General features: G+C 42.2%; 3 protein-coding genes, 5 long non-coding RNA genes and 1 other non-coding gene across 10 annotated transcripts; 7 read left to right on the forward strand and 2 right to left on the reverse strand.

Moving 5' to 3' along the window:
* Positions 1 to 17,355: 17,355 nt before the first annotated feature.
* Positions 17,356 to 18,057, reverse strand: LOC119661200. The gene is made up of 3 exons (XR_005250564.1): positions 18,043 to 18,057; positions 17,725 to 17,984; positions 17,356 to 17,638 (listed from the first exon to the last, which is right to left on the reverse strand). It is a non-coding gene; the product is annotated as an uncharacterized LOC119661200 (long non-coding RNA).
* Positions 18,058 to 27,263: 9,206 nt separating this feature from the next.
* Positions 27,264 to 27,799, forward strand: LOC119661218. Its single transcript, XR_005250567.1, has 2 exons — positions 27,264 to 27,424; positions 27,500 to 27,799. It is a non-coding gene; the product is annotated as an uncharacterized LOC119661218 (long non-coding RNA).
* A 6,309-nt stretch (positions 27,800 to 34,108) lies between these two features.
* LOC119661073 lies at positions 34,109 to 34,675 on the forward strand. Its single transcript, XR_005250519.1, has 2 exons — positions 34,109 to 34,269; positions 34,358 to 34,675. It is a non-coding gene; the product is annotated as an uncharacterized LOC119661073 (long non-coding RNA).
* Positions 34,676 to 45,982: 11,307 nt separating this feature from the next.
* Positions 45,983 to 46,564, forward strand: LOC119661068. Its single transcript, XR_005250517.1, has 2 exons — positions 45,983 to 46,139; positions 46,217 to 46,564. It is a non-coding gene; the product is annotated as an uncharacterized LOC119661068 (long non-coding RNA).
* Positions 46,565 to 54,537: 7,973 nt separating this feature from the next.
* On the reverse strand, positions 54,538 to 72,895 carry LOC119647043. Its single transcript, XR_005248797.1, has 3 exons — positions 72,881 to 72,895; positions 54,864 to 55,407; positions 54,538 to 54,798 (listed from the first exon to the last, which is right to left on the reverse strand). It is a non-coding gene; the product is annotated as an uncharacterized LOC119647043 (long non-coding RNA).
* Trnag-gcc lies at positions 64,020 to 64,090 on the forward strand. The gene has a single exon. It is a non-coding gene; the product is annotated as a tRNA-Gly (tRNA).
* Positions 64,533 to 80,893, forward strand: LOC119647042. 2 transcript variants are annotated; one of them, XM_038047798.1, is made up of 4 exons: positions 64,533 to 64,567; positions 66,580 to 66,647; positions 79,942 to 80,367; positions 80,437 to 80,893. In XM_038047798.1, exons 3-4 carry the CDS (start codon positions 80,031 to 80,033, stop codon positions 80,691 to 80,693), a joined length of 594 nt encoding a protein of 197 aa, XP_037903726.1. In that variant the 5' UTR covers positions 64,533 to 64,567; positions 66,580 to 66,647; positions 79,942 to 80,030; the 3' UTR covers positions 80,694 to 80,893. The 2 variants fall into 2 exon arrangements, with proteins under 2 accessions (XP_037903726.1, XP_037903725.1); XM_038047797.1 differs by lacking the exons at positions 64,533 to 64,567; positions 66,580 to 66,647 and having other exon boundaries at positions 79,742 to 80,367.
* Positions 80,894 to 95,817: 14,924 nt separating this feature from the next.
* LOC119661377 lies at positions 95,818 to 96,987 on the forward strand. The gene is made up of 2 exons (XM_038070696.1): positions 95,818 to 96,288; positions 96,356 to 96,987. The coding sequence occupies exons 1-2, from the start codon at positions 95,946 to 95,948 to the stop codon at positions 96,823 to 96,825; spliced, it is 813 nt and encodes a 270-aa protein (XP_037926624.1). The 5' UTR covers positions 95,818 to 95,945; the 3' UTR covers positions 96,826 to 96,987.
* An 8,480-nt stretch (positions 96,988 to 105,467) lies between these two features.
* LOC119646849 lies at positions 105,468 to 121,600 on the forward strand. Its single transcript, XM_038047474.1, has 4 exons — positions 105,468 to 105,611; positions 109,865 to 111,223; positions 119,259 to 121,369; positions 121,451 to 121,600. The coding sequence occupies exons 2-4, from the start codon at positions 109,924 to 109,926 to the stop codon at positions 121,526 to 121,528; spliced, it is 3,489 nt and encodes a 1,162-aa protein (XP_037903402.1). The 5' UTR covers positions 105,468 to 105,611; positions 109,865 to 109,923; the 3' UTR covers positions 121,529 to 121,600.
* Positions 121,601 to 129,760: the final 8,160 nt, after the last annotated feature.

Consider the following 129,760-nt stretch of genomic DNA (forward strand, 5'->3'; position numbering starts at 1 on the left):
AGGTGGGAACTGTGAACGCTCACGTATACAGTGAATTACATCCTTTTACGTCAAATTTAAGGGGGGGTCCTAATACATGCGAAAGGGGGGTGTAAATTTTTTTTTCATCAGATATAGTCATGTTGGGTATCAAATTAAAGGTCTCAATTAGTACTTTTCAAAGCCGATCTTAGTTTTGACATTCGTTGGAAGGGTGCGGAACGCGGGGGTTGAAAGTGATCACTTCTTTAAGTGGGCCATTCTCAGAAACTACCAAACCGAAAAATCTGAAAAAAATCAGGAGGTTGCCACTATATGGTGCCTGGGCTCCGAAATACCTTCCATGCCGATATCTGTTTAAATAAAGTTAATAATAGTATATTACTACAATTTTTTGTAATTGGTTAGAAACCCCCCTTATGTTCATCCTAGTACCATGAAATTTTGCAGTGATATAGGCTATAATATAGAGCATGATCCTACCAAGTTTGGTGGAAATCGCACTACTACTTACAAAGTTATAATACCTCAAATTTGTTGCTTCTTTGAAAATTTAAGACTATGAATGTCAATATCACCGGAAAGTGGATACTCTCACATAATATATGGATATATTACGTGCTACGTACTAAGAAATACACAAAATCTTTCGTACCTGAAGCGTCCAGCTTCCGGTTTCCCGACTTGTTTTATTACTGCTTATCTTCTTTATTTTCGTTTTTTGTTTTCTTACTTACTGTATTTATTTATTAATCTTCTTTTCTCTATAATTTCATTTTTTGCATGAATACAACATTTTTTATGACGTATGTCTCTTTCAATTTGAGATCTTCCTTTTTTTCCTCTTCTTTAACCCCGCAAAGCTCACTCAATTAAGTACATCCTCTAGAAATTGACCTGAGGATGTCGAGGAAGAGAGGGAACCTGAGGGGCCGCACCGCCATGAAAATCTGAGGCGAGAGAATAAGTGGTCAAGAATGTGAACCGTCGTGGATTCCTCCTTTCGATCACGGCACTCTGGTTCGCATCGGAATAGACTCATTGATTTTGTAAAAATGACACGTAAGGGATCGAATCACTCAAAGGACGCCTCCGCAAGCCTAGCTGGCACAGAGGTGTGCAAAACGTATCAACCGAGTGTTTTGATGGAGCTTCAGTATTTGCGGGCAGACCTTCACGATCAATTTCACCAATTTTGGTTTTTTGAGGTAGCTTTTCCTTCTAGATCGTCACCGGCTAGGATGGTAATTTGACCACCTGAATTTCTTATATTTCATTACAACTTATCCTTGAAATTAGCATGTTCTTGCACTACCCTCGTGAACAACAATATTTTTTTATGTTAATATAATTTTTCTCGCGCCTATATAAAGTTTAAGTGCTTAGATTAGAAGGGATGAGGTATTATTTCCACAATTAATGGTGTATCTTGATAGGATACAAGATTGGAACACACTGAAAAGGACATTCAAGCAACCAGAAACTAAATATCAATAAAGAAACTCCTACTCGCACAAGCTCTTCCTGGTCACCGTAGTTGATTTCGAAAGGAATAAGGATGGGATAACATTTATCTTATGGTCAAGCTACGTGGGTGCATTAAATATATTAAGTAAAACTTTATCTCTACATGTTTTCATTTGTGTAATAAGTTGGCCAAGTATACATCATTTTTCAATATAACTGCTGCGTTTGCAATCCCCTTTCCCAAAGGGTGGAATGATTTTCAAATCCCGAGTAATTAAATGAATAGATTGGCTCAAAAGTGGAAGAAATATCGAACATGCGAAACGGCCCATAGAGAAGGGATAACAACTCGGTATGGGCTATCAACAAAAGCAAAATAAACCAATCACCTCGACAGGACAACCTAGTCTGATTTTGCTTCAAATTGAAGTTGCATAATTAGACTTCATGCGATCTCTCGTGGTTACCGTTGAAAACTTTGATTGCACGAGAAAAGATTGTACAATGATGGGCTGTACATCCAACCGACGGAGATCTGTTCGCCTGCAGGTCACGTTTACGTTTCGAAGATGACACAAAGGAATAACCTGGGAACCGTCCTCTCTGCACTGTAAAGGGTGCTAATAGGATCCCAAGCCAAGGTAGAACAGAATAAGGGCAGAGGAAGTTTGGTCGTTAGTTGCGGACTTTGAATATCCAAGGCACCCTTGGTTTAGATTAAGACCTTTGTCTTGTTGGTTGGGCTAGTGAGAATGCCGTTTATTTCTAAATTACTCTTGGAACTAAGGCAGGGACTCCAATTTGGGCATCGCAAATGTCAGCCATATTACTCTTGCTCCGAAATCGCCAAGAACGAGGACACGAAGCCAACCAAGAAATGGAAGTCAGTGCTAACAAGTCTTATTTTATTAGAGCACTGATGAAGGGAACAAGTGGTTCCCGAAATATCGGTATTTGCAAGACTAACTATCTACACCAGCAGTGCGACTTTCCCTTAACAGAATAATCTACACCAGCGAAACAGAAACAACAAGTTTTTTATTATTTCCAATAATTAGTCGTTGGAAACACCGCATAATTATACTCAGACTATTATAACTATGTATGAAACAGTGCGATTTACACCAAACTTACAATTTGCAAGTTGATTGATTATAGAAAAACCCTAAGGGGGGACAACCGGACTGGTCATGGTATCGCTCATAGATTTCTTCGTTATGTAGACTACGGAATCGTCCATCCTCATGTAGGGGGCCAAAAATGTCGGAAAAAAAAGGACGATTCTCCTCTCGAACGCAGCCAAGACTTCGCAGTTTTCCTTTGCTAAGAACCCAAGTCTCCGAAGAATACATAAGGACTAGCAAGATCATAGTCTTGTACAGTAAGAGCTTTGATCCTCTCGTGAGACGTTTCGAGCGAATTTCATCGTCAAAGCTGTTATCGGTTGCGATTTTAGACCCTAGTTAGGAGAAATTTTCAGCGGTCTCAAAGTTGTAGTCTCCTATCTTCATTGCCTTCGTTCAACCAGTGCGATGCGATGTTGTTCGTTCTTTTGGTTTTGGTTTTTGGTGCTGACGTTGCCACCATGTACTTCGTCTTGCCTTCATTAATGTGCATGTGTGATATCGCACCGCCCTCTCGATCTGTATGAAGGTAGACTGCACATCTTGGGTGGTTCTTCACATGATGTCGATAACGTCAGTGTAGGTCAGTAGTTGGGTGGACTTGAAGAGGATGGTGCCCCTCGCATTTAGATCGGCATCGCGATTCACTTTCTCCAGGCCCAGGTTAAAGAGGACGTATGATAGAGCATCCCCTTGTCTTATACCGTGGTTGATGTCGAATGGTCTCCAGAGTGATCCTGCTGCTTTTAACTGGTCCCACACATTGGTTAGTGTCAGCCTAGTCAGTCTTATCAATTTCGTTCGGATACCGACTTCCCTCAGTGTACAGTTTCACCCTGGCTATGCTATCATAGGTGGCTTTAAAGTCGATGAAAAGATGGTGCAACTGATGGCCATATTCCAACAATTCTTCCATCGCTTTTCGCAGGGAAAAAATCTGATCTGTAGCTGATTTGCGTGGAGTGAAGCCTTTTTGATATGGGCCAATGATATTCTGGGCATATGAGGCTATCGGGCCTAAATAGAGGAGAATATCTTATAGATGGTACTCAGCAACGTGATACCTCTATAATTGCTGCCCTTTTATGTATGAGACAGATAATGCCTCGTTGCCAATCGTCAGGCATTGATTCGCTGTCCCATACTTTGAGCATCAGTTAATGAACCACTTGGTGTAAATGGTCTCCTTCATATATAACTACGGCTCTTGGCGACTTATGGTTTTCAAGCCGATGAATTGCACGGACTGTTTCTTTTATGCTTGGTGGTGGCAGCATTTGTCCGTCGTCTTCAGTTGGCGCGACCTCCAACTCGCCGATATTTTGGTTGTTGAGCAGTTGTTGAGCATACTCAGCCCAACGGTCGAATATACCCATTCTGTCGGAAATCATATTTCCCTCTTAGTCTCGGCAGGATGAGCATTGAGGTGTGTAAGGCTTCATCTTGATGACTTGTTGGTAAAACTTCTGCGCCTGGTGCGGTTGCTCCCTGCATTTTTCGAATTCACAGGCTTGTTGATTCTCCCAGGTTTCCTCTTTCCATCTGTGAAGTCACTTCTCCACTCGACGGAGTTCGTGATAAGTCTCTGTGCGTGCCCGCGTTCTTTGGGAATGCAACATTACTCGGTATGCGGCATTCTTCCGTTCCGTAGCTAGCTTACGCTCATCGTCAAACCAGCCGTTCTGACTTTCTTCCGGCTGGGGCCAAGTATTTTTGTGGCCGAATCAATGATAACGTCCTTCAAGTGATTGTAAAGATCATTTGTTGATTCCTAATCTCCAGGATATCAGTTGACTGCGGTTATTGCGGCATCGATTCCCTCTTATAGGTGTTGCAGAGGGCTGCATTGTGAATGGCTTCAGTATTCACTCTCATTTGATTATCAGAGTCTATATTGGCCCCCCTATATGTTCTGACGTTCACCTAGGGTGAGAGGCGGCAGCGTTCAATCAGCACGTACTCAATTTGGTTAAAAGTGGTCCCATCTGAAGTGGCCCACGTATGTTTGTAGACCTCTTTCCGCGCAAACCAGGTACTTCCAACTACCATTTTGTGCGATACTGTTAACTGAACAATGCGCAGTCCGTTATCATTGGTATCCCTATGTAAGCTATGGGTGCCAAAGTATCGCCTGTATACAGGCTTCGTCCTTACTTGACTGTTGAAATCTCTAAGTATGATTTTGCTATCATACTTGGGACAGGCTTCGAGGGTCCGCTCAACTGCCTCATAAAAGGTATCCTGCTCCGACTCTGCAGTCTCCTCTGTAGGGGCGTGAACGTTAATGAGTCTTATATTTCTAAACTTGCCTCGCAAACGCAGAGTGCATAGCCTTTTGCTTATATTTTCAAAGCCGATAACAGCAGGTTTCATTTTTTGGCTGACTAAGGAACCTACTCTGAACATATGGATGCCCGTTATTATATATGGTGTAATGCCTCTTCTCCAGGAAGCCGGTCCATCGCACCTCTTGCAATCCTATTTCCTCAGCCTTATATTGAAACAGGGTATCAACTAGCTGCTCAGCAGCATTCGGTCTGTACAGGGAGCACACATGAGAAAATGCGCAAATCGCTATTTCGTTGTCATTGCCGGGTTCATCATTGTGTAATCAGTCCAGCCCGAGGCTCCTTTTGTGGCTTCTTAACAAGCTGTTTTCCATGCAGGGTTGTCAGCCCTACCCAACACCCACCGTTTAGGACCAGTTGGTACAATTAGTCCCATTTTTAGGTGCGGGAGACTTGCCTTCATTCTTCTCCGTCTGCAGCTTTTTGTTAAGAAAGAGTTCCCAGTGGTCACCACGTCGAAGTGAAGATAGGGTTCGGTAGTAGAACTGTTGGTGTTGGTTCAGCAGGTGTTTCCCAGGTTTTATGCTGCATCGTGGGTACCAATCCACGTTTCGCCCAGGCATCTATACTGCCCTTTGACCGCCTGTTTCTTTGGCTTTCCAATTCTCCAAACATTTACCCTAATCTTGTAGGATTTTGAAAACTCTATGCCAATATCCAGGGTCACTTCACTGCTGCTCTTTCTGCCCTCTACAGCATTCCACTTTGCGTTAGTTTGAGTGGCTCATTCCATTCTTTTTTGCAACAATAAATACCAGCGACCATGGGGTCACCTACGGAATCTGCAATAACCCTGCCTTCGCTGCACATTGGGTCATCGAATTCAATTTAACAGAAGTCTTCAAAGTATCAGACTACTGCCTTAAAACAGCAGTGGGTGTTATGCTTTGGCTTGATGAAATCGTAGAGTGTATTCTGGGAATTACTCGTCTTCCTCAGCCAGTTTTCCACCGAAGGTACTTTTACTAGCACTGGATCAATTGTATTCATTGTTAACATGCACTACTTCCCTGCTGTTCTCAGTATAGCCGGTGGAAACAGTAAAATTCCTAATGTTCCTCACCTCCTCCATATCACTTATTGAATTATCTTCTCCGGTGGTGACATATTCAAACACATCAACGTCAGTATCCTCTTTGTTCTCTAATATTAATTTTAATTTGTTTCTTACATCCATATTTTTGGTTCAGATACATACGCCTACGTGCAAATGGAACAGCTCACAATACGCATTCATATCTGAAGCGACGAGCTTCTGGGTTTGGAATTCTTTTAGAAATGAAAAACAAATCGCCCGAAAGGATACACAGGGAGAAAATTGATGGTATCATTAAGAAAAGAATTACAGGAAGTAATCTTTATATTAAGATAATTACGATTGACCGTACTGCATTCAGAACGGGGTTTGACGTCAAAAAGATCGATTTTCTTGTTACCGGTTCGAAAGTACAATGACTTTCTTTTCTGCGCGTGTGGTTTCTTTAAAGGTATACAACGAAAATTATCCATGGTCGGCAACGTCTTGGAATACATCACCGTACAGCAATCTTTGCACTTAGACTTAGACTGCATAGAATGGAGAACCGTATTCTAAGATCAGATTCTCGCATGCAAAATACTCAATCCTTTCAGCAGATGTCCGCATGAAGATATAATTCAAATCGTTTCTACCTTGATCTCCTAAAAACAATCTGTTTTTCGCTAAAAAATATAACTTTAACTATGGACATATACATATATTATGTCATCTGTGAACATTAAGAAGATATTCTCAAACAAAATTTCATCTACGAAGGATACGTGCTTAAGGCTTGCACCTTCGCTTGAAGACTAAATCTTGCTTAGTCAAAGCTTTCCAAGAAATGGCTGCCAGATGATTCCTGGTGTGGAAGGTTAGGTTAGATACGAATACTCACAGATAGTGGAATTGTCTCAATAAACTACCAGGTTCTTAGAATAATCCTTGTCTAACGAGAAAGCGGGCACGATGCACGTAAAGGGAGCGCACTTGAGATGATTAGCTTTCAATGAAGAAACTAGAGGGAAAGTCTAGTCGCATCACTTATCGTAGTGAAGAAAGTTAAGCGAATTTGAACTAATATCAAAAAACTAAAACTTCCGGAACGGGAGACATATTCATATATGAAATCCAACAAAATTGTCACAACCCAGCAATATATCTGCTTATATTAGATTAGATATTAGATTAGATCGGTCCCATCCAGTAAGAAAAGTTCAAAGAAATAGTATACACAATAATATTGTCAAAAGGAGCAAAAGGTTAAAAGCTTCTCTTACTTTAAAACCCTTGAGGAGGACACACTACGGTTTTCCTGATGGGAACTTTCTCCACATTAGAAACACTTCTATACGGAAGGGTCCCCACAATATGGCTTTAATCGTAGGATCTCAATGATATTAGCCTTTCTCGCATGCACAGGTGAAAGACCGGACGATGGAGACTGAAATCCTGGCCAAAACTCCAGCGCCAACTAAATTTAGAGACATCGTAAAGTTGCATCATTCTGTTGCATCTCCATGGATAAAAGGATAATGGAGGACTTTCATTTATTCTAGTGAAACATTTTCTCCTAGTTTGAAAATTTTAATACTCTTAATGGCAAGACACCATCTTTTGCAGGTGAACAATTTGAAATGTTTGTTTAGTTTATTCACGAATATACCCGGATTGTTGCTGCAGTTTAGCTAAATAATGTTTGTCTGTTTAGTTATAATTGCTGCCTTTTCATCTTCTGGGATTTAGTTACGTCTACTTTCGTACCACCTATAATTGTTAAGTTCTGTGTGGGGTTCATCAACCCCTTTTCCCCGGATCATGGGACCAAAACATATTTCACTTCGACTTTACACAAAAACACTAATATACTTCAATTCAAGGACTAATAAAAACTTTGATTTGACACAAGGAAGATCAGCTATAATCCAGCCTCTTCTGCAGTCAACTTTTCGCACGTTATCAAACTTCCGGATAGTTCCCATACGCTCCAGATAGTCTACTTACAGCACATAATAAAGTTACTCTAAATCTCAACTTCATAAAGTGGCTTCTGATGTTGACGCTGCTCCTCCCTAGGCACCGACTCCTAATAAAATTTCCTTCACTATCCGTAGTCGCCGGCTCTTTTGAAATTCTAATGAAGCATAAAAGCATAGTTATAAACCGAATATGAAAATTCCACTCCATCTTGTACTAAAAAGTTTTTTCCATCAAAGACGATGTGTATGCTGAAAAGTGACGAACAGTAGCACCTAAAATTCTTCAAAGAGTAAAGCAAAAAAGGATATGACATTACGTGAAGACAAAGTTATATATGCACCAGTGGCGCTCTTACCAAGTGTTCTATCCGTTCAATCCCGCTGAACGGAAACCGAATATTCCTAGAAAATGAAGAAGCTTAAAATATTCCTTTGAGGGAAGTCGTTTTTCCCGAGGTACTCTAAATTGAAGTTACTTACTGGAAAGCGCAATCAATAGACGGGAATCTGCTTAGAATCCTAGATTTTCGCATCTTCCATCGGAGCCAAAGTTGCTCGTGGAAATCACAGGTTACATGTAATACACATTCGTTGAGATGGTGAATATTTTACACTCGGTAGGAAAAAGTTGATTGAGTGGGTTAATTTCAGCCGACTAGTTTGCCGTTTGTCGGCAAGAGAACGCATTCAGGCAAGGTAACTTTGAACTAGTGCAAATTTTCTCCTTTTAAACGTTAATGCCGATAAAGGAATTTTTGGACCACTGCGAATAATTTTCCCATCAAGTTGGACTATTTTGCTGTGTGCTTGTTTTCCACAAACCTTACTAAAATCGGTTCACTGTTAGATTGTCTGTCTTCCTTTAAACGAAAGAAAAAAATGCAAAAGCCTGCCGGAGGATTTTACGGGACTCTTATCTGCTAAAAATGCCTCCTTCTTGTGTCTCGCTCAGAAGGAATATCAATCTTCCTTCGATTGTGCAGATGGAGAGGGGTTAATCCGAGAAGGACCTCCAGGGATGCCGTTGGGCATGTCCTCATTGCCCCACTGATAAACAGGCAAGCCAGCCTTTGGAGCTTATGTAAAGTAGTATCTTCGGGCTGCAACCCCATTTTTTTCCTGCTATGGATCTACAAGTCATCAGAGCCTTCGTGGCTTTCGAACAAGTGTTTCCGACATGTGTCTTCCAGAGTAATTTTTTGTCTAGCGTAATTCCGAAATATTTGACCTCTGTTTCTCGTTTCACCTCCATATCATGGTTGCCAGGTGATCAAACTTACGCCTCCTAATGAATGGTACTATGGTGGTTTGGGCTCGGTTGATCCGCAGTCCCACGTTTCTGCACCAGGCACTAGTAACCCTTTGTCTAGTTTTAATTCTATCACGTAAGGTATCTTCATATTTGCCCCTACAAATTAAAACAATGTCGTCCACGTAACCCTGAACTTATATTCCAGTATTTGTTAACACGTCCAGGAATTCATCCACTACCATACTCCACATAAGCGGCGATAGTACCCCACCTTGGACAACCTTGAATGGTGTTCATGAAAATAGAATTTGTACCCGTCGGTACTTCTGTTTGCCTGCTTTCTAGCATTGTGCCCATCCGGAATGCCAGGGTGTTTCCCACTCCTTTACGGCTCAGGGCATCTTGTATCTCTGTGTGCGATGTGTTGTCGAATGCTCCTTCAATATCCAAAAACGTGCACAGCGCAATTTCTTCTGTTTGTATGGCATCCCGTAGTACCTCTGCCAGCTGATACAGAGCAGTTTCAGTTGTACCGTCCTGCGTGATGCAGGGGATTAGGCTTTAGAACGTTGGTTCTAATATTGTTGCCTATGACCTTCTATACCGTTTTGAGTACGAATGGTGTTAGGCAAATTGGTCTAAAAGATTTAGGGTGAAAAGGATCCTTTTTACCCGCTTTCGGAATAAAGACCACTTTTGCCCGTCTCCATGCCCTTGGTATGCATCCCAGTGCTATGGTCCCCCTTCCCATCCTAACTCTAAGATAATTCCTAGGACTCCAGCACTAATTCAGATTAGTGTTGCGAAAAAGCCATCTACTCCGGGAGATTTCAGTGGTTTAAAAGTTCCCAATGCCCAGCTTAGCTAGTTTCCAGGCCTCCTTTCTTCCCCTTTTATTCATTGTTGGGGTGTCAGGCAGAATGTTGTCGCCTGCCATCGTGGGTTAGGACCGCGAAAAATGAGTTCTGAGAAGCAGGTGTATCCCGTCCTCCTCATACTCGGTAAATGTCCCATCTTCCTTCTTCAAACAGACAGAGGATATTGCCTTTAGCTACAGCCTTGTACAGCCTGGTTGCTTCTGTAATCTCTCCCTTCACAGAATTCCCTGAAGCTGTTCCGTTTCGCTTCCCTGATCGCGTAGCTATACGCAGCTTGTGCATTTTTGTACCTCTGCCAGTCCCCGGTTTGTTTTGCCCGGTTGAAGAGTTTTCGTACCTCTCTTCTCAATCTGGCCAGGTTTCTGTTCCACCATGGTACATCCCTTGATGACTTAACTATCTTAGCCGGACAGCTGGCCTCATATGCGTCAATGACGACTGTGTTGAGGTTCTCCAGCATTGTTTCTAGTTGCAGTTCGCTCCTGATATCACCGCCCCCTTGAAGGTAGCAATGTTGTTGCTCAAGTGGGTTGCATAGGATTCTCAATCCATTCTTCAGCAATTTCTTATTATTCTTTCTATTTCGGAGTTACCCTCAATGTCGAATCTGATTATCCTGTGAAGAGACATAGAGGATTCATCCGACACCCACCAATTCCCACCATTCCGTTCATTACAGTATTTTCTAGAGTTATGTCTAGTGCCTCCTGTCTGGTGCTGGTCACAAATGTTGGAGTGTTCCCTAAGTTATATATTTCTAACTTATTGCTAAGAATAAATTCAAGCAGTTACTCACCTCTACGATTGGTGTCGCTGCTTCCCCAGTCTTCGTGGTGGGCGTAGGCATCGCACCCGCGAAGAAGTGGTACGCCCTCTTCTCGCAATACTTCGTCAGTTTTGCGACTTGTTCCGTTGGAGCCGGGATTTCGTCTCCTGGGAAGTATCCCGATGCCACAACTGCCTCTCGAGTGCTCCTCCCGGCTTCCAATGAGACTTGGATAGCCACAAGGTCCCCGGTTAAGAACTCGGAAAGACATATGTATTTTAAATTACCTTTAAGAATTATGCAAGCTTTTAGGTTTTTCAGAAGAGAAATCCCAAATTGCCTGCATGCTTCCTCCTTGCATACCGTGAATCTGCCCCCGACACATCCAGGGCTCCTGAGCCAGCACTATTTCAATGTTCGCCTTGGAACTTGCCCTTGCAATTTCTGCAAATGCAGCTTTCGCATGGTGGAGGTTTATCTGGGCTAGCTTAGTGCTAGCCATTGGCTCCGTTATTGTTTGAAGATCTTCTCCACTGTCAAAGTATCGTCCTGCTCCTCCAATATGGCGCTTTCCTGCGCATTGCTGTCCATCCTGAGTCCTAGGTCTAGCTCGTCCAGCTTTTGCTCTTCACTGGGCAGCAGGTCTACTTCCCTGGTTGATCCAGTCCTTGCCGCCCTATGGCTTTCGAAACTTCTTCGGGGACCTCGGTATGTTTTCCACCGTGTTTCTCCTCCGAGATATCTTTCCTCGGCTTTTTCCTGTCCACATGCACGGGTATCTTGCCAAATCGGTAGTTAATATGGAAACTCCGACGTTTGATTGCCTCCAGGGATCGGTCATCTACCCCGATTGTGAGGAGTTTACCCTCCACCTTGCTTCTAAAGACTCTCCATAGTCGGGTGTGGAGATCTTCATTCTGAGCGACTAGGAGGCCCATAAGGTCTTCCGTTTATATTGTCGCAGCTTTTGGCAGAAAAACTGTCACCATGTGGGCTCCTGGTATATCATCCTCAGCACATGTTGACAATTCCACCCTTTCCCAGCCTGGCAATTTAGGAACTATAGTCCTAATCCATTTTGCAGTGTCCTCCGTCGAGCAGTTCACCAGTATAAGGCCCGGTCGAAAACATATCCCGCTGAACACAGTTTTGAAGTCCATCCCTTGATCATCTGCCTGACGACAAGGTTTCCTGCTCCTCACGAGTGAGTATTTGCTCAGGAAACATTTTTGGTAGTATGGCCTGTCGAATGCCCTTGACTGCACTAGCATAGCTAATAGCGGGCTTCCTGAGTCCTGCCTTCAGTGACTTGCCCGGGTTTTCTCCCCCAAAGGGTTCAGGTTTGGATTTTTTGAGAGCATTCCCTTCATGCGGGCTGATCTCTGCTGCTCCCCACTTTCTCGGCTCCTTCAGATAGCGCAAGTACCATTCAATATCAGCGCCACTGAGATCTGTTTCCTTCCTGACGTACTTTTGCTGGTCCCTGCTCTCTGAGCAGCAGCGTTTGTTAGTTGTTGAGATAACTCCATTGCTGAGACTGAGAATTTTGGTTTCGTTCATCTTTATCTTCAGTTTACTTCCCTCTCTCCAAATCCAGAGACATTTGGTCAAGTAGAATGACCCGGTGATAGAGAAAATAGATTTTATCGTGCATTGAACTCTACCACGTTCTCCGGACAAAGCAGCGTGAAGAGCATCACTGACAACAAGAAGAAATAATTTCGGTGACAAGAGCAGCCCTGAAGAGTTCCGCGTTGGACGCACAATGTCACCTTTAGGAAGCCTCTTCTGGACCGGAATCTTACAATTAGAAGTCTGTCAAGAACCGGCTCCCAAGTCAAGAGAACATGCCCTGCAGTAGCCGTCAGGAAAAACCTGACACCTGATTCGCGTCTGCTACCACGTAGCTTTTCAGAGTACAAAAGCACATTGGTCTTAGTGTGCCAAGAGGGGGAGAAGTACTCTCCAGAGTCCCACCATCTTACTTCGCTTTGGCCCAGAATGTCCAGCCTTATATAGTTGGAAATCCCGATGAGCATTCTGAAGACCATCGCTACGGTCGTCGAGGAGCATGCGCGCATTGCCAGAAACCAATCATAGTATGTTTTTGCTAGGTCTTCGGCGTGAGGTCAATCCCTATAGGACGCGTGGTTGACGTTTCGGTAGTAATAACATTTCAAAGATTACTGGCCCACAAACTTCTATTTCTTTCAGTTGCCTATACGACACGCAGAGAAGACTTTATGCGTATTCATAATCTCCGACTCACAGGGTAGAAATGCGAAAAAGACAGGTCCGAACCTTCTGTCCTTCTATAAAGTTGACATTGAATGCCGCTCAAACTGAAGATGGCATAGAACTGTATAAAGCTTACCATTCTTGTTAAAAGCCGGCCATAGAGTAGCATACGTGGGTTGGTGCCCACGATGGAGCCTGGTGAACCAATCTGAACTGCTCTACTACCAAACCCTGTCTCTACCTCCCCGTGGTGATCGCTGAGAGTTCTTTCTTAATGAAAAACTTCAGAGGGAGAGGGATGAAGGGAGTCTCCCGCTCCTGAAACGTGACAAATTTTAACTGATCCTCCAAGTTGGGAGTTGAGAAAGGCTGACAACAGAAGGTGCGCTCCTTGTACAGATCGAATGCTGCCCAGTAGCTAAACAATACCGTGCCCCAATATAGGGCTGATGTAACAACGTTACAAGACATGTACTGGACAGGGATCGGTTTCATGGAGAAGAGCCACTATACCGTAAATTATAGTGGCCATCCAGTAACCCATGTAAAAAATTAAACCTGCTGTTATCGACTTTGAAAACAAAAACCTAGGACTGAGCAAATTTCGAAATATAAGCTCCGTTGACGTTCACGGCCCACAGACTGCAGACTTGGAGAAGGATATCTTCTACAAGACAGTAAAGTAGACCCTCGAAGTCTCATCATACTTAGGGATTTTATCAGTAAAGTAGAAACGGAGCCCGTATTTAACAGGCACGTCAGCTCCCATAGTCTGCATTAAAACACCAATGATAACGGACTGCAGATTATTTACTTGGGGGAAGTGATTTGATTTGCACGGAAAGCGGTCTACGAGCATACATGGGCCTCTTCTGATGAAACCACTTTCAACCAAACTGACCACATGTAGGTTGATCGCCGCCATCTCTCTGACTTGAGGACACGAATTACAATATCGCCTAGAATCCTCTCTAACAATCAGGTAAAAGCCCTCGGTAACACCTATAAGGGGGGCTGGATGTTGCAGTAAACTAAACTAAAATAGAGGTCCTGGAGATGAAGCATCGGCAAATGATCTTCACAACCATGTGAACAACGTTATCATTGACATGGGCACAAAAAAGTCGTAACAATTGGTTCAATGTTGAGTGTAAGCTAGCAATGAACGGAAGAGTGCTTCATACCGGGCAATGCTATAATTTCAAAGAACGAGGGCATCAGTCGAATGAAGGAGCGATAGTCAGAAAAAGAATTTGAGTCTGTGAACTCGAGAATTATAGGGAGCAATCGCACCGACGTGAAAGTTTTATCAACAAGTCAGCAAGATGAAACCTTATATAGCTCGATACTCGTCCTGCCGGGAGAAAGAGGGAGTTTTAGGTCCCGCCAACGGAAGACGACTCGCAAATGTTGCTACCACCAAGTATGGAGGAAAAAGCTCGTGCAATTAATCGACTTAAAAATCATAAGTTGCCAGGAACCGTTAGAAATCCAGCTGAACTGGTTATGCGTATAAGGTGATGCGTAAGGTGCAGGACAGCAACGCAATGTCTGACGACTGGCAACGAGATATTATCTCTCCCATACATAAAAAGGGGGATACCAGGTCGTGCGGCAGTTTTAAAGGTATCATGTTGCTGAGAACCATCTATAAATTATTCCTCGCTATATTGCTAGACCGAATTGCCCCACACATCCGGAATATCATTGGACCATAACAAATGGGCTTTACTCCAGGTAAGTCAGGAACACATCAGATTTTCTCCCTCTCTTTTCATCGACTTCAAGGCTGCTTATGATAGCACAACCAGAGTAAAACTATACACACCCATGAGAGAATTCAGTTCGCCGACGAAATTGATAGGGCCGTTTAGCGTGTCCCTGGCCAATGTGCGAGGCCAGGTAAAAGCAGCAGATCATTCAACATCAACAATGGTCTGAGGAAAAGGGATCATGCATCCTTTTTAACCTAGCCTCGAAAAAAGTAATCCGCGAAGCTGAAGCAAATGCAAGAGACGCCATCATCTTGAAGTCTATCCAACTACTGGCTGATGTTGACGATATCGATATCATGGGGAGAACAACCCGTGATGTCAATGGGTCAATGGGTCAAAGCTCTTAATATGCCTGACAATGCTGTTGCTAGTCCTCATGTATTCCTCGGATACTTGGGTTCTTAGTAAGAAAAATTTCGAAGTTTTAACCGTGTTCGAGAGAAGAATTCTCCCAAAAATTTTGGCTACGCACAAGTGGGTAGACAACTCCGTTGATTATATAACGATGAAATCTATGGGCTATACTATGACCATCTGGTTATGGATAAAATCTGGCTCAATATGTTGTGGTGGGCAGGTCACTTTATCCGGAGTTGCAGCCCAAAAAGTCTATAAGAGCGATATCGGGCGTAAATTCGGGATGTCTGGAATTCCTTATTAATTCCCCCCCCCCCCCCCGGTTTCTCCACATTCTATAATATTACATTCTTTCCCCCGGACAGGCAGGATGACATGATGCTAGGGAGTATCCTTAAGGAAGGAATTATCTGAGAGACCGCTCCCCACTCTATGATACCCTAGAGGGCCATAAAAGGACGAAGATTAAGTTGACGGTAGCACAGGAATTATAAGACGGGATACCCCGGGAACCCTTCCTATGATAGTCTTCTAAGGCTAGACATGCCAGAAGTGTCACTCCAGGCGGTTGATGTTGCGACACTTGTTACCGAACAGACTAGTGCGAAGCAGACTTGCCATGTAGGTAAGCGAATTAGTGCCCACTGTTATGTTAGAAAAACCTAAGTTGTCATCTTGACTCGAAAGAGAATCCGACCTTACTTTACACATTAATTGAGGAATTGATTATATAGTCAAACTCAACGGCTATCTAACTTGAGTTAACGCTCGGCTCAAAACTGAGGTTTTCGAGCGAATCAAAGCTGGAGCGAGTTAGATTGCAGGTACAATTCTGCCCTAACGTCGGTTAATGAAGAACAGTCAGTATCCTACAATCCAGGAGCAGAAGTCTACTTATAATTGCAACTCAGTCCGTTCTGCTTTACAGCGTGGAGTTATGGGCTGATAACCTTGACAAGGAGGTATATCGTAGGTTCCTTGTCCAGCTGAAGAGGTAGAGAGATTTGTGAGTGGCGTCTGCCATCCGCAGTCTCACAGAACCGGCTGTAATGGTAATCATGGGAGTGGTTTTCATTCCCCCCCCCCTTTCTGTTAGGAACCGACAAGCCCTCTACAAGTGTAAAGGAGAAGACTCAAGGGAACTGGCTACTCGTGAAAAACGACAACGCACTTGGCAAAATGAGTTAAACGGCAGATGAGTTCAGCGGCTGATCGGCAACTTAGATCTGTGGCTGAATCGGGAGAATAATTAGATTAATTATTTCCTCGCCCCACTTTTAGGTGAGCGTCTAGGTTTTCAGTCTCATCTACTAAAGATTGGGACAGCACGATCGCCAGACTCTGTGTTCAGGAATAGAGTCACACCTTTTTCTCTTGTAAAAGTTGGGATGAGATTTGTAACTTTATGTAGACACAGGAAAGATCTCGAGAGAGAACGCTGTCAGAGAGATGCTGAGCGCGTTGGCAGATGGAGTCGTGTTGCGCATTACGTTTGGGTTCTTCTTGTTGTGGATGGTAAGGGGTTTCTTGAATTAACATCTTCAACCTACACTTTGGGAGAAATATGGGTATCGTTGCAGCACGATGGGAGCACTTTATTGCGATAGTATTTTCCTTTAAAAAGCTAGAAATAAAATTCAATATTATACAAGGTTGTGTTGCACGCATTACTTTTTGTGACGTAACTTGAAGGTTGGCGGTAAGAGACTACTCTGCACTATCAAGATGATAAAGATGGGGGATGACGAAGGTAAAAAAAGGTAAATTGAGAATTTCTTGATTTCATATAGAATGGATATACGGTTGATTCAAGATTGCATAGCCAGTCTTCCTTGTTTAGTAGTATGGATTAATCTGGATCATAAATACAAGCGAATCATTAAAGGAAAAACTCAGCTCCTGGAGTCTAAGTGAGGGGTCGGTTGAAAATGTTAATTTTGCCGAAGGTAGATAGGCTCAAACTTAGATATTTAGTTAGTAAATTTAACTGCCGGAAGAGTACGCTTCAATTCATCCCGCTTTTCATAGTTAACTAATCTTTATCTTGATATATTCGTCTCATAAATGCGAGTACTCAGTGGAGAAGTCCTGCGATAATTATGGATCCAATCATCCAAAATACGGCGTTAGTAAAGAATGTAAAAATGGAAATCTACATAAGGGAAAAAGAAATAAAACACTTTTATTTTCGTCCCAAAAATGTTAGAATTATATTTTTAGAGGTTTTAAATTAACAATGTCATAAGTTTCCGTTGAATCGAAATCATTCGGCCTAGATTGTGCAAAGATTGTTAACCATTATATGCATAACGAATCTCAACGCAAATAATATGGTGAGGAATAAGCAGATACAGCTGGAACATAGGATCCATATGAGTATCCCAATCCTGGATAGAGAACCTGGGGACGTGGATCAGCAACAGCCACTGCAGCAATGAGAGCCAAAACGAGGAGAACCTGAAAGTTTGATAAAAAATAAATTAGATAATCAAAAATTGCAAGCATGCAATAGATAGGGTGCAAACTAGAAAATCTCAACTCACTAGGCTTGCAAGCTTGAACATTTTGGTAGATTTACTGTTTAACTTGGTGAACACTCAGTTGTGATTGCTCTGATGCAGTCTGCAAGAAATGCGATTTCTTTTATACCCTGCATATCCCTCTCCGATGGCTTACAATTGACTCAATTGCTTTTGTTAAAATTCTATTATCGTCGCATTTTATATCAATTTGAATAAACGGACTAATTTGCTCAAGGTTGAGATCTTCAGTTTTTCCAAATTTCAAGAAGAGTTGCTTCTTCCTAGAAATTCCGTCACCTTTATTCTCAATTCGGCCATGAATGTTCTAAAAATATTTACGACTTAGTGTAGAATATCGTGAAGATTACATTACGTCAGAAGAGATTTAAACATGGACTTTGATTTACGAGGGTTCGAGTGTTTAATGTACGTAAAAATCGTAAACAGTATTATGGAAGATGTTTTCTAGCACGTTTGTCCTCTAACCGCGAGGAACTTATCTGCAACGGGAACGAAAATGAAATGATTTGTCATTATATCGATGCAATCCTTTTACTTATCGAACCCAATACCCTGGATTTCAAACAAACATAGCAAACACAACAATTAGGATCGCAGTTTCCAAAGCACGAACGGACTCATTATCTTACCAGGAAGCTTCCGAAAGGCATAATCACATGCGAAGAAATATTCCACTCGAAATTGGAACATTCTTTTCGACATTCCTCATAATCATGTAATCAACGTTAACGCGTTTTTGAAATGCATAAAATATGAATTTTCCTCGCTTTGTATCTTCAAATCAATCTACTTCCAATTAAGCCAGAGATTATTGCTATTTCCAATCTACATACATATTGAGCATTTCTACTAACGTATGTACATATGCATGTACTTTCCTGAATCACTGCCTTGAGGGTTAGGCATTATTCAGCATTGAAATTACACTTTCATCTGACGGTTGTCATTTGGATTCAGATTTATTTTTCCATTGAGGTTTGATGGAAACAGCGGCATGGTTCCATCGATATTTCTAATTAAAAATTGGAAAAGGTGAGCAGCAACTGCAGCAGGAGTAATTTCCCTTGCCTTTGGAAAGGGGTTACTTGGAAAAATTTTGTGCATTCTATCGCCGTGCATAACCATCAGAAAATCATGAAATTTTGCTTTATGAAGAGAGAATACTATTATCAAACTGTGGAGTAATCTACTGCTTTCATATTTCATGTCCATGTGCATTTCCCGAATATGAGTCAACCTTCGAAATTTATTTGGATTGCCGCTATTGTCAGTATCATTCAATTTAACTCTTTCGCCCGCCTTTTTGATACAGTTCCCTTCAGCATCCGGCGTCCTGGGGTCTTAGTTATAGCGTTGTATCTGGAAGAGTTCGGGGTTCCATTCAATATGAATACGTGGATGTTATTGGTACCTTAAGGGAGTAGCGCATCTGGGACGCCTTGCTTACAATTCGCTGAAATGCGCTTTAGCTTCCCCAGGATTATCAAAGAAGCTTGCACGCCCTCCTCCAGTGTTTTGCGCCAAAAGCTGTAGGGAGGACTGATTCGTCCAAAGAAAGGTGATTAATACAGTACAGTTCACCTTGACCTTGGTGTTGACACAACTACATTCCCAGGTTTTAAACAAGATGCACCTAGCACGATTAATTCGCCGAGTGAGTTCGAGTTCGATTCAGCCTTCAGCAGAAACCACCTTTCCAAGATCAACGCCTTCGATGCTCTGCCCATTAATACAGAAAAGATGAGTGTGATGACCGGTGGGACTGGTGTTGATTCGACTTGGCTCCTTTTCGAAAGCCAAAGCCGCTTGGTCCATGGCTCACTAAGACTGGCGAGTGACCAAACAGATGTCATGAGTATAGTCGAGATAACTGAGTAAAGATATTATCTTTGGTCGATTGAAGTCCTTCACGTCGACTTTACAAGGGAAAATAAAGAACGCCACCACCACCACAAGAAGAAATAATGTCGGTGACAAGGCACAACCTTGTCGGACTCCGCATTAAACCCCAATTTCCTCTGAGATTTTACCGCGACGCCAAACGTCACATTTCGTGCCACTATAGGTCCCTCCAATAATAGGTATTAATTAGCTAGCTAGCCTACTCTCTAAAATTTCACGCATCCAGAAAGCCAGAGTGTTTCCCACTCCCTTACGGATCAGGGCATCTTGTTATCGCATGCTCCTTCGATATTCTAAAGCGCACACAGTACTATTTCCTTTGTTTCTTTGACATGCCGTAACAGCCGTCAGCTGGTACAGAGCAGTTTCGGTTAACCGTCCTGCGCGGTAACCGTGTTGACACTGATGCTTGGGATTACGCATTAAAACGTTAGTTCTAATATAGTTGCCAATGACCTTCACCACCGTTTTGACTACGAACATGTTTGGGCTAGTTAGCCTAAAAAATTTAGGGTGAAAAGCATCCAATTACCGATTTTAGATCTGGTTACCCGATTTTAGAATAAAGACAACTTTTGCCCGCCTCTATGCCCTTGGTATATATCTCAGGACTATGCTGTCCCTTACCACCCGTAGAAGAAACTCCAAAATGATTTCTAGACTAGCCCTAGATTAGCCCTGGGAAGATGTCATCTACTCTGAGTAATTTCAGCGGTTTAAAAGTACACATCGCCCACCTTACCCTTGCTTCCAGACATATCTCTTTTGCTAGTTTCCAGTTCTCTTTTTAAGGTTTTGTGTGAAACAAAACCTTATTAGAATCGAGACGGTGTCTGTCTGTCCGTCTGTCCGTCTGTCCGTCTGTCTGTCTGTCTGTCTGTCTGTCTGTCTGTCTGTCTGTCACACCCGATTTATTCGGAAACGGCTAGACCGATTGTCACGAAAATTGGTGAGAGTATGTAATCTGGTGATCCCTTTACATGCAGTAAGTGGCGCCATCTTGTGTTAAGTTTAAGGGGGGCTCCCCGTACATGTGAATGGAGGGTGCAAATTTTTTTTTCACAGAATGTAGCCATGTAGGGTATCAAATGAAAGGTCAATTAGTCAATTAGTACTTTTCGAATCTGGTTCAATATCTGATATTATATGAAACATAGGGGAGTGAGGGTTCAAAATATGACCCACAAAAAGTGTAACAGGTCTCGTTCTCAGAACCTATCCAACCCAAAAATCTGAAAAAAATCACAGTCGTGCATCTCTACGAAATCTAGGCCTCAAAATATATCCGGTTCCGATATCTGCACAAATAAAGTTAATAATAGTATATTTCCACATTTTAGAAATTTACCCGTCACCCCTCTTATGTTCATCCCAGAAGTACAAAATTCGGCATGCGTGTAATGAAGAACATAATGCACAATTCGGTCAAGTATGAAGAAAATCCAATTATTATTAACAAAGTTATAGGAGGTGAAACTTTACAATTTTTTGTGAATTTCGTGCACTCTATAACCTGCATGACGTCATCATCACATATCAATTCGTCAATACCACAACGAAATGAGTTCTTATGAATTGGGTCGCAGAGAATTATTTTGTTTTAGTTTTTTAGTTATCTGTCAACCAGACATGTGTGTATGTAGGTATATAATATATGCGTGCTAATGAACTTTGGGGGTAGTGCCTAATTCAGATAGATATAAGAAGTAAATCGGAAATATGGGTACGATCAATTTATATACGTGCATATATGTGTACAGTAGGTAATAGGCAGTTTGTTTGTTTAGGGTGAGTGTGATATCTATGGCTTTAATATGTACGTATGTCTCGTAGTTTGGAAAAATATGAAGGATTATGTTGGATTTGTAACTATATACGGACAGAAAAATGTGCGTCTCTTACATAAGATGAACACAAAACCTTTATACCCAAAGCGCGAGCTTCCGGTATTCCGACTTGTTTTTCCCTTCTATTCGCTGTTGGGGTGCCGGGCAGAATATTGTAGCTTTCTGCCGTGGGTAGGACCCCGCGAGATGAGTTCTAACAAGCAGGTGTACTCTATCCTACTCATTCTCGGTAAATGTCCTTCTTCAGACAAATAGGAAATATTGCCTTCCCTTTCGCTATAGTTTTGTATAGCGTGGTTGCTTCTGTCCTTTGTTCGATCCCTTCACAAAATTTCTTGAAGATGTTCTGTTTCCCTGATCGCGTTGCAATACGCCATCAGTGTATTTTCATATCTCGATTTGTTTGTTTGTGAAGAGTTTTTGTACCTCTGTTCTCATTCTGGCTAGGTTCCTATTCCAACAGGATACAGCCCTTGATGAATTAACTGTCTTAGCTGGAAAGCTGGCCTTATTTGGGTCAATGACGATTTTGTTGACGTTTTCCACAACTGTTTCTAGTTCCAGTTCGCCCCTGATTTCCACTCCCCTTTGAAGGGGAACCGTGTTGCTGCTCCATTGCGTTACATAGAAATACCAATCCGTTCTCTTACGATTCCTTATTATTCTTTTTATTTCGGAGTTGCCCTAAATGTCAAATTTGATTATTATGTAATCAGACATAGAAGACTCATCCGGCAGCCTCCAATTTTCGGCCAGCCCGTTCGTCAGAGTATTCCCAAGAGATATGTTTAGTACCTTTTGCATATTGCTGGTCACGAACGTTTGAGTGTTCCCTATGTTATATATATCCGACTTATTGCTAAGAATAAATTTAAGATGATACTGTCCCAGACATCGTGATGGATCTTGGCATTTCAGCCGAGGAGAAGTGGTAACGCTTTAATCTCACCATATTTTACCAGTCTAACGACTAGCTTCGGTGGAATCCAAATGCCGTCTCCTAAGAAGTAGCCCGGTTCCACGCAGGCCATAGGCTCTGCTGGTATTTCGAGCTCTTCTCCATTATCAGATTTTCGCCCTCCTCCACCGACATTGCGTTTTCCTGTCCACCCCTAAGAAGCTATTGGTCTCGGTCGTCCAGCTTCTACTCTTCAATGGGCAGCAGTTCTGCTCCTTCCCAGCCTGATAATTTAGGAAATATAGTCCTAAGCCACTCTGCATTGCCCTCCGTCGCGCAGTCTACCAGTATGTGATCTGTCGAAAGCGTATCCCGGTGAACAAAAGCTTTGTAGTTTTTCCCTTGCACATCTGCTTGACGACAAGGTCTTCAATGCTTTCCTGCTCCCCAAGAGTGAGTATTTGCTTGGGAAGTGGTTTTGTCAGTATCATCATCATCAACAGGGCAACATCCGGTATCCAGTCTAGGCCTGCCTTAATAAGTATTTCTAAACATGCCGGTTTTGCGTCGAGGTTTTTGACAGCATAGCCAGTCGAACACTCTTGACCGCACTAGCATAGGTAATGGCGGGCTCTTGATTCCCGCCTTCATCCTTGACCTACCAGGGTTTCTCCTCTCTTGGGTTCAGGTTTGGGCTTTTTGGGAGCGTTTCCCTCTTGCGAACTAATCTCCGCTGCTCACTGCTTTCTTGGGTCAATTAAAGATGGTTTAGGTCTTTCCTGAGCCTTCTTAATGGCCTATTCTGGTTGGAGGCCTTCATTTCGATAATGCAGGTACCATTTGGCACCTGCGTTACTAAGGCATGTCTCCTTCTTTCGCCTGGTTGGCCAGTTTGTGTGCGGTACAGGGTCCCGCTTGTTTGGTTTTAGTTTTTATTCTTTAATACCTGTACTCATTTCCCCTGCCATTTCCCCTCCCACGAGTATTATTATTAAGTCCGCGTGCCAAAGCCCTCCTTAGCACGGTAAAGCCAAACTCACTCACTACGGCGACCAGATGTCAGTGAGGCTCCATTGAAATACGGTCAGCTACCTCTGACTGCAAACGTCTCATGACACCCTGGATTTGGAGAAATGTTTTTCTATTTCCCAGTCTAAATCCGTACCGTTTTGTATGTTTCGTGTTTTTTGTTTGTGTTTGTGTCAGCTCGTACAGGGTGTGGCTATCGCCACATACTAATGGTCCTATTAAATGATAGAATTGGGCCCTGGAAAGCCTCACATCAGCCTAGAAGAAAGGCAGCTCACTTCTAAAGAGAAATAGGTTGGCTCCAGGGATCTATATTCCGTGTCAGTCTCTCCTGAAGGTCACCGCTTAATGCCCTTCTTATGATGCGAACTAACTATATGGAAGAAGTTCGGCTTTCTACCAATGAGCTTTGTTATGCAATCAAGTTCGATCGAATATAGAAAAGTTGTGTATAAAAGATGTACTAGGAATTGGTCTACTTATGAAAAGCGCTGAACCAACAAAATTGCCATATGGTATCAAGTATTCTTCCAAGTGCCTTGACACACTTTACGCAAGTGCCGGATACTAGCTCAAACCGTATACCAAGGTTTCGTCACACTCCGCACAAAATCTGTCCGTAGATGTTCCTACCTTCCTCAGGTGATGGTTTAGCCGGCAGTGGACAACGAGCATTCCCACCACAATCCGGAAGCTCTTCTTGGTGAGGTTTAAACAATTTTGAGCTCTTGGGTTCAGATCCCCAACGACCAAACTGGACTGCAGTTTTTGAGGTTTGTGTAACTTCCTGACTACTGTGCTGAGTTCAGTTATTTCTGCCCAGATTACCATCTTTACTATTGTAGCGTGTATCCTAAGCAATATCCTCGCGATGAAGCCCCATTTTTTCCCTGCAAGTCATCAGAACCCTCGCAACTTCCTAAAATGGGTTTCCGACATGCATCTTTTACAGTAATTTTTGGTTCATTCAATTCTCAAATATTTGACCCCTGTTTCTCATTTCACTACCATGGCATGTAGCCTAACGGCTCTCAGGTGAAGAAGCTTATTCTTTCTAGTGTAGCATACTGTGGTGGTTTTGGCTGGATTGATGCATAACCCCATGTGCTAGTAATTCTTAGTCCAGTTCGGATTCCATCACATGGGGTATCCTCATATTTGCCCCTATAGATTAAAACAATGTCTTCAGCGTAACCCTTGACCTGCATTCCAGGATTTGTTAGCTCTCCTAGGAGTCCATCCATTGCCATACTCCACACAAGCGGTGATAGTACCCACCCTGTGTAAAGCCTTGAGTAGTATTCATGACAATAGAATTTGAACCGGCCTTCTACATATTTGTCTACACTCTAACATTCTACCCATTCAGAGTTGCAAGGCGGTTCTTACTGGCTTGTGGATCAGGGCATCCTGTATATCCCAAGACGATGCTGCTGGGAGGGTGTTATCTATTCCGAATGATTTGAGTGATTTAAAGTTTCCGACCATACCCCTTTTGCTAGTTTTCAGTCCTCTTTCTTCTCTTTTTGTTCGTTTTCGCCTTGCTATACTCGAAAGTAATCTTCTTTACCTCGGCTAGTCTCCGGCCCGGTCGAAGGGTTTTCAGGTCTCTGTTCACATTCTGGCTAGGTTCGTGTTCCACCAGGGTACATCCCTTGATGACTTAACTGTACTAGCCGGACACCTGGCCTCAGATGCGTCAATGACGGCTTTGTTAAGATCTTCCACCACTGTTTCTAGTTCCAGTTTGCTTCTATTATCATCGTCACTTTGTAGATGAAACATGTTGTTGCTCGGGTACTGCCTGCTGCCTGTTTTTACAGAAGCTGCGAGCAATCTTGAATCTGATTCTGATTACGAATCACTTTACATACAACATTACGTCTATTCGTGGTCCAACGTCTCGAACGCTGAACTACACATTTTGTACTGGTCGTTCTTCACCGGCCCTTTCATTATGAACTTCCTAGGAAGCCAAGCGGCCATGACAACATGAATGGCACACATAAAGCCCGCGTCTCAGTAAAGAATTCCCCACAACCGATAGTCGATAAATGGCTGTCGGACACAATGAACGTGTTTACCGTGCAGGGACTTCGACTTCCATTTATTGATCCGCTACTGATCCGACTTCACCTGACTCAGAAGATTGAAAGATCTATCCTGCAAGTTAAGTGAAGTCAGCTCATATTCTGCCTTAGCTGCATGCAAGGGACTTGCATCTTCGTAAGATACTTCTGAAATGGTCATTAGTACCAGCATTCAACTTGATGTCATCTATTATAAGAACACCAAGTGTGCTAGCTTGTACTTAGCACGCAGCCCACACTTTATTCCGGAACCATGCCCCTTAACATCATTCAGCAGCCATGAAATGGGGTTCAGTGCCATACAAAACCAAAGAGGACTCTATGATTCCCTTGAAAGATGCCTTCCCGTATACGGAAAAGTTTTCAGGTGTTAATACTATCAGATTAATGAACTGGCATGGTGGTATGCCACCCCTCCATGATCGTCACCAAAAACCCTATAATTTTCGAATGAACGCGGCACCGATTTGGGATATAGATTAGTCAGGTTTACGAGACGCCTTGAAAAGCCTTAGCCACTTCAACTATGGTAAATAAAACAGTTTTCCCAATTGCCCTAAGTTTCATAGCTAATGTTAATACTAAAGCAGAAGGTCATCAAACCACTCAGGTTCTACTAGGTGAACTCTTGGCTGGTATGGAAATACCTTCATAAACTGAATATGCTTCGCTTATAATGGGATTTAAATACTCTGGGGTGTGGACCATACTGCAAAAGAAAGAAACTCAATGGACCAGAGCTCTGGTCTTCCTGACCATGACAATAAGAAAGGAAGAGGAACCGCTATAGAAACTTTTTAGTAGGGGAATTTACTAGGAATGGAAGCGACCAGGGTGCTCATGCGGAACCTAAGCTCTCGCCGGATTATTCAAACCTCACCCAGAAAAGCATAATGATAATAAAGATAATGATCTCGGGTTATTGCAGGCGGAATTATCACCCAGGGATATCTGCGAATACTGTCTTCAGGTCCTGGAGGTAAAGTGATAAAACCTCTTTACATACTCTGGAACAATTTACAGCACTTGCATAAAGTAGCGTGTTGCACTTCAGAAGCAAAAACACCTAGAAATAGGAAACATCACAAAAGTCGTGATCCACACATTTAATTAACACGTACACTATAAAGATCAAGGGGGCACAATAGCTAGTAGAGAGTAGAACAACTTCACTTGATACTATTATTGCCAGCTAACGGTTATCTCCTAAAGAGAGGATGTGTTTTGGAAGCTACCTTGTGAGATAGACAATGCTAATAATGAAGTTGGAATTGAACTCCATTTAACTAACTTGCAATAGCCGATATGTCTCATGCAAGATATATTATCGCTTCAGGCTCCTGAACTTAAAGAAAGGCGGAATTGCGCTAAAACACTTTCTCGACTAATTTTCATAATCACAGAATCACTACTCTGCACTTACGACATTCCCATTTTTTATCCTTCCTTTCCTAGTGAAGAAAATTAACCAATAAAACTGGCTTAGAAAACTTGTCAGTTTTAATTACACTCACTCCGCCGCTAGTCGTATGCAGGATTGATAACCATACAATAGTACCCACAGGTCTCGAAATTTCAAAATGATAAAGTCTAAAAAGACATAGAGTTTCTCCCAGAGACTCCTGCCAGAACTAATGTACGCTTTGAATCTCTCAGTGACATTTTTAGACCACTTGTCTCAGACAAGCAGTAAAAAATCCTTCCATTTATCTTAAGAAAAATAACAATTTCGCTTCATTGCTAGTACATCTTCGAAAAAATATTCAAATTTTTGGAAAACAATGACTTGAATTTCAATCAAAAAAATCTGAGAGGGGATATTTAAAAGTATATAAAGGAAAGAAACGACTGTTAGACTACATCAGTAACATCTTAACGTTGTCTATCAAAGCATCTCTACAAACCTAATCAAAATGATCAATGTTGTAAGCCTGGTAAGTCAACCGCTAATTTATCTGTTACGTATAGAAGCAATTAATATAAATCAAACTTTTTAACTCCTGTTTAAGGTTCTTCTCGTCTTGGCCCTCATTGCAGCCGTCGCTGTTGCTGTACCACGTCCGCAACTCCTGTATTCAGGATTAGGATATTCATATGGATCTTATGTTCCATCCGTATCCGGCTACGCATCCCCTTACTATGTATATTGAAGAATGATCTCTTAAGACTGGATTCCGGCTGTTTCGGCTAACGACCTGTGCATATCTTAAGCTAAATGACTTTTGCTTCATGAATATTTTATAATGCCGAGTATACTCGTGTTAATTTAAGACCCAAAAATATAGTTCTGGCATTTTAAAAACAGAAAATAATAGACTTTTAGTTGTCCATATTCAAATTTAATGGGTTATTATTTTTCCTGAAAAAAAATCGTTTACTTTTTAAACCCTCCGAAGCAATTTACAACAAAAGTTCAGAAGTTTATAATCTCAATCACTGTAGTTGTTTCAAAGGTTTATTGGCACAAACTCGAGAGAATCGACACTCAGTACATTCCCACCGATGTGCCAAATAGTCCTTAGAGCAAAATCAAGCGTTTCTACCTGCGAAAGCGGGAATGGTGGACTTCTACTTCCAAAAAAGCGTCGTTCAAGCCGCCCCAGTTAAAATATCTAGAACTAGTATCTAACTCCATTTATTAATTTCGTTCCTCTTCTTCTGTCTTTTGTCCGTCATTTGACGTCCTCCTTTCTTCTTCTTTGAGCATCCATGTCCTCCAATGTTCAAAGTAAAGCAGCATGTGATTCGAGCTCTACCATGGTGGTCGCTGCTTTCTACCTTTCCTTAGAGCGGAGCTTCACGATTTTGTTGTGATCGATAACTTCTGGTTAATCGTATAAAATGGATAACTCCCTGTTGTATCTGAATCACAATAGGCCATTCTCCCTGAATATTTTATGTAATTGGTATTTCCTTTCTAGTTTGTATCATAGTTTTGGTTTTTTTTCTTGTTTCTTATTCGACCCCCTTCTTTCATTGCCTCGTTAAGTTTTACCAGTGCTTCTTCGATATTCTTTTTCTTGAAGGGTACTATCAGGAACGATGTTGTGTAGGCAAACTCGGTATAAGTCTAATCGTATCCTTTATATAACGTCCTCCAGAACAATGTTAATGTCTAGTTCGTCACTTTATTTCAGTCGGTTGTAGGCATGTATCCGGAATGTGAGCGTACGTAGAGGATGCTAGAGGTATTCGGTTTTTTGCTGAGGAGGTGGTCACATTCATTTTATGGTGTGCCATCTGAAAAAGGCTCTAGCCTCCAATGAAGCAACAGTGAATCGGATTCTTTCGGGGTTAAAGTCATCCTTATTTGATGGCAGGGTGTGAAATATCGATTCAAAGTCTTTAATCGAGCTGTTTTAATCCTTCCTCATTTCATATCCATTTATTACCTAATCACTGAAAATTTGCTTATATCGCAAAACGTACTTGAACTTTCTTGATTCCAACTTTAACGGGCAATCAAAGCAAATATATATCCCCTATTCACTCCTTTGTGTAGCGTAGTACATCTACTCTGGTCTTTCTTTTCTGATGTTAAATTTATTTTTTTCTATTTGATTTTCAAAAAGGACTTTCCTTCAGTTTCATAGCATTGTGCGTGCTATACGAAACTATGTGGTATCACCAGATTTGGAGCAGGTCATCAGGCCAGTATCAATTTTAAAGAACGTAGACATTTTTTGTTTGCAATTGATGGAGCCCTAAGTCCGCCATCAACTGGATTTGGATTTTATTAGAGACAAACTTCCTCCTACTTTTCTGGTTCATGGGCTCCCCTTTTTAGGTTGACACAAAAAGTTAAAACAATTCTACGCACGACCACAATTTCGTCCAGGGCAGAAGCAACTTACTTACTTACTTACCGTTACCTCCTCCCTGAAGCAGCGTGACCGACGTAGTTATGTAGTTCGTTCCCTTATATCAGTACGCAAATACGTCACGGGCGCGAATTACTCATGGGGAAAACCGCCAAACAAAAGTATTTCCACTTCCGGGTGATAAGACCAGACATGCTAGGCGGTTTTCTAAGGTGTACACATCGAGGAAGGTTCTGCGTAGTTCCAAAAAAGAGAGATCAGGTGAAATTGCGTTGAACCTTTTCTAGGTAAAGGCATTTACAGTTGCGGGAAGAGGATCAGATCACAGAGCAACAATCAGGGATGCTGCGAACGTTAGGAACAGCTAAAATTAAACATTCTAAGAGCGTGATTGCTGACATCTAGGCAGTGTCCATCGGAGCACTGTTTATCATCGAGAACTAAGTTCGACTGAGGGGGCACACAGTCTATTGGAGAAGCCACACCACCACAAGGTGATCAGAGTAAAGCATTCAAGTGATCGTGAGGAGAGGGGGTAGGTCATTGACAAGAAAAAAATATCAGTGGTCCCAGAGTGAAACCTTGTGGTATATCAGAAGAGAGGGAAAAGATTCGCAATACGTAAGTAATCATCGAAAGAAACACCGCAGGGGTGGTTTATGTAATGAATGAATAGGAATTTTTGAAAATTATGCAAAGAGAAAGGATATAGGGAAGGGTACTCGGCCAGGTCCCAGGTTGGACGTTGTTTGGTCTGAAAGGGTCATTTTAGATGTAATTAAGACAACAGTTGTCAGAAAGGAATGGAGCCTGGAATAAAAAGCTACCCTGTCCCATTCGATTCCATCTTCTTTGCCTCAAGGGTACCTTGAGTGCAACGTGCCACCCAGTTCTCCATATTGTTACTACGCAGTATGATCTCAAAGTACACAGCATACCTTCATCAACAACACGCATCTCAAAAGTTATTAGACGAAATGTAGTACGCTGACAGTAGTTTTTCGATTTCAGGAAAATAAGGCCAAAAGCTTTGGCCACTGAGTGGGGTAGATAACATAATAAGCACTTTTGTCTTGCCTTCGTCTGAATTAGTTGTGTGGTATGTAAACTCTTTCTCTTGTTTTTAGGGGTATATAGTGAGATTCGAGCTTATCTTCACAAGCAGCTGTTTTTTTCTGCCTATTCAATCGCAATGATTTCAGCATACACTCGGTGCTACTGATATATCTACTTAATTTACTAAGAGCATCAGCTTTCGCTAAGGAACCGTAGGCAAGGAAGAATGAACTACGATCATTAGCAACGATGCTTACTAAATACGGGTTCTCCGACATTGGTCATCAGTAGGGTCACTGAAAACATGCTCATTGTCTAATTAATCTACAGTGTTCTAAATCTGTTCTAAAAAGCTCATTTTCGTGTCAATGATATTGCCGAAATATTCGGCTGTTTGGGCTCGACTTTTCGCTCCTAGAATGCCGCGATGTAATCCTCACAAGAAAATACTTTCTGTTCCCCTGAGCAGGCAGAATTATAGGCATTCTTTACTTCCTGCCTTACTGCGAGCACCATTCGCGAGATGACCTGTCAAGAAACCTATATGATATTAACATACATACAAACCACTATAAAAGTTGTACATTTAGTTGACTTTACTATAGCTGCCAAGAAGCTTGTTCCAGGGAGCAGAGCTAGACAAATATTTCCTACAATGTTTAATAATTTTTGAGAAAAAATGGAGCACTTTGTTCTCACCAGCGTTCTACTGAGAAGAACTGTGCAAACTGTGAACGGCCACACATGCAGTAAGTTACATCTTTCTACGTTAAGTTTAGGGCGGGGTCATCATAAATCCAAAAGGGGTGTGTACATTGTTGTTTCATCGAATATGGCAATATGAAAGGTCCCGATTATTACTTTCCGATGCCAGTCTTAGTTTTAACATTTGTTGGAAAGGTTGGGGTTTGCGAGTCGCCAAAAGTGATGATTTCTTTAACGGAGACATTCTCAGAAAATATCATACATAACCGAAAAATCTGAAAAAAATCATGAAGGAGCTATCCAGGTCTCAAAATACTCACAATATCAATATATAATCTAATTAAGTTAATAATATTATATTACTATTTGGGAAATTGACTAGAAACCACCCTTAATTATTGTTTAGGATAATGAGCGACCCTAAGTCCACATCCACTTGATGTTGGACCGAACCAAATGAAGAGCAACTTACTCTCACGTTTTTTGCTCCAGCCTAACACCGAAGGATTGAAAAATAGGGACTAACGGTTTCGTCCAGGGCAGAGGCCACTCATCAAACGCTGCCTCACCATTGCCCTGGGAGCAACGTGACCGAAAGTGGCAACAGGTGGAAAACGTGCGCAAAAACAAGATAAGGGTGCCCGGACGAAACCGTTAAACCCTATTTTTGAAAGCTTCGGTGCTATACCCCAAACGAGGGGTCCGCGACCAAAAAACGAGAGAGTAAGTTGCTCTTCATTTGGTCCGGTCCAACATCAAATGGTTGTGGACTTAGGATCCTTCATTATCCTAAACAAGAATCTATATTTAGCCTAGATTAAGCTCAAACTATTGGCGGTTTAACTTCGATATAATTTGCACCCTTGTCGTGCACTTGCGAATATATAAAGGAGTGTTTTCCACCTGTTGCCGCTTTCGGTCACGTTGCTCCCAGGGCAATGGTGAGGCAACGTCTGATGAGTTGCCTCTGCCCTGGACGAAACCATTTATCCTAGAATTATCAAAATTTGCAGTAATGTAAACTGTGGAGCATGATATCCCCAAGTTTGATAAAAAAAAAACTGTTACTGATAAAGTTACTGTAGCTCAAAATAGCCCTTGCAGTGTAAATTTAATGCAACCCAAAATACCAAATATCAATTTACACAATACCATAGCTCTGCACTCAAATATAATTATTAGAAACAAACAAAACCTTTTGACACTTGAAGCGCGGAGCTTCCGTTTTCCTACTTATTATAATTGTGCAGCTGCTTCCGGCCTACATAAGAAAGATCAACTTGCCCTCAATTGGTTATCCTGGATCATAAATGAATAACAAAAGTCAACAACTAACAATCAATTCATGGAAGTGAGTAATCATCCAGGGAGGATGGATAAGTGATAAAAAAGTTGGGAGGAATCACTCAAATGCTATATTTCAGGAGAACCACTTTCTTGTATTTCATATTTGACAAAGGAGTGAAAGAAACATGGAATTCTCTGTGGAACTTTTGGAGGCTACCCCAAATTATGATTTTACTAACATTAATCATTTAGCACTTTGCTAGATACCTCCGCATATTGTTAAGGCTTTGTGTGAAACAAAACCTTATTAAAATCGATTAAATGTGTGTTTGTCTGCCCATCTGTCTGTCACTTCTGATTTACTCGAAAACGGATGAACCTATCATCCCGGAATTGTAACAAGGTGTAGTCTGTGAATCCCTTTACATATAGTAAGTGAGTGTTGAGTTTGAGGGTGGTCATGTAGGGTATCAAATAAAAGGGCTCGATCGTTACTTTGATGATGATGATGAAATGATCTTATTTCCGATATTAGGTGAAAAAAAAAATAGAGGAGTGAGAGCTGAAAATGTGTGCCCGAAAAGTGAACCAGGTCTGGTTTTGTGTGAAACAAAACCTTATTAGGATCCATCCATCCGCAGATCGGCACTTTATAACTTCTATTTTTTATACCATAATCTACTTCCAACCCAAATGTCATGTCAATCGGTCTTGACTGAAACAATTTGGAGATTGACAGCTACAATGACTGCACTATATGCTTAGACACTAATTGGCTATACCCAGTCTGCTATGTCAATTGCTCAATCTTATTGTCTTCATTGTGTTTCTCACGATACTAAAGTCCTACGCTCTGTAGACCATTAAAGGTGATCATAACTGAAGCATAGTCTCACTGAAAATAAAATGAAGTACAAACATGAATATTTTTTTCCCAGTTTACTTCTTACCCCAGATTTTGGATTTGAGGTTCTATGTTTAACCTACCCCGACATTTGTCCAATGCCCTCTTATCCACTGATCTCAACTCGTTGATTTCTTTTTTTAGACAGACAGTCATCAAATTTGCCTTATCTATAGATGTGTTTGGGATAAGACTTAATATTTCATTCAGTATTCTGTTTAATTTTCGCCACTAAATTTCCGAACCGGACACTAGTCCTGTGAAACAGAACATTCTCTTCAAATTATTTAGACTGACTAGGAATCTGTCTACAGAACAACAAATTTCGAAAGTTTTTTTACCGAGCTTTGGTAACAACCTTGAGGTAATAATGTACATCCTTTCCAGTGAATCACCAAACAAAGTCTTTCCCAAGGGAATCATAATTAGTCACTATCAAAAATCTGCTTATCTGAAAACCAGCGAATAGAAATCTGAAAACAGAGTAACGTCTTGCTTTTTTTCGACCATTTCTCCTTCCGCCACAAAGCCTCAAAATTCGACCACTGTGAAGATCTTGAACACGAAGACAGAACTAAAAACTTCAAAGTTTTCCTGGTCTAGGACCTTCTGATAAATGTTGACTATCTATATATAATTAACATAACTTCTTGTATGAATGTACATGAATGGTACACAATCCAGGCTTGCGAATTTTCTTTTGTTATTTTAAACTAGGCAACCTTGAGATCGTTTGGCTGATTGGATCTTTCCTATTAACACCATAGTGGCAACCAAATAGATACTAGAGACACAATAAAAATGAAAACTGAAATAACCAATGATGTAAACTAGCTGAATTTGCGAAAGCAATGTTCTGAATTTTGATGAGCCGTGTAGAGTCCAATAGGGGACGTTGCGAGGTATATAAAGAAACGGACAATTTACGAACTGCATCAGAATAGTAGTAACCACTCCTGCAAACTTCTATACAAAGCCAAACAAAATGATTAAGCTAGTAAACCTTGTAAGTTTTCCTGAACTCTTTTTACTCAAAAATCTGTAACTTTAAAGTTGAAAAATTAGTTATAAACAAAATGTTGTTCCACTTCTAGGTTCTCCTTGTCTTAGCCCTCATTGCTGCCGTTGCTGTTGCTGTGCCACGTCCACAGGTTGTCTATTCTGGATTAGGATACACCTATGGGTCCTATGTTCCAGCCGTGGCTAGCTATTCATCACCTTACGTGGTGTACTAACCGATGGATTCGATGACCTCATGAGACTTTATATTGGCTGTTACGGTTAACGACGTGTGCATTATTTAGGCAAAATGATTTTTGTTTTGTGAACGTTTTAAGATGCAGAGTGTACTCCTTTTAATTTAAACCCTAAAATATAGTTCTCGCATTTTCAAAAGGCAAAAATAGTCTTTATTACTATATCTTTTATTCGGATAATTTACAGAGCAAACGCATAATTGAGGCCCTCTGTGATTTTCCAAGAATCAGAAAAATATATCATCGCTACCTTCAGATAACAACTATCTTATAAGAAACATTATTAAATATTTAACTTGGTTTCCGGCTCAGTTAAAGAAACTACTAGAACATCCAGAATACTTGTTCCTCTCTGCTGAAATAGAAGTTGTAGAAACATGATTTGGACGTAGTTTTCAGTAACATCAATAGCCAGCTAAAAACTGTTCTATGGCCAATCAAGGACCAAATGGAATAAATGTCCAAATTTAGAGCATTCAAAATTGTCTGCTGTCATTGCAATAACGTGTACATCGGATAAACAGAAGATAATGTTAGAGGAGAGTTTTTGGTTAGTTTAATTTAGGGGGGGAGCCGTAGCTAGAAGTAATGGGACCTTTGTTAGACTCATTGTACTATGAACGGAGATCACCAAATCAACGGCCTCTCGCCATCGGCGTCCACAAGCTCTCGCGAATCTGAGAACTTTCTCAGAGACAGAGAATCCAAAGGCTCTGCCAAGGTATCTTCATCTGTGTTCTGAGAAGACCGGACAGCTGCATCCGAGGTGCAGGGCCGTCTCTTCCTCCTCCTCAGCCAATGGCCGTATACTGCAAAGACCACAGCTCCATTTTTACTATGTGTTAGTTTGAAGAGGGTTGCCCCGTTAAAAGCCTTACTAGTGTTTCAACCCAAATGCCGTTCTAGCAGAAGGCTGGGTTCATTCACAAGAATTTTCGCCTCCCGGCAGAAATTGAATCCTTGCAATTTCCCTCTTCAGACTGCACTTGACAATGGATCGCTAGATAACTAAAGCTGGCTCTGGCCCCACCAAGCAAGAACCTTGGCAAGCCACCCTGACAAGTTCCTCATTGAAAGCGATGTTTCAGTACCCTGGCTCCTACATCAGGAATGTTTCGTTCAGCTGGCCAAGTTTCAGCAGCATCTGATGGCAACTCCACACCAAATGGCTCGAAATGTCGTCGTTTAGTGCTGATAATGCTGCCCGACTGTCGGAGCAGATTCAAATAGTGTGACGTCTCCATTTTTGTCGCAAACATTCTTCTGCTGCCAATGATATGGCATATATCTCCTCCTAGAATATGGTCGTCATTTTTCCGAGAGGTCGAGCCAGTTCCATAATAAGATTTCCCGAGAACACCTCTGCGACCGATCCGTCTTTCATAACTGACCCGTAGTCGGGGAAGACTATTAAGCCTACTTATCGACCATTTTTCTTTTTTGGTGATTACGACAGTGTATGTCTTCTCAAAGAGAAATCTGGAGGCAATATGATCAGCAATATTTGCATCATTATTGGCCACCTTTCCGTGCGTCAATAGCATCAGCTTTTCGTTTCACCTGCAATGAATCCGTTTTGGTGACAGTCGCCAGTTCTAACCTATTGCAGTCCTGCCGCACCAGAGCAATCATCAGGATTTCTGGTATTGTTCCTGGATATGGTGCTCTACGTTAGCTTAAAGTCGAAATGTACTCCTAAATATTTGTACCAGCTGGACTTTCACCCCTACTAATGTGGCCAGGGGGCAGCTGCAACACCTGACGTGGTGTTCTCAATTTTTATCGTTAGCTCATGCAGTGTTACCTCCGTGGATTTGCCTTTCTGCCATGCATGTTGCAACAGTGAAGTAGACACCCAGAGATGTATGTATCCTGAATAAATGGACCTACTAGTCTTTCCAGGTCCAGAAACGAAGTTGGACTGATCAATCGCAAACCCTTTGCGTCTCTTTAGGTGGGTTTCCCAGGTTTGGGAATAAATATATATTACCTTTACATCTCGCAAAGCAAGCAAGCTGGTTTGCCATTTCTTCATCGCTTTCTGTGTACCACCCTCTCCGTAAACGTATATAACCCAGCTTCCAGCTAGGTTGTTTGACAGGGATCCACTTCAACTTTGAAGTTGCCTCAATGCCTCAAGAGAGTTGATCTCTTTGCAAAGCACCTTCATGATAATCATTTAGCCAATTTTATGCTCTTTTTCAAGGCTTTCTGAACCTCTTCGTACTGATTCCAGCTAGCGGCTGAAACAGACATTAGAGCTTGGTTGAGGACTACCCTTGCCATTTTCCTCTGTTTCGCCAAATCCGAGTTAAGCGATGATTCTCAGTTCTATTTTGAACGACTGCCAATCCGTCTTACGTGAATTCCGAAATGGAGTGAGTAGAGGTGAATCCATGCCCATTACGAAATCAATCGATAGTCTTCATTCTCTGACAAGAGCCGCACTGTCAGGGGATGCCACCGTGATCTCGATGACCTTTTACCTGACCACGTGGAAGAAAGTGGGTTCATTATCAAAAATGAGGATTTGCAATTCGGTTTCTACCAGATACTCTAGCAGTTTCGATCCTTTCGACCTTATGTTGGAATTTCCCCAGCATATATGACGGACTTTAAGAGCACATCTTGCTATTATTCAGATGCCTTTGTTTCTATCGTATTGGTTACCTCTGATGTTCGTTCCACTGGAAACTTTGCCTCCGTCGTAAGGGAAATAGGCAGAGTACCATAGAATCTCATTGTCCCCCTCTTAACTGTTTATAATCTCTTTAATCTTTGTGGCGTCTCCATCACACAGATCGTTAACCAGGATAGCTTGGAGGTCTTTTGAAACCATTCTGGCGCGGAGTCCATCACTTTCATTGGCAAGTCAGCATTTCGGAAGTTTAACCCCCTAATTTCTCCACCAACAATCCATGCTTCATATATGAGGTATATACATCACCTACATCTATTGATCCACCAACTGATAAGTGCAATCGCCGCTTTACAAGGTTGAAAATGTATTTGTACGGTATGGCACCTCATCTACGAATCAGATGAAGATGCCGGGGGCTGCACGTGCCCTTTGATACTTTTAGAAGTCGACACTTGTAATGTGACGGCTCCAAGCCCGTAGTAGAGCCGGCAGATCGTTTGTTCCAAAATCTTCTTAATATCCTGTTGAAGAACCCCGATAGTGAGGAAATTTCCCGGTTTATTGGCTCTTCCCCCTGCTTTGTTGCCTAACAACATCCAGGTGGAGGTGTTGAGGTTATTATGGACACCATTACACTTTTCTTCTGTAAGCAGAAGGAAACACTTTTCAAACGATGGCATCTCGAAACCCTCATTAGGGTCACGCATCGTTGAAGGGGAGTAATACTGTCTGAACCACTCGTTCGTACTTTCGTCGGCAAAGTTTATCCGTAACATTTTACCATATACACCTACCGACTTAAAGCGTAGTATAATCCTTTCCTAGGATACAGTCCTTACAGCTAAGAGGAGTTTTCTCCTAAGCTTCTCACACTGCTCGGTATCGCAATCAAATGGTTTGGTGACGTCATACAAGGCCCACCCATAAGCTGCATTAGCTTTGACTGCAAATGAAGACTTGTCCATTGCTGGCCGAGCCCTCTTCGCTGTCATTTGAGCCAATAAGTTGAAATAATAAAGAAGACCGCTGCTGCTTTGTTTTGCCCTTTGTCACAAATGACACGGGCGATCTTTTCAAGCCGGGGGTTTCGTGTTTTGCCCTGAGGCTTTTTGCTGCCCAAATACGGATGCTTACCCGTAAGCAAGACTATAGCCTCAGTACGTGGCGCCAGTCGGAGCCCGGGATCAGGAATGCTGATAAAAGGGGATTACTCGGCTCGTCCATTAAGGATTGGGCCCCAACAGGGCTGGTTCCCGTCTGCATACGTGAAGAATCTGAGTCTGAACTAAGTATCTGGATCGATGAACTCCGGTTGTCTCTTCGCTCAGAGTTGGATCCTCAAATGCTTTGGTTTTTAATTTTTTCAAAGTTGGTTGCCATGGCCGAGGAAAATAAGTTGATCTTCGCAGAGTCCTTTTTTGCCAAGAGAAGGCTAGATGAAACTGGGGTCACTTGATACCCAGAGTTCATCCTTCACGGCCACATCTTAACTCCTGGGACCATTTAGTCCTCGGCGTGGTAGGCATACCTTGTCTTGAGGATTTGATTACGACTTTGCTTCAGGTTTCATCTCTGGTTTCCTGGAGGATCCTGCTTATTGGACTTCCTCGCCACGACAATGTAGGTATTCGTCGAAGGGGATGTTGGTGGAAAAAAAAAATTGACAGATTTCAGATCGAAGATAGCGAAGAATATCGCCTCAGCAGGGTACGTAATATAGTAATGCAAGGAAATTAGACGTGAAAGACAATAGGGAGATTCATAAGTCCATAGAGAATTCCCCTTCAATAAAGACCAAGTCAATAGATATTTGTGATATTTTAAAGCTATGAAGAAACAAATTCGAAAATACGAATCTCATAATGACGAGATTGAGGGCAACTCTCAGTGACGATTCAATAACGGATCAAGTCTCTATCCACCTGATTTCACAGGCGAAAATTATAAATAGGTCCACCCTAGATTTCCTTCATCATTCCGATTTAGCACTGTGGAAAACAGCATGTATTCGTGGACCTTCTACACAACAGCTTAGTGATCCACTCTTGCATCCTAAGCTAATGAAATTTCAGTACTGACTTCTTAACCGTGAACTGTGATTTTTCTTGTAAAATTATTCACGCTACTACTGCAGCAGAAGCAAAAATATTATATATCACATTGAAATTGAATTGCTGATTTAAAATTGTCGCCATTTTCAAGATGTAGAAAGTTGAGGGATAAAGGAAGTTCACCATAGAGCATTGTAGCACTTTCATGAGCTTTTGGCATATATCAACTTAGTTAATAAATTCCTTGAGAAATACTCACCGAAGATGGTACTAGCACTCCAGTGACCTAATTTTAGAAATGAACTTGGAATAAAGGTGTCTTCTTAGAAAGACGACCCAAAACTAGACGTTACCCACTAATACAACCGGATCGTTTGCCAGTTCAATAATTTATATATATAAAGAGTTATACCCAAATCTTACTCTAAAAAAATAATATCTGACAAGGCTAATATTCACTACTTTTTTACTGTTCCATGGCATAAAGTGTTTTCGAGATATCGGATAAAAGTGGACTGAACCATTTTGAGTTTAAAGTTTAGATTCCTCCTAGAAAACAAAATTTGTTTTCTATTTACATATAATTGGCACAATAAATATGCACTTAGACGAGTAAAATACAAACCGGACTCACAAGTTACCCTTGGTCGTTTGGCTCAAAGAATGCACTTTGCTACCATAATAGTGACATCTGAATGAAGATTAAAGATAAAACTGAAATAAAAAATTCCCAATGATGCGCTAAATACGAATCCAATAAATTTAGAAAAGCATTGTTCTGAATTTTAATGAACGGCGTAAAGTCCAAGAGGGGATATTGCAAGGTATATAAAGAAACGGACAATTTACGAACTGCATTAGAACAACCCCAACTACTCCTTCTAAAGTTTCTTTACAAAACCAACCAAAATGATCAAGCTTGTAAGCCTCGTAAGTACATTACAAGATCTGCTTCCATTGAAAATTAAAATGATTTATTAAAAATAAATTTATTTGTCAACTTCCAGGTTCTGCTCGTTTTGGCACTCATCGCTGCCGTCGCGGTTGCAGTCCCACGTCCACAACTTCTCTATTCAGGATACTCATATGGATCATATGTTCCAGCTGTGGCCACCTACTCGTCACCTTATGTAGTATACTGACCGGCGAATATAGTGTCTCATAATCCTTAATAGTGGTTCTTATGGTCAACGACTTGTGCATCGACTAGGCTCAATGATTCTTGTCTTATGGATGTCTTATGATGCAGAGTATACCCCTGTTGATTAGATAGAAATATAACTCTCGCATTTCAAAAAGAAAAAGATGTTTACTATTAGTGATTGTCTAACTTCTGGATAGGTTTATCGAAAAGCGATAGCCTGAAGCTTTTCATGAAATTTAGATACGATTCCCTCTAGCAAAATAAATAATGTAGAACATTAACTGGACTAGCTATTACGACACTGGTTACCGCACGCACAGTTGAGCAAGCTCAGCGCACACTGGGAATGATGATGCAGCGAGGAAGCAGATGAATCTAACTCTGGAGAAAAGCGAAGTCGTTGCGCTGACCAAGGAGACGGTTCCCACAGAGTATTCCCCTCGGTGGAACCATAATTTTGTGAACGCCCCCGGCGAAATATCTCGTCATCATGATACACACGAAGACGAAGAGCAAACATGCCAGATAAGACTGCGGCTAGAATGTTTACGATTTGCCGACTGATGTCCAACTGGTATTGCTTGCAAATGAACGCGGATTAGACCATCCTCTTTCCGAAATATGGGCTGACTGCTCTCAGTAAGGAAATGTACCGTAGCGCCTAACGCAAGCACAAAGGCACAAAGGACTCTGCGAGGTGCGTCTGCCTATCGTAACTGTCTCGGAGCCTAGCTGTAATGATGATGTCCATGTTACTGAGCGAACGCTTACATACCTTAGGAAAGGCGAGGGAAATAAGGAAAGTTATCGCTTCAAGAGGAGAGAGCTCGTACTTATGAAAAAGAATCGAGAGGTAGGCGGACCGCGTATAAAAGAGGTGTAAGCCGTGGTTCAATTGAAAGCAGCGATGAGGTTGACTGTAAGTGAGGACCATACTGCGGAACGAAGACACGTGGAACCGAGTGAAACGTTATACTTTAGGCCAAGATGTCAAGTATATATGTCGAACTGGCCAGACTCCTAGATGCTCCAGGGGGTGTTTTAACCAGTAGTCTATCTGAGACAGGAGTCAGGCACCGTGCACGTAAATGCATTTCACCTCCCTGCCCAAAAAAATCATTACGAATGTAGGAGAAGTAATGGAATCAAGTTAAAGACACGATCCATAAAGCAGCCTATGCCACTCTCCGCACCACCAAGCCAGATAAGCGGTTCATCAACCGAGATACTAGGTTTTGGAATGAAGATGTTTAAATGAAAGTCCGTGATAAGAAAGAGAGAAACGTCACTACCACAAGTTTGTCGACAATAAAACGCTGACCAATCAGCAAGTTTACAAGAATGCCAATCGGGAAGCAAAGAAAGCGATCATTATTACCCAAGCCACCCAAGCATTGCCCCGTCTGAGCTCTGGAAAACGAAGAGCTGTAACTCAGTGAATTGTCCAATCTAGTTATTAAGGAAGGTATCCGATTGGCAGGAAAGCACCTCAATTCCAATATGGAAAAAGAAAGGTAGTCCAGCAGAATATTCAAAATGTCGTCTGATCCAGTTGCCGTCCCATACCATGAAGATTTTTAGATACATTCCTCAGAACCATATTCGTGAAATAGTTCAAATAACCATAAGTTAAGCCGGGTTTGCCAATAACCGCGGAACAACTGACACAATATGTGCTGCGCGGTTACTCGCCTTCTTTACATTACATTTCTGGATGTCTAGTACCAGAAGAACTCGTCCGCTGGGTTCAATTTCTCTACCACGATCCGAAAAGTGAAATTCAAAGTGTGGCCGGTGTACTTAAACTGCTTCATGTCTCCATCGGTGTTCATCAAGGAAGCGTCCTCTCACCACTCCTCTTTGTTCTTGCTAGGAACACTGTCAGTGTCTGGACAGCTGAGTGGTTAGAGCACAAGGCTGTCGTACGGAAGGTCGCGGTTCAAATCTCACTGGTTGCAGTGGAATTTCTATTGTGATTTGACGTCGGATACGAGTCGACTCAGCTGTAAATTAGTACCCGAGTTAAATCAGGCTAATAATCTTGGCGCAATGCTGACCAGGTTGCCGCCTCCTATAGGGTACCATAATTCTGTTGTGTACCGTTACGGTCTTGAATGAAGTGCTCTAACGCACTTCAAAGCACTTTGATCCAATTGGGTTGTTGCGCCAACAATGTCCTACTTACTTTCACGAACTTAAAAGGAAAGTCTATACAGACTCTCTCGGAAGTACACCACCCGGGAGAACAGTCTCAAAAGTGGGAAGAAGAGAATTTGCGGTTTCCGCAAACCCTTTAACACGAAGGTGTTGCAAGGGGAATTGGGACACTGCAACAGCGGTTGTTGCCAATGAAAAAACGAGAGCTGCTATACTATCATTTGAACACTGAACACCTGACTTCTACCCAGCGATGTTAAAGGAGGGTATAGAGCCCTTAGAGCACCTTCTAAGAAATATTTTTCGAGGATGTCCTACTCTGGGCTACTTGCCTTCCTCTTGGCAGAAGGTGAAGGTAGTCTTCATACCCAAGCCTGGTAAAGATCCAAAGAACTTAAGACAAATCAGTTTAACATCATCTCGGCTTAAATGTCTGGAGAGACTGGTTGAGCATCACACTCGCGAGAAGGCGCTAAGATTGCACCCACTAAATGAAAACCAACACGCTTACCAACGTGGAAATTCCTGTGAGTCTGCTCTTCATTCTTTGATTTCAAAGATAGAGGATGCAACTATGAAAGGTGAGTACGTGATGGGAATGTTCGTGGACATTGAAGGGGCTTTTGACTGTGCGCTCTTCCAAAAGGTTAGTGATGCCGCCAGAGAGCACGGTGTTGACGAAACTTGATTAAGGCGGATTTACGCTATGCTAACGCAGAGATTGCTGTATGCTGATGTGGATGTTGATCGCTGTTAAACAACGGAAGCGACGAAAGGCTATCCTCAAGGAAGTATACTATCGCCACTTCTGTGGAGTATGCTGATCAACCCACTACTATGCGAACTGCAAAATTTGCCAATACACGTTCTAGCTTAAGCGGATGACGTGGCTGTACTGGCTGCTGGTTGAAATCTGGAAATGGTGTGTAGAAAAACACAACGCGCCGTTGATTTGGTTGACAGTTGGTACCTCAGGCATGGACTTTTAATAAATCCAAATAAAACCACAATGGTATTATTTACAAAAAGGAGAAAACTGAATGGTCCTTGCCACCCAGAGATGAAGGGTACAATCCTTCAACTCCCGAAGAAGTGAAATATCTGGGAGTTATTCTAGACAAGAAGCTTCTTTGGAACAAACATGTAGAGATAAAGATGAAACGAACTCTTACAGCTTATGGGCTGTGTAGGCGAACCTTTGCCTCGACTTGGCGACTTAGGCCTCAGGTAGTAATTTCGATATACGTTGATATCATTAGGTCGATTTTCACTTAGCTGTATCCGTAGTGTAGTGGATTAAGATGAAACAAAAGAGTTTCCACTGTAAACTCGCCACACTGCAAAGAACTGTGTATCTGGATATCACGAGCGCCATGAGCACGGCATCCGGCGCAGCTCTGAATGCATTACACAATTTGCAGCCCTTTGGATTTGTTTATTCAGAGTACTGCAATGCCAGCAGCTCATAGAATAATTCGATTAGATATATAGCGAAACAATGGACGTGGGCAACACACAGCATTAAAAGAATCATTGGGAGAACTGAATCCAGTTTTCACAATGCCGTCTGATTCTCGAATCCCCAAACATCTGTTTGGTAAAAGATGTGGTGCTATCTTGCAACGAAGAGAAAGCTGGGACGAACCAGAAGAATGCGTGTCCGGATATACTGAAATCTTCTACACCGAGGAGGAGTCTACCTCTTGAATAAAAACGAGAAGTGGGGTTTTTCCCTTGGGGCAATATACAACGATCTTTCAAGCTGAAGTGTATGCGATCCTAAGAGAGGCAATCTGGATGATTGACGAGTGGTTGAAGGGCAAGCGCATCGCAATCTGTAGTGATTGTCAAGTTACATTGAGGGCGTTGGGTAGTAAATCGCCAGCAATTGGGGTGTCAATAGCATTCGCTGATGCTGCTATCAAAAAATGGGGACAAGCTTCCCATAATAACAGGCGGCTGAGCCTAAATGCTGCTAGTCACACCAAACTTTTCCTATCAGAATCAAACAAACATAATGCAAAGTTTATCGTGCCGAAAAGCCTGGAAGACTTGCAGAAGTATTGTGGGCATTCTGACTGACCATAATTCACTTGCTGGGCATATGTTCAGAATAGGAATTCTCCAAGGTGATACGTGCTAAACTTGTAATTAAGAAGCGGAATCCACGGAACATTTCCTATATGAGGGCTCCATCTATGGACACATCAGACATCAGAATTTTGGTGCTGATGTGCTGCAACTGCAGCGGCTAGCATCACATCCACTGCGATGCATAAACGAATCCAGGATATTCCGTTTGACGGGGGAGTCGAGTACAATGGACCACTGTGATCTGAGTGCTCAGAGGCTTTGCCTCTCCCCCACCTCAAGTACACACTCATAAAACTATCTATTTTAGAATGGCAAACAGATGGGATGATTCACCTAAAAGACGCTGAACGCACAGGATTATTCTAGATGTTCCAAATGTATCAAACGAAGGCACGGTGAGGTTAGTTATCACCTAAATCAATTCCTAAACGGACACGGAGGGTACCATGCATACCTTTACCGCTTCGGGTGTGACGACTCCCTGTATTGCCCGACATGCGTGATGATTCCGGAGGATGCGGAGCATGTTGTTTCTAGCTGCCTGTGGTTCACCGCACACAAAGCGGATGCGGAAATTGACACTGGGCGTGATTAACACCCGATAATAACATGGGCCATATGTTAGCCTCTGAAACATCTTGAAGCGCGGTGGAAAAATTAATTAAGGCGATCCACAATCTGCTGAGGAAGGAGAAGCTTCAGAGGAAAGTAACAAATAACGACACGAGGCGCAGTTTGTAACTGATCCTGCCCAGCGACGTAATACTGAAATGGCAGTCCCGCGGGGTAAGCGAAGGAGGGTGATTTTAGTGAGTAAAAGTCTCACATAACCATATAGCAGGAGCCAGCGGTAGGTTTTGAACCCTTCCACCTTCCAATTCATAAAAAAAGACAGACAGACAGTAAACCGATTTTAATAAGATTTTGTTTTGTATAAAACAGTTCTCTATGTGGTATTGCAACATGTATTTTCAAAAGTGGCCTTGAAATAATTTTGTTGCAGATCCTTAACTAAGCGTTGTCCACTACAACTAGAGCAGTCTGTTAATTCATTAATTGAATATTTAAAGCTATTCTGGATAAAAATGTGTAAACTCAACTATTTAGAAGCCTAGATTTCTGCTAGAGAACAATTTTTTCGCCTGTATGTATACATATGTATATAGATGTGTAGTTGGCATAATAATTACGCACTTAGATAAACAAAACGCAAACCGGACTCACAAGTTTTTCTTGGACTTTTAGCTCACTGAATCCATTTTACTATCATACGTACCATAACAGTGACATCTGATTGAAAACTAAAGATAAAATCCAAATAAAAAGTTTCCGATGATGCGCTAAATACAAATCCGATAAATTTAGAAAAGTATTGTTCTGAATTTTAATGAGCGGCGTAAAGTCCAGGAGGGGACATTACGAGTTATGTATATATAGAAACGGAAAATTTGCGAACTGTATCAGAATAATTGCAAATACTCTTTCCAAAGCTTCTTTACAAAACCAACCAAAATGATCAAACTTGTGAGCCTTGTAAGTCTTACGTTTTCTTATTACAAGATCTGCTCCCATTGAAAATTTAAATTTAAATTGATTTTTTCAACTTCCAGGTACTCCTCGTATTGGCACTCATCGCTGCCGTCGCGGTTGCAGTCCCACGTCCGCAACTGCTCTACTCAGGACTAGGATATTCATATGGATCATATGTTCCAGCTGTGGCCAGCTACTCATCACCTTACGTGGTGTACTGATCGGCGAATACAGTGATCTCATAATGCCTAATAGTGGTCCTTTTGGTTAACGATTTGTGCATCGACTAGGCTCAATGATTCTTGTCCCCTGATTGTGTTATTATGCAGAGTATACTCCTGTTAATTTAATCCTTAGAATTAAAACTCTCGCATTTTCAAAAAGAAAGAAATGTTGTTTGTTTAGATAATAAATAAGTTTGCCGAAAATCTCAGCCTACTTGCCGCAATCAAAATTTAGAAAGGGAATCACGGGATCATTTGATATTCCCATCCATAACGAAATTGGTTACTCACCAAAAAATGTAGACTTCCAGGATTCTTGATATTCTGAATTCGGAGAGGTGTTTAACGTGAAACCTGAAAAAGCTTTTTTTGTTTTTGCGGAGAATAACAAATAAAACTACTAGATGACAAATCAAGGACTAGCGAGAAAAATGTTGAGCAAAAATAGATAAAACGAGCTTAACGAATAGTCAGAACTGTGACAAAACAACACAGGTTAGCTAGATATCAAACGAACTGACAACTGAAGGAAAGGTATATCTTCCACGATCCAGTTTCTTGACCGAACCGGATGTAAGGGAACTATACCTGATAATAAATGAAAATCCATAATCCACAAAAAGGAAGCCAAGCCTTGCTTTGATTATCTTTGTTTATAGTAACATATGTATCTTGGTAGCGCCTCGAAAATAAATCATTCTTGGTTTCCAGGAAGAGAATGAAGTGCTCTAGTTGATTTCGATGACTAGATTCCATTACAAGGAACAAAATTTTGTTACAACGAACCAAACTTTCACGTAATGCTATCTAGATTAATCTATTGCTTTGATTTCAATATATATGTTATGTCAAAATGCCGAGCAGTGGGCCGCCATCAAAAGTGTTTTATTTCGGGCCATGTCCCCAAAGGGTGTTTCAATACTTGGTTGTCTGCAGATCATGTATGCTGAGGAGCTGAGAAAAAGTACGAGAAGTTCGGCTTAGAGTATATCGCGACAAAAGGAATTAGAGAAGGAAGTAGCAGCTGCAGCAAATAACACCGACTTCGATGCAATATATATACAGCAGTACAAAAAAGCTGCGCGTAAGCGTTTGCTTTTCGTTGCTCCTGCAGGATATGCAGAACTACTACTTCCACTTTTATGGAAATCCTGGGGATCGTAGACCTTTCCCAAAGAGTAACCAAGGTTTGCAATCTGACCGATTATCGCACTCTTCGTATTTATATTAAAAAAAGGAAAATATCGAAGGTGTCGAACAATTTGTATATCTGGGAAGTGTCGTTTCTCCGGATAGCGGCATTGAACTGGATGAACAAAGTAGAAGCGGCCATCAAGCGCGAATGTCCAGAGGTAACCAATGCCCGGATTGGTATTATCTCTGCACGAGCAATACGCGAGGAAACTCCTTAATAGCGGGAAAATCAGTAAGATATAGAGTACGAATTCGGGCGGCCTCCACCAAATGTTACAGATGTAGCCATTATGGGCATACATCTGCAACCTGCTGGAGATCTCACAGGGAGGCATCATATGGCAAATGTCGTCAGATAGGTCATAAAACGAATACCTGCTGCGAAAAGGATAGTGTGCTTCGATGCAAGGATCGTGGTCCGTCTGATGAGAGCATTGCACACACTACGAACTTGGGGTTGGTTAACATGATCCACATCCTACAAATTAATATTCGCTGCTCAAGAGTTGCTAGCGCGGTTCACTGCGGAGTCAAAAGCTGATCTAGTGCTCATCACCCCGACATATTAAGTACTTGCCATCTGGATTTTTGCCCAAGGTCGTGGGGAGCGACTTCATCTGAATTCGGTGTTTAGAATACCAAAGTTCAAAGTTGTCAAAGTTCTTGGAGCAGATGGGGCCGAGCCAGACGGCACTTCTGGGGGAGGTGGCCGTCCAGTTGACACTGTAGTAAATTCAGTTATAAACCTGATGACGACAACTTACAGAGCTTCCCAGCCGAGGAGAGCTTCGAGACGCGGTAAACTTTTTACGTAGTGGTGGATGGCGGAAATTGCTCAACTCGGGAAGAAGTGCCACAAACTCCGACGCTTGACGCAACTCTAAACGACCGGGAGGACGCGTGCACGTCAATGAAACAGTACAGATTAGCCAAAAGGAGACTCGGCAAAGCAATAAATATGAACAAATCTGACCTGATGGACGATGTGAGGGGCGACTCGGTTATGAGCTGGTAACCCGAAAAATAACTACGAACATATTGTATGAGTACTATTGACTCGACATCCCCTACGGGTGGATGACAGCAGCGCTAGATACGCCGAGCTACCCAATTTTCACTATAAAGGTGTTGGAACACATCCCGGCACAGATATACAAACTTTTGCTACTACATCGGCCAGAGATACGGTGCATTCAACACTTACCTCAAATAGACCGCTTTTGCTCAACACGGCCGGAGAAGTACTCGAAAAGTAAATTTGCTGGAGGTATGCCAGCTGCCGGAAACTTATCCTTAAACGGCAGTTCGGATTTAAAGCAGGAAGATGCCCAGTGTATGCCATCATCGTCGTAGAGGCGATTCATCGAACGGAGGCGCACAGTTGATGTCAAGAATGCCTTCAATTCCGTACGATGATCCTTACCACTTCCAGAGATATCTCTTACGGATATTGGCAGATTACCTGAGAAATCACACCCTGCTCTGTAGATAGTCAAAGGAGGATGGAGGTCACGTCGGTAGACATCCTAGGGTCGGACATCTGGAACGGTCCTTAGGATAGTCTCCTTAGACTCGACATGCTAGAAGAGTTTCGCCTAATTGCTTATCTAGATGATATCACGGCATTTGTTGCTGAACGCAATATCGAACAGGAGCAAAGCAGACGTGGAATATTGATGCGTCGGTTAAGCGGATGGATGACTGCTGATGGTTTCAACCTTACACTGGAAAAAACTGAAATAGTCATCCTGACTAAAAAGAGAGTTCCGACCCTGCGTCCATATCGATCTGCGAATCGATAATCGAGTCAAAACCAACGGTAAGGTGTCTTAGACCAATTCTTGACTCGAAGATGAACTTTTTCGAGCAAATTAAAGCAGCAGCGAAATAGCATGGAACTGGAGTTTGGGAAAATGGCAAATATTCGGGGCCCTACGTCTAGCACGCAACACCACTGCACGAGTCCATCCTACGTGTGTTGATTGTGTGTTGCAATGGGTTTTTGACGACGCGGTCACGCAATCTTTTCTAGTGGAAAGTAAGATGAGATTCGCCAACAACTTTATTTAAACACAGCAAGAGCACAGAGAGGTGGAGCCATTTTATACAATGCACTCGGGTTTTTCTCATTGCAACGAAGACAGAGCTCGACCGCTGGATGGGTAGGACAGCAGTGGTTTCCTTGGATTTCGAGTTCTCTTCCTTCTTTTCTCTCTCGTTGGTGAAAAGAATTTTCTTGTTTGAAGGTTTGTTTCTAAAGGCAGGAGAGCTCGGCGGCTGGCCCGAAGTATTATGACAAATTGTTCCAGGCTAGCTCTCTGACGATAGGGCGGTAGTTAGGTAGGTAACACATTCTCCATGAGTTGACACAGGTTGCTAAGTAGTGTGAGTAGATTCTGCTCTTGATGAGCCAGACTGTTCAGCGCGTTCCTGCATTGCCCCACAAGCAAGAGGTTGTCACCGCTGGGTGCAAAGCCTTAATGGACACTTAGTTGTTGGTCAGAAAGGCTTTGTTACGTTTGGAGCTTAGATCATGCCCCAGACATCGACAGATTTGGAGTATCGCCAGTACCTTCGCTTGAAATACTCTATCGAAACCTGGGATACCACACAACTCGGATACACTGTTTGTATCCGAGAAACCTGCACCGAGTCTACAGTCAATCTTTGATCTGTCTGAGAAGAATCCTGTGTCATAGCCTTGCAACACGCCGCCGTTCTTCCACTCTGCCATGATCATGAAGTTCTGCTTGTGTGTGTCATAGTCCGCGGGGAATCCCCAGATTTCCCGAGGATGTTACAATGTCGCTGCCCAACATCCGTCTCACGTAGGCTGACGGCACTGCATCATATAACGTATTTAATATGTAGGTCTAATGGGAGGAGGCGCAGGAGTACATTGATCCATCTGCCGGGCAGGACTGCGAAGTCCCCACGTGCACCCACGGTTTTTTGAATTCTATTAAACTCCGTTCTATTGTATTTTTTTGACAAAACCTACCACCATACAATAGAGCCGTACGTTAAGATGGGACGTACAACAGCTGTGTACATCCAGAGAGCCATCCTCGCCATTCCTTTGTGAAGGTCTTCTTGCAGGTATAGAAGGCTATATTTATATGGCCTTCTTAACCTGCAGTTCTATGTTCAGTCTCCAATTTAACTTTCTCCTACAGTACTCCCTATTCAGGTGGGTGAAAGCTTGGTCTTGGCGAAGCCGGCGGTGCAATACCACGGTATCATGATAGACACGGAGATGAGCTTCTTCGAGCAGATTCGTAACACTGGAGACAAGGCAGCGGCAAAAATGTTTGCAATTTGGCAGCTGATGTCCAATGTTGAAGATCCTTGTCCAGTACGCGTCACTTGCTGTTCAATGCAGTTCAATCCGTCCTCCTTTACGGTTTAGAAGTTTGGGCCGACTCCGTCAGTAAGCAAATGTATCGTAAACATCTACTGCAAGTACAAAGACGAGAGGCTCTGCGAGTTGCGTTTGCCTATCTTACCGTCTCGGAATCAGCTGTAATTGTGATCGCTGGAGTTATTCCGATCCCTCTCCTTGCTGCCGAGCGGAGGCTTATATACCTCAGAAAAGACGAGGGAAATAAGAAAGCTGTGGCTTGAGAAGGGAAGACTCATACTCTCTGCGTAAGGCACTAATCTTGGGAATGGAGAATGGAGAGGTAGATGGACCACGCATCTCATAAAAAAACGTGCGACTGTGGGTGAGGTTTATTATTATCTCATCCAGGTGCTCACCGGACATGGGTATTTTCAATCTTACCTGTACACAATTGGAAAATCACGGTCGCCCGACTGCATTTATTGCAAGGACCTGGGGGATGATGCCTGCCAGACCTTTCCTTCTGCAGAGGGTGGCAGTGCCATCGCCATGACCTTTCAATGGAAAGATGTCTTGCGTCCCCGGACATCATAGTTGAGACTGCTGCAGAGCGAGGATACGTGGAGCCGAGTGGCACGTTACACTTAAGACATTTTTAAGGCGAAAAAGAGGGAGATGAATAAGAGAGATGCCAAGGTATCTGAGGCGTTACTCCTATACTGGATACGCTTGGACTGAGGTATTGTATCAAATGGTTCTGGGTTAAAGTCCCAGACGCTCCAGGTGGGTGTTTTAGCTGGTAGTCTACTTGAGACAGCAGTACGGCACTTGGTGCGCAAAAGCATTACACCTCCCTAGCCATAGAAGTGAACATGGAGATTTATATGCGGAGGAGCTGTTTATATTCCAGTCGATCTTATCCTCGGTGGTTATTGATTTGTTAGTCTCCTACCGTCGTACGCACTTTCGTCTCCAAGCAAGACTCTGACTCACAGTCTTCCTCGTTGACGGGAAAGTTCGTCTGAACCAGCAGCTCCAGGCTTTCACCAAAAGATTCTGTCCAGGAGCCTTCCGACTTTTCAAAAAAGGATCCATTCCTTTCATGTTCCGAGAATAATCCAACCAAGATCGCCTCTTTTTAGTGTTTATGGCCCACTTGTATTTCTTCAGGTAGTCCTTATATGGTTGCCAATATTTATGTCTGTGGTAGACATTGAAAATCAGCCTGGTCAGCTTTCTAAGCTTTGCTGCATTTAGCAGGGTACGAGACGTTAAAGCTTGTATCGAATGCCTAATCCAAAGCCCGGGTCTTTAACTCCAGTTCGTCTGTCGTCAGAGTCGTGCCAACTTACGCACGGGAAAGTTTGTTCTTGATAACTTGACCAAACTTCCTCTAGTCGCTCCTCCTAGGGTCTTTGAACGGTTTGGAGAACTCTGCAGCGAGATATAGACTGAAAGGTGTCCAACTAAGATCTGAGAAGAGTCAGAAACTCTCCAGTCCTTCACGCCAAGAATCTCTATAGTAGGATGATATCAAGGACCTCCTCCCAACAGTCACAGTTCTCCAAGCCGAAAAATAGGAGGCTGGTGTACTGCCCCTGTTACACACCGATCAATTTGTGTTAATAACTAAATCCAAGAATGACTCACTTCTTTCGTTGATTTCCCAGCTGACCCCAAGCGGATGTCTTGAATAGGTGTCGCAGCCTATGAGCAGGTTGGCTTTCTTTGCTGTTCTTTTGGCGGAACTGATTGGGCATGAGTTATGTAAGCCTAGGAAATATACACGTTCTCTATCCCCGGTTACTTCAGTTTAATCACGATTAAGCCGCTAGAACTCAGGTGCGGACACGGAAAAGCGCGCAGACTCTTCTTCGCGAGGGTACTAGCTCATGCTCTGTCCTGATCAACGTCTCCTGTGGAAATACTTATAACATTTTCTTTGGAGCCCTTTGATGTTTCGGTCGCCTCTAATCCATAGCTCCTGCACAATTGCGATGTCGACGTCTTTCGCATTTCGAACGCTGCAGCCTTATCTGCGCTACCACTAGTCTGATCGGCTTGCATGGAGGTTCATTGATCCTCATCGGGCCGTTGGTCTTCATTTCCTCCAAGAGCTCGTTGGCGGCGTAGACTGAATTCAGGTCACCGTCCGATTTTTCAGAGCAGAGCACTTTCACCTTTACATTCACGACTCCGAACCTGAACTATAGTCTCCCTTTCCGAGTGTCCCAGACACTCTACATTTATATGAAGCATGGAAGGTTGTCTGTTCATCTTGAAGGTAACTGCGGTTGATTTTGGCACAGTGGTGCTTCGGCCGGCACCGATTTTACTGATCGCGGCGGCTATAGTCTCCTGGCTGGATGCTAGCAGCTCGTCCTTCTATGTTGCACCTGCCATGACCACTTCCTCCTCTATCGTCCGTTTTTTGTTTTTATTAATTGAGTCGTTGCCTTGATCCCACAGTAAGGCCATGGTGCCCCCCGCCACCAGCAAGCAAATAGATCCTCGTCGGTTAGATGGGCCTACTCCCAGCCCGGCCTTACACACTCTTGGCCCGTCCGAAGACGGTTTCCAGCGGCCACTGCGAGGAGGTCGTGTGAGGACTTGCCGAATTATTCAATCGTAATCGGAAGCATAATCTGACCTGGCCACCCTGATGATGTAGAGATTCCTAGTTGGTAGTACGACGGCGCAGCGTTGCGGGAGTTAAACAATTTATGCGTAGACAACCCCTGAAATGTGAATTCACTGTTTGAACATTATGTTTTTTTCTCCCATCCCATCAGGATTGTACCCCCTTCGACTGCATCAAATCGATGCTCTTCAAAGCTTCTTGACACAATTTATTGTGTTTAAACGACGGTAGAATTGTCTGCATGCACTAAGTTTCGTAATACATATTTATTTTCAGCCATTTAAATTGTGATTAGATTATTTTAGAGATCACCTTATTATTCTGTCATTAGCATTAATTAAGCTTCTTGAAGAATATCCAATTTGCATTCCTACTTCAACATCCAAGCGTTTCTTGCCGTTTAAACCGTTTAAAAAAACCCAAACCAGAAATTATCTTATGAAAAAATAGCAAAAGTTTCAGCGAAAACACATCAAACGTGTAGACTAAAAACGGTTGAAATTTAAATTTCGCAAAGGACTACAGAGCGGATGGAACTCTTGATCTGTTAGTGAAGAAATTAAATCCAGCCCGCCGGGAAGGGTAGTGAGGATACAAAAACCACATGCCAGTCACACGCGTAGATAGTCCAATTGGTATTCACACACGATTTGCATAATAGGCTTCCTGTCTTTTGTTGGAACACTCACTGCCACGGTGGTTGTTGTGTCGGGAATTAGAGAGTGAAGTGCGGATTTGTCATTTTCAGTGTCCTTGAGCTCTCGTTCCTATATTTGAGCCAAAATATTTAAAAAATGTTCTGTCTCTCTAAAAGATTTATCGTTAGATCCGTAGTAGGAGCTGGAGTGTTTTCATTTTAAACTGTGGAATCTTAAGGCCTTATAATTCCAGCATTTGGGAAACTCCCATCAAAACCAGAACTCATTGTTAAGCCCAAGAAAATGTTTGCCCAAAAAATCTAACTTAGTCCAGGGATATCTACAATTAAAACTCAATGGCTTCAATGCAAAATATTTATTTATCTTAAACGATAATACGTTCAGCAGAAATTATTTACAAGTCGTCAACGGTTAGAACCAACATTAAGCCCTACGCATCCATCCTGTTTATTCATCCGTAATAATAGTAGGGTGAGGAGTAAGCGGTCACACCTGGGTATCCATATGTTCCATAGGAGTATCCGTATCCAGGATATACTACCTGAGGTCGTGGGATGGCGACAGCGACAGCAACGATGAGGGCCAAAACAAGGAGGAATGCCTTGGAAATCATCCAAACAAATTAGATTAAAATATCTCCTGAAATTGAGTCGAAGTTTCACTTACGAGTTTGAACATTTTTCTATGATTTTTAACGCTTGAGCTCTGAAAGACGTTTATGAATGATCTGATGCTATTCGCAAACACACCGGGTCCTTTTATACTTTACCAAATCTTCTTTGCTACCATAAAAATTCTGTGCAAATCCACTTGACTGCGTTTTAAAATTCTATGACTGTCGTCGGCGGTGCCGAAAAATCATCAAAATAAAAACATAATTTGTCCTTGAGGCAGAAGATACGAGATCCAAACAAACTGCCAAGCAATCCAATTTTCACATGATTGGGCCGCCATCAATTGATTTCGATAGTTTATCTAACCGACTACGAAGCTTCCAAGTAACTCTCAATGGTGGTATTCAATATGGAGGCCGGCATGTTCTCGAATATGGCGGCGTAATTGAGAATGCCGGCCATGTATCAAGTGTAAGGTCAGTTAGAATGGATTCAAAGTTTGTACGTGACTTTAATTTCAAAATTAGCCTATTCTTGCCTCTTTGAGCCCCACGAAGAAAAGTAAAAGCATTTTTCTTTGTGGTCTTCTTATTTTCCTGTAATTGAAATAAAAATGTTATGTTATGGACGTTTTTTTATTTGGGCGATTCCTAATTGCGTTATCCGGGAGCCGAAAAGTTATGGGAGCGGTTTGCATTATTTTGGTTTGGATGCAGATGAATTATTTTACGTTTTTGCTGGAGAGTTTATTGACATTTTATAGGTAATTTGTATGAATGGGTTTTTTGAATGAGGTCGACTTTATTTTCGCTCCCAAGAATACCCAGAATTATGATATCACGGAGATTTCACACGGATTCGATAACAGGATTTACGCACCTGGTTAAAGAGGAAACGTAGATAGTTTTATGCGGTTTGTTCATTAAGGACTGAAGCAAGAAACTTTTGACCCCATCAGCAACTTCACTTGATATCCGGTTCAACCCCTCCTATCTTTAAAGTTATGTATGATATTTAAGCCAAATTCTGGTCCGCACAATCATCTGATCATTAATGTCTTTTCATTATCTTTCAGAGATTATGATGACGATTATACCGAGGAGTGAAACCATATGTGTGGCACTATCTGAGCCACAGCTGAGTAATCATCCTTATCCCTAGATTACCCTAATCATATCCAGCAACATATATATCGGCATAACCACTATAATTTTCATATATATTGCGGATACTCCTTGTAGCTTAGCGCACGATCGATCATCCAAAATAAGTCTTCCGTAACATTCAAGGTGATAATGGGGCTACTGACTTTTATTGCAACCTTGTCTTTTTTGCGGTTTATGGCCTCCATCTCAGCTTCTATCAAGCAGGCAAGGTTTTCCAAACAAGTTTTTTAAAGTATTTAAAGTATTTTATTTCTTGCCCCGTTCTCATCCCCTAAAAGAGAGACTAGCAACCATGAGTTCTTTTGAAGTGGAAGCCAAAAGCATCCGTTTTTATATTTCTGACTAGAAGATCTAGTACGAGCTGACAAGCAACATACTACGTTCGCTAAGCTCTCTCTCTCTTCCTAAGTTCAAGTCGTGAAATTTACTAAATTCTTCATGTCCAAGTTCACATATCACAGCAGTTGCTTAGGGGGAGTAGCAGATCGCCTGTTAAGCGCGCCTCCAAATTGGCAATAGTGGCATCACCACCATTGTTCAAGCAAGAGGGAGCAGTAAAACTGGGACTTGAACAGGTTTGTAACGCAATTTTCCAAGTCCCAACTCTTTCCATACTACTGTAATTTATTGCTACAAAGGCCAAAATGATTGAAGAGTATCCCCATTGATCGCTTACATTATTTGCAACCAATATGACTTGACCTTAGGATATTGTTAATAGTCTCATTCTTCGTAGGCTCTCCTTTGCAGAAAACCCTTCCCCAAACCAATGTCATGACGTTCTTTGGGTTATTATCTTGCTTGGCTCTTTTCAGCCATGTTCCATGTGAAGACCATTCCTTTTTTCTGCTTTATGATAACCCCGAGGCTCCATTTCTGCGTTTTTAGTGCTGATCCCGTGTTCGAATCGTTGTTCAGATCCGCGTGTTGTTCTATCTTCGACAAGATCGTAAGGAACAAGCTGAATGCGATTTTCTTTGTTTGTTTTTAAAAGTTTACATTGTATACAAGCGAGAGGGGGGGTTCCCTCTTAGACAATGGAGAATGAACTAATGATCTCAATTAGTTTTTTACAAAACAACACCTTATTAAAGTCGGTTTACTGTCTGTCATTGTTTCCGCAGCTAGAAATCTTCCAAAGACACTGGTACATATGCGTCAGCGTGTGGGATTTTTCCTCTTTTCCGGGCAATCACCGCAAACTACTTCATTCACGCCCACCCTGCACATGGCCTTATCCTCTCTCTTCGGCCTTTGACTGCATTCGCAGCGCATCCTTATTCGATTCCTCTACCTCTCACAACCTGCACTGATTCCGCCTTATGATCATCATCCACGGCGCAACAACCGGTATCCGGTCTACGCCAGGTATCCCGATTTTGCGCCGAGGTCCACCAATTCGATATCCCTAAAAGCTGTCTGGCGTCCTGACCTACACCATCGCTCCATCTGAGGGAGGGTCTGCTTCGTTTTCTTTTTCTACCATACATATTGCCCTTATAGACTTTCCGGGCTAGATCATCCTCATCCACACGGATTAGGTCATGGTAACGCTCATAAATTTCGCCGTTATATAGCCTACCGAATCGTCCATCCTCATGCAGGGGCCAAAAATTCTTCGGAGGATTCTTCTCTCCGACGTGGCCAAAAGTTCGCAATTTTTCTTACTAAGAACCCAAGTCTCCGAGAAATACATACGGACTGGCATTTTGTACAGTAAGAGATTGGACCTTATGATGAGGGGTTTCGAGCGGAACAGTTCTTGTAAGTTGAAATAGGTTCTGTTGGTTGCCAACAACTGTGCACGGATTTCACCTTCATAGCTGTTATCGGTTGTGATTTTTTACCTCAGATAGGAGAAATTTTTAACGGTCTCAAAGTTGTAGTCTCCTATCTTCATGGTTTCCGTTTGACCAGTGCCGTTTGATGTCGTTCATTCTTTTCTTTAGGGGATGACACCCCTCGCATTTAAATCAGCATCACGGATCACTTTCTCCAGGACCAGGTTAAAGAGAACGTATGAGAGGGCATCCCCTTATCATTGACCATTGTTGATGTCGAATCTCTGGAGTCATCATGCTGCTCTTATCTGGCCTCACACATTTGTCAGGCTCAGCCTGGCCAGTTTTATCTATTTCGTCGGGATCCCGAATCTTCTCATGACCGTGTACAGGTCTACTCTCGCTATGCTATCATAGGTGGTTTTGAAGTTGATGAAAAGATCGTGCAACTGATGTCCACATTCCAACAGTTTCCATCGCTTGCCGCAGAGAGAAAGTCTGATTTGCTGCTGATTTGCCAGGAATGAAGCCTCTTTGGTAGGGGCCAATGATGTTTTGGGCAAATGGGGCTATTCGGCCTAGCAAGTCAGCGGAGAATATCTTAGCAAATGGTATTCAGCAACGTAATACTTATATAATTGCTGCACTGCGTGAAATCTCCCTTTTTATGTATGAGACAGATAATGCCTCTTTGCCAGTCAGGCATTGATTCGCTGTCCTATACCTTGGGCACAAGTTGATGAACCAATTGGTGTAATTGGTCGCCCCCATATTTAACCAGTTCGGCTGTAATTCCATCGGCTCCTAGCGACTTATGATTTTTAAGCCGATGAATTGCACGGACCTACTACTTGGTGGTGGCAGTATTTGTCCGTCGTCTTTAGTTGGCGGGACCTCCGACTCGACGATGTTCTGGTTGTTCAATAGTTTATCAAAGTGCTCAACCCATCGGTCTAATATGCCCATTCTGTCGGTCTGTCTCGGCAGGATGAGCATCGAGGTATGTAAGGCTTCATCCTGCTGACTTGTTGGTAAAACTTGCGCTCCTGGTGCGGTTGCTCCCTGTACTTTTCTAGTTCACAGACTTCTTGGTTCTGCCAGGCTTCCTTTTTCCGTCTGTGAAGTCGCTTCTCCGCTCGCCGGAGTTCGTGGTAAGTGTCTGGGCGTGCCCGCCTACTTTGAGAATGCAACATTACTCGGTATGCTGCATCCTTGCGTTTCGAAGCTAGCTTACCTTCATCGTCAAACCAGCCGCTTCGACTTTTCTTGCGGCTGGGGCCAAGTATCTTTGTGGCCGAATCAATGATAACGTTCTTCAGGTCGTTGTGAAGATCATTTGTTGATACTTCATCTGGACGACCTCTGTTGACTGCGGTTATTGCGGCATCAATTTCGGCTTTATAGGTGTTGCGAAGGCTGTGTTGCGGAGGGCTGTGTTGTGAATGGCTTCAGTATTTACTCTCACCTGATTGTCAGAGGGGATTTTAGGTAGTGTGGTAATTCGAGCTCAGAGCACCATGTCAACGAAATAGTGATCCGAGTTTATATGGCCCCCTTATATGTTCTGACATTCATCAAGGCTGAGAAGTGGCGGCGTTCGATGAACACGTGGTCAATTTGGTTGAAAGTGGTCCCGTTTGGAGAGGCACACGTACGTTTGTGGACCCCTTTTCGCTCAAACCAGGTACTTCTAACAACCAGTTCGTGCGATACTGCTAAGTGAATAATCCGTAGTGCGTTATCATTGGTATAGACACCAATAGTGTAACTGCTGATGAGCAAGGCAATTACATCGTGATAGATGATACTCTGAAACTCGAACTTATAGGGGAGCACTTTGAGTCGGTGCATCGGTCCAAAACGGACTTAGAGCCAACGCGACTTTCGGAAATTGTAGAACAAAATGTCCACAATTTCAAATTTAGCTTGAACGGCACCACAGTTCTCCAGTTTAGCTCTGTGTTGCAGACTGCTCTCATACCGAGTGATAATCTGCTTGATTACTTTGTCTCATGTGGGGAATTAACCACCATATTTAGAAGGATAAACAATTAGAGATCATCCGGTATGGATGGCATCCCCAACGTGGTCCTCAGGCATTTACTAGATACTGCCATTCGTAATTATTGCATTTTGTTCAATAATTTATTGAACAATTTCTTCTTTCCAGGACAATGGAAGAAAGCCCGAGTATTCCCGATTTTAAAGAGAGGGAAGGATTCATCCAGCCCTCAAAACTACCGCCCAATCAGTTTGCTGCCTAACATCAGCAAGGTGTTTGAGGTTTTGGTATTGAAAGCCTTGAACGGGCATATCAAGAAGAAGGAATTATTGCCGAATGCGCAATTCGGATTTCGATCTGGACATTCGACAATACCTGCAATAACGAAGGTAACGTCTGATATTTGCTGGCGGATTAACAATGGTGAGTGCGTAGGCGCTTGCCTTATAGACATGGAGAAAGCCTTTGATACCGTCTGGTTGGATGGACTGATTTTCAGGCTCCTGAAGAATGAGTTTACCAGCCACCTCGTAACGATGATGTGTAGTATGCTGTATGGCAAGTGCTTTGTCATTACGGACGGAAATCTCACTACTAGCAGAGAATTTCATGTTCTGAATGGATTACAGCAAGGGACAGTGACTGCGCCTACACTTTTTGCGGTATTTGTCGGCGAATTACTAAACTCTTTCGATTTTAATAAATCTCCTAAAAGGTCGTTGGTTGCTTTTGCTGACGATCTGATAGCCTGATAGCAAGTTGAACTTCAGAAGATGTTCAATGATATTAAGTTCTTCACGAACAGTTGGCGAATGAAAATCAATGCGCAAAAGTCTGAAACGATTCTGTTTCGAAATTCCTTAGCGTATGCCAGTAGGAACTTGAAAAGGAATTGGAGAGATTTCAACATTGTCGCGAACGAGGATAGTTCAGAGCGCATTCCTCATAAGAAGTGCGTTAGATACCTGGGTGTGCGTCTTGACGAGCGTCTCCAATTTAATGAGCACGTTAAAGTCGCGCTAGAAAGTGCTCGCAAGGCATTCATGTCTCTTCGAAGACACTTTTATGCTCCACATCTTAGCCGGAAGGTTAACATTTTCTGCTATCTTACTTTGATTAGACCGGTGCTCACCTACGGATGTGCTATCTGGTTTAATTTGAGTGCTAGCCAAATCGAGAAAATAAGGATCTTTGAAAGGAAATGTCTGCGTGCTTGCACGGGGCTTAATAGGATTGCTTCCTCAAACTATGAGCACTATGTAACTAATGAAGTGATGTATGCAGCTGCTGCTGTGTCAAGAATCGACACAGTTATCGTCAGATTGATTCGGAATCATATAGTGCGATCTACTTCGCATGGTGAGAACCCTTGGGTTTCGCAGCCGTTCTACCCAAATGATGGGTATTTAGAGAAAACTCTCACAACAGGCTTCATTCCTCCCGAAGCGTTCGTGTATCTTGACAGGAATGGTCTAATACTTGATTCTGCCGGTGATCCGGTTATGTACCATATACATAGACGGGCCACGGACAAAAGTATAGAATACCCCCCGAATTTGACAGTGGGGGCTCCAGGATTCGACTGGCGATACTCTAGAGCGCTGGCAATTGATATTAAGCGGGATAAAAAAGAGAAATCCTGGTACTGGTGGCTGCGGGATGCCGGTTAGCGGTGGCCGTGCTCAGTTCTGCCATTTGTTTCTTGGTGGGGGTGTGTAAATATGTACATATTAAACGGGTGCTGCTTTTGCCTCCAGTTGAAACTTATACATACATACGTTATTATTCTTTGTTTCTTTGTAAATATTACAACTCTTATTATTGCCTTTTCTCCCTATGGATGTTATTGTAAAGAAAAAGAAAAAATATATAATATAAAATATATAATTATGATAGTTTTAAGAACAATAATTTAAGTTAAAATATTTTTTGAAGCGATCAAACATTTATTACTATTATTACTTTTATATTTCTTTATTTGCCACTAAGGTTAAGTCAATTCTGTCAGGTTTTTGACCATTTCCCGACAACTTATTGTAAAATTAGATTTTTATTTCTTAATGTTTCTCTTCTTTGCCTGTAAATCGTTATTCGAAAACTTTGAGAGCCCACAGTGGCCATTAGATTTAAGTTATTTTTGTTATTTTAAAAGATTGTTTTTTACTGTTCATTTTTCCAATCTATATGTTATTTTTATCTATTTCTTTAAAATAAAAATGATTTTAAAAACAAAAAATCATTGGTGTCCGCATCTAAGCTATGGGAACCGACGTGTCGCCTGAGTACGGGCTCCGTCCCTCCTTGACTGTTGAAATCTCCAAGTATGATTTTGATATCATATTTGGGACAGGCTTCGAGAGTCTGCTCAACTGCCTCGTAGAAGGTATTCTTCTCTGACTCTACAGTCTCCTCTGTAGGGGCGTGAACGTTTATGAGGCTCGTATTTCTAAACTTGCCCCGCAAACGCAGAGTGCATAGCTTTTCGCTTATATTTTCAAAGCCGATAACAGCAAGTTTCATTTTTTGACTGATTAAGAAACCTATTGCGAACACATAGTTTACTGGATGGCCAAGAAACCGGTCCCTTGCCAACGCGTCTCTCGCAACGCTGTTGTATCAGCCTTATATTGGAACAGGGTATCGACTAGTAGCTCAGCAGCATTCAGTCTGTACAGGGAGGGCACGTTCCATGAGGAAATACTCAAATTGTTAAACCATAGTCGTTGCTTGTCCAAAGCTCCTTCTGTAGCTTCGTAACATCAGTTTTCCGTGTAGGGTTGTCAGTCCTACCCAACCCCCAACCTGGAGGACTAGTTGGTAGATTTTGTCCCGTTTTTAGGCGCGGGAGACTCGCCTTCTCCGTCTGCAGTTTTTCATGAAGAAAAAACTCCCAGCGATCATTATGTGGAGGTGGAGATAGGGTTTGGTATAGAGTTGGTGTTGGTTCAGCAGGCGTTTCCCAGGTTTCATTCTCCATCGTGGGTACCCATCCACGTTTCGCCCTGGGACCTATACTACCCTTTGACCGCCAGTACTGCTTGTATATTTGTTTCAGGTTGTTTTATATGATCATGAAAAAAACCACTAAGGTTTAAGGCGCATTCTTGAATTAAGATGGGGAGATAAAATGGAGAACTTCGAAGACCTAAACAAAATTTGGTAAGCGGCTGAGGCTACGTTGGCAAACAAAGAAACGAAAACTTCGCCCGTATGGCACCGGGAAAAATGTAAAATATCCAAAATGAAATCAACGTTCTTCGAAGGCCGCAAGTAACACATCATGATTAGCCAACTTCTAGCGAAGACTCATTATCCAATGAATAAATAGATAAGTCTATTTTCATTCAAAATCCTATTGAGTTTCTATAGAGCGTGAAAACTTTGCATCTTGAATAAATTCATTGACTCTAATCATGGAGAATTTTCAATTTTAGATTTTTTAAATAACCCATTTACTTGTTGATTCATCTAGTCATTTCTTGCGTCATTTGAATCACTTGCTAGTTGAGCACCTACAAATAAACTTATCATTACAAACATGATTTTCAACATGAAAATGGAGGTTGAATCTTTTGAATTTGATATTTACTATTGTGCAAATACCTCTTGTACATACTTCAATCAGTATATACATGTGTAAATATCTCCGAAAGGACCTTTAATATTAAATTTCACCTTCCACTCAAAGCAACAACATGAAAGCAAGCCATCGACAAGCAGTAATGAACTTCAGAAAATTTCATGTACATTCAGTACGCTCTTTTAAGCTTGTTGAAAACAACCCTTATGACAGTGAAGATGAGTCCTTTTGACTTCTGACTACTCAGACTGTTTATTGTAAAGGTACAAATGCCGGGCAAGTCGACCTTAAATTTCGTGACCTATGGAAAATTGGATAGTATTATTGCGTATTTCGAAACCATTTTCGTGTGCAGTTAAGGTGAAATTCACTTGAATCTTTGATATGATTAGGGATTATTCTTTCTTTCTTGTGTTAATTCTCAAGTCGGAATGTTTGATCAAAAGATTCTTAGCCGAATTCATACGCTACGTACGTTAAGTAGACGTAAATTCCGGGGAATATTTGACGAAAAAGGGTTCAATGATTGGAGAAATGTAGCGCCTTGCGAAACATGGTCTCAATTTAGAAATATCCGAAAACGAATAAACAACATTGCGGAGTCAATTTTATGACTAAAAGTATGTTGAACATTTTCTTTTCGAAATATCAGTGACCTGTAGTGAAAGAATTATCCGTAGCATCGGTGGTTCAGTGGTAGAATGCTCGCCTGCCACGCGGGCGGCCCGGGTTCGATTCCCGGCCGATGCAACTCCTTTTTGCTATATTTCACAATAATTCAATCTGTTGTAAAAATAAACCAAATGGAGACCTTAAGTGCCGACATATTGATTATTTTCGTAACCCAAAGACCAGTTCTAATGCTATATTGAGAAAAGTTTTGACACGTGACTCAAACAAAAAGAAGCATAATGACGACACCCCCGCATGTGAAACAATAAAACTGAACTGAGTTCCGATATATCCCCCTCGAGGTATGACCTGTGTCGAATGTGCTTTGAGACGCTTTGGAAAAGTCCAAAAGTTAGTAAACTTTTTAATGTGACCAATTTCGAAATCTCTCGCCGGAGGGGAACAAAGCTTTAAGCACTTCCAATAAAGTCTAGTTCATAAGTTTGAAAAAGCATTAGCAGCTTTTATTTTCCAGTGAAACAACTGTAAATTCGAATTACGTATTTTAGGTTAAATCACCTGAAGTTGAAGTTTAACGATTGCTGCAATCTAAAGGTTTCTGATCTGCTTAGTTCAAGTTTTGTAACGAAATAACTTCATCCATACTAAAGTAGTTTTACGAGAGTTTTAGAAATTAGCACTTAGCGTCTAGGCCAATGCCTTTTGAAGATTTCCACCTTCGATTGAAATGATATTCTTCCAGGTTTTATCAAGTTTACGTAAAGCTGCGTAAAATATGAGACTACGCTTGACAGCTGCGATAAAAAAAATCATGCTCGAAAGTGTGGATCTCCATCTCCAGTAGTTTATAAGATAAATAATGGATAATTCAAATACTAAAAAAAATATATTTTACTTTAACAAAAGCTTGACAAGCCCGATCTTAGAACTTATGGTAGAAGACATAGTGCTAGAATTAGAACTAACTTAATTTCTAGTTACATGGCTCTTTTATTACTTTCAATTGTTTATTGTTTATGTTGTTATTATTATGAATGTTGCACTGCAGATTGTGCTTTGGTCTTGGGAATGCTTACTTTCCCATGGACCGAAGATGTTCTTGATGCACCTGACAAAACAACGTCTGGTGAAATTACTAAGAATTATCAACAAGCGATAGATAGCAAATGTGGGAACGTTTTGAATAAGTGGGTCTCACTATGGATTGTTGAAAGCAGAAATATTAAGATAAGGAACCTGATACGTAACCTAATTTCCTTTTATTCAAAATTCTCCTGAATTTTTTTTGATTTTGAAATTTCATCATTTATGGTGTTTATAGTTACTTTAAGGTTTCTATTTTTTTTGTAAGTAAAGTAAAAATATAGTGTAAATTTCTGTAAGTACTAAAATGAAAATTATTGTTGAACCAGCAATATAATTTACATTTTTATGGAATTGTAATGCTTTGATTTTTTCTAAATTCACTGTTTTGAATTGAAATATCTTTAAAGTTTAGCTTTTCAATGAAACTGTATTTTACATGGTCTTCATAGTAAAATCTGTCCACAAATTTTAGATTTTTTGTTCCAAATGTTTGGTTTAGAATTTTTATGGTACAATTATCAATGGTTATTAAGTAATTGCCATTTAGACTAATTTCTCTGTTATCACCTTCATTTACAATTTTTTGATTTTTTACATTTTTACAAATAAGTGTTGTATCGTCTATTACTTTGACTTCGGTTACATCGTTTTCTCGGATGTGACAATTTCTCTCCTCTTTACAGTTTCTTAATACTTTTAGATCCTTTTTATCAAATGAATCGTTAGTATAATGGTATTTACTTTTATTTATTTTAACAAAGTATTGGTCGTCAAAGATAATTTCTAGGTTCTCTGCGGTAGGTATTGCAGTAATTATTTATAATCAATAAACTGGTAAGGATTTGGTACTTTAATGGCTAAAACCAGGGTATCCTTGCCGTATTTTAGAAGTCCTACTTTAATATATTTGAGTCTGTAAAAATCTTTCAGTTCCGTGGCCGTCGACGTACTAGGATGTATTAGACCATGTTTTATGAGCGCTATGTTATCAATTATTTGATTTAATTTGTCCTCCAAGGTTTTTAATTTAATGATTTGATTTAGTTTTGTTTGTTGTAAAATAATTCCCCTTTCGTTTTCACTCATTTGCTCAAATACTCGATTTTTCTGATTTCTATCTGCTTCTATGGTATTTTTAAGGTTTGTTATGGATTCGTTGAAGTGAGAATTTATTTTAATTTGACTATTTAGGTTTTTGACTATATTTACGTTATTTTGGTTAATTATTTCCATGTGATTGGTTATTTCAGTTCTGTCGTTGTCGTCTAATGTTCCAAACAGCCATTTTTATGCTGTTCCAACGATATTGGGTAGTCCTCGTTCCTGTCTGAGTTCTATTGCTGCAATTTTTGTGTAGATATTTTCTAGCTCTTTTTGTACTAATGGTTCAGAAATTATGTTTAAATTGTGCATGCTTTCCTCCACTAGGTTAACAGTTTGTCTAATTTCAGTTGTATTGATGATATGTATTACAGTTTTGGTGTCGGTTACTAATTCGGTTTATCCTATATTTATTGTAGTAAAACCATTAGTTGTTATGATTGGATTCACTGTTAACGATGCTTGAGTTTGTGGAAGTGCCAGCAGGGTCAGTATGGGAAATACTGATATGATCATCTGAAAATTTTCGTGGACCTTTAATGTTACTTGAGTGTTCGCCTTGCATTTCCTTAAGCCTATATCGGGGTTCATTTTTGTAGTAATTAGGTTTATAGTTTTTTACAGGAATGGTATTTCGAATTTCTTTATATTCTTTTCCTTAAATGCTAGTATTCTTTCCCTTAATTTTACCGGGTCGGCTAGCACTGCCTCTTCTGGTGCCATTTTTATGGTTGAATGGAACCTATTGTTATAATTTTGGACAGCTCTGCGTAGTTTTTGAACTATTGTCAAATCGAATTTTCTCATAGCTACAAGTTTTTCCTGAATAGTGGAATGAAATCTATTTATATCACTATTACCGGTGTGTGTGTGTTGGGTTTAGTTAAATGAAGATCAACATTTTGTTCTCTAAGAAATTCTTTGAAGTTTTCTGCTATGAATTCATTTTCAGCGACCAATTTTTTAGGTTTGAAAAAGTTTTCCTCTAGAGCTTCCACCTTTTTTGTCCAGTTACGATTGGGTAAATGATATACATATGCCTTTTTCGATAATTTATCTATCAACCTCAGAAATGGTTGTTTAGAGAAGAAGTAAACATCCATGTGAAGTATTTGATTTGCTTCTGTGGATGTTGCACTAATTTTATATTTTATTTTTATTGGTCTGCGTTCGTACTTTGTTTCGAGGCAAGACTTGCAATTATTTATTATTTTAGCTATTCCGTTCGCTAACTTAGGGTAATATGCTTTGTTTTTCGGGCTGTGGTAGGTTTCGACTATACCACTATGAAGGCTTTCTTGGGTATGGTAGAGCGATATTTGCTTATGGAGTTCTTCTAAAGTTTTAATTTCTTTTGCACGATGGGTTGCTTTAAGGAATTTTATTTCTTTCTGGTTTCCAAAGAGTTCTATTAAAAGCTGCTGTATTATATTCAACTGGTGATAGGAAATTTCGATGTAAATTTCGATGACACCTGGTGTCACAAATCTCCTAAAGAGACCTATCCAATACTCTCTGTTTCTCGACATATCTACGTAAATTATTCTTCTACCATGTAGGGTTTCTATTTCACGATTTCTTAACGGACCCATTCTCAGAAACTACCCAACCGAAAAATCTGAAAAAAGTCATGAAGCTGCTCTATATGGTGCCCAGGCCTCAAAATACTCTCCATATCGATATCTGTTCAAATTAAGTTAATAATAGTATATTACAATATTTTTGGGAGAATTGAGTAAAACCCCCCTTAGGTTTATCCCACAGGTATGGTAGTAGTATAAAATATAATATAAAGCATATTATCCCCAAGTTTGATCAAAATCATGCTATTAGTAATAAAGTTACAGTAGCTCAAAGTTGTCTTTACCATGTAAATTTACAACCCGAAGTACTAATTCTGACTAGCATGTGCATATACCTAACGGGCTACGTACAAATGGGATAGTTCTACACTCAAATATACTTACATAAGAAGCAAACAAAACCCTTATACCTGAAGCGCCCAGCTTCCGTTTTCCCGACTTGTTCTTACTATAAATACGCGTTAAATACGAAACTCGGCAGAGCAAACTCCGCCGTGATATTTCGAACATGATATCGATGCTCTCCATCGCTTCTCCTAGCTCGATTTTGTCTCCTTGGAGGGAACGCTCGTACTCAATCATAGGGCAGTTGATGGAATTTCACCGCTTTCTTACCCAGCCAAAAATCGGATCAATTCACTTGTCGCAGCGGTAATTGGCATTCCTGCACTCCTAAAGCGTAATTTTCCAAGCGGGCTACCTTCCTCTTCTTCAGTTTTTGTCCCATTCAGAAGTGATGTCGGCTCCTCTTTATCGGTTGCGCCATTTTGCTCTGTCGAAGGTTTGATCCGGATGCAGTCACCGCCTTTGTATGCAGTCGCGAGACTTCCAAGTCACCATTGAGCGTATTAAGCTATTTCCGTCGGAATTTTGGTCATTTCTCATCGACTTCGATGATTAGACCTATCTTGGCAAGTGAATTCCCGTTAGCGCAAATTATCTGACTATATCATCGAATTTTTTCACGATCCGTGCAACCCTATAACGATCGCAGATATCCTTATTTCGGATGTGATCAAGGCTTGTTACGCCATTATTCCAAAGCAATATCTTCGTTTTTATTACTGTAAGGCGCTGTTCATTGCGAAAGCGACAAGGCGGATGACACGGTCGTAAACTTTAGATTGCTGGCGTTCGTTGATACGTCGACCGCAAAGAGCACGAGTTGTGAAATGCCACTTTATCCAGGCACCATTTATAGGTAAAGCAATTTTATAACGTAGTTCACTATGGGTTGATAGTATTGATTCGAGATATCTTAATCGCTCAAATCTGGGCAGGTCACTACTCCTGACACCGATAGTCCCTGTTTCATTGGGATCCGTCAACAAAAATTCTGTTTTATTCAAATTCAATCTGAGACCGTTTTGTATGAGATGAACATTCCATTCGAGAATGAGTTCTTGAGATGAGCAGTAAAATATCCCCTATATAAAGTAGTGTACAAGGCGCTAGACGTTAGATGTCCCATGTGACAGTTTCCATAGCAAGAACCGGGAGAAATAGTGGCAGTGCGAAGAGATGAAGAGGCAGAGACACCCTCCTTACGTAAAGAACGCCCGCCCTTTTCTCGAGAGACCAGACCCGCCCTGCCACATCGATTGAGGTGCCATTTCTCCAAGGCTTTTATTTGATGCGATCATTTTCGACATTGAATGCGTTTTCGTCGGCGGCCTGCGCAGGACTTGTCCTCAAGATAGATCGGGTAGAATTTACTATAGTGGAGTAACTCCTTTGCCCCATTTACAAGCTGGGTTGATTCGGAATTCTTCTCGGCACAATTGAGGTAGAAGCCCTTTCTGAAACTCAGGATCTCTCAACACGATCATTTTATTTTTAATGACATTGGATGCGTTTTCTTCGTCGTCCTGTTGCAGGACCTCTCACTAAGAGAGATCAGGAAGGGTTAAACATAGTGGAATAACTAAAACTATACTTTATTTATTTGTGTACATGGCCATGAGAGAAATCAGTATCCCGACGAAATTGATAAGACTGGCTAGACTGACCCTGACCAATGTGCAAGGCCAGATAAAAGCAGCAGGATTCACTCTCAAGACCAGTCGACATCAACAACAGTCTACGGCAAGGGGATGGCCTATCATGCGCCCTCTTTAACCTGGCCCTCGAGAAAGTGATCCGTGATGCTGAGGTAAATGCAAGAGGTACGATCCTCCTTATCGATATCGACATGATAGGAAGAACCACCCGAGACGAACAAACTGCCTTCATCTAGATCGAGCAGGCGGCTATCTGCGCGAGATCTTCGAGTGCACATCAATGAAGGCAAGACAAAGTATATGGTGGCAACGCCAGCACCGAAAACTGACGAACCAACAACATCAAACCGCATTGATCAAACGGGAAGAATAAAGACAAGAGACTACAACTTTCAGACCGTTAATAACTTCTCCTATCTAGGGCCGAAAATCACAACCGATAACAGCTATGATGATGAAATCCGCGCACGGTTGTTGTCAGCCAACAGAGCCTATTTCAGCTTATAAAAACTGTTTCGCTCGAAACGTCTCACCATAGGGTCAAAGCTCTTACTGTATAAGACAATGATCTTGCCAGTCCTGATGTATTCCTCGGAAACTTGGGTTCTTAGCAAGAATCCTCCGACGAATTTTTGGCCCCCTACATGAGGATGGACGATTCCGTAGCCTACACAATGACGAAATCTATGACCGATACCATGACCGTCCGGTTGTGGATAAAATCCGGGTCAATAGGTTACGGTGGGCGGGTCACTTAATCCGTATGGATGAGAATGATCCCACCCGCAAAGTCTATAAGGGCAATATCTATGGTAGAAAAGCCTAAGATGGAGCGATGGCGTAGGTCAGGACGCCAGACAGCTTTTAGGGATATCGAATTGGTGGCAGGCCTAGACCGGATACCGGTTGTAGCGCCGTTGATGATGTTGATGATGATACTTTATTTATCTCTTTCCCTGATCTCATCATTTTATTTTTGTTTTTTACTGAGGATAGTATAAAGTACGTCACCTCAAAGTGTCCTACTTTATCTAAGCTTGGGACTAGTATGTTATGTAAAAAACATGGCGGAGGTTGTTAGAAGTTAACTTAACTAAGCTTCCTGCCTTTGGACATACGTGAACCCTTATACATTATTAAAACCGCCGCACAGCGTCAATCGTGTTTCCGACAGAGATCATAAGTTCTGTGAATTTTACCTACAGTGAGTGACAAGATCTTGAGTTTAAGGACGGCCCTCGCATATGTGAAAGAAGAGGGGAAACAAACCATTCATATTCTCAAAATATAGTCATGGACGGTACCAAATGAATAGCCGAATCTGCAGAGCGAGAAATTTAAAACAGATTGTTATGTTAATCGATGCTGCAATCGAAACAGTTATGATAAAAGCTAAGATCACAGCATCCTTCTAACTGTTCGATGTTAACTACCCCTGCTTCCTCAATATTTAATATCATATACCCTTGCACTAAACCTCATGTATTTGCTGCTTGATTTCAAGATAGATTTTAGAAGATACTTCCACCAGAAAGTGATTGTAGACCAACTAGATATGGTCAAGTTACATACAGCAAGTCTCGAGGAAATCTGAACTCCATACCGCCACTTCCCTTATCTGATACATAATACGCCAAAACATGCAACTTATTGAATACTCCACCCATTAGGAAAAAATAACATAGTGCAGAATATTTCAACCATGCTTATGTTATGTTCCTTCGGTTTAACCTGCAAAAGTTTACTTATTTTGGGAGCCCAAGAGCAAATTAGTTGAACTCTGCATTTAACTCTATCTTCTCATTGTTTGCTTGATTTCTTGAAAGTAAACCTACATCGCTTAAAGTTTCATCAACCTTAAGTCCCAAATATCCACTATCGATCCAGTTAGAACCCCAGAAACTTTGAACAAAGTACCACTGCCTGCAGTCGGGTCATTTTTCAACATCCTCACAATCCGGCTCGTTTCCATTAATATAATTCCTCCGAGCTGTCCTCTTCCTTGTCCAAATCTTGAATAACTTCCATTAAAGATAACAAACAATTTGCAAACTTTTGTTGTCCCAATTACCTATCATTACTCAAGGGCTGGCCATATCCAATATCTACTTATTGGTTTCTATAGTTTCGTTAGACGCACGTTTTCCTAATTAAGTTTGATCGGGAAAGATATCAATTTGTTGCTTTCCGACGGGAAATTGAAAAGAATTGTGAGCAGGATACACATGTCTAATGCGAATTGTTTAGAAAAAATGAGAGATAGTAACACTTCCCTGCACTGAGTGAATAAGCGGTAATAAATCTTTGGAATAATAAGGTCGAAGGGGGGCCGAATAATGAATGAAAGTAGGACAGAAGTTCAAAGAAAGGTTGGAACAAGTGTTTGTGAGTAATGGGAGTTTGTTTCTCCTTTGGGTAAAATTACCGAAATTGAGCGAATAGTAAACAGAAATTCCTTATTTAGTCCTTCCTCAAATATTGGGCATCCATACGATAATTTCGGTTTTTTAAGGATAACATTTATCTTTGCAGATGAGATAACGTTTTTGTCTCATAATCATAAATAATATTTTGCGAACGATAAGCCTATATAAGCAGGACTAGTACAAATATTCACGATCGAGTCAGGATTAGAGCCCGATGTTCACAATCGTTAGCTCGGCCATCGTATATTCAGCATTTCCGAAGGGACATCATACACTTGCGAAGATACATACTAATATTCTAGGGTTTTGTGTAAATATGTGGGACATCAAATGGAAGGTCTTGATTAGCACTTCCCGAGACGGAATTATCTTAGTTTTGACATCAACTTCAAAGAAGTGAAGTGGGAGTGGTTACTTATATCAAAGATCCATTGTTGGCGGTTATCCAAGCAAAAATCTGGAAAAATGCATGGTGGTTAACATAACCACTTTTTGCGAATGTAAAGGCAACTATTTGAATATTTGTGCATTTTCAGTGCTCCGATATCGAATGAAACTCATCTGTCATGATCACACAACTCCAAACCAGGTTCACCAGCAAGAATGTTTTCCAAGTTGGGACTGCTTTGAACGCGTTTATCTCATTTGCATTTCGTATGTAAAAACATGCAAATCGACGGAAAATCTTCCATAAAGTCGATGGCTGCATACCAAATTGAAGTGTTCAGATACTCCGTAACATCGATTCTTACGGCCTCAATAACCTCATTACTTCGACGTGAACGTGCCTTAATTTTAGACTTTGATATTGCCAGAGAACCACTTTCAATAAATTTGACCACTTACATCGAATTTTCTCCGGCGTTGGATATTTTTCGGCCACAATATTTATTTTTTTGCGCACACTGCGTTCGTTTAATCGAGGACTGATTTGGCATTTAATCCTTCATCGTAAAAATTGTGCTAATTTGATATTTCTACTTCTCACTTGTTATCCTGACATCAGGCAGTCAGAAGCCACCCAGTACTAATCGCCTTACTAACATCGTTCTCCCACGGTTGGCGTTATCTGTGCGTTACCTTAAACGCTAATCTTCGTTTTGCATATTTGTAGGGTAGGTGGATATCAGGCCCTAAGGGACCGAATTCGTGTGTGAAGCACCGTTTTGACGCCGCAAACTCCCAAAACCATGACTGCTGTGGTAAGATCAAGGCAGAGTCCAGCCGGTTCAAATCTTCAGAGCTAGGCGGTAGTATTCTTGAAGGAAAGTAGCTCTTCCACCTTGAATGGCTTAGCTGGTGCCCATAACCGGACTCTAGCTAGAGTTGGACAAAGGAAGCGTTTAATGGTTTTTCCTCCTTCTCCGCTGTTTTGGCAATGCGAATTCTAGGGTATGCCGAGTCTGGCTATAAGACAGTGTCCCGTGCAAACCACTGCAATCTTATATGAGGGTTTAGTGATAGGAGGGCAAAATCCTCCTTAATTTTGCGCAGACGGTGACCATCTTTGAGCACTCGGTGAAGAATACTGTGTCGTAACCTTTCAGCACACCGCCGGTCTTCCACTCTGCCCTAGTTGGTAAGTCCACAGCAAAATTTCTCATGAAGTTCGGCTTGCTTGTGGTCCCCAGGTACTTCGTTAAGGATGTCACTATGACCGTAAGGCTTCGCTATCTAGCATCCGGTCTCACGTTACATGACAGTACTGCACGCTGAACAGGTTCATGCGGGAGATGTGGGAGTACATTGAAAGCATCTGCCAGACAGGATTGCAGAGCCTCGGTAGCATCTGCACTCCTCTTAAGCTTTCCTCTATTGTACTTTTTGCTTTGAGCTGGCACCATACAATAGAACCGTACGTTAGGATAGGACGTACCACAGCTGTGTACATCCAGAGAATTATCCTCGGCTGGAGACCCCATTTTTTTGCAAAGGTCGTCTTGTAGACATAGAAGGGTACCCAGACCTTCTTAACCCGCAATGTTATGTTCGATCTCCAATTTAGCTTCGGATTCAGAATTACAGCCAGCCATTCAGGCGCGAGAGGGTGAATTCGGGTATCCTTCTCTTGGTGGTGAATAGCATCAGTTTCGCTTTGGTGGAATTTATTCCAAGTCCGCATCATACAGTTTAAAGGCACAAATTGCTAAACGCTCCTTCTATAATGTCATTCATAATGGAGGGAAACATCCCTGACATCTGATATTGGTGTCATCACCAATATCCATACAATTTCATCCATCAGCATCAACCAGAGGTTCGCAGAGGTGGCTCCATCCTGGGGCGTGTCTTTCCTCACAGCTCTGGTTAAATGGCTACCTCTCAGATCCGACTGGATTATCCTGGTTTTTGGCATGAATATTATCCAATGCTAAGATACCCCTTAAATCCAATGCTGATCAAGGACCACTTGCTTGCGTTGGTATTAACGTTGTTGAATGGTCACTCTATATCCAGGAAGGCAGTTAGAGTATACTGCTTGCACTGGGGTGACCGCTCGACCACGCCGATTACCTTGTGAGGAGCAATTTTTATAGATTTGCCTTTGAAGTATCGAAACTAAGAGAAAGGCGTTTTCTCCATAATCGTCCTTAAGTAGATGCCCAGGACGCGTTCTACCGTCTTCAACACAAAAGCAGTGAGGCTGATTGAACGAAACTCCTTCGCTGGCTTATGGCGGCAGCTGCCCGCTTTCGGTATGAAAGCAATTCGTGCTCGTCCCCAAGACTGTGATACATATCCCAAAGAGTTACAGCTCCGGTAAATCTCGGTAAGCGATGCACACCTCTTTTTTGTTGCTTCTATAGCATGACTAGCATTGTACCATCTAGGACTGGAGATTTTTATGCGAAGAAGCTAATTATCGATTTGATAGTATCGCATGATTCGGGCTGGCATACTCTCCAGGCAAAGCTCTGATTCGCAGTCCTCCTCACTGGCTAGGTTTCAACCAGCAGCTGCAGGGTTTCACCAGAAGATTCTATCCAGAATGAGGGGATAGCTTCTGTGTGGCCAGAATCTTGCTCAACCTCGAATATACCCTAACAATAGTCCGACCAGGATCGCCTCTTTGCAGTCTTGATAGTCGACTTGTACTTCTTCAGTCCTTGTATGGCTGGCAATATTTGTGCCTGCAGCAGATGCTGGAGAACTCCCTGGTCAACTTTCGACTAGACTTCAAACGCGGTTTTGAATGCCTTTTTCAGAGCTCACGTTTTATTCCAGTTCGCATTTCGTACCAATCTTGTTTTTGATAGCTTGACCAAAGTTCCTCCAGTCGATCCTCCTGGGGTCTCTGAAAGGTTAGGCGACCTCACCTGCTAGATATAGACTGCAAAGTATCCAACTGTGATCTGAGATAGATCTCTGGTTAGACACTCTCTAGTTCTTCACCCTAAAAATCGCAGAGTACTTTATTTCAATCGTATCGAAGACCTCCTCCTACCCGTCATAGCTTTCTGAGTTAGGAAAATGGAAGGATGGTGAACTGTCCCTGATGCACACCTATAAATTTGTCTTAATAATAAAATCAAAGAATGACTCATCTCTTTCGTTGATTTTCGAGCTGCTTCAAAGCATATGCCTTGCCGGTTGGCCTTTTTTGTTGCCGTCGTGAGCCACCTAAGTTGAAGAAATATACACGATTTCCGATCCGCTTGTTCCAGTTTGACAACGACAAGGTCACTGGAGCTCAGTTCGGGCACAGAAAAGCGTGCACACTTTTCATCGGTAAGATACATGCTCTAGCTCCGTCCCGATCAGCGTCTGTTGTGCTGTTGAATAATTTATAATACTTGCTTTGAAGCACTTTTGATAGTTTGGTCGCCTCCCATCCAGGAGTCCTGTACTAGTACGACGTCGATGGGTTTTCTAGGAGAAAAATCAGCAGAATAGCTGCGCTACCCTTAGTATGATCTGCTTGCGTGGGGGCTCGTCAGTTCCTCTCTGACCGTCGACCATCATCTCCATTACCAGCTCGTTAGCGGCGTCGATAGGATCCAGGTCGTCGTCCGATTTCGCGGAGCGGAACACTTTCACATTTGTGTTCCTGACTCTGAAACGCACTTTGTAAACTGCGTTTTCCAGCGCCTCCGGGCACTCTCCGTTTATACGGAGTAGAAAAGGTTAGTTGTTCCTTGAAAACTACTTAATCATCCATGGGAATCCTGAGTTTTTTTATAGCCCAGGGATTGGATGAGCTTGTCCTTAGCCATGCCGATGCAAGCGGCCGTAGACCGGTCGGAGATCTCGTCGTAGGGATGACTCTAATCTTTGAGTACTCTCTGGGGTCGCTGATCTGGACAACGCACGAACCAAGAAAGCCCCTGGAGAATTCTCGTATGCTATAACGTGCAATTGGCCACCTGAGCGGAATTGAAGCAGAGAATAAATCCCGCGTGCTCACTTTTGTCGTTCAGGAGATGATCGATGACCATTTCCGATACTGGTCAACATCTCCGGCGCTAGTTTGTCACTAGCGATACTGCCATTTACAACGCCACAAGTAGGTGACTCTTGACATCATTGCTGAAGGGTTTAACATTTCGTTGCTTGTCGGCTCGCTATTGCTGCTTACTTTTCTCTAGAGGTTGCTTAGCTTACGAGTCATTGTACATTCTGCTACGCTTGAGTTTTTGTTCGACCTCGTCTTGAAATCGATTGAGTTTGAAAATAATGGGCTATACTTTCTGTTCGTCTGCCCAGTATTTGCTGTTATATTCTTTAACAATCGTCTTGCATTTAACGAGGTTCTTTTCATCCTGCTGGCCGACAATACGAGCCACCTTCTTTTCCGCAGTCTTACTCAGAATATGTATGGCCTTCTGGCACTGGCTCTTGGCCAGGACTCAAGTGGAACTCCGCTCCTTAGCCGGTTTCCGGTAACCGACATGCTTGCCAATCCTTGAGGGGCCTCCGACGTGGACGGTTTCGAGTTAGGATTACTATGGCTGATACTCGCTACATCCAGCTTGGCAACAATGGATTCCAAGCTGGAACCCACTAGTCCGTCTCACGCCTCGCCTCGGTAGGTTGCTGGATTCTCCGGTGATGCGCCAGGCATCACCGTCTCTTTTTTTATGGTCTGTTTTTTGTGCTTTTCATTTCGGTTCATGTGTTGATTCCACGGATAGTCCGGGAAGAATGTCCACTCTGGCTAGCCCAGCCACCAGGTTAAGGGTCGTATTTGAAACTACAGGTGCTCAAGGTATTTAGAGTTCGCACCCTAAAGAGCAAGCTCCTCATTGGTCATGCAATCTTAGGCGTATGCTCTTCCATCTTGCTTTGGGGTCCTGTTAGCAGCTAGTACTCCGACTCTGCTCCAACACACTCTTGGACCGTCCAAAGACGATTTCTAGCAACCATTGAGAGGAGGTGCTGTGAGTGAGGACTTACCTGAAGCGTAATCAGGCCAGGCCACCCACAGAGAGGTACTCATTGGAAAGATACTTGCGTATTTCCTGGTGCCATAAAAATAATACTAATAAGAATTATTATGAATTGCATAAGGAAGCGCCTCGAAAACCTGATCAACAAAGGCACCTCCAATACAGTGTGCACGCAAATTAACAATCTTTGGCTCTTCGAATACTAGCTCCATTTACTTATCTTTCTTGCCATCGATGTCAACCTCGATGGTCAAGATTCGAAACGAGAAGTAATGCTCCGATGAAATGAGGAAGATTATCCAGCAATACTTAAATCTTATACTGAAAGGATTTTACTGGAAAAGTTATTGTATTTATTTGCATAACAGCTAACCTTATAAAAATATCACAAAACATGATAACCATAATTTTTTGCAGTCACCTCTTAAAAATCTTAAATAAAACTGAGCCAACTCTTTCATATAATTTCGCTATTCCCAATTTTTTTAACAAAATATGGAGGGCATTTCTGATCCTACTCGGTAAATATCCATCGTTGAGTTCAACAATGATATCGAAATTGTTCACCAATTTAGGTTTTTCTCGTAATTGTCGTAAAACATCAGAACCATAAACTCTGGTAGTCCCGATGTAGCTGTTTCTGGACGTAAAGAAATCGCATTTGTAAACATGCTCTTCCTGTTCGTAGGCAGGATGAGCGCGGATATGGTAACCATGTAGTTCCGCTAATTCAAACATCTTGCTGACTTTTTCAGAACCAGACCGACCGCGGGTTATCCGAGTTAGATGTCCCACTATAGCGTCGATATCATGCTGAACAAATGTAATGGACGTCGATAGAAAAATGATGGTATACCTTTTGAAAATTCCTCCTTCATCCAGAGCATGCAATCGATCGTTGGGGATTTGAAATGAGCCCAGGAGTCGATTTTCCGACCTACATAGAGCTGTCACTTGCAGAAAAGGTGAGTTTCCTAGGGATTCACCCGGCAGGGGACTTATTAAGAGAACTACCTGTCGCTCTCTATAGTTTTGCTTGATAATTCGTAATGCCTCTTGGACAGTCATTCCAACACTACTAGTCAGAGATATTGCTGTCGATTTAGATAAATCTAAACTTCTGCTTTCTTGGTCACCTGCTGGTTTCAAATCCCATGTGTTGATTTCATTTGCCTGGACTAAAGAACCTTTTGATCCAACACTAGAAACGGGTGAGACTCCGTGCTTAACTTCAGGGGCAACGGTTGGTATTTCTTTTGGATCGTCAACTTTTGATGAGGTTGGGTTACTGCCCTCAAAACTTCTGTGCATTTTATGGAAAGTTTGCATTTGCTTCATAGCGTTAGCCAAGTCGTTCATTTCTAAATGAAGCTCTTGTTGGCTTGAAACGGTGGATCGGACTAAAGGAGTGTCTTTTGTTTGGACTAGAGTTGGAGCCGATATCAAGTCGTGTTCACTTGAATCTTTGGATTCCAGCTGCAAACTTTCCTCTTTCTTGATTGGGTCGGAATGTGGAACTTCAGTTTTTTTCTTAAATTTAGATTGACGTTTAGGTACTAAACTGCTTTTTGTACTTTTCATTGAGAGTTTGCTTTCTCTCTTACGTCTGGCTCGTCTGTCGGACAACCGCTCCTTGAACTTCTCCAAAGCCAGGAGTTCTTTATGAATAATTTCTTGCATGCTTGAATGACGAAAGTCATAGCTAATAGAATGAAGGGTCTTTATCGCTTGATCTGTTTGTCGTTTGATTTTAGGATCTGTCTCAAAACTGCCGTCTCTTGTCATTGGTATACGACGCCTGGCCTGTTCATGATTGAAATATGGGAAATTTCCATTTCGAATATTTTGCAACTGAATTAAGGTGTTTAATCGACGGGCAGCCTGTTCCAGTTCTTCCAAATCCTTTTTGTAGTACACTCGATTAAAAAAATGCGTAAGAGGCATTTTGAATAGTTTGGAATTTGGTTAAATTTGGATACGAAAAATTTTGACACCACCAAGAAATTTAGATATGACGTTTGATTTTATTTGGCAAACATCATCTGTTAAACATCGTTTCTAATTACTCTTTGTAGAGGGCCGAGATGGCACGAGTTCTGGTTCATCGCATGACATTCGACTAGTTTAAAATAGTAAGTTTATATCAATCCTCCCTGACATAACTTGAATTTTTGAAACAGCGCCCTTTTGACACATCCTCCAGTCTAATCATGTGGCAGATAATTTTCAGTTTTCCTGGCATTCACTTATCAATTTTGGGTATGATCCGAAAAAAGAAAAATTCCAAAACATTGATATCGAGACTTTTCAACTTCATCCATTCAATAAGATCCGAAGAACGCATACGGTGCGCCGTGGTTCGTTTAAATAAACTTATAATTGCAGAAGGGTTATTTGATGGTGGACCATTTCGAGTGCAGCGCCCAGCGACCAACCCTTATTCGCCACCCCATAATACCCCACAAAGCTTGGATATGCGATTATTCCTCAAAGAGCGTGATAGGTTGGTACTCCATAAATCGGAGGCGGAGGCGGGGCCAGAGCAAGATGAAATACACATTCAATGCTTGAAAACGGACGAAATGTTCCTTCTGGCAGAAATACGAGAAAACAGGTCCAAGACTTCGTCTCATTTAGAACTTGAGCTGGGAGCAGAGGTGATCGATTACACAAAGAATCGAAATGTGGACAGAGCTCCACCAATAGGAATTGAAAGTTTTGAGGATGGCCAGGCTAGCAGTGTGCGAGCAAGTTTTACTGTAAAGTCTACTTATTACAGAGACAACCAAAGATTGCTTCAGGTTTCATCAAGTAGGTTGAAATATTTTTCATCTAGTAATACCACTATTTCTGAGAACATTCTTCTTGTTCCGATTTTAGTGAAAGGCCTCTCCAAGGATGACTTGAAAGGCGCAGAGCTAAAAGTAGCCCTACCTCTTGTCAAGATACATCAGCTCTCTAGTCAGAGTTGCAATACGGGTGAAGTCTCACCAAACTTCGTCCCCTGTTGTACGGAAAGTTCACCGAGTTCGGTTGCTGAGACTCCTTCGATTCGAGACTCCACTTCCAGTGAAGGTACTTTTCGTCAATGCGGTTGCAAGAAATCGACAATTTGTCGATGTGGGTCTAAGTGCTAGAATATTGAAAATGCACTTACGAAGTAAGTAATTCAAGTCTATAAATGGAGCTCGAATAGTAGTCTAATAGGGAAACTAGCACTAACTTACTTCTAAACGAACTTTCAAGGTATTAGATAATTATAAATATATAAGATGTAATAATATCTAAGAAACGGCAATAATATAGGAAAATCTTTAATAACTGGTCTGTGTTGTAATGGAAGCCTAAATATTTAAGTTGTTTATAAAAGAAAAGATGAAAATTAGTTAACAAGATGGTTTCATTTTAACAGATATGAAGATTTCTTTTACTCCCTTTACTCCACAGCTGAAGCTCCTTTTAACCAATAGGTAGAAAGTGATGACGTCTCCATAGTTTTCACCAAATTTTTCATTTGGGCCATTTCTGAAAACGGGTCTGTCTCGCACATATTAACTCGTCCCTCTTCGCCTTTAAAACTAACATCATGACTCATACAGTATTAAACAAAACCTTTTCTTTGATACCTAATCAATTGCGACATCCTTCCTTTGCATAAATGGTGTGTCTTCCTAAACTGCATGGGAAAGGATGCAACTCACCCCATATGTTAGAGAATTATCACCAAATTACCTATCAACAGATATCAATGAATTCCATATGGCTGATAGGCAGATAGATAGGTAGAGTTGCAGGAACTACAAGTTCCCTAATCCGGTGTATCCCTAGGCTGGAGGGCGAGTAGAGAGATACTTATTCTTTCGTGGAGAGTAGGTAAATACGTTTACGTATTATTGTTATTATTCTGGGAAGGGAAAGTCGCACCGTGTGCTTAAAGAACTATTGTGCCCCTTTTACTGGTTATAGTGTACTTATTGATCATAGTATCTCAAGCAAGCCTATAACCGTCAGGAACTTTAGTATGTTCCCCACTTCCAGATCTTTCAACTTTGCATCTGGTATTAAGTGTTCTCTCACATGCCTCGACCTACTTTGCACAAGTGCCGGACACTGTCTCAGGAAGTGTATAGAGGTTTCATTACACTCCCTAGCTTCCTTAGGTGATAGTTTAGCCGACAGTAACCAGTGAGAATTTTCGCTATGATTCGGAGGTTCTATTTGGTAAGGTTTAAGCAATCCTTTGTGCGCATGGGTTCGTATCCCCCAATAAGCACCCTGGACTGCTCCATCCCTGGTAGGCCCGCCCAAAATAGTTCCCTCAACCGTTTCTCTTCGTTTCTTAGATTCATAGCCATGAAACCGTTTCCGATTCCACAGAAGGGTTCTGGCCCGTGTAAAGGCATCCCTGCTCCCTTCTTGGCTAGTTCATCCGCTGCCTCATTGCCTTCCAATCCAGCATGGCCTGGAACCCAAAGTATCCAGACCTTGTTGGACGAGCCGAGTGTATTCAGTCTCTCAAGGCATTCCCATACCAGTTTAGAGTTCACCGGGTTGGACCTAAGTGCCTTGATCGCTGCTTGGTTATCGGTGAGAATAGCTATGTTCTGCCCCTGTAGTTCCTTTGCAGATTAAAGGAGGCACATTTGTCTATGGCGTAAATTTCCGCCTGGAATATGCTAGTGTACCTGCCCATTGGCTCAAGGTACATTTTCCTTGGACCAATGACACCGGCACCCGCTCCCTCTGCTGTGAGGGATCCGTCAGTGTACCAAGTAATCAGTTGCTGGCATAAGCCGTATGTCGCAGCCACGCTCTCCCAGTTTGCCTTGTTACTCCAACGTGTTTCAAACTTCTTATCGAAGTTGTCATGTTATCCCTTGGTATCAGTAATTCGGGAGACCACCTAGAAACAATATCAATCTTCCTTCGATTTAGGCAGCTCCCCGCCTCACTCATACTGCAGGCCATCCTGAATATTGCATGTATGTATGTATCTGCATGTATGTGCAGATGGAGAGTGGTTAATCTCAAAAGGACCTCCAGGAATGCCGTTGGGCATGTCCTCATTGCCCCAGTGATACACACGCAAGCCAGCCTTTGGAGCTTATGAAATTCCCTGGCTTGTGTGCTGAGTTCGGTTCTTTCTGCCCAGATTACCGCTTCATAGGTAATCATTGGCCTTACTATTGCAATGTTTATCCAAAGTAGTATCTTCAGGCTGCAACCCCATATATCTTATGGCTCTCAGGCGGGCAAGTTTGCGCCTCCTGGTGAATCGTATTATGATGGTTTTGGCTGTGTTGATCCGCAGTGCCACCTTCCTGCACCAGGCACTAGTAACCCTTAGTCCAGTATGGATTATATCACATAGGGTATCTATCATGCCCCTACAGATTAAAACAATGTCGTCCGCGTAACCCTGGACTTGTATTCCAGTATTTGTTAGCACGTCCAGGAGTACGTATTAAGTAATCTATATGGGGGCAAAACCGTACTGTTGTCTGGACATGGTTTCTGCCTCCTCTATAGTTGGAACAAGCTATTGTATAAGGTCGCAGTTCAAATCTCCCTTTCTTTGACGATTACCTACTTTGTCGTGGTGAGGGAGCTCAGTAAGGAAGATCCTCCGGGAAACGGGAGGTGATACCAGAAGCCAAGCCGTAATCAAAACCCCAAGCCAAGGGTATGACTACCGTGCCGAGGGCTGAATGGTCACAGGAGTTAAGGCGTAAACGATGAACTTTGGGTACCAGGCGACCGCGAGTTTCAACTAGCCTTGTCTCGACAAAAAAGGGCTCTGCCGAGATCGACTTACTTTCCCCGATAAAACTGAGGCCATGACAGCCAATTATTAGGAAACTAAAAAACAAAAATAAAAACCCTTTTGAAAAACTACAATGAAACCTCGATCGTGACGATCCAACCCCGAGTGGAAGGGCAACCCTGTCCAGGGACAGCACGGCAAACAGCCTTCGGGATCGTTTGGGCACCTGCGGCTAAGGGGAAACTGAAGTGGCAGCGGTCCTCTGACGATCCCAAGTCTTCCACACAAAAGGCAACAAATAATGCTTGGTCGACAACGGCTAGGCCTCCATTTGCAGCCAAAGCTATCGGAGCCGATGGATGGGTCTTGTACGACGACTCTAATCATCCGATTACGACACTGAGCAGTACGAACTGCTTAGGAAAAAACTCTTCCTAGCTGTAAGGACTGCATCCTCGCAAGACATTAAGCTTTTCTTTGAGTCGGGAGGTGTATACCGTAAAATGTTTGCCGTTGAAGATACGAACAAGTTTCTCACGCAGTACTGCTCATCCCTCAACGATGTGTGGGAGGATGGGACTTACCCTGAAAAGGGTCTCTGAGTTGTTATCGTTAAAAAAGTGCCTCCTCTGGCTTCCAGAAGAAGAGCGAAATGGTGCTGGGATTCTGGAACAACTTGCAGAATAACCTCAATACTTCCACCTGGATGCTGCTAGGCAGCAAAACAAGAGAGAGAGATAGGCCAAGAATTTTTCTCACTATCGGCGTTCCCGAACCCGATGTTAAGAAGGTTTGGGGAAAATCGGGCTGCCGGCTCTACTATGGGCTAGGGACCGTCACGTTACAAATGTCGGCTCCTAAAACCATTGAAGGGGACGTGCAGCCTTCGGCATCTTAATTTGAAGCCTAAATGAGGTGCCAGATTTCCCAAATAAATTTGCAACATTGTAAAGCGGCGACTGCAATTATCAGTCGTCGGATTAACAGCTGGAAGGCATTTATATATTTCATACAAGAATCGTGGGTTATTGGTGTGGTAGGCAAGGGCTTGAACTTCCAACATGCTGACCTGTTAAATGCCAATGAAAGTTATCGACCCCGCTTTTGCATGGTAGTCTCAAAAGACGTCCAGGCTTATTTGGTTAACGACCTATGTGATGACCTGCTAAGACTTGAGGACTTTCACCAAAGCGGATACACTGGATGTATACATCCATAATAAAACCCATTTTAATGTATGCATGTATCGTCTGGTGGCCGGGACTGAACTTTGCTAACAGCAGGAAGCTGCTAACGTAGATTCAGAGGCTTGGTTGCCTAAGTATTACTGACCAATGAGTGCTACGATGACTGGGGCACTTGAAGCTATCCTGAATGTACCCCCATTTGATTTGGAAGTGAAACGGAAAGCAGCCATTGACGCATATATTCTCGATACCATTGGAGCTTGGAACGGCGGCCATTCACACGGCCATGCGTGTATCTGGAAATTTCTTGGCAAACATCCGGTAGCTCTGAGTTCGGCCGATCATATGGTTTCCAGATTCGTCTGAAAAGACATACACTGTCATAATCACCAAAGAAGAATGGTCGATAAATGGCCATGAGTTTTTTCAGATTACAGACTTAATAATCTTCACCGGCAGATCAGTTATGGAGGGCGAATCGGGCACAGGGGTGTTCTCAAGGGCCGGCCCCTCAGAAAAATGACGACCATATTCTAGGCGGAGATATATGCCATTCCATTGGCAGCAGAAGGATGTCTGCGACAAAAATGGAAGGGTCGCACCATTCGAATCTCTTCCTCAAAATATCCCAGATACCTTTAGGTATCACAAGAATTCTATTAGTGGATGTGATGCTAGCCATTGCAATTGGAGCACAGCATGCTCAAAGGTCTGATGTCTGATGTGTCCATAAGAAGGGCAGTAGCAGAATGCCGACAATCCTTCTGCAAGTCCTTCTGGTTTTTGACAAGATAAACCTTCCGGTATTTTTGTTTGGTTCTGGCAGGAAAAGGTTGGTGTAACTAGCAACATTTCGGGTCTGCTATCTGTTATTATGTGAAGCTTGTTCCCAGTTTTTGAAAGCAGCATTTGCATGTGCTACTCACACTCCAATTGCTGTTTTCAGAGATTCCATTTCCCTCTACAATATAGTGACCAGGTACTCAGAGTAGTTTCACTGCACTGAACCTGGAAATAGAGCTCAATCGTTCCCACATTCCTGTACGATTTTCGAGGTGAGCAATGTACTACACAACCCCTTCAGTGCAGCCTGGCTATCGCTGAAAATTGCGATGTGCCTGCCCTACAACCGCTTGTTAATTACTCAAGCAGCTGCCTTTAGGACCGGATGCACGTCAGCCTAAAAGATCATTCCTTATTGTCCTAAATGAGAAGTCAACCAGAAGAACCCTTCGCTCAGAACCCTATTCTGTTTTTGAGCCATCGGTGTAGAAAACTTCAGTATATTTGCTACGTATTTTGCTGTTCCGTCCCTGTTTTCTTTAGTTTTCACGATAAGCTAATATCTTCTACCAAACAGATGTGGGGGAACCCGAAAATCAGAAGGCATTGTATGAAGTGGATTCAGTTCTCACAAAACCTCTTTCAATCCTCTATGTCCCTCACTTCCCTTGTTTCTCTATAGATCTATTCGAATTAATCTTTGAGCTGCTCTCATTGCAGTGCTTTGGATATATATGTATATTCAATGGTTGCAAATTGAGTAATGCATCTAGTGGTAGTAGATCCAGTTAATTCAAGCATCATCGACACCAAGTTTCCTGGTGGCATCACAGTCAAACGCCCCTTCAATGTCCATAGATACCCCATCGCGTACTCTCCTTCCCCAGCGTCGGGATGAAGACTACGTTCACCTTTCGTCAAGTAGATTGAGCCTCGCCCTCTGCCTCCAGCATTGGCTATTACGATGCCCAGATCCACAAAGGTTTCAAGCAGGATTTGGCCTCTAGTGTTGGTCACTCGACTTCCCCAGACGAAGCGTTGAAATTGCCGGCAATTATTTTGGAGCTGTAGTTTCTAGTGTCCAACACCAAGCCGTCTTGCATCTCCTCACACTATGCTCATGTGGCACTAGGAAGAGTATAACAGTTGTAGATATGGACGCTGTTGACTTTTTTCCTTACAAAAGTAGCTTCGGGGAATGCGATTGTTTCTTGAATGGCTTGCCGTCCGCATGCCCATATCGCCGCGTTTCCAGATGAGTCCTGCACCCATGCAGTACTACCGTAATTTCAGTAAGGTTCACATATTATCGCCACGTCCGCATTCGACTCTCGAATGGTTTGCGACGGCAAGTCTTGATCTACCTCGCAGTGGTTGAGGTTAATTTGTATCAACCTCATTTGGCCCTACGATTTAACTCCCTCTTATATGCCGGGCACCTGCTGCCACCTGCACAATATCTGGACCCATCGCGCTCACTAGTACATGCTGCTACAAAGTAACCGAAATCGAGGTATCAGAAGCATCTCTTGAGAGATACTTGCTGCCTAACCAATTTTCACCTTAATAATAATAATCGTTGGCGCAACAATCCATATTGGATCAGGGCCTTGAAGTGTGTTAGAGCACGTCATTCAAGACCGTAACGGTACACTAGGAGGCAATGTGGTCAGCATTGCGCTCGCCCGAGATTATTACCCTGATTTGACTCAGGTACACAGCTGAGTCGACTGGTATCCGACGTCAAAACACGATACAAATTCTACTGCCACCAGTGAGATTTGAACCGCGACCTTCTGTACGACAGCCTTGCGCTCTAACCACTCAGCTATCCAGACACTATCCTTAGTTCAACCGGTAAGTTAATGATAGAGTGTGCTTCCATATACCTTTTTCGCTCTCTTTATCCCGCTTTCTTCTATTCCGCTGAGGTTGAATTGTTCCCTTAGCACAGCAAAGATATCCTCTCGCGATATGACCTCGTCTAGATCTTTTACTTTAGCTTGCTCACCTAGCAAATTCTCCACCTGACGCGAAAACTATCTATCTATCAAATACTCCTTATACCTAATACCATTCGCACTACCGCGTAGGTCTGTCAATTCCAAATCGGCTTTCACTTTTCGAAAGATATCGGACGTATCTCCTTTCTTGGAAATAATGATTATTTCCGGACGAATTTTCTTTTTTTCCTTTTGCCGTCTTACGAGCTGTAGACCCTTTCGTCAAGATTTAGGCCGTAGTCGAAGAACTACCGGGAACTTTCTCCGGCGCAATTTTCTTCGGCGAAGTGTTGGTGGATATTCCGCCTTTCCTTGATGAACTTACAGACTTCATTTATGCGTTCTCCCTGTGAAACAAACGCTGTTGCAGTTTGCTGCCTTCCACGATCATATTTTACAGCATCGACTCGTCGATTAAGTCAATTCAGGGACTATCCAAGGTCCTTTCCGAGTCCCGCGACAAATCTTGACTACCTAGGGGCAACGTTGACCTCAGTGGTGACCGTCCTAGTTGGCCAAATATCTCTGAATGTTGCTCAACGCACTAGATCCGCTTTCGCTTGGAAATGCGTTTATCTCAACACTAAGATCAAGTTGCGACTGTTCTGTGCTAGGGTTCTTTCTGTGTTGCTATATGGGAGTAGCACATGGTACGTGAACTCCACTAAAGTAGTAGTACGCTGGCCTGACACCAGTTCAATCGGCTTGGCACTCTTACGCGATGTGATCAGAAGACGGAAGTGGCAATGGATAGGTCGCTCATTAAGGAGCGGCGACAATTGCATTCCGGGCTACGCCATGCAAAAGAGTCCACTCTCCCAAGCTGGCCGGCAAGTGAGTCGTTCCAAGTGCACCTGTCGCAGAACAGTAGAGGAGGAGTGCAAGCGAATCGAGTGGCCATGGAGGGCGCTGAAGGGCATTTCAGGTAATCGCGAGCGATGGCGCGTAGGTATGGTTAATGCGCTATACCTCACCTAAGGTTGAAAAGCAACCATATATATATACGATGTAGCAAGCCTCCCACATTATCTTCAAACACTCCTCTTCTTTAGGAGTTGAAATTTTACTTACAAAAGCCAACAAGCGGTGTAACAGCAGCAGCTGAATAGAAACGCATCAGCGGTAGATCATTGGCAAGCTGTAGATTAAATGTTCGCAGTTGCGGTTTCCGGGGTTTTTGCAATATAACCTCGCCCAACGTATTCGGCAGGGATAATCTTACTACTCACAGAATCGCGCGATAGTAATGCATGTTAAGCTCCTGTGATAAGACTGCACATTATATAAAAATGACATGTTTCCGGCTTTTTATCCATCAGGGCATAATAGTCCTAACAATAAGCAACTAACCCCTGTATATTCACCAACTTTTAGAGCGCACAAAACACCAATCAAAAGAACAAATTCTTATAAATAGCAAAGGACATTTGGCATAAAACATCATAAACCTTGACAATTTTCAGAGTTTTCATAACGCTCTCAACAGATCGAAACATTTTCTTCAGGAAACTTGGCGTTGGGAACATAATTTCAATGGGATCGGTAACGACTTGAAAGTTTCTAGCGAAGTTAGGATACCTTCTCAGTTGTTTCAGAATCTCACTTCCTTCAAAACTACATGAAAACATGTACCTCTCATAGGTAGAAAAGAAGTTGCATGAATAAACGTACTCCTTTGAAAGGAAGTCAGGATATGCGTAAGCGATCATTCCATCCCTGTCAGCGACTCTAAAAATACTGTCTGGGTTTACTGAACTTTCGTTTTCGGGGGCCAATGCTAAGGGTTCTTGCCCCGCGCGTTCTTTTTGTGCTACTTGTTCACTGCATGGGGCCGGATTTCTTTTCGCTGGTAAAACAAAGTTTGACAGATATTTAAGGACTGAACAGAGATCGTTTTGAAAACTATCGAGAGTTTGAGTGACACTTATCCAAAAGTAATCAGCAAGTGAATCCTCGTCCTCTGGGGACATAATGTTATCAGCTGGGATCAAAAAGCTTCCAAGAACTTGAGCTTGGTACCATTCCACCACGGTGATTTGAAGGTAATCCTCAACTTCATTGGAATCATCATCAACAGGGCTTATTATGAGTACTACATCCTTGGGGTCATAGCCGCGTACAATTGCTGCGATAGCTTCACTTAAACGGATTGGGGGGTCTGTTTCCGCTAAGGTATCTTGTCCACCTCTACTTCTACAATGACGATTTGTCCTTTGCTTGTGAACTACTTTTACGATTTCTGTATGTTCGATATCATCGAAAATTGTTTTCAACGCGTAAGTACTTGTCTGTCGAGGTTTCGCGCAAGATGCGTGGCAAACTTCTTTTGGTTTATTGTGAGTTTTTCGGTTCTGCTTCGATGGATTTGGTCGAATCGAGAGGTTCGATTTTTGAGGATGGATCCTTACGGGGGAAGCTTTCGTCGTCGTAGCCCATTCATTTAGCTTCTCTTGAGAGGGCTCCATGAAAGTGATCCTCTGTTTTGTGTCAGAAAAAGATGGTTCGCTTGATGCTTCAAGTATTGGAGTCTTTGGGGTGAATTCCGATGCTCTTGAGGAAACTTCATCGACTAGTTTCTGAAGCATTGGGTCAGGCTGAATTGATATGAAAATATTTTGCGCTCGTACAGGGTTAGCCTTCATATGGACTATTGGAATTTTTTTCTGTTGTTTTTTAATTTTTTTCATAAGTGCAGTCATTGTTAGATAGCGGTGCTTTTTATGAACCTCGCTGTAAAAGCCTCCTACTCGATGAATAGCTCGAAGCTGCCCCCAGTGGCCTTTTGCGGATAGTTTGATTTGTGGTACTTTGGATAAGGGTTCTTTTCCATCAGTTTCGATAGCACTTGTTGAACTCGTATTAGTTTTGCCAGTCATAGCTATGTTATCTACTTTTGATTTGGATTTTTCTAAACTCTTTTTCATTTCCTTTGGCGATAATTTCATGGCTTCCATCGGTATCATCCTCCGCATCCCTTTCGGCGTATCCTTTCGGGCTTCCTTTGACGCCACATTTTGAGATTCTTTTGGCGGTTCTATAGTTCCTACTTTTTGAAAATTGATTGTTTTCTGTTTCTGTATTATTTGCGAAATATCAATTCGTGAAAATTCATCACGCTTTTTTGCTTTTAGCCTCTCTACAATTCCTTTCTTTGCAGGATGAAACTCATCACTCCCCATTTTTATAAGCTCTTCAGATTTCTTATTTGGTACATTTGTCCGTACAACTTTTGTTGGATCTGGTTTGTGCCATTCGTGGTCAGAGTACGATGATACTTCACGATATTGATAGTATTCCAAATCTAAACTGCTGGTCCTGCCAGAATTTTCTGAATTACTCTGAGCCGTTTTATTGAATGCTTCTGGTATAAACTCACTCTCCGATAGTGAAAACTTTGATTTCTCCATTATTAAAGTAGATTTATATTTTATATTTTAAAAACAATTTTTTTTTCTAAATCAATAAACGACTTCTTTTGAAATAGATCTGAATTTTGAACTTTACGAAGAATTTTGACTGCATTTTTATGCATGAACTGACAGCAAGTGACTTTATTTTTCCCTTTCTCATATACGAAAGCAATTGGGTTTCTGAAAGTTACTTACCTTACAGACCAGACCTGATTATGCTTCTGGTTAAAGTTGCATAATTCGGCAAGTCTCCACACGATTTCCTCGCGGAAGCCGCTGAAAACCATCGTTGGATGAGCCAAGTATGTGTAGGGCCGGGCTGGGGGTAGGCTCATCCAACTGACGATGATATGCTTGCCTGTTAATCATGTGTTAGTGGCAAGTAGGTCTGGCTGGGGAATGAGCCGAAGTAACAGCCCGGGGATCGACCTCCTTGCACTGAATAAGGTGCTAATAGGACCCCAATCCAAGGTGGAGCAACATACGCAGAGGGCAGCGCGGCCAATCGGGAGCTTGGTTTTAAGTATGCGAACTGTGAATACCTTGTGCACCTTCAGTTTCAAATAAGACCCTTACCCTCTGGGCCAGGCTAGCCAGGGTGGATATTCTTCCCGGATCATTCGTGGGACCAAGATATGAACTCAATTATAAAAAAAAAACAAATAAACCAACCAGAGGAGAAGAGGTGGTGATGCCAGGCGCATCATCGGAGGGCGAACCAGGAGACAGTACCCGTCGAGAGCAGCAAGTAGCACCGCTGTACTCAAACCAACGCGGGGACCTCCCGGAGGAAGGCGGCAGACAGAATTCATTGCCGTGAAGCTGGGTGTGGCGAGTACCAGGCATAGTGCCCTTAACCTGAAACCCTCCATGCCGGGGGATCCCCCCGACTGATAAAAACGTCAGTCACCGGAAACCGGTTAATAAGTGAAGATCCACAGGTGTCCCGTTCAAGAGCCAGTACCGGAAGGCCATGCATATTCTCAACAAGAGAAGGATCGACCGGAGAAAGTTTGGCCAAGTACTTAAGAATAAACTATCTGGTGCGCAAATTGGCAAGACTGGCATGACAGACAAACTGGAGTCAAAGGTCGGGGCTCTGGAAAAGGCATTCGATACCGCCTTTAAATTTAAATTATGACCATCAAGGGGTTTGCTATTGTCAGAACACTGAAAGTACCAGCGAATCCGCAAAGCTTAGTAAGATTCTGTCCAAGGAACATAGAATCCCATCCTTTCTTAAAAGGTCAGTGAAACCTTGGAGTTGCTGGTTCAGACCCACTTTCCCGCCAGCGAGGAGGGACTGTGAGTCAGATCGTTGCTTGGAGGGTTTGCAGTCACCCAAGTCGTGCGAGTCGGTAATTACCGATAGTAAAATCGGCTGGGCTATAAACAGCTTCTCCGCATATAAATCACCGGGTGCTGATGGCATAATGACGGTCATGCTACAGGAGCAGCAAGTGGCTTGTCGAAATTTACCCGAGCTGTATCTCTTTAGGATACGTACCACAGTCTTGGAGACGTGCAAAAATACGCACTATTTTATCATTAAAAGTGAATTTCTATTTACATGTTGTTCCCAGATGGATGAGCAAGTAAATACCTTACTTTCGCTTAAAACTAAGGGAAGAGACAGAGCCAAAGGGACCTAAGTTAGCGGGCAGCATAATCTTCGGATCGTGGAGAGAAAGCAGATGTCAGGCTCCACGAAGGGGACTTGAAAAAAGCCGTTTTTGTTGCAGGGAAGACTGATGCTGCGGAGTCGTGATTGGCTGAGAAGGGAATGAAAAAGCTTGATTGATGATGTTAACGAAGTGGGAATTGAAACGGAGTTTGTCATCGAATATTAAACTCAGGTCTTGAAAGGAGGTCAGTAGTCAGGTTAAGCGAATAGTAGAACCAGTGGAATTCGCGGATATTCTGTGTGAGGACAAGAGCAAAGTTCAACGGAGATGAAACAGAGGTGTATAATTTAAGGTCGTCCGCGTAAAGTATACATGGGAAGGTGAGGATAGAAAGGAGGTTATTAAAAAAAGAGAAGAATAGTAGGGTGCTAAGTGTAGAGCATTATAGAACACCAGAGGAAGAAGAGAAAGGGCGAGTTGAGGAACCAAGAAAAGAAACTCTGCAAGAACGGTATGATAAGTACAAGTGGAGCCAAGAGATAATTAAAGAGTAAGAGCTGAGTAGAGAGAGTTTGGAGAGAAAATTATTGCGAGCAACGGTATCAAAGGCTTTAGAGAAGTCACCATATATAACGTCTACTTCCCCTCGTGAATCTAAGCATTTAGTGACGAAGTTTGCAAGGACCAGTAAGTTTGAAGCAGTAGAATGATAAGGTCTCTTTTCCATAGATGAGCAAAATAGAATTCTTCGAGATGTTTGTTGACGATTGTACACAGAGGAAGGGAATTGTTTTGCCTACATTTAACAAGAAAGAGGTTAGGAACCCCAGCGGTCCGACATTAGTGTCGAGATTATCACTAAGCAAATCAGCTAAGGAAGGCGTAAGGAGTGGAATGGTGAGAGATTTGGAGCAATATGCATCAAGAATGGATGCAGTGGTGGATGCAGTAAACACGGAAGAGAAATAAGAATGGAGAGATTGGGTGGGGTTACGGAAATATCGAGTGTAGGGCGAAAATGGATGCTCGACAAGTGCATTTTAAATACTTTTTTTATCATGGACTTAACAGTGGAGCGCTTCATTCCTAGAACCCCGAAACTTCTTCCGCGATGCATATTTCAACCAGATCTTATTAAGGATCTCTTAGGCTGAGTTGATACCGCCAAAGTTGGCTTTGCGGAAGTTGAACTTAGTAGATTTATGCACAGTTTTTTCTAATTTGAACGGAAGAGCCCTAATTCAAATTCAAGGGGATATGCAAAGAAATAAAGGGAGGTGGCGCTCTAAGTGGTTGGAAAGGGAGAGATCGAGAGTGCGGTTCAAGGAGTTTTTGGTGGTATTAAAATTCAGGACAGCATAAGTGTTCATAAAAGGAAAGAAAGAATTGGAAGGCTATAATTTGGCCAGTTGAGTTTGGGAGATTAAAAGGGAATAATGAAACAAGTCGAGAAGCCGGAAGCTGATCTCTGTAGGTATGAGAGGTTTTGTTTATTGCTTATATAAACATATTTCATTAGGCATTCGTTTCATTTCTACCTTGTTCGTAATGTTTAAGGATCTAATTTATCAGACCATTCCCAAGAAATTTGAACAAAAGCGACAACTTTGATCTGTTATATCTCTGTTAGTTATAGTGCGATTTCCACCAAACTTGGTAGTATATTATGCTCTACAATATAACCTATATTACTGCATGCAATTGACGATCCTGGGGCAAATTTAAGGGAGGTTCCCAAGCAATTTTTAAAAATTATACATGGAATGAATATGCTGATATACTATTACTAACTTTTTTAAGTTGGTCGCTATGGAGAACATATTGAAGCGTAGATACTAGGCAACAATATTTCTTTTCATTTGGGTTGTTTAGTTTCGGAGCACGATTCCTTGAACTAACTGACCCTTTTCGGACCCCGCACTCCTCTTCTGTGCAACCAATGTCAAAGCTAATACCAGCTTCGGGAAATGCTAGAGTTCTTTATTTGATACCCCACATGACTATATGCGGTGAAAGAAGTTTTGACTATTCAGGCGACCGGTGATCAAATGAAAAATGATTCGGTCAATCGATTATGCCCTTACCCTGATCATATAAGAAATTTTGTTTTATTGCGGTCTTAAAATATTAAATTTTACACAAGAATTTTTTAATTGCTTTTAGGTAAGTTAATTAAGATTCGCGGTTTGGGTGATTTTATTCCCTGGTTCCCTTAGGATCACCAAGCTATCTTACGCGTTTAGCTTCCTACTTTTCCTGCATTCCTTAATGACCTCTATGTTGTACCATGTGATCCTATGCCTTGCCTCTATGATGTAACGTGTTGTACTCTTCGTTTTCTCTCTTCTGGTCGTTTCTGCTTCTCTCTCGTGCTCTTCTTAGCGTACCGAAGCCAGTCTTCACATTTGTCTTATGTAGCTCTTCTCATATTCTAGACGTGTCCCTTTAGATATACTGATGGCTTCGTGCTTTGATTTGTGGAGGGGGGAAAGGGCTAATTTTAGTCTGCTTTGGAGCTGGTGAATCCTACTCAATGGTACCATGCCGATGTTTAACTCTTTCATCCTTTTTAAGAATATGTGATCCATGTATCCTTTTACAGCGAGTGGCGTCATTTTGAGTTGAGTATGAAGGGGGCCGTAAAATGTTTTTTTTTTCACAAAATATGGTCATATGGGGCATCAAATGAAAGAGTTCGGTTAATTTTCTTTTTAAAACTGATTTTATTTCTGATATTGGATGAAACGTATTGGAATGGGGACTCAAAATGTGTGCGCTGAAAAGTGAAACAGGTCTTATTCTCAGAAGCTTCCCTCCCGAAAAATCGGAAAAACTCACAGTGATGCATCTGTACGAAATCTAGGCCTCAAAACGCATCCCGTTCCGATATTTGTATAAATAAAGTTAATAATAGTATACTACCAAGTTTTAGAAATTTACTGGAAACCCCCTTCAGTTCATCGCAGTGTAAAATTCAGCATTAGCATAGCTGATAGTATAGGACATAGTTTTGAAAAGTTTGAATGCAACCCAACTATTATTAACAAAGTTCTAGAAAGTCAAAGTTTCCCATTTCAGGTAAATTCATTGCATTTTAAGACACGTATGACGTCATCATCATATAAAATGAATTTATATGACCGACGGGGTCCAGGTGAACGTTTTAGTTTTCCTTTTTAAGGTTTTATGTGAAACAAGACCTTATTAAAATCGATTCAATGTCTGTCTGTCCGTCGGGCTTGAGGAAGAAATTTTCTTGGTGGTGCGACGCCCGTTTTAATTCCAAAGCGCTTTTTTCGCAGGTATGTTTTCTCTGTAATGGAATTTCGAGGGCGTCAATTGGGGCTCTGATTCTTACCAGCTCCTCCCCCTAAAAATTAATTTTATCTTTACAAATATCTGCTCCCATGCCCGAATCAGCTTATACCCAATGCACTCTCACTCACCCCCTCACACGATTTTTTTTACCCTATGATATTAATGATTTTATTTGTCACAAATGACAATAAAACGAGTTTATTACTAACAAAAAATTAATTAATTAAAATCTGCAGTGTGTTTTTATTTCATTTCGAAAAATTTAAACAAAAAAAATAAGGCAAAAATTTACTCAAACTATGGCTGAAATCAACATCCCCGTTAATGACCTATTAATTGACCAAGAAAGTGACCAACGTTTTGAAAATACACCAAGTGTTAAAATGTCCTTGAGTCGATGTGTTTCTGATATTAACTTGCCCGAACGTGAAATGAACATCAACGGCAACGATCTTGGCAAAAAGACATTCAATACGGTCATATTCGACCGCTTTTTCTCATCAACATGTCAATATAATTATAAAAGCATTGTTGGAAATGATCGGCTTCCAAATGACTTAGAGTTAAATTCACTTGAAGTCCCCAGTCCCGGAAAACTTACTGAGGACTCCAAAGACTCTGGATGGGTTGAAGAACAATTCTGTACGTATAATGGGTGCTTATTCAATATTTACCACAATAACAAATTCATATCTTTCTTTTTATAAAGACAACGACCCAAGCATACGCGACAACGATCGTAAGGAAGCAATACTAAGTCCCAAAAGAAAGCGCAGCGATCCCCAAATAGTGTGTTCCGTTTCTGGAAGTCTTGACTCGATCCTTGGGGACTTACGCTCGATTCCCATTCAAATACTTTCAACGTCAGAAGACGAAGCTGTGGGTCCCAACGGCTTAACTATGAAGTCGTTTAAAGAAAATTACTTTTGTGGGAAATCCCCCAAGGATCTTAACCAAATGATTGTCGAATTGAGTGGTCATCGGAAATCTGAAGAAATTTTTCTATGGGTCCTGAGGGAAAAGACCAACCCGGATGTGTTTCATGTTCATATTATAGGTAGAGAGGCTGGATGTCTTCTGGGCCAAATTCCTCTCAATGAAACAGAGTTTAAAAGAGCCCAAACCGAAGGACTTTTTGACAAATTTCTATCTTTGCTTTTATTGGATTCAGTGCAATGAGATGATGTCTAGGTTATTGAAAAATAGTTCGCAGTAAATAGTTAGCAGATTAAGCAGACAATAATAAAAATTATCTTAGGTATTTATTTGGATAGACATTATGATAGATATGTTGCCTGTGGGAATTGATGAAGATTAACAAACCTACACTTAGAAATTCTATGATAGTTTCATTGCTGACTTCTAATTAATGAAACTAAGCATTGAAAATATTCCGGGTCATAAGTGGTTACTACCCCAACATCGGATCCCACTCTCATATCAAAGGCATAGAAGACATCATGTTTAAGACGAAATCCTTAAAATAAGAACCTTAACATGATCACCTTAAAAGGTACAGGGACCATCTTAAAATATCATAGCATCGTTGGTCAAGGACGGATTTGATTTGTCAAAAAATTGAGGACACCATTCGCCTCCCAGAAAATGCAGAATATTAAGAAATGGAATGAACCCTCCAAAAAGCCATATGACATGGCTGCACTGCGGAGTAAACCTTAATATATTAGAAACATGCGATATATATTTTCGTGTGTATATGCATGTCTCCTGTTCACTATATTTTGTACGCCACAGCGAATCCAATAAGGATTTAGGCGAGTTTGCTTTCCGCGGACCCATACCTGCTGCATTTCTCTAGAGAGAAGATGCTTCAGATGTCTTGGTCTAGGCCACTTTGCGGCAGCATGCACTTGCCAACATGATAAGTAGAAAAGGTTTAGGAAATGCGGAAAGAAGAGGCAAGGATTGTACCGGAGGTACGAGGAAGATGCAACAACTGGTACCTTGTAGGTGGTTACGGGTACCCGCGATTTAGGAAGAAGCTACCACGGACAGGTAAATGATAAATCAATCCCAACCAGCTCAGGACTTACTTCACAAAAAATTCGAGAGTCGAATGTAGACGTGACGGTAATCTGAAAACCAAATTATGGTAGTGCTACTTGGGTGAGGGATACGTGTGGCCACGATGCGATTGGAAGACGGCACATGGAAGACAAGTCCTACCAGAAACAATGGCGTTAATGCATTTATAAGGAACTCCAGACATCCCGGGTTTGTGCCGAGGTCCGCCAATTCGATATCCCTAAAAGCTGCCTCGTATCCTGGTCTACACCATCACTCCACCTAAGGTAGGGTCTGCCACACATTTCTTCTTATTTTTATACCATAGAGATTGTCTTATAAACTTTTCGAGCTAGATCAGCTTCTCCTCTATGGATTAAACGACCCACCTATCGCAACCTATTGAGCCGGATTTTATTCCGTACCAGGCGCCGGTGGTATCGCTCATAGATTTCGTAGTTATGGTGGTTATGTGGGGGGCCGAAAATTATCGGAGGGCTTTTCTCTCGAAAGCGGCCATGGGCTCGTTATTTTCTTGCTGAGAACCCAGGTCTCCGAGGAATACATGAGGACTAGCAAAAATATAGTCTTGTACAGTAAAAACTTTGTTCCTATGGTAAGACGTTACGAGCGGAACACTTTTTGTAAAGTGAAGTAGACTCTGTTGGCAGCCAAGTGATTTTGGATCCTAGATAGAAGAAATTATCAACGCTTTCAAAGTTTCTATATTTATTGTTCTTATTTAGCCAGTGCGGCTTGATGCTGTAGTTTCTTTGTTTTTTGGCGCTGACGTTGCAGCCATGTATTTCGTTTTGCCTTCATTAACATGCGGCCCGAAATCTCGCGCCCTTGCTCGATGACGGCACTTTTGTATATATCGGGTTGTTCTTCCTATAATGTCAATATCGTTAATATGGGCTAGTAGTACCGTGGTACACTTTTTCCAGGACCAGGTTAAAAAAGATGCTTGACAGGGCATCCCCTCGTCTTAGACCGTTGTTGATCTTAAATGGTCCTGTTGCTTTTATTTGGCCTCGCATATTGGTCAGGGTCAGCCTAGTTAGTCTTATTAGTTTCGTTAGGATACCGAATTCTTCCATAGCCGTGTATAGTTTTACCCTCGCTATGCTATCATAGGCGTCCTTGAAGGCGATGAAAAGATCACCAACAGTTTTTCCATCGCTTGCCGTAAAGAATAAATGTGATCTGTTGCTGATTTGCTGGAGCGAAACTTCCTTGGTATGGAATGATGATGTTCTGGGCGCATGGGCGTTTCCGACCTGGTATTGCGGAGAATATCTTATAGATGGTACTCAACAACATGATAACTCTACAAAGCTGCACTGTGTGGTATCTCCCTTTTTATGTATGGGGCAGATGCTTTGGTACCAGCAGTCAGGCATTAGTTTACTGTCCCACTGCTTGGGCATATGCTGATGAGCTGCTTAGTATAGTTGGGCACCTCCATATTTAACAAGTTCGCCTGTAAATTCATTGTTTCTCCTATGCTCGTGGTGGCAGCATTTGCCCGTCGTCTTCAGTTAAAGGGACCTCCAAGTCCCCGATATTTTGGTTGTTGAGCAGTTCATCAAAATACTTAACCCAACCGATTCAACATGCCCATTTTGAGGGAAATCAGATTTCCCTCTGTTGACTTGTTGGTAAAATGCGGTTCCTCCCTGTACTTTACAAGTTTACAGGCTTGTTGGTTCCACCAGGCTTCCTTTTCACTTAACTTAACGTTCACGCTTAGGGTTATATTTCGAAATTCGGAGCACATGGTTTACTGGAAGGTCACTAAAAGTTATAGTAGCTCTTAGCCAGAAAACGGTTCCCTGTCCAGCACCTCTCTTGCAATACTCTTAAATCGTCCCTATATTGGGACTGTGCAGAAAGCACACGTTCCTTGTTATTAAGCGCGAATCGTTTACCCGTTTTCTTTGATATACAGCGAGCTGCTCCTGTTTATCGAGCTTCTGGGTGCTTCCTCAGAGCAAGAGTATGAATTGGAGTGAGTCCCATTCTATGATCGACGCAATAGCTATGTCTCATGGAAATGACGCGAGAGGCGATGTCCGCCAGTAAATTATTTGCGTTAGTGGCACTCAAAGTCAAGAATGCTTTCCATTTGGATTTGGAGTAAAGTTAAATTGGGCGCAACTGGCTACTTACGATCGGTTAATCGAGAATTACTTGTTGGAAAGGCTTCTCTGGTACGAAACTAGGCGGCCGACCGAAAGAATACATTGTGGTAGCAGGTGTTCCTCAAGGTTTCCTTTAGCAGCTATTAGTAGGAGGTAACATTGATTGGTTTTGCAGACGACATGACGATGGTTGCAGTGAAGAGGATTTGGTATTGGAACCTTTCGTGCTATTACATTATGATTGTGAATGGTTAAACTGGCTGCTGAAAATACGGAAGCGGTTTTTACTAACGATTGCAGGAAAGCAATAATACTCTTAACAGCCGGGTTGGCGGCCACATGATTTTCTCAAAATAAGCGATTAAATACCTCTGGTTAATGATCGATGTCAAATTAGTGATACTTGGACTATGCACAAGGGAAGGCCAAAATATAGGCGCAGGGCGTTTATCGTATCCATCTTTCTGTACTCAGGTACAGTGAATTCAGTATACCGCCCAACTGGGTGTATGACGTATGGCGACTAGAGATGGACCGCGGATTCCCCGGAAGTGACCGGAGTGAAATCCACATGGAAAGAGCTGCACAGGGGATAGCAGCGACGGTGGGATGACTTCCAGGAAGATCTCTGGATAACTGCATTGAATTTGAAACTGAAACTCGAATGGGTGATCTAAATGCACCAGTGTAAAATAGAGCCCTTCCATTTACCATGCATGGTGGTTTCAGTCAGTGAGAACTCCCTATGGGGCCGCAATTTGATGCAGAAGCATCCTTTTAAGATTTACACATCCACCTAAAAAAATCCGTTGCAAACACTCTTAAGCGAATATGAGGTTTAATTATAATGGTGAATTCGAGATGGATGGAAATTTGTTGTTTGTTTTCACTACTTTAAGAGTTGCTTTACAATTTTGTTACTTTAGCATAGAGCCTAACTTGGAAATAAACTTGCTGATAACTGAATGAAGTTACTGTTTTTAAAAAATAAACGAGTCGGGAAATCGGAAGCTGGATGCTTCAGGTATAAAAGGTTTTGTGTATTTCTTATATAAAGACATTTGAGTGTGCATTTACCCCATTAGTACGTAGTACGTTATATATGCATATATTGTATTATGTGAGAGTGTCCATGATATTGACATTCATAGTCTTGAATTTGTAAAGAAATGACAGCAGTAATAGTGCAGTTTCTACCAAACTTGGTAGGCTTATGCTCTATATTATAGACTATATTACTTCAAAATTGCATGGTACTAAGATGAACTTAAAAGGAGTTGTGCAGCCCATTACCAAAAATTATTATAATATACTACTATAATTAACTTTATCTTGAAGAATATCGGTATGGAGGGTATTTCGGGGCCTAGGTACCATATAGTGACAGCCCCTTGATTTCTTTCAGATTTTTTGGTTTGGTAGTTTCTGAGAATGATCAATTTCGATCCCCCGCACTCTCCACCTTCCTAACAAATGTCAAAACTCGGGGCAGATTCGAGAAATACTGACCCAGACCTTTCATTTGATATCCCACATGACTCCATTTGGTGAAGAAAATGTTCACCCTCCCTTGAATTCTGACAGTCCACATCTTTCCGCTAAATTTGGTGTCAATCGCTATAACTGTCTCCGAAAAAATGCGTGTGACGGACAGACAGACAGACAGACAAACAGTCGGACAAACAGAAAGTAAACCGATTTTAATAAGGCTTTGTTTTATCAAAACCTTAAAAAGATGAGCATGAAGTTAGGAAATGATAGTTGCAATCAAGTCACAGCAGACTCAAAATATTACTTATCAGTCCGCATTTCAGACAATAATTTACGAAGACAGATTTTTCTGAACACGAAGTGGCGCCTTAAAGGCAGAAAACGAAGTGTCGTTTGTTTAAGGAAGCCACCCAAGGTACCTCCCCCTTAGAGTATAAGAGGCAAGCGATGGGGTCTTAGGGCAAATTAAAAGAAAGGCCATCGCCTTCTCTCTCTCAAATTATCTACGGATAGTCAAGTCGATCACTTAACTTTTTTTCCAACGTAGTTTAAGGAACAATGTATCTTTAGAAGATTTACTATGATCTTCACGTTTGCTATCTTGCAGGATAGTGAGAACGCTATGAGCAGTACTGTATTAATGGTGGGAGGTTTGTTGATTTCTGAAGTTTCCACTGTCTCATCATTGGGTGTACTTATACAAGCGCAGAATTTATTGTATTTCAACTGACCGACACCGTACGAGCAAGAGAGAACACTTTGCAGTCAGCAGTAGATAGCGGTAACATCGGCCTCGAAAGGGATCATCATCTGATGGTCGTCAATTATTGCAGGGTTGGAAGGCTACAATTCCCTAAGTTCAACATTTCAACGTTTATATAATCCTGCTGTCGCTCGGCAGAGGAGGAGTTATCTTGCTGTTCGGACGCAAATACACTTAGTTGTCCGCCTGATGATTTCAACTGATGTTGGGCCGCCATCTAAAAGGCTCTTTTCTAGGAAGGGAGGACAATCTCGCTGTCTAATCGTTAACGTGGATCGATGACCGGAAAGGATTGAAGGCTTCATTAACTACTGATGAGCGATGGCGGGCTTGACCTGCTCGAATTCCAATACTGTGTGAAATTTCGGGATGTTCCAGGTAATCTGTGCTGGGACAAAAGGAAATTGGCTATTGAATTGGCCAGAGAAGTGGAAGATACTGCAGATCGATGATTTCAGAAGTGTATACCGCATCACGAAAGGACTTATATGTGTTCGAAGACCATTTAATTGTCCTGTTAGAAAAGATTACGGTCGTTACCTCATCCATGAACATTTAAGAAACGGAGGTTTCTGCCGACGGTAGGATGTTGCTCGAGGCATGTTAATTTTTATGTTATCCACGTTAGAGCAGTAGGCCCATTAATGACATCTCTGCATTCTGATTGACTTGTCAATATCTCATAAGACTACACGATGATATATATAAATTAATAGTTTTCTAAATTTATTAAAACTCATGTTTTTATTTTAAATTTTCGCAGGACAAGTGAAATTTTCAGTCTACTAACGTACGAAATTACAAGTGTAATTTACAATAAAAGTACGAAATTTATAGAAGTAAGAGAAAAGTAGTGTAAAGTGCTCTTCAATATGCCAAGTCCAACCCGAAGCAGTTCAAAAAGGGGCCTTAAGCGATACGGTTCATCAATATCCAGTAGCGCAGAGAAAGGAGGGTCAAACAAACTAGCTGAAGATGACGAAGATAAAGATTCCTCCTTCAAGAGGTATTCGTTAATATAAACAACATTCGTCAAGTACCGATTTTCCTCTAACTACCAAAACTACAAAAGAAGATAAAAACACGAGTGTGCTACGGCTAAGTTAGTCATTTTCCTCCAAGTCATATTTAGAAAAACCTAGTTGGGATACTTATCTATAAAAGAAAGAAGGAAGCGATAAGTTACAGCAGTATGTGGAATTCGAAAACACCAAACCCACCCTCCACTTCTCTGCCAATATCCCCGCGGAACCGTTTTGACGACTATATTTTTGACCTCCGACTTTAGGCATCACTAAACTAGCCCTAACTGCCATTTCTTGCGCATAGGCTAAGTGCCCCTTCAAAACTCAACTTGGCATCGATCATTACCCTCAAAAGGCCTTGGGATTACCAATCTTGTACCAATATCAGTATTATTTTTCTTGTAATGGATAACATAGGCCACCCTGTATTTCGTCCATCAGGTTCAGTTTAAGCATTCATAACTATCTTTGGATGGTATGAATGATTTCGCTTTCATAAGGTTCCACGTCCTCGACGTATTTGCAGTTACCACAACCATCGGTATCATCACTAAGCACTCCATCATGCATGATGTTCCGTGTCAATGGTACAATACGAATTTTGCAGAACACCTGTGGTTAGAATATATTCTTTCAGTTCGGCGTCTGCCTCATATTAGAGATGCTTCTTGGAAAGGAAACTCTCGAATTATCAAAGCAAGTAACCAGGGATACTCAGTTCAGTCAGGGTGTCTTTATTCAAGCTCCAGTTGACCAAGTTGAAGACATTTTTAATAAATGGCGTCAGGTTCCCAATTGTCGCGGGCGCAAAACTAAGGGGTCGCTTCGTTGTGATGGGTTTCACCATTTGGTTCCACCATGACCACACAATCGAAGGCCCCTCTCTCGTAATGTTTACACGATCGATGTAACTCCATATTGATCGCGATATCCTCATTTCGGATGTGATCAAAACGCAACATCTTCGTCCTCATTACCGCAAGACGCCATTCATTGTTTTGTATAGTCAGCCAACACTCAGAACCATAGCGAAGGACAGGACGGACGATATTGCCGTAAATTTTGGATTTGAGACGTTCATTGATACGTCCAAGTTGTGGAACGCCACTTCATCCAGGTTGCGTTCATACATGAAGCAATTTCACAACGCACTTCTCCATTGGTTGATAGCATTGACCCGAGATATTCACGCCGCTTCGTTCTGCGCAGGTTACTGCCGTTGTGTCTGTTTCATGGGCAACGGTGGTCAAAAATCCAGTTTTATTTAGATTCAATCTGAAACGGCGTTGCGCGAGGCGATCATTTCATTTTTGGGCAAGTCTCGAGATCATTTTTGCTATTAGACGCCAGGAAAACATCATCTGCATAAAGCAGAGTAAAGGGCGCTGGACGTTGGATGTCCCGTGTAACAGTGTCATTAACAAGAATAAAGAGGAGTGGCGAGAGGGCGCTTCCTTCTTCCATAAACACCAGCAGAGACAAGAAGCGGTTTTGATACACCCTTCACACTTCGAACTTTACTTTTCGGATCGAGGTACTGGAGCAATTGAATCCAGCGCACGAGTTCTTTTGGCACGAAGTGACTAAGTGTTGGCGTAGAGTATACTAAAATAGTTCGTATGGCGCACGGTCAAATGCTTTCTCTAGATCTAGAAATGCAATGCAAAGAGGGCGATGCTTCCCCGGGTGTTTCTCCATGAGTAACCGCGCAGCGTGTATGGTGTCAGTTGTTCCTCAGTTTTTACCAATTCCGCGTGATTCCCGGTTATTTCAACGATTTCGAGAACAAGGTTGCCAAGGATGCGTTCAAAATCTTCATGGTATGGGGAAGTAACCGGATTGGACGGTAATTTGAACATTCTGCTTGACTACCTTTCTTTTTTCGTACTGGAAATGTGGTATTTTCTTGCTAATCTGATGGTGTTTTACCTTCCTGAATAACCCGATTTAAAAATTCACTCAACCACAGTGTTGGGTCACAGCTCTTCGCTTTCCAAAGTTCAGATGACACGTCATCAGGACCTGTTGCTTTCCCCGATTTCATTCGTTTTATTGCTTCCTGGACTTCAGTTGTGCTGACTAGTAGAACTGCTCCAAATGTCGGCAATGATTGTAGAAGACGGAAATAGATTGAAAATAAGGCTGTCAGGAATACTTGATTGAATTTCTCAGAAAGTAACCACAGAACCACATGTGAGTAAATACCTTTTACGAGATACGAAAATCTGCTAAAAAATAGCACAAATGCAAATACACTGCGTACAATTGTCACCTGTACTGAAAAGCACTAAACATGGTGATCTTTCCACAGATTTGAAGCAGGCGGTCGTTATATTGAAGGAGCGTCTAAGGTGCACGTAAATGATACGGGGAACGTAAAGAGAAAAGTGCTGTGTAAAAATCCGTAAGCGTTTTCAGTATTTTGATGCTGGACTTATTGATAAAATTATTTTCAACCTAGAATATGTCCTCATATTAGGGAGAGAGGAGGAAGGGCAAGCACAACAAACGTAACAGGTAAATAACAAATATGTAGAAAGCCCAATTATCAATTACGCAATTAAAATCTGGACACCTTCGTAAGAATTACAGAAATCTTCAGAAAGGGAGTAAAAGAAGTTGTATTTTCTTTTTTTACAAGAACGTAAGGTACAACCTGTTAGATACAATGCGAAGCAAATAAACGGGAAGTGGTAAAAATTGTAATGATGGTATCAAAAACTGAATGAATGAACATGTCGGAATACCGGAAGCTGAGCACTTCCGGAATAAAGATTTTGTGTTCATCTTACGCGATCCACATATATAGTTGCTTTTCACCCCTTGGGAAGGTATAGCGCGCAATCGTTCGTTATTACTTGAACTCTCTTTCAGCACCCCACCCCCCTCCCCCCACGACTTCCCAAGACGCTCGTACTCCTCCTCTACTGTTCACTCGTCGGCTATATTAAGAGAGTGGATTCCACTGCATGGCGTAGCAGGAATGCAATTCGTGCCCCTCCTTAAAGAGTGACACAGCCACTTCGGATCACAGTGCGTACGAGTGGTAGGCCTGTGCGCCGAGCAAGTTCTTTGTTTGAGATAATGTCAGGCCAGTGAACTCCGATGGTACGACACACTGAAAAAGGTTTGGAGCTTCTGGGTATGAGCGGAGTTGACTTTTCACGTGCTACTCCGATATAGGAACAAAGAAAGAACACTAGTAGAGAATAATTTCAACTTAATCTTGGTGTTGAGATAACTGTATTCCCTGGCTTTAGACAAGGCAGAGAAAGTGGATCTAGTACTGTTAATGCGTCGGACAAGATCCCGTTCGGTGCCACCTCCCAAGAAACCACGGTTCCTAAATATGCAAATTGATCGACGCGTTCGATGCTCTGGCTATTAATGTAGACAGGGAGAGTGCGATGACCCGTCAGACTCAGTATCTTGGCTTTGTTGATGTTTATTTTCAGTTCAAATCTACTTGCCTTTCTTTCCAAAGGTCTCCCCTGATGTGGCATATATTCCTGAACTCATTGCCATCTGCAGCAACTTTCGCTTTCCTGGCAAGCACAAGAGCACATTTATTTTGGGATGACGTGCACTACGCTGATCTTCAGGGACTTTCGCTCAGTATCGGAGTTCGAGTGCGTCACGCCCGCCATCACTCGCAGCGGTCAATAAAGCCTTCAACCGCTTCTGTCCATCGATCGGCTTCTACGATTCCTCAGTCAGCCAGACGCTTCTTCGGGCCAGGCCGGCCACCTGCGTAGCACCCGAGGAAAGGACATTTTTGCTCGAGTCTCAATGCTCATCGATATTCCCAGGTGGGTTACTCAGTAGCTTAGCTCTCCCACTGCTGAGCAACAGTACATCCAGAAGACAGCTCGTATGACGGGCTCCGTGTTGGAAAAAATGTATCACCAGTGAAGAGGTGGTGGTAGTTGTAGAAATCCACAAACCTCCCATCATTATTGTTACTGTCGCCAAGACCATGTTTCTCCATTATATATCGGAGCAATGTGTTGTCAGATCCCACCTTGGCGTTTAGATCACTCGTAACAATTATAATGTCACATTTCGGAAGCCTCTCCTGAACTGCGTTTAATTGCTCCCAGAAGGCATCTTCCTGTACTATATCGAGGTGCTCAGAGGTAGCTGTGAGGAAGACGCGGCGGCAACCTTGTCGGCCAAACCAAAACCAAGTGGCCGAAGAGAACCTCCATAGTGGTGGTACAGGGAGACGCTGTATTCACTTTGGTTTGCCGGCCGTGATGCAGTAGGCGAATGCTCCAAAGGCCTAATCAGGGCGATCAGACCCGAGTCTGCACGGGGACTCATCTGAAGTGGTAATTGGCCACGAAACCTTACCAGGGGTATACTGGTACCATGGGAACCGGGATTGCTCCTGGACTCTCATACTTCGGGTGAACTCCCGTTGTATGTGAGTACAGCTCGGTTATTTGCGGTAGGCCTCCTAGCAGGGGTTTCATGGAGGTTGTGGTTATGCTCAAGCGAGAAGAGACCTTCGGGCCTCGGCGTGGTGTCGCGTTTCAACACGGGTACCGTACTCCATAGTTCGGTAGAGATTTAGGTAATTCTTGCATCCACCAATATGAATGCTAGCCCATGCACTTGGTATAGACTGGTACCGTTGTTGCTCGTCTCAGCGAGGCTCTGATTGTGGTCACAAAATCAATCCGTGTCTGAAGAGGATCGTAGGATTAAGTCTCCACGACAGGTACCTACGTTAAACACCATGGGCTTAACTGTACTATATCGAGTCTGCCCGTTGTAATAGTAAGTACGTCCTTGGAATCCTTATAGATTTCAAAAGTGGATTTGTTTACCTAAGTTGGTCGTCCGTGTTGTCGAAACTTTGCGAGTGTGACTACCAGGAATTCGCTGTATAGAAAAGCTACTTCCATGGTAGGTAAGCATTCGTCTAAGGTGTCAATGAGCGTGTGTGGGTCAGTATGGAGCGCAGCTGCCCACAGAGATCTATCGCAGGTCCATTCATATGGAACCTGACGATGGACGAACTGTTGTGCGAGGTTTCTACCTAAGCTGAATGTTTTGTGGAATGTTGAGTGGATGAACTCCTCATTCTTGCTGAGAGGAACAGTCGACTTGAGCTCGGGAGAGGGGAGTCGCAGCTCCGAGCACTCAGGCCATTGTCAGAGCCATTGTACTATCCCCGTAAATTGCCTATTCAATGGCTTCCCGCCTACGGTGTTCGCAGGCTTTAGCGAATCTGAGAACATTCTCCAGAGGCAGAGAGTGTGCAGATTCTTCATTGAAGAAAACCTTGCCAAGGTGTCTTCGACTGAGATCTGAGGATGCCGGGCAGTTGCATAAAAAGTGCAGGGCTGTCTCCTCCTCCTCCTCACATTGGCTGCACATAGCCGAAACCACTACCCTAATCTTTTCCATATGGTAGTTTAAGGAGCAGTGTCCCGTCAAAAGCCCTACTAGGGTTTTCATGTCCCACTGCTTAAGGGACAACAAAAATGCCGCTCTAGTAGCCCTAGGCTCTTTCACAAGGATTTTCGCTTGCCGGCAAGAGCAGCGGGGTACTGAGTACATGCGAATCGTTAACGCGTGGTCTCTCAAAGTCGGTATCGCAGTCTCAATGGATAAAACCGTCGCGGTGATGTTGAAAGGCTTCCTACGTTGTCCGCCCTTGGTTGAATCGAATGAAATACCGGCAGAAAGTGACATACTTGGGAGTCACGATCGCGGAGCGTATATTCTTGGGTCCGCACCAGCGTGATCTCAAGCCATGGTTGAGTGTGAGGTGGGGTCTAAGCAGGAGAGCTGCTAGATCCATATATGTGCGACTCTTCCTTGAATGTTCTACGAACGGGTTCCCTATGTTGTATGACTTTGCGATGGCGGCACAGGGCAGGAAACTGATGTACATTATGTTCCATGCACCACATTATCCAGGAGATGCCAGTAAATTTCGACGGACTAGAAAAATCATCCTAGATAGTGGTTCATGTTGAAAGTGAGGTTGAAGAAACTCTTCATATACTCAAATGCGACTGTTCCATAAGATCATAATGAAATGGGCATTGTGGAAAGATGGGTTATACTTGCCAACATAAAGCATAACCTTGTCCTGGCAGTATTAAAAATAAAAATGTACGCAGAATAATAAAATTAACCAAAGATGAAGCACTGGTTCGGTCAGTGTTGTGCTAAGGCAACGGAATTTGGATAATGAATCAGCCCAGAGAGCAGGCAAGCTATGCCTTCCAGCGGCAAATCCTGAGAAGAATTATGGGACCAGTAAGGGAGAATGATTGATGTGGAACCAGAGACAGCAGGATTTTATATAAAGAACGGAAGCCTTTCGACTAGGTTATGTAGAGGAGATGGATAGTAGGATATGGATGGTCCTAGACACCTAGCCAAAGCATAGTAGAAGAGAAAAGATTACTTAGAAAGTTTAAAAGCAGACGGGAGAGTGATAGTGACAATGTAAATTAATGACAGCTCTATTTTTGAAATTCGAGGATACTTTTGCTCAACGGTGTAAAGAGGAGACTTTGGAAGGTCGAGGAAAGTAATCTGAACGAGGTGCCAATTAATGCGTTTCTTTTGAGGTAAGTGTGGCTTCGGAGGAACCAAATGATTGGCAGAAACTGTTTTGTTTTATTTTGAAGAAAGGCGGAGTTTCTTTTCCAAGGCCAGCCCAATTTCACAAACATGTCAGCTGCACGTAATGCTGTTAATTTTGCCTGCACCGCTTTTCTAACCATTACTCTTCTTGTTTCTCACAGATAAATCTAATAAAGCTGTTACACCTAGCAAAAAGGTTGAATATCAAGGAAAAGAAATAATGCAAGTTGTGGAAGAACTTATGGAACAAACTTCAGTTTTGAAGAACAGATTACTTAATATGATAAACTTCTTTGAAACAACCATAGGAGCCTGCGCGAGTATGCTGGAAATTTCGACTGAATTCCAGCATTCAGTATGTTCATGCGCATCAAGTCAAAGAACAACGGAGCAGCAACTATCAAGAACAACTGCTGGCGACGAAACTAGCTCCTGGCATACAAATTACAGTAAGACAGTCGCTGGTTCAAATGACAATGGTAATGAGGAGCAAATCGACCCAGGCGGCCAAATGGCAGCTACACTTTCGACGATATCTGCCAATAGTAGTTTGAAGCAAAGGCACCTCCCTCCCATCCCATTTGACAAAGCGACTCAAAAAGTTAGTCGATCGCGGTTAAGTTTACAAAATCAAACTAAGAGTCGAAAAGAGGTTTCGCCAGAAAGATCGGGAATAAACCCATTTTCTTCATTGCGTTCCATTGATCAAACTGGTTCAGAAAGCGCTGAGCCAGGAAGAATACAAACTCGTAAATATCAGGAAAATTCTCCACAAAACTCCAAAACGATGCAAAATTCGTCCTTCTCTGGAGAGCGGTCTAGGTCTGAGGCAGCTTCACAATTATCCAACAAGAGTCTACGAGGCAGCCAGACGTCGAGGCATACGTTAACAGGAATAGAGCTTCGAAATGCTGCGCTACAAGGCAGTGATATCGTAAGCGAAAGGTCTACTACACGTGAAGATAAAAGCCTGGCGGGATTGACAACATATGAGAAGCAAAGATCACACATATCTAATAAAACCCAGCAAACCGAACACCTTCCACCAATTCCAGAGAACACAAAAACCGTACCTCCATGCCTATGTGCGGAATGTTCCTTGGAGAGGCAAATGAATCAAATTGTCAAGCACACATCTTGTTCTAGTGCACCAACCTCCCCAACCAACGAACACCAAAGAAACGGTGTTTTAGGTAAACGAACTTCATCTGACCTGGACCACCAAGAAGCTGGGATGGATTTGGATAATGGCCTCACAACATCATCTCGATCGAAAAGTCAGTTGAAAAGTTATTACTCAAATCGAGAAAGTTTGAGCCGAATCGATACGAAGAGATCAGGTTCACAATCTAAAATTAGTGGACCTAGTCAAGGTAATAAGAGATCAACCAGAAGTCACAGCAATGATTCAAAAGTATCCCTGCATCAATATTCCCCTTTCTCAGTTCAAGAGGCGAAGTTGAACGACAAGTCATCGAAGACAGATTATACAGCCGATTCTGTGTCCTTCAGGTCAAAAAGTAAGCTCGAATTATTGCCTTTCTGTGTATCTTTCTAAGGTTTTGTTTGCAAAACAAAACGTTTTTAAAATCTGTTGAATGTCTATCTGTCTGTCTATCTGTCACACGCACTTTTCTCAGAAACGGTTATACCAGTTGACACGAAATTTGGTGAGGAGGTGGGAACTGTGAGCGCCAGACATGCTATGAATGATATTCTTCTACATTGAAATTTGGGGGAGGGGGTCCCCATACATGTAAAAGGGGGGTGTACAAATGTTTTTCACAGAATATTGTCATATTCGGTATCAAATGAAAGGTCTCGATTAGTACTTTCCGTAGCCTATCTTAGTTTTGAGATTTTTTAGAAAGGTGGGGAGTGAGAGGGGTGGAAAGGGATGATTTCTTTAACGAACCTATTCTCAGAAACTACCCAACCGAAAAATCTGAAAAAAAATCATGAAGCTGCCTCTATACGGTGTCCAGGCCTCAAAATACATATCGATATCTCCTCAAATTAAGTTAATAATTGTATATCCATATGCCATATTTTTGGAGAAATTGAGTTAAAACCCCCTTAAGTTTATCCCAGAGTTATAAAAGTTGGTAGTAGTATAGAATATAAGATGAAGCATATTACCTCCAAGTTTGATCAAAATCAAACTATTACTAACAATTTCACAGTAGCTCAAACCTGACTTTACCGTGTAAATTTACTGCAACTAAATATCAATATCACCCTAAAGTGAGTAGTCTGACATGCTAAATGCATATACATAACGGGCTACGTATAAATGGGATAGTTCTGCACTCAACTACACTCACAGAAGAAGCAAACAAAACCTTTCATACCTGAACTTCCGAGCTTCCCGTTTCCAGACTTGTTTCATCTTTAAGAAGTGTAAAGGTTGAGAGCCTGCCTCTGTCTCCCGCCATGCGGTTATCGGAGACTCTTTCTGATTAAAACCACCTCCTCTACCGTGGAACTGTTCTAAAGTATTGCCTCTGGGGGCTGTATCGTCTTTTTAACTGCTGCTCGTAGTAGTTCTTTCCCTTTCTAAAATCGGTTTACTGTCTGTCTGTCCGCTAAATGCATTTTTCTCGGAGACTGTAGCAGCGATTGACACCAAATTTAGTGAAAAGGTGGTAACATGCATACGGTGAGTTACATCCTGTTACGTCGAATTTAAGAGGAGGTCCTCATACATGCAAAAGAGGTTGTACATTTTTTTCATCAAATATAGTCATGTATGGTATCAAATGAAAGATCTCGGTCAGTACTTTCCGAAGCTGGTCTTAGTGACATTTCTTGGAAAGGCAGGGAGTGCGAGGGGTTGAAAGTGATCATTTATTTAACGGGCCCATTCTCAGAAACCGCCCTACGGAAAAATCTGAAAAAAATCTGCCACTATGTTGTGGCTAGGCTCCAAAATACCTTCGATACCGATACCCCTTCAAATAAAGTTGCTTTTTATTATTACTATAATTTCCAGTAATTGGCTGCAGAACCCCCCTTAAGTTCACCCTAGCACCACCAAATTTTGCAGCAATGTATGCTTGATCCTACCAAGTTTGATGGAAATTGCACTATTACTAAGTTATAATAGGTCAAATTTGTCACTTCTTTGGAAATTCAAGATTTTCAATGTCAATAACACCCAAAAGTGGATATTCTCATATAATATATGCGTGTATTATGTGTTACGTACTAATGGGACAAATTCACACTGAAATGTCTATATAAAAGAAATACACAAAACCTTTCATACCTGAAGTGTCCAGCTTCCAGTTTCCCGACTTGTTAAGGTTTCGTGTATGTTTTATGGGGGGAGGTGAACATCTTAAAAAGACACTGACGCGCCACTGACGCATCTCGAGCTAGCTTCAAATCCACGTCTATGGTTTCAACTATTTAATGAGCTGGACGAAAACCAAATTGTCGCTCCGATAGACCATCCCTAAATTTTATGATAGAGAAGAGTCCATTATAGGCGACGCTTTAGAACATCTTTCCTACCATGTCGACAAGGCAAATCGAGCGGTGTGAAGAAGGATGTCCCGGTTACTTGTTGTACTTCAGTAGCAAAACAGTCCAAATACGATGATAAACTAGTCGGGTCTAGCCTTAAGAGGGCTCTATTTGTAACAGCATCCATACCGGGAGCTTTATTATCACCGATTCACCGGCAAATCTCTGCAAGTTTCTCCTCAGTTACCGCTTGTTTATATTTTCTTGCTCTCTTATTGAGGGGGGGGGGGGGGGGCATCACTATATTGAACACCGAACATGCGTCCAGGTGCATTGTGTTATTCGCATTCCCATCTTCTTCATAACAACTCTGTACCGTGTTCCCTAGGGATTTTGGCCTGCCTCCGCTCAAAGTTTCTTGAAGCATTCTAGCTTGATGGTGCGCATAATCTGCTAAAGTCTATCTCGAAGGTTCGCGTATACTTTCCGTCTCTCGACAAAATTCAGTCTTCCTCTAGATTGTCAGCAGATCCTTCCTGTTCGATTTTTTCATTCCACCAATAGCGCGATTTCTTCATTCCACCAATAGTTTGACCGCTTATTTGCGAGAACTCGCAGCCTCGGCATGCTCTCATCGTTTCCCCTACTTTTTGTAAAGACGCACCACCAGGATCGTGACCTCGCAATTGCATCCCTATGAATGCATTCTCTTCAAATTTTTTGACAGACCACTTTCGATTTTGAGGAAGGTTTTATGAGTATGGTATCCACTGAAAGCGCAATGCTGACCACATTGTCTCCTACAGTGTACTGTAGTGTACCGTTACGGTCTTGAATGAAGTGCTCTAACACACTTCAAGGCTCTGATCCAATATGGATTGTTGCGCCAACAATTATTATTATTATTATAGTATCCACTAAGAAACCAGATTATTCTTCCCGTCAATGTGGTACTCACCCAGGTCAAATCGACTATTGAGCTCGAGCCTGTCCCACGAAAAGAGCATACATTTCCGATATTTGCAAGCACCAAGTGTAGGGATGACGCGATAGTTTAGGGGATAGAGCGTCAGTTCCCCAATCTCGTTACTCTGGGTTTGAGTCCCAGTCGTCATGGGTGTCTGTGTTCGTCTTGTGTTTATCTCGCTGCTGTGAGCTTATCACTTACAGAGCGTTAAGTGTGGTCATAGTGAAATTGAAGCACAGTCTGACTCTGTGGATGTCCTATATTCCACCAACGAGTGAACAGGAAACAGTAAGTCTAACTTCACGAATACTTCGAACAAAATGCAGCCCCTCGTGTTCGTGGTTCGACTGCTCAATCTACAGACAACATATTGAAATCACCCGCTATGATTTGAATCCGAGACTAGCATACCTACCATTTCCTCGAATTGTGCTATTATCGCGTTTGGCGGAGCTTAGCAATTGCAGATGAAGATCCGTCTCTGGTAGTTACTTCACTAATATCTTCACCCTGTATCTCAATCTCCTGCTTTTTGGCCTGCACTTCTGCTTTTTCCCTTAAGGACTTCTTCACCTTACCGAGAAAACGTTCAGCCGTGTTACTCTTCAACTTCAACATCAAATACCGTTTTTTGGGAACGACTGATTCCCCTGACACTTTCTCCATGGTTTATCAGTTCCGCATCGGATTTGTTGACCTTCTTAGGGATATCGGCGTATGCCATATCATCTCTTTTAGATATGATCTCGGGCTGTAATATTCATTTACATGTCGCGCGTTTCTTTAAACGAACCTTTTTCCGTTCTTCTGCGGTTCCTTTCTGCGGTTTTACTTCACTTGGGCAGACTGAATTCGTTGCCGCTAGTTCCACAATTTTGTCACTTTGCTGACCTTCTCCTTTTCTGGTGAGATACGTTTTTGTATTTTCGCCTCCTGAGAGATCCAAAAGAACCATGTACTCCCTCTTTAGCCCTCCTTTTAAGTTTATCGGCATTTGGATGTTGAGGGGGCGGCATTTGTGTTGCCTGTGTGCTTCCTTTGAAGCAGCTTTTTCTTCCTTCACACTATCGTACAGTACACGAATAACTCCCACAATGTGCATATTGTGTTTTTCCTTTATGAATTCGGACAAATCTCAAACGATGTCTTCTCACACTGTTTCTACGTATGGTCTTCAGCTGATTTTCTAATTTACTTCTTTCACCGACATTAACTTCATGGCGATCGCAGGATCGTCGGGTTTCATCTAAATTAATCAGGCACTAGTTCCTGTGATGTCTCCCGACCGAGTACACCTTGTCGAACCACTATGAACTGCCGAATGACCGATCTGTGAAGCATCTTTACATCTGTGAAGCATCCGGGCATGGCCACGCGGTCTAGCGAGCTCGGTGGCCACTCGTTGTGGTGAGCTCCAGTGGTGGCATCTATTAAAATTCAGGCTGTCGCGCCCCAGGAGATTTGGCAACTCCGTACGGGACTGTCCTTCGGTATTTCTGTCTGTTTGCCTGTCACACCCATTTTTTCCTAAATAGTTCCTCTTATTAATACGGAATTTGGGATAAAGGTGGGAACTGCGAATCGCATCGCATGCAGTGAGTAACGTCTTTCTGCGGTCAGTTTAAGGGGGGTTGGGGTTGCCATACATGCAAAAGGGGGATATTAACTAAAACGTTGGATTAAGGACTCATTTTAGAAACTACTTAACCTAGGAGTAAGACTGACATACTAAATGCATAAACATTACGTGCTAGGAAAAATGTCCATTTAAATATTCTTATCTAAAAAACGCATCAAATAATTTGCTCACGACACGAGGAATAGCGCTCCCGGGTGCCCTAGCAAGCAGTTCAAATCCACCTAGCTGGCATTACACCTGCGTTCTAGATAGTAGCCTTAACAAAGTTTCTTGATTAAAAGTGAACAGTAAGTGATCGGTACAAATCGGGACCCATTGATAATCCTTAGAGCCGCCCAATGGGTGATTTGGGCCTAGCTTTGCCAAAATGGCAGCAGTGGCGTGTGACAGGAGCTAGCACCTTTGGGACTTTATTCGATTAGTTTGCATTGAATTAGTACTGGTGCATCCCGTCGCCCCGGGAGAGCGCTGATCCGTCCATGAGTCCCAGGATCAGCCAAGTCTAAATCAGGCCTCATCGAACTATGCTGGGCTTTTTATCAATGACGGCACACCTATTCCTGACTGATGTGAACCGCCCCCTGCACACAATGCCCTGGTACCATTTTCATCCAAAACAAAAATAATGAAATTTGGAAGATAGTAGGGAAGGAGAAAAAGTGGCTGTTTCTGCATAGTACGAAAATGCATTGCATGCTGTAGCGCTCTGTGAAGGAGGCTAAAGAGCTGAGATACTCGACGGCGGGTTGCGCACAACTAGTGAAAAAATCTTACAAAGTGATGCAGCTCCAGTCCATGGACTCCAGTACTCGTACCCTGCAGTGACTCCGTGCTAGAAAGAAGGGCAGAGAAAATATAGGAACCCGAATAGTTGGATATGGACAGTCCTGAATGGGAGCACAGTCGAAAATGCGCGTTTGCAACTCTTCTCAAAAAGAAACGTGAGTGAAGGGGTGAAAAGACTGATGGAACTCGAAGAACTCCTCGACCGTATGTTTTCTTACAGGAAGACATTGACCGTCGCGCACCAAAAGCTGCGAATACCGCAAGTACCAAAAAGAATGCGATACTCCATTCCAACTAAGAAAAGAGCGGAGAGAGGGGGAAAGCAAAATAGAGCAATCTGAAGGGCTCAAAACAAGGCAAAGAAAAACAAAAGGAAGTAGCTTGTCACGTCTGCCCAAAGCCAAGGAGAATTCGAATGGTGGGGCACCAAAGGAAAAGACGAGTAAACGCGGAAGTCCTCAGCGAGATTCACTATAAGACTAAAAGGACTAAAAGGAGATTTCACAGTGCAATAAACAAAAGCAAAGTAGGGTCATAAACTTGTTATTAGAAAATCGGGGCTCAATGGAAACCCCGCTTATTTAATGCTAATCAAATGGACAACATTGTGCTACTTGCACTATCGACTAAACTTCCATGCAAGTTCACGGCAACAGCGTGGAAGGTGGCGAAGACTCCATTTTTCATTACGGAACAGCTTGAAGAGGTAGTTTTCATTATGAAAGATAAGACGGCGGTTTCACCTTCGACTAGCCCCACTACTAAGGAAGGGAACACTAAATGGGTGGCAACTCTCTTGACAGAATAAGTCGGGAGCAGATAGTTGGTGGTGAAAGAAATAACCTGACTGGAAGGCTCCCTAAAGAGGGAAAGCGAGGGAAACTAGTATGTCAAGCTGTATCGGGCTAGCTCTTTGATGACGGGGAAATCATGATATTACTGACTATATGTGTCCCAAAAATTTGGCACTCATCCCTTTAAAATCTTCAGTTTTGCTCGTTGTGATAACCGGTTATAATTTATTCTGAGCTGTTTTCCATTATACGTGTAGCTCCTCGAATTTACGGTGTTCATTCCATTTTTTCATTTGTCTATCATCGTGGATGAGAAGTTGACCGTTGACATCCTTCACAGGATCATCGATCCCCCCACCCAGACTAACGTAATTGCAAATTAAACTTATACACACCGTTGAACTTCTCGGGATTTCGATCAGTATCAGAGTTTGAGGAGGTCCCGCCCGGCTTTACTCGCAGCGGTCAGCAGAACCTTCAACCTCTTTCGGTTATCGATCTGTTTCCACGAGACCGCAGTCAGCCAGATTTTATGACGCCTATTCGGGACGATTCAATGTTTATCGGGTTACTCAATATATCTACCGTTTGATCAACAAGATAGTTCTCCCACTGCCGCCTGACAACTGGGCCATACAAGCCGTTGATGTTGAACTTAGAGGGTAGCAGCTCCTTAGTTCTGCGAGTAGTGGCGGACACAGCACGCAAGCCGACGTAAGCGACCATCAGATGGTGATCTTATTCGAAACCGATGTCAGCGCCTTTCTTGTCACGCTCATCCAGGAGACAAAACTTAAATCTACTTGCGGATCGCGAAGTGGTCGATCTGATAGAAACTCAACTGACTTTATGGTAGGCTCCGTGCTCAAACAATATGCCACTAATGACGAGACGGTGGAAGTTGCAAAAAACGACAAACCCTCCCACCATTACGGTTGCGGTCGCTAAGACCGTGTTTCTCATTACATGTTCCCAAGCAAGGTCTCAGGTCAGATTCCACCTTGGCATTTAGATCGCCCATTACGATCAAAATGTTTCCTTTAGGAAGCAAGTCCTGAACACACTACATTGGAAGTCTTCGTTGGTGCGTACCATTGGATAATTGTGATGCTCCTGAACCTGGATCGGAACCTTTCAGTTTGAAGTCTGTCAGAAACCGACTCCCAGACCAAGAGAGTGTACCTTGCGGTAACTTTTAGAAGCAACCCGACATCGAATTCGCGTCTGCGACCAGTTGGCCTTGCAGTGCAAGAGCACATTGCTACAAAAGAGAGAGGAGTACTTTCCAAAGTCCTGCCATCTTACTTCGCTTAGCTCCTGAATGTCCAGTTTATATCGCTGGAATTCCCGCTCAAGTCGGAGAAAGTGAGCATTCTGAGGACCTCACTAGAGTTGTCGAAGAGCGCGCACACATTCTAGAAACCAATCATAGTCCGTTTTTGATAGCCAAAGGTCGTTGCCGTGACGTCAGCCCCCATCTGAGGCGTTATTGACGTTTCGGTGGCAGTAGAGTTTCGAAATTTGCACTTGCTAGCCCACGAATTTCTATCCCTTTGAGTCGCCTCTTATGACAATCAGCGATGGCTTTGAGTGTGTTCTTAAGCCCCAATTCCCAGGGTGCCGAATATAGTCATGGTTGTCTCAAAATATGCTGTAATGTTGGGTGGAGAAGGTCAATTGGACACTACAAACATATGTATTTAGAGCTGCGTACAAATGTAGCTATTATTCTTTCAAATATTTTTACATACGAAGTACACAAAATCTTTCATTCCTGAAGTGCCAAGCTTCCGACTGTCGAATGGTCTTTACTAAACAGAATATACTTAGATTTCCATTTTGGAGATTTAATTGGAATTTGTAAATTTATAACCTTGGTTTTGATACTTTTTTCAATGTAGGTGGAGCCACTACCATTGAAGATGCGACATCGGATGCATCCAGTAACGCTGACCTCACAAAAAAGGTTCGACAGGTTCAGAAAGAAATCCAAGAGCTGCGAGAAAAGATGTCTTTAGTGCAAGGTTGCTGTTGTGCATGCCACTATGTAGACCATGAAAATGTTTTTGCACAGAGCATGTCCGCTCAGCTGTTAGGAAAGGCTAATCAGATCAAAGGTCTGCTAAATGACCTTAAATCAGTTTGCTATCAGCAGGTCAGCTTATCGGGCGAAGAACTGCCAAACACCGGACAGCAAATTGTGACTCAAAAATGTGAAAAGCAGATTCGACGGATCCATCCAGAATTTACAAGGACCGTAAATCAAGTGCAAAATATTGAGGCAACTAGAAACAGAGAGGGCGACGTGCATAATGCAAAAGTGAATGAAGCTCTCGAAACGGAAATTGACACAAAATATAATGACAACGACATCCCAGAAAATATAAATCTTAAAACAAAAGTTGAAGCCATTGAGCGTTTGGAAAATATAAGTCCAAAAGAGACCCACCGACAGACAAGAACATTAACTGAGAAAACCGTGAAGACACCTGACAAAGCGTTTCGCGAAGTGAACACAGTCAACGAGAATGATGTTACTCATGATGAAGGAAGGGTTGTCAGGACTACAAAAAAGGTGGTCCGTACGGAAATCTTGGAAGACAAAGAGCCTAAGGAACGCATCATAACCAATATAAAGATACGTCGTGTTTTTGACAATAAAACTGGAAAATGTACGGAAACTGTTACAGATGGCGATGAAGATTCGAATGAATCTGAAACTCAAAAAAGTCAAAAATCAACAAAGATTTCCTTCCGTGACCAACGGCAATCCGGTGGTGAATTCATAGATACACAGAGCGTGAAGAAAGTCTTTTCCGACACTACCCAGAACAAACCAACCACAAAATCTAAATCAGAATTGCCATTGCAATCAAGTTTCAAGAGTTTGCAGAAATCAACTACCGCTGGACTTTTGGGAAATTCGCGTGGTTTCCCATCAAAGACCACAAACTTAACAGAATGCATCAATATAGATGTCATTGAATGTCAGCCTTCGGAAGATCCATCTGACGACTCGATATCAGAATTTATGAGCAAAAAGTCTTACGAACAAGTCGAAACCCCGCCCACAAAAATCAGGAGAAAATCTTCACAAATGGAAGGTGGTTCACCGTCAAAGCACTGGTCTGAGCCGCAAGCTGAAGAAGAAGGCTGCACCCTGGAAAGACGGCCTGGTGGAACTTCTATTAGGCAGACTTGCTCCAAAGTCATGTATGTGGCTCCTAGGTCGGAAATTCCTGGCGTGAAATATATTGGATGCAAACGAAGTGATATGTCTAAATATCCTGGCTATAGATCAAAAGTAAGCATTGATAAGCGCTTGATAATGGACGCGCAAACGTCAAAAAGATTCGCTCGTCTATCGAACCCCTCCCGTTACTCAAGTACTAGAAAAAATTATCCTTCCACAAAGGTTAGCGATCCAAACTTGTCAGAAAATGAACAAGAAATTGCCACTTCCTGCTTCCCTTCCTCTGCTGGGGAGCAGGGTGATCCTCATTCGCGGCCTGAAACACCGCCTAGCACACAATACAGCCAAGGAGCTACAGAAACTTCCTCCCCTAATAAAATATCTCATACATCTACTCTTAATAGAGCGTCGAAAGCAGTTTTTCGCGACAGAACTAACTCACTTAACCGCTCAGCAGGTGGTACTTCCATTGAGATAGGCTCAGGTAAAAACGAAAACAGTTCTAAGATTCCTAAATCTTCAACCTCGGCTAGTGCAAAAAAGCCAGGTGTACCACTTACTGAGAGCATAGCTGAAATTATAAGGAAGTTGAGTGGAAACCGCTCGCCAAAGGATTTTTTCGTTTCAATCCTACCTGAAAAGATTGAAATGAAGGCGTTTAGAATTAACGTAATTGACAAAGAAACGGGCAATCTTTTAGGGCACTTTTTTGTAGACGAAGAGCAATTCAAACAGGCCCGCGATGAGGGAGTCTTTGATAATTATTTGTCACTCTTTGTCTTGAATTCATTGGGATCATACAGCGACTACGTAAAAATGGTGAGTGTAAATGTAAGTTTCAACTGTTTTCAATTTATTTTATTTGTAAATGGACCACAAGTTAACGTCTTGAATTTGCAGAGAACGGGCTTCGATTCTGGCGCCCTTCACACAATCCGGTGTTTCACAAAATGCACTTGCTCTGCACCCTTAGATTGAAATACATAGTAGTCATCACAACGTTGTCCAGTATCAGTAAAGAACATAATAGTCATTAATATATACATGTGTAAGAACAAATTGACTCGTTTAATTACTCTGGTGTACTGACTCCATTTTAATGCTAATATCATAGCTTAATTCAATCGACTTGAAAGCATCTAAAATTGCAGATGAAGTGAGCAAAATCGGCAACATTATCTCCAGCACATTGACCCATTTGTAATATTGTCAATAACACACCGATTGATCGAAAATTTTTAATTTAAACCAACCGTGTATGGCAGAAGCAGTTATTTTCAAGTTGGTAGCACCCTAACTGACCGCATGCCAATAGTTTAGCGACAACCACCAGCATCTGCCCGGCATCTTATTACATCAGTCAACTATCCGCCATTTGTCGCATTTTGAAATTCATAGTTTTGACAAGCAAAGTGACTGCTTCAAATCATGCAGCATGTCCTGATGGATTGAAAATGTCGCAAACAGCTCTTACGGAGATTCGGGGACGGAAAAACGGTTGATGGGTGATGGGTGATGGTATATAGGTTGGGGGGCCTAGTTGGCAGAAAAATGGCCGCAAAGTGGGTCAATCATCTGAAAAACTTTAAACCCTTGTATCTCCGTAAATATTGAAAATTTCGAGAAAAGGAGCTTGATTCGTGATCACTATTTTAAATTAGAATTAGATCCCGAAGATGTTATAAAGATGAGCGGGGTGTGGCTGGGAACTGGAAGAATCTTTTGATCAACTTCAAACGCCTATTTCTCAAGTTATACTCATCATCATCAACGTCGCAACAACCAGTATCCGGTCTAAGCCTGCCTTAATAAGGAACTCCAGACATCCCGGTTTTGTGCCGAGGTCCAGGTTCGATATCCTTAAAAGCTGTCTGGCGTCCTGACCTATGCCATCGCTCCATCTTAGCCAGGGTCTGCCTCGTCTTCTTTTTATACCATAAATACTGCCTTTATAGATTTTCCTCCTCATCCATACGGATTCAGTGACCCCCCACCGTAACCTATTGAGCCGGATTTTATCCACAACCGGACGGTCATGGTATCGCTCATAGATTTCGTCGTTATGTAGGCTACTAAATCGTCCATCCTCACGTAGGGGGCCAAAAATTCTTCGGAGGATTCTTCTCTCGAATGCGGCCAAGAGTTCGCAATTCTTCTTGCTAGGAACCCAAGCCTCCCAGGAATACATGAGAACTGGAAAAATCATAGTCTTGTACAGTAAGAGCTCTGACCCTACCATCATCATCAACAGCACAACAACCGGTATCCGGTCTAGGCCTGCCTTAATAAGGAACTCCAGACATCCCATTTTTTGCGCTGAAGTCCACCAATTCGATATCCCCAAAAGCTGTCTGGCGTCCTGACCTACGCCATCGCTCCATCTTAGGCAGGGTCTGCCTCGTCTTCTTTTTCTACCATAGATATTGCCCTTATAGACTTTCCGGGCTGGACCATCCTCATCTACACGGATTAAGTGACAAGCCCAACGTAACCTATTGAGCCGAATTTTATCCACAACCGGTCATGGTATCGCTCATAGATTTCGTCGTTATGTAAGCTACGGAATCGTCCATCCTCATGTAGCCTCATGTAGGGGGCCAAAAGTTTTTCTTGCTAAGAACCCAAGTTTCCGAGGAATACATGAGGACTGGCAAGATCATAGTCTTGTACAGTAAGAGCTTTGACCCTATGGTGAGACGTTTCGAGCAGAACAGCCTTTCTAAGCTGAAATACGCTCTGTTGGCTGACAACAACCGTGCGCGGATTTCATCATCGTAGCTGTTATCGGTTGTGATTTTCGACCCTAGATAGGAGAAATTGTCAACTGTCTCAAAGTTGTATTCTCCTATCCTTATTCTTCTTCGTGTTTGACCAGTGCGGTTTGATGTTGTTGGTTGATTCGTCTTCGGTGCTGACGTTGTCACCATATGTTTTGTCTTGCCTTCATTGATGTGAACCGCTTCCTGCACAAACCAGGTACTTCCAACAACCATTTCGTGTGACGCTGCTAACTGGATAATGCGCAATCCGTTGTCATTCGTATTCCTGTGTAAGCTATGGGAGCCAACGTATCGCCTGAATACTGGCTCCGTCCCTACTTGATTGTTGAAATCTCTAAGTATGATTTTGATATCATATCGTAGAAGATATCCTTCTCCGACTCTGCAGTCTCCTCTGTAGGGGCGTGAACATTTATGAGGCTTATATTTCTAAACTTGCCTCGCAAACGCAGAGTGTATAGCCTTTCGCTCATATTTTCAAAGCCGATAGATAACAGTAGGTTTCATTTTTTGGCTGACTAAGAAACCTACTCCGAGCACATGGTTTGCTGTATGGTCGCTATATATATGGTGTAGCGGCTCTTCTCCAGGAAACCGGTCTCTGTCCATCGCATCTCTTGTAACGCTGTTACATCAGCCCTATATTGGAACAGGATATCGGTTAGTGTCCGGATAGCTGAGTGGTTAGAGCACAAGGTTGTCATACGGAAGGTCGCGGTTCAAATCTCGCTGGCGGCAGTGGGATTAGTATCGTGATTTGACGTCGGATACTAGTCGACTCAGCTGTGAATGAGTACCTGAGTCAAATCAGGGTAATAATCTGAAGCGAGCGCAATGCTGACCACATTGCCTCCTAGTGTACCGTTACGGTATTGAATGAAGTGCTCTAACACACTTCAAGGCCCTAATCCAGGTGTTGTTGCTGAAAAAAACACGTAAACTGGTGTAACATTCTGAAAAATTTGAATGCCCTGATCTCCCTAATCTCTGTAAGCTCTTTACAATTCGAGAAATTATTTATCATCCCTTAATGGTATAAAATGCGAAGGAGAGGCTTGTTTTGACCGTAAAGAATAGGTTAAACCAGGTTACGGTTTCTGTCAATACTAATTCGGTAGAAGTTCGGTAAACATTCATTTTCATCAGTGTCACATGAGCCATTGTCTGATATAGCCTGCCTTATTAAGAAACTGCAAACATTCCGGTCCAGACCCACCAATTCGGTATTGTTTCTAACTGCGCCAAGTAGCTTTCGCCGTTGATTGATCGAAGACGGAGTCTGCCCCATCTTGACTGTTATTACTTCTATTGATGGGCTCAGTCATGAAGATTGACAAGTTTATATAAGCACTGAAATCATTCATCCTCCCGTAGGGTGCTGAAAATTTTGTGACGATTGTCAAGTTGAATCCAAACATTCGGAATGTTTGGGTGGCTGGCGGGACGATCGCTTATGAAATAGGAGTTTTGGTTCTATAGTGAGACATTTCGAACGAATCAGTTTTTACAGGCTTGTTGAAACCGTCATATGCAAATTTAAATGATATGAATTCTATTTTCTTCTTCAGAAAATGTCAAAAGGACGTTCCAAAAGAAGTTTGATTTTTCACAAATGATCCAGTATTTCAAAAAATTAACTGAAAATTAAATTGACAGCAAGTTGTCATGACGATTTAGTATACATAGACACATACACGAAATCTTGTCAAATCCTCGTAAATTTTCTGTTATTTTTTTGTTGTTAATAGTTTCAAAATCATAGTAGTTCAATGAGTTCAATACCAAATTTGGATGCTGGGAGATCATATCGAATTCCACGTTCGATTTCCGAACAGGAAAGCCTGATGGCAAAAGAGGGCACCATTTTGCCAATCGCTTCCGAACAACCACTGCCAAACGAGACGAGAGATTTGATGAACTTGCGAGCACGTGGGATATTTGATGACCATGATATTACTGATCTCTTAGAAGCAATCAAGAGGACACAAATGGATCGATCACCTCAAAGTTCAGAAGCCCAAAAGAAGCTTACTATTCAAGCGCCTTTTACAGCAGCATCAGTTTCATTTACAGATATTTCAAAGTCTAAGCGCGCCAGGAATGATGATTCGGAGTATAATCAACCAAGTGATGAAGCAGCTTTTAAATACAGAGGTGATCCTGAAGTATCTCCGGAGTCGCACTCTCATAGCGCAAAAGCTGATTGTCCGTGCCTAGCCAAAAAATACTTCACAGAGTCGAAGAAAGAGGTGAAACCCACGACAACTCCAAATATAAATGCAAGCTCGCCATCCAAGCAACTATCCGCGATCGAAGTGAGGGCCATTGTTCTCCGTTCCATCGAAATATCCAAATCGGCAACATTCGAAATGTGCGCTGACAATATCGACCTAACCAGGCAATCAATTCAAACTGCATTAGCCGAGGCCTTAGATGCTTTGTCTTCTGAAACGGCACCTTTTAAAGGAAAGGAGAAAGCACTGCTGTCCCATTGTCTGCAGCAAGCACGTTTGACGAGCTTTTCCTTAGATCCTTATACTCTGGTGGATACCAAAGAAATTATTTTGCGTCACTTGGATGAGGCAATGACAATTTTAGTTCCTCCTGGGAAAGGAAAGCGAAAGCGATCCACGACACTAGCCAAGAAAATAATTGATTATGCTGCAAAGGACCCAACCGGGTCAAATATCGTCCCACCTCGGCGAACTTCCAACCTGAAAGTGGAACCAACTGAATCGGAAGTTTCAAAACCTAAGGCACAATCATCAGAACAATTAATAAAGGCCACAATCGTTCGGTGTATTGACCGAGCGAAAACTGGTATCTTCGAAGCGAACTCTGGGAATATAAAGATAATAAAGGAAAGTATAAAGCAAAACCTTGATGTTGCAGCCAAAGCTGTGCTAGAACTCAAGGGAAGTTTAACCGAGGCGGATAAAAATTTGCTTCAAGACCATTTGCAGCAAGCCAAAATAATGAACTCATCGCTATCTGCAACTAACCTAGACGCTACTAAAGCGCTACTTCATCAAAAATTCGACGAAGCTGTCGCAGTTCTCCTTCCAGCTAAATCTGTTCGTCCGAAGCCCCCCTCAGCGCGTAAATCCTTAGCAAAGGAAATTAAAAACTTTGCAGTCAATTCCCGCCCGAACCCTGAGAATGACGTAGAAATCGAGGAACTTGAACAAGCAATAAACAGAATAAGGAAAAATTGCTCCAACTCGGACCTTATACTTTTCATTAGTCCAGCGCCAAGGGATTCTGAAGAAGGGAGCTGCAATTTGCAAATAACTGCAGTTAACCGCGAAAGTGGTAAAATCCAAGGTCAGCTCCTAATACCGGAATGTGTATATGCCATGCTTATTAACAAACAAGCCTTTTCGAAATATTTTACGGTCCGAATATCTCATGAGCTCAACGATTTCCAATTCCAACTAGCTCAGATCCTCCGCTACCTCAACCAAATGCCTCGGACCAACGGAGTACCTAGCTCTTTAGAACAGATTCCTGATGAATCTCAAAAGCTGAAATTAGAAGTAAGCAGAAAGCCAAACTCAAAACATTCACGATTAAGTTCATCCACCATTCGTCGCACGATAACCATCAATCCTCCATTAGACAATTCTGTCACTCCAGCTCCAGCCATCCCTCAAGAAAATCAGGATCTGTCAATCGCAGAACTTCTGGCAGTATTAAAAACCGATTCTTGGATATCAGACCATGTAGATCAACTGTTCGAACTTGCCGAGAAAAATAAATTTATTTTATTTGCGCATCCAGACTTTTGGGACGAAAGCAGCACGTATTTGTGTCAAGTTTTTACAAGCGGAAATGAGTTTATTGGGAGTACCAAACTGCGGGGCGAGGATATTTTAGAGCAGTTGCGAAAGCATCCAAAGATTGTTGAAAATTTCGAAATGGTTGTCGATGTAGCCGATGTCGTTTTACCGACAAAATTCAAAAAATTGTTACTAACGTTTTTTCAAAAAATAGGCTTACTTTCGTTATATGATCGACTAGGCATGGTTTTGTTCAATATTTATAAGAAGTGGGGATTAAATGGAATGAAAAATTGAAGATTCGCGCGAATATTGCATTATACGGTTGGGGTAAACCCGTTTCTTATGCGGAGCTCTTCAACCCACACTTGTGCAAAATCAATGATGATCGCTGACAATATGCTTCATCTCCCCCAAGACTTTACGAAAAGCTTGAACTGCTCCTCTACTGTTCTGCACCACAAAGACGTAATTGAGATTATCGATTTTATTGCTTGGAACTTCCGACTGCCAGTCAACACGCCCTCGGATACATAACTCTCAAGTCAAAATCCCCCACGGACACCAACCTGTCGTGGTAGAGGAAGCTATGATAGTGTACCACTACACTAAGGGTGTCCAAAAACATGCATATGAAAGCTAAGAACTCTCTAAATGTTATGAAATGACAGCCTTCGAATCCACCCGCCATCATCAGCAATCAGGTCACGACCGAGGCGTGAATTTTGGAGACCTCACCCATTTCTAGTCTCCCTACGGAGAAATCTGTAGAAACCATGCTTTCCGACTCAATGGAAACCTTGAATTTAGTGCCTACGTCGAAGCCAGCTAGAGAGAAATCCGACTCTGGCCCGTCCGCGGTACTTCAACCCAAATCGACTCGTAAGTGAAAGGGGAAGACTCGGCAAAAGGGAACTTCAGCCACTAAGGTATGTAGAAATGGAGTCAAGCCACCCGAACATCGTGGACCTGAGGACACTCCAAGTCGGCGGCAAAGAAAGGCACTACGGAAGAAAGTGCCGCACCAGACTCCTCTGTCAGCGTTAATGTACGCAAAAAGCGTAAAACTAACATATATATGGTGGGAGGGTTCTCCGGGGATTAGGACCGATGTGCCGGGTGGCCATTTTTGACGGCTGCTGTGGGAGTTTCCCCTAAGAATAATTTACCATTCTCCGAGAACGACTGTGGAATAAAAGCTGCGATGGCCTCGGCTATTTGGAGTGCACTGATGAGGCTACCATAAAGTGACCCCAGCAGGTAATCCCGGCTTTAAGTTCTGGCGGTCGGCCCAAATTAACTATAGGACAGAATATGTTGGATGTTGGTTACCTGACTTTCCAAGGATGACAGCGAACATCATCCGCATGTTAGGTGAACAAATATGGGCGTGAACTTCCGATACTGGAGGGTAAAGTTCATGAAGCTTCGTATTCAAACTCCACCAAAAGAGTCTGAAGGTGCTCAAGGAAAGTCATCATATGCTCCACTTTTTCCCGGACAGATTCAATTTAATCATATCAGGAAACTGTAGAGCATCATCTCCGTTTTGAGAGTGGAGAACAATGATGATCTTCGACTCCCACAAGATAGAGCAAATTGCACCATCTTCGGTGCAGTTTCTCACAATGGATCTGCGTGCGGAGGATAGTGCATACAGTGACCGCACCCCGCATGAGGGTCGCACTGGCGAAGAGACTAAAGAGTAAATCCTACCTGCTAGTAACTTCCCCTACGACATTTACGGAACAGACAGAAGAAAGGGAAGCCAGCGACATGAACGAAACTGACTTGATACCAGTTTGTGTGATCAGATCTATGCAAACCGGATACAGCAAACCAGTGAAGGGATTAAGTGGAAAACAGACGAATGCTCTGCGTGATGAAATGAGACCTATCATGGATGAGGACATGGGAACTGTTGTACCTCCGATTGCGGCTATTCTCAGAGAAATCAAGCACGGATGGATCGAGTTTCAGATTCAGAGATTATCTTCATCTGCAGAGTGGATTGTTGATTGGAAGTACCTTGTATAGACATGCGAGATGTACCTGGAACAACTATTTGACTTTCATTAATGTGCACCTCATGTAGATTGTTTTGAGGGAGGGGTTTAATGCGACTAGGCGCGACGGCATTACTGTTCAAACGACCTTTCTTATACACGATTTCGTAATCATACTCCTCTAATTTTAATCTCCATCGAATTAGTTTCGAGTTAGGATCCTTCAAACTCATAATCCATAATAGTGGTTTATGATCAGTGACTATCTTAAACGTTCTGCCAAATAAATACGGTCTAAAGTATTTGGTTGCCCAAACTATCGCCAGGAATTCTTTCGCGATGGTTGAGTAGTTAATTTCTGAATTAGTCAGAGTTCTACTAGCATAGCATATGGGTCTATCACTCCCTATAGGTCCCTGTGATAGTACTGCACCTATAGCAAAATTGCTGCCGTCTGTGGTAAGTACAAATGGATTAGTAAAGTCAGGGTATTGAAGGATTGGGTTGTTCATCAAGAGCTCTTTACACAGTTTGACGGTCCTGGTATAGTTTTCGTCTAAAACAACTTTGTTGTCCTTTTTTAGGTATTCAGTTAATGGTTTAGTTAACTTAGCAAAATCTTTGATGAACTCCCCATAATATCCG

The sequence above is a fragment of the Hermetia illucens genome, chromosome 1 (assembly GCF_905115235.1).
Source record: "Hermetia illucens chromosome 1, iHerIll2.2.curated.20191125, whole genome shotgun sequence".
Taxonomy (NCBI): domain Eukaryota; kingdom Metazoa; phylum Arthropoda; class Insecta; order Diptera; family Stratiomyidae; genus Hermetia; species Hermetia illucens.

Coding starts and splice junctions, on each gene's coding strand:
- LOC119647042 (XM_038047797.1), top strand. CDS start 79,767: ATGTGGCAGATAATTTTCAGTTTTCCTGGCATTCACTTATCAATTTTG. Junction 80,368..80,436: donor ATTGCTTCAGGTTTCATCAA/GTAGGTTGAAAT, acceptor TTCCGATTTTAG/TGAAAGGCCTCTCCAAGGAT.
- LOC119646849 (XM_038047474.1), top strand. CDS start 109,924: ATGCAAGTTGTGGAAGAACTTATGGAACAAACTTCAGTTTTGAAGAAC. Junction 111,224..119,258: donor TGTGTCCTTCAGGTCAAAAA/GTAAGCTCGAAT, acceptor TTTTCAATGTAG/GTGGAGCCACTACCATTGAA. Junction 121,370..121,450: donor ACAGCGACTACGTAAAAATG/GTGAGTGTAAAT, acceptor TTGAATTTGCAG/AGAACGGGCTTCGATTCTGG.
- LOC119661377 (XM_038070696.1), top strand. CDS start 95,946: ATGGCTGAAATCAACATCCCCGTTAATGACCTATTAATTGACCAAGAA. Junction 96,289..96,355: donor ATGGGTTGAAGAACAATTCT/GTACGTATAATG, acceptor CTTTTTATAAAG/ACAACGACCCAAGCATACGC.